The 137,589-nt window shown below is 46.3% G+C and overlaps 6 protein-coding genes and 1 long non-coding RNA gene across 13 annotated transcripts; 6 read left to right on the top strand and 1 right to left on the bottom strand.

The window, feature by feature from the left end:
• Nucleotides 1-7,082: 7,082 nt before the first annotated feature.
• On the top strand, nucleotides 7,083-29,464 carry LOC308181426 (zinc finger CCCH domain-containing protein 11A-like). 3 transcript variants are annotated; one of them, XM_080564731.1, is made up of 6 exons: nucleotides 9,062-9,225; nucleotides 10,008-10,779; nucleotides 11,307-11,426; nucleotides 11,935-12,015; nucleotides 12,432-12,542; nucleotides 13,281-15,812. In XM_080564731.1, exons 2-6 carry the CDS (start codon nucleotides 10,692-10,694, stop codon nucleotides 13,358-13,360), a joined length of 480 nt encoding a protein of 159 aa, XP_080420857.1. In that variant the 5' UTR covers nucleotides 9,062-9,225; nucleotides 10,008-10,691; the 3' UTR covers nucleotides 13,361-15,812. The 3 variants fall into 3 exon arrangements, with proteins under 3 accessions (XP_080420856.1, XP_080420858.1, XP_080420857.1); XM_080564730.1 differs by having other exon boundaries at nucleotides 7,083-10,779; XM_080564732.1 differs by lacking the exon at nucleotides 13,281-15,812 and adding an exon at nucleotides 29,215-29,464 and having other exon boundaries at nucleotides 7,084-10,779.
• Nucleotides 29,465-30,271: 807 nt separating this feature from the next.
• On the top strand, nucleotides 30,272-54,725 carry LOC308181423 (zinc finger CCCH domain-containing protein 11A-like). Of its 3 annotated transcripts, XM_080564725.1 has the most exons (9): nucleotides 30,272-31,312; nucleotides 31,840-31,959; nucleotides 32,468-32,548; nucleotides 32,965-33,075; nucleotides 49,745-51,839; nucleotides 52,368-52,487; nucleotides 52,996-53,076; nucleotides 53,493-53,603; nucleotides 54,342-54,725. In XM_080564725.1, the coding sequence occupies exons 5-9, from the start codon at nucleotides 51,752-51,754 to the stop codon at nucleotides 54,419-54,421; spliced, it is 480 nt and encodes a 159-aa protein (XP_080420851.1). In that variant the 5' UTR covers nucleotides 30,272-31,312; nucleotides 31,840-31,959; nucleotides 32,468-32,548; nucleotides 32,965-33,075; nucleotides 49,745-51,751; the 3' UTR covers nucleotides 54,422-54,725. The 3 variants fall into 3 exon arrangements, 2 of the variants coding, with proteins under 2 accessions (XP_080420851.1, XP_080420852.1); XR_013941459.1 differs by lacking the exons at nucleotides 49,745-51,839; nucleotides 52,368-52,487; nucleotides 52,996-53,076; nucleotides 53,493-53,603; nucleotides 54,342-54,725 and adding exons at nucleotides 33,814-37,832; nucleotides 37,947-38,263; XM_080564726.1 differs by lacking the exons at nucleotides 49,745-51,839; nucleotides 52,368-52,487; nucleotides 52,996-53,076; nucleotides 53,493-53,603; nucleotides 54,342-54,725 and adding an exon at nucleotides 33,814-38,263.
• Nucleotides 54,726-72,248: 17,523 nt separating this feature from the next.
• On the top strand, nucleotides 72,249-91,342 carry LOC308181427 (zinc finger CCCH domain-containing protein 11A-like). Its single transcript, XM_080564733.1, has 5 exons — nucleotides 72,249-72,370; nucleotides 72,896-73,015; nucleotides 73,524-73,604; nucleotides 74,021-74,131; nucleotides 90,800-91,342. The coding sequence occupies exons 1-5, from the start codon at nucleotides 72,283-72,285 to the stop codon at nucleotides 90,826-90,828; spliced, it is 429 nt and encodes a 142-aa protein (XP_080420859.1). The 5' UTR covers nucleotides 72,249-72,282; the 3' UTR covers nucleotides 90,829-91,342.
• Nucleotides 91,343-92,784: 1,442 nt separating this feature from the next.
• On the top strand, nucleotides 92,785-111,598 carry LOC308181422 (zinc finger CCCH domain-containing protein 11A-like). Of its 2 annotated transcripts, none has more exons than XM_080564724.1 (5): nucleotides 92,785-92,896; nucleotides 93,421-93,540; nucleotides 94,049-94,129; nucleotides 94,546-94,656; nucleotides 111,326-111,598. In XM_080564724.1, exons 1-5 carry the CDS (start codon nucleotides 92,809-92,811, stop codon nucleotides 111,352-111,354), a joined length of 429 nt encoding a protein of 142 aa, XP_080420850.1. In that variant the 5' UTR covers nucleotides 92,785-92,808; the 3' UTR covers nucleotides 111,355-111,598. The 2 variants fall into 2 exon arrangements, with proteins under 2 accessions (XP_080420850.1, XP_080420849.1); XM_080564723.1 differs by lacking the exon at nucleotides 111,326-111,598 and adding an exon at nucleotides 95,395-95,778.
• Nucleotides 111,599-111,928: 330 nt separating this feature from the next.
• LOC308181428 lies at nucleotides 111,929-133,186 on the bottom strand. Its single transcript, XR_013941460.1, has 2 exons — nucleotides 133,054-133,186; nucleotides 111,929-113,812 (listed from the first exon to the last, which is right to left on the bottom strand). It is a non-coding gene; the product is annotated as an uncharacterized lncRNA (long non-coding RNA).
• On the top strand, nucleotides 113,300-134,245 carry LOC308181425 (zinc finger CCCH domain-containing protein 11A-like). 2 transcript variants are annotated; one of them, XM_080564729.1, is made up of 5 exons: nucleotides 113,300-113,421; nucleotides 113,948-114,067; nucleotides 114,576-114,656; nucleotides 115,073-115,183; nucleotides 131,856-134,245. In XM_080564729.1, exons 1-5 carry the CDS (start codon nucleotides 113,334-113,336, stop codon nucleotides 131,882-131,884), a joined length of 429 nt encoding a protein of 142 aa, XP_080420855.1. In that variant the 5' UTR covers nucleotides 113,300-113,333; the 3' UTR covers nucleotides 131,885-134,245. The 2 variants fall into 2 exon arrangements, with proteins under 2 accessions (XP_080420855.1, XP_080420854.1); XM_080564728.1 differs by lacking the exon at nucleotides 131,856-134,245 and adding an exon at nucleotides 115,922-116,899.
• Nucleotides 133,828-137,408, top strand: LOC308181424 (zinc finger CCCH domain-containing protein 11A-like). The gene is made up of 5 exons (XM_080564727.1): nucleotides 133,828-133,949; nucleotides 134,475-134,594; nucleotides 135,103-135,183; nucleotides 135,600-135,710; nucleotides 136,449-137,408. Exons 1-5 carry the CDS (start codon nucleotides 133,862-133,864, stop codon nucleotides 136,526-136,528), a joined length of 480 nt encoding a protein of 159 aa, XP_080420853.1. The 5' UTR covers nucleotides 133,828-133,861; the 3' UTR covers nucleotides 136,529-137,408.
• Nucleotides 137,409-137,589: the final 181 nt, after the last annotated feature.

The following is a 137,589-nucleotide window of genomic DNA, read 5'->3' as shown; positions in this document are numbered from 1 at the left end:
TTTGAGGCCTTGTCTTGAGGCCTTGTCCCGGGCCTGGAGCTCTTGTCCCCGTGCTGAGCCCTTCACGCAGTGTCCCAGAACCTCATCTTCCGCTACCTGCAGAGCGTGAGTAGCGCGGGGAGAGGACGGGGAGGGGATGGGGATGGGGATTTGGAGGGGGTGGGGGGAGCGGGGAGGGTCCGGGGATCTCCCTCGCTGAGTTTTCGGCTCCCACCCGTTGCTCGGGGCAGGTTTGTGGGGAATGGAGAGCTGTGCGGCGTGGTGGTGGGTACAAGGAGCTGCTGCGCAGCCCGGCGTTTCCCCCTCGTGTTAACGGGAGTGGGATCGTGCAGCCGGGCGTGCAGGAGTGTTCCCTTGTGACTGGAAACGTGTCCTTCAGCAAACGTGTAGTATTCACCCAGTCATATAAGACTCTAAAATGTCAGACTGTTAATTGAAACTGCCCCTGAGAGTTGCTCCTTGGAGTTTTTGGGAGCTCTAGCGGCTATGGTTAGCGGGTATTTCTGAACACACGAGAGAGAACAAAACTGCTCACGGTGTTTGTGTTCCAATTTACTCTCCTCCTTCGTTCTGCAGAGCTCGAGGATCCAGGTGTGGCTGAGCAAGTGAACGTGCGGATAGAAGGCTGCATCATCGTGAGTGTCAGCACGACCCCACGTTACATCGTTAGTTTGTTTTCCCTCATTCACAATCCTATTTTTTCTTGTCAAGAAAAACTAGCCCAAGGGAAAAAAGAAATCGTGCTTCTCTAACAATTAGTCTTCGTTGTCCAGCCTGGGTCAGCACAGCTGACGATGGTTCGTGTTGTTGCTGAACTAATTGCCACTGTTGCCGATTTCTAGGGCTTTGACGAGTACGTGAATTTGGCGCTGGACGACGCAGAGGAGATTCACTCCAAGGCAAAATCAAGGAAACAGCTGGGTGTGTCGTGTGTCTGTGCAACCCGAGTGACGCGCGGTCTGAAACCTGCCCGGGTGAGCCTTCTAGGTAGCAGCACTGAGACGTACCAACCGTGTGACGAGCCTTGCTGTTGAAGTTCAGTGAGCAATTCCTGGCTACATCTCTGTCCCTGATGATTTTTGAGCTGCTGATTTTGCTGGATGAAGGAGAATCTGTCCCTGCCTGAGACCAGTTCTGGTCTTTGAAACGTGTAATACCAGGCGGCCTGCACTCTGCATGATGGGCAAAACCCTGCTCAACCACACAAAACACTTTCTGAAAACACGAGATTATTCTCAGGTTCTGGGCTCTCTCTAATCCCCTCTTTCCCTTCTCTTTGCTGCAGGCTGGATCGTGTTAAAAGGGGACAACATCACTCTTCTACAGAGCGTTTCTAAGTAGAATTTGCCATCCTTAGAACAAAGGTGGCTGCCGTGCTGCGGAGTGACTGAGTGCCAGGGGAACGCGGCCCACTGGTAGATAGGAAGTTATTTGTAACTGGGGTTGCATGCTGAGGTCAAAAGTCTTTCCTTTGTGGGAGCGAGTTGTTTGTAGCTTGAAACAATACGTGATGTATTTCACAAATAGCCATTTTTCACATTAACTGTAAATGTAAACCACAAATCTGCCTGTTTTCAGTCTCTTCCTTCTGTGAATGGAGAAGGAGGAGAAATATAGAAGCGTGGGCTTTTCCTTTTGCTGTGGATCTGATAAGTTTCGATAACGCTATGTGCTTTCTTGACCATTACATCTGCGTTATGTGGCCAGGGTGGACTCGTTCAGGGCACGGAAGCCCCACACAGTCCTTGAGCTAGCAGGGTGCTAAGGAGGGTGTTGGAGATTTTGCATACAATTGCAGCCCTTTGTTGCTGCAGTGACAGGTTCCTCAGATTCTTTCTAAACAGGGTTTAGCTTGTTGAGAATCTTTTTGGGAGTGTTTATTGTGGATCAGTCAGTAAAAGTATCTTAGTGGGCCCGTGAGGGATTTGGGGCTGTGGTGCAGTAACCCAGTGTTTACAAGTGTTACTGCTATGCATGCTTGTCCAATAACGTCTCCAGATCAGAGAGTGAGAGCGGGCAACTGGTTTGGATTAAATCTGTCACTTCTTGCTGCTTTGGACAGAGCCTGTAGGTTAAACCCTTGTGCTGTTCAATAAGCTGGGGTATCAGATGTGTCGGTTGGGTTTTTATCATTTGATTTATTTTTTTTATCCGTTTGGAGATCTGTCTTTTCTATTTAAGTTTCCCCAAGAGAGCTGAGTTGCTTGATGCATCGACCAAAGAGAAGTTCCCCGGCTGACTTGGGACAGCCAGTCCCCTCGTTTTTCTGATCACAAAAAAAAAAAAAAAAAAAAGAAAAAGAAAAAAATCGAAGAAGAAAAATTTTGACTGTAACTGTAACTCAGAAACTAAGATTACCTAAATGGAGAGAAATGAATTTTGATGCACAGGCTGTGCTAGAAATCTGTTAATCAGCATTCAGTTTTTCAAAACTTCAATTTGTGTATCATCATCATGAAAATTAATAAATTCAAGGTGGGAGATCCTTTCCTGAAAGGGAAGGACAGAAATACGAGTCTTGCTGTGGGGCCTACCCAGCGCAGTTCTGCCATTCCGAGAAGTAATACGTCAGGAGTGTCACAGCAGACGTTCCCAGGAAGAAACCTTTGAGGGGCAGCGTGACACACTTGATTGGCTAAAGCAGCTTCAGCTGGACAGCCTGCTGCCGGGATGGGTAATTCTAAGTTGTGTTCAAGTTGCTGAGTTCCTTTCAGCATGTAGTAAAGATGTAACGTGCCGATGTCGTTTGGGAACAGGAGGCATTACGTGTCACCAGCAGTGGGCACGTAGGGAACAAAACAGTATCTTACGAGGTCCTCCACATCTGCCTTTCATTTTGTCCTTGGTTTGCCAGCTGGAGCTTTCAGGAGGTGAGGAAGGAGGCTGTCCCAGTGAATAGTTCAGGTGTTGCAGGGTATTTGTGATGCAGTGCTTGTAAAATTTACCTGCCCGCATCTCCTGTTACAGGCAGCCCCCCGTGGGCCCTGTGAGATGGGGAGCTGCTGCCCGGGGTTAGGCCCAAGGTGCCCTGTCAGGCCCAGGGCCGCCCTTCCCCTTCCCCTCGCCCTGCCCTTCCCTCCCGCTCCTCAGCCCTTGCTCAGGCCTTTTGGGCCGTCTGGCCGTCCGTCTGTCCATCCATCCGGCCGTCTGGCCGTCCATCTGGCCCTGTGTCCCTCCATCCCACCGCCCTGCCCCGTCCCTGCCGTCTCCCTAGGGAAGCAAAGAGTCCCTGGGCTGCCTTCAGGGGGGAGGTTCTGCTCAGGAAATTAAAGCTTCCCCCTTAACGGGCGCCTTGCGAGTTATTTTGAGTTCCAACCTTCTGCCTTCCTTTCGTAGCAGTGCCTCTGAGGGGTGCGCTGTAAGGTAGCCGTCATCTGGCGCGCTGCTCCTGCGTTTCCCAAAGGAACTGCCTTCGGGATCTGACTAACTCTGGATGCACGCGGTTGTCACCTTAATTTCTCCGTTAGTTTGCTGAAAACAACCCGCTTGGGTGACCTTTGTGTTTGTTTCTTCAAACTTGGATCGAGGAGGTCTCTGTTTCCTTATGTTGATGTTCACGACGAAAGTGCAGAAGGGATGCTTACTGTTGCCCGGGTCAGTCCTGTTGCCAGGATGGGAATGTTTAGCCTACCGGCCCTCTGGTGCTGTTAGGCTGCACTCGGAGTGTGAGCTCTGGGCCTTATTTGGAAAAGACTGCGTTATTTGAGTGTACAAACCCGAGATATTCTGCGGATAGGTGATTCTCAAACCACGTCAGAACCACCGCTGTGACGTGTGCTGGAGTCGGACGCGCGTTTGACTGATCAGGCGGAGCAGGTGAATTGAATTTGTTGCTGGATGGCGAGGTGTTCTGGGGGAAGAGCTAGTCTAAGGAAAACTTCCTCTTACTGCCCCTTCCCATCTCAAATGGCCACTGCCTGGGGAAATTGCTTCTTTATGACATTAACTACAACGTTACAGTGAGGATGAGGAATCATCATTACTCCCATAGTTATTTGCTGCCAGGCCGCAGCGTTGATTTCAGAGATTTAAAAAAAAAAACAACAGGAAAAAGAAAGGAAGTATGTATTCTTTCACATACTCTCTTTTCCCTGAGAGTAAATGTTGTAGCTTCAGCAGTACCCTTCCTCTGGAAACGATTCCCAGTGCCTGCTCAGACACTGGGGAGTAAAATGACAGAACAATGGAGGAGAGCCACCCGATATAAAGAAAGGAAAAAAGGGGTTATGGATGAAGGGAAAGCAACTACATAAAAAATTGGTGCTATCTAAAAATTGGTTAACGGTTTGGGACCTGCAGGTGCTGCCTACACGTGCGTGTGTTGCAGTCGTGCCTGTTGCCACTGCGCAAAATGGAGAGAGCTTCTTTGTCGAATGCAGCATGTTAAAGAATGCGCCATTGCCTGGAAGAAATGCACGGCCTTCCCTCGTGTGGGACTTCTTCCCCATTGATCTGTGGTTTACCTGAAGGTTTACCATAACCTACATAAGTTTCAAAAGCAAGCAAGCAACCAACCAAAAAACAACACCAACATTAAAGAGTGGCAAGGCAGATGCTCATCTGGGGACTCTGACTCATCGGTGACATCACCAAGCAAAGCATTGTGAGCGCTTCGGGTCGGGGCTGCTGTGGCGAGCCTCGCAGCCGGGAGGGAGAGCGGGTACGGTTCGCCTCTGGCGGGTCTGTGTCAGCCCTCTGCCCTGGTGGCTTCGTTAGCAGTGAGAGTTTGACTGCTGTGTTCCCAGCTTTCGCTTCTGCACCGACCGTGTGGCAGAGCCCGCAAGCTGCTTCCTCAGCTGGAAGAGGAAGAGGAGTGACCTCAACTGTGCCGAGGTAAAGCAGAACCGTTGAAAAGATTTGTCAAAGATGCGGCTGGTACCAGCGCAGCCGCTGCAGCTGCAGCAGGTCCTGGAGCATTGGAGAAGATAGAGAGGGGTTTCTTCGTGAAAAGAATGCTGTGAAAGTGTTTTCACGCCAGAAATTAGGAGAAGCGCCTCTGTTGTTTGGATATCCTCTATTGACCTGGCACACGGGCATTACAGCATACCTGGCACACTCTTTGTATTGTTTGTAAAAGAAAAAAAAAAAAAAAAGTGTTTTAGGGCAGGCCAAAAACCTGCCTTGGCACTTCCACATCGCAGCAGTGCTTGCAGGCCGTGCATCCTGGATGCCAGGCAAGGATCTAAATCCGATGGTGCTGTTGGTAACGTGAAGTTCAGGAAGCACTTCTGGGTTTTTCTGCTCTTCCATGTGAATTTTTGCCCTGTGAAGGTGGTGTACTGAGCTCTTTTCTTACCAACAAATAGGTTTAAAAGCAGTTACAGCAAGGATGAGCTGTGTTAGCAGGAGGCTCTTCTGTGCTTTGACCATGGGAAGATGAATGGTTTACCTATGCACCGTTAAATATAATTTGACACCTAGCACACAACACTTGCAGCCTGTGGGGTGCTTTAACAAGCAGGTAAATCAGCGGAGACTGTTTTGCAGCAAGGCTGATGCTGGGTGATTAAAAAGCAGGGTCACAACAAGGAGAAAAAAAAAAAAAAAAAGCTTTGGAGATCTTTTTTAAAATGAGACTGCTTTTTATGGCATTTAGGGCTGTGAGGTATCCTTGGTTTTTGCTTTCTTCCCATTCCTTAGACCAGATCCATTCATATCCTGAACAGCGTTCTGGGTCTGTTCAGGAAAATGGAAGGCAACAAGCAAAATGATGAGCTCCTTGGGCATTCAAAAGAGCTCAGTCTGGGAAAGATTTCAAGTCCAGCTTCCATGCTAAGGAGCACCAGTAATTTTTAGAAGTAGATGCAGAGGAATCTGCATGGCACTAAGTGTGTTTCTGAAGGTGCTAAAGGTCAGAAGTGACGATTCCTCTCAATACTAAAGAAGAGAAGGAAACCTTGCACTTAACTACTGTTTTTATTCCCTTTGTCAAGCAGTCAAAACCAACAACTAATACGGGAACCCAACTTTTCCCCTCTTTACTTTAGATTTGGGAAAATTCCCTGCCAAAATAATACTTCCTGGAAAATTCACTAGTGTTTGTGTGAGTAAAAGGTTCCAACCTTTTATTATTAATTTGTAAGAACTATTTCATCCGCTTTTGTCCAGAAGAGTCAGAAATAATTTGCACAGAAATGTGCAGCATTTTAATGAAAGGCTTCAGAATCACTCTAATTTGAACTTTATCTGGTCTGGTTGCAGGTTTTATGACATTTAGTGTCTTAAAAAAAAATCAAAATATCTGACTTCACATCAGAAAAAAAAAAACCTGCTTGTGGCTAAATAAAATCTGTTGCAGCTCTGGTCATTGAAAAATCATTGGCTGTTAAATTGGACCTAAGTCATCTTTTCTAACCTTTCATGATCTTGCAGCAATGGATGATGATGGATATATGGATTAGGGAACAGCACGTGATGGCAAACCTGTGGTATTTGCTACAGCGCAGAAAGAAAACAAATTGCTTCCAAAAAATCAAACTAATTCAAAATTCTTGGTATCATGCAGCCATGCCACTGGCAAAGTGAGCATTGCCCTGCCTCTCAAAGCTTGCTGTATCCTTGATCTGCTGTCTTCCTGCTGTTAATTGATTGCAACTCTACGTGTCTGATCAGGGCTACGAGTTGTTCTCGATATGGATACCATACGACATATACTGTGCACGCTTGTGTGTATAGATATGTTTATCCTGTATGCATGTACATATTTGATCTGGATAGGCTGGAGCGATGGGCTGAGGTCAACTGTATGAAGATCAACAAGGCCAAGTGCCGGGTCCTGCACCTGGGGCGCAACAACCCCAAGCAGAGCTACAGGCTGGGAGATGAGTGGCTGGAAAGCTGCCTGGCCGAGAAGGACCTGGGAGTGTTGGTTGACAGTCGGCTGAATATGAGCCAGCAGTGTGCCCAGGTGGCCAAGAAGGCCAACAGCATCCTGGCCTGTATAAGAAGCAGTGTGGCCAGCAGGTCTAGGGAAGTGATTGTCCCCCTGTACTCGGCTCTGGTGAGGCCGCACCTTGAGTACTGTGTTCAGTTTTGGGCCCCTCGCTACAGGAAGGACATGGACGTGCTCGAGCGAGTCCAGAGAAGGGCGACCAAGCTGGTGAGGGGTCTGGAGAACAAGTCTTACGAGGAGCGGCTGAGGGAGCTGGGCTTGTTCAGCCTGGAGAAGAGGAGGCTCAGGGGCGACCTTATCGCTCTCTACAGTTACCTTAAAGGAGGCTGTAAAGAGGTGGGGGTTGGTCTGTTCTCCTACGTGCCTGGTGACAGGACGAGGGGGAATGGGCGAAAGTTGCGACAGGGGAGTTTTAGGTTGGATGTTAGGAAGTACTTCTTTACCGAAAGGGTTATTAAGCATTGGAACGGGCTGCCCAGGGAGGTGGTGGAGTCACCATCCCTGGAGGTCTTTAAAAGACGTTTAGATGTAGAGCTTAGCGATATGGTTTAGTGGAGTACTTAGTGTTAGGTCGGAGGTTGGACTCGATGATCTTGAGGTCTCTTCCAACCTAGAAATCCGTGATACTGTGTGATACATATGTATGCATATTTGTGTGCTGGCCCCCAGATCACTCATGGTATAAAGCATTGGCCTCGAAGGCATACTCATCAAAATATTTGGTAGATCCTCCATTTTTTTCTAGTTCCCTCAAAATGAGAGAGTTTTTACGCGCTCTCTGTGTCAAAAAGGCAAAACTTCTGATTTCCACTGTCGCTCTCGCTAACTTTCTATCACTCACTCCTCGTGTGTGTGTCTAAACACATATGTGTGTATGCGTATGCACATTTGTGTATTTCTGTGCACTGGTGTGTTTTTTGCTGTACAGGTAATAAAGACGGGGAAAGGTTTTAGTGTTTTCTTAATAGGTGAAGAAATCTTGAAGACCAGAGATTGGAACATACTGAATTTTGAATTAAAAAAAAAAAAAAAAAAGTCAAATTTTCTGGCTGTGGAAGATGGAGCCTCATTTTTGCAGCCACTTTGAATCACGAGTTCATCTCTAAATGCACTGGGTTTTTTTGTTTTTGTTTTGTTTTGTGGTGTTTTTTTTTTTGGTTTTTATTTTTTGAAGAGCTAACTAACCCTGGCTGTCTCCAGTCTGAGAGAGTGTTCAGATGGACTTGCTTCCTCCATTAGTTATAAGCTGTTTAAAAGCACATCCTATGTTTGAATTGTGGATGAGAGGCTCCCTTGGCAAAGTGAGGAGGCAAATTCTTCCTACCCCTTTATCATTAATTCACGGATTCAGTGTTGGTTCGGCCTCCAGGAGAAGTTAACTGGAAGTCTTTGAAGATCGATAACTTTGCTGAGGTTGTCCAGGTAGGTGAACTCGAAGACCCACAGTGACTGGAACGTGCTATTTAATGCGTCATACTGCGTTCTGTAGAAGTTACTCGTAGCCATAGTTGATCATTGCCTTGCATGTATGATCAGGTGGTTTTTGAAGAAGTGACTCCCTTTTCAGGCTTCCGGATGTGCTCCAAGGCATATTATTGAGGACGTGGAAGAGAACACTTGCTGACAAAGCTCCTGGCAGCTTTACAGAACTTTAGTTTAATATTGTGTTAGTTCCCGTAACAGCTGATTTCAAGGCATTGCTCTCCTCAAGAGACTAATTTGATGAACAGAAGAAAGCTGGAAAAATGCTTGTTACTCATTATTTTTCACTTGTTGGTACTTTGTTTAGGGTTACTTTTAAAAAGAAGATTTCACTGATCACAAGCCAGTGGAAGACTTTCAGCCCAAGCAAGGGTGAAGACAGCTCTCTCCAAGAGCAGAGGAAGTCCCTGTGGAGAGAACCCGAGCTTGTTATCAGAACTTGTCGGCATGTCTAAACAAGGAGACGATTGCTACTTCTATTTCTATTCTACCTGTACCAAGGTATGGCTGGGTTTCTTTTGCTTTGCTTTGCTTTGTTTTTTTGTTGTTGTTTTTTTTTTTTTTTCTTTTTTTTTTCAGGAAGGGGTAGAGTAGGAGGAGGAGGCACACTGGTCTTTGGTTAACGTGATAACCAGATAGATTCTGAATTCAACCGTAGCAACCTGAGGCAGTAGCATGGAGGTTTTTGAGGCTGTACTATATTTTCCTTGTTGGTTTCCTTTTGGTTACAGGGAGACAACTGTTCCTTCCGCCACTGTGAAGCTGCTCTGGGGAACGAGACAGTCTGCACGCTGTGGCAGGAGGGTCGTTGTTTCAGGAATGTCTGCCGATTCAGACACATGGAAATCGATGTGAGTGCCTAAAGATGTGTTCTCAAAATAAATCAACAAAAGCATTTTTCAGTGCTGTAGGTGTGCTGATTGTGCTTTTGCAGGACAGAGTCCTTTGCTTTGGAATTACACTGGTTTCTGTTAGCAGGGGAGGGGGTGGGAGGAAGGAGAGGGAAATAAAATCAATGCCTTAGGTATGTCTTAGCAAGATTTTCTTTTATTAGACGCCGACAGTATTTTCTCAACAGATGCAGAATAACCGCTAACTAGACTGCTAAAACCTGCTGGAGCAGGGGGGTAATAAACAGGCTGTACTAGCCTCCTGAGAGCAGGCTTGATAATGATCTATCAGGTCTCTTGTGTCCCGGAGTCCTTCAGATAATGCTGTTCTAGCTGCCTGGGCTAGGAAGCAGTGGGGAAAGTTAAAGGTGCAGAAGAACGAAGTCTCCGAGAAGTAGTTCTGGATAGAGTTAACGTAGGCAATTTAAGATGTTCTTTTTCCCTCTGAATAATCCTAGTATAATCCTGGGTGTATTAGTTTAACCCACCCTAAACTGATGTCTGAGAGTGCCTGTCTTCTCAAACTGAATGATGACAAGGCTAAACGTGCATAGTGGTTACAGCTTCTGCAAACTTTGTGAATATGCCCGGAAATACTATACTTCCGTGATAAACTGACCTTTGGAATGATGTTTCAGCACTGTATTGTGACAGCCCTATCGCTGTCGTGACCTGGAACTGTGCATCTCTTTGCAAACCTTAGGTGCATGTTATCACGAGCTTGTCTTTCTTTCTGTCTTCAGAAAAAGCGCGCTGAGATTCCCTGCTACTGGGAGAAGCAGCCAGTAGGCTGTCAGAAAGCCAACTGTGCTTTTCATCACGCAAAGGGACGTTACATCGATGGCGTCTTCTTACCACCAAGCAAGAGTGAGTTTAGGTCCTTTTTCTTTAAGTATTGAAGAATTAATTTTGCATATTACTTAGTGGGTGCCAATAGTGTAGGAGACATCAGGTAACCGTTCATTTGTGAGTGCAGGAAAAGGTCTGCAGTCCTAGGTGGTCAGCTAAACCGAGTGTACTGCTGCTGTACTGCTGGTATTTGTTTTCTGCTTTCATGCTCAGCTTCTCTCTGCTTTGTGTGATATTTGCCTTGCAGTTTGCTTTCTGTTGTTTCGTCTTCTGCTGGGTGGCAGGGAGATGTGTTGTTGTTTGAAGGCAAGTCATTGTTCACGGTGTAAACAGTGGCGGGATGGGCAAAAGGAGATGCTGCATTCATTGCCTGTGCAGGTTATCTGCCTTAGCTACCATCTTCGTGCATTGTGGTCAAAGTTTTAAACTGCCATATTACTGATGATCCTCCTCTTCCTCTAGCTACACTGCCAAGTCCGCCTGAGTCCGCGGACGATGATTTGAAAGTGGCTCAGATGTCACTGCAGCAAAACAAACTTTCTGTCCAGTCCAATCCCTCTCCATAGCTAAGGCGGGTGATGAAAGTGGAAAACTCGGAAAATGTCCCAAGCCCTACACACCCTCCAGTTGTAATCAATGCTGCAGATGATGATGAAGATGATGATGGTGAGCATGGTTTGGTTCCTGGAAGGAATTTGTGCTGTAAATGATTGTGTAAGTCTTTGGTTCTTGGAAGGAATTTGTGCTGTAAATGAATGTATAAATCACAGATGACCTGAGGTCTGACTAGCGATAGGGCAGGCAGTCCGCTCAGGTCACTGGTGGCTTTGTCTGGCAGTCAGTGGACAGAACCTGAAATGTTGGAGGAAAGCTTAGAACCACTCTTGGCTTTAGCTGGTCTGTTGTGTAAAGCTCTATGTGAAACTAGGAAGGAAATTCCTTTTTTTTTGTCTGAAGAGTAATATGTCGTGTAGTAGTTAAAGCTGCAGAGAGAATCTAGAGTCCTAGATGTTTTGTCCTAGGGTAGTCTACTTACGAGTTCATCAGGTCGGTGTAGCTGTATTAAAAAAAAAAAAAAAAAAAAAAAAAAACCAACTTTTTTATAGGAACCATGGACTGAAGTGTCATTGCATGAGCTACATAATCACGAACAATCTGGCCTATGCATAACTGAATAGATTTTTCCCCTTCAGACCAGCTTTCTGCGGAAGGAGAAGAAACTAAAACTCCCGTCCAGCAACCAGCTGAGGAAGGCCAAAATGGATTACGGATGATTTCCACTGGGAAAGCCAGTGCTACTACTGCTAAACAAGGTATTCCAGCACCTGTAGTAGGATAAATCGGCAGGAGAACTTGACAATTAACTCAAAAGCAATGTGGCGTAAAAACACAACAGAATGTAGGGGTGCTGAATGGACTCGGTTATTTCCATGATCTCATTTCTCCCTGATACCATCATGTGCCCATTGGGTCAGAAAGTTGAACTGCTTTTCTTTCCTTTTGGAGAACAAAACAGGGTCACAGCATGGAGTTTAAATGGCTGCACGTGCAGCCTGGCAACCACTGTTGAAAGCCATATCTAACGACAGAGGGATCTAATATCACGTAAATGGATTAAAATTAAAACTACAGTTTTTACCCTGAAGGGTGAAAGGAGGGTCAAAATGCCATTGATTCTATGGTTGTTTCACTTGTGAGGAGTGTTGACAGGCTTTATTCTAAATACTTCTGAAAGTTCCTGAGCACTAAGAAGCCTGAGGATCTGTGGTCCTCAGTGAGTGCCTCTAAGCCTTAGTCTCATTAACTGTTTTCTGTTTTCAGAGGACGGTCTGAATTTTGGAATAAAAACACTTGAAGAAATCAAATTGCAGAAAATGAAGGAAAAAACTAAGAGACACGGTGGTGAGTTAATATTCCCTGCTTCCTTACCCGGTTCACCTTCATCCTGTGTGATGATTTTTCTTTCAAAAAAAACCTCTTCCAGTAATACCGGGTAGCTGGCTATGCTTTGGTGAATCCAACTATTTTGCCAAAGAAGTGAAATTTGATTGGCTTCAGAATGGCAGGTGATGGTGGCTGGGAGCTGCTTGAGGGATAGACTTCCATGTTTAGCTGGGGGCATCGAGCAACCTGATTCTCAGCCAGCTGGTATTCTAGATGGGAATTCCAAGGGCAACCAGAGGCAAACTAGTCACCTCTCTTATTTGCATGCTCTGGTCACTGTATGTTTGACAGTAATGAATAATTAAAGTTTTTTGTTCTTCGTGATAGTTTTTTCTGTTTGGTAAACTTCCTTATGTTTTGCTTGCTCTGAGCAGAAGGTCCTTCAAGATCTTCTCTTCCTCCCGTCGATTCTATGATTTTTCCTGCTCCGGAAAAGGAAAATGTCCGGACAGTGGTGAGAACTGTGACACTGTCTACAGAGGAAGGTAATAATTCATGCTTTTGTTTTGATTTCATTACTCCTAAACTGGAAGGTTAAGCAAGAAGGAAGGCAATTCACCCCTGTTAGCCTCCTGGTGCTGCCGCCTTCTGTTCAAAACATGCTTTTATGCTGAAAGTCCCTGGTTGTACTGGAAAGCTTTGGTGCTCAGGTTAAGTGCAGTAGCAGGAGAAAGAAAAAAATGTGTCAGTATGCAAATAGGGGGATAACTGAAAAACAGGAGAGTAACGAGAAGAAAGAGCTCTAGAGGACAGTGCTATGTAAGAAGCAATTTCTGAAGCTTTAAAGAGGCTGACAGTGGCACGTGTGGACAGTAGTGCGATAGGAGTCTGTGTATAAATTATATTGTTTAGAGTTGTGCAAATTCCTTTGAAAGGGAAAGAAGTGAAGAAGTACTTCTACCCATAGACATTCACCTTAGAAAGGAATATTTCTCAGCATTTGTACCTAATAATATTCTGCTTGCTTATGCAGCTCTGTTCTGCACAAAGTATAGCTGTCAAGCAGACTCAGATTCATTCTCGACTACATTCAGCTGGAATTTGAGGCAAACACTGAGACTATGGATACTTTTTCTAAGTTAATTATAGTTGAAATATGAGTTTGTGTGGTTTAGCTGTCAAAACAGTGCCTTGCTGGGTTTTTTTTGGACATGGGCTAACAGTATACTATTTCTATTGGCTACTGGTTTCTATGAAATAGAAAAATTTTACTTTTGTTTTAGGGGAGGAACCTGTGGTTCGACTAGATCTTGCTGAGAAACAAGGAAAACGGAAAGCCTCCGTGGGTAAGAACTTTTTATGAGCTGTTATTTAGGTGCCGCCTTCTCTATATGACTGCATTGAAGAGTATTTTTGACGTATGAGAGGAAAATGCGTTGCAGTGGAGATCTGTGTTGACTGCAGAAATGGCAAAAAAACCATTTAGCAGCTGAAAGGCAATTTTATGAAAATATGCTTGAAAAATAGAAGCTTGTGGTTGACTGTTCTCAAATCTTCCTGCAAAGAAATGTTCTTAAAATATTCCTTGTTTTCTCTGTCTGAAGCTGATGTAAGCGCCCTTCCGGTGAAGCGCAGCCTTGCTGAAAGGCTGGGGAAGAAGGTGGAGGTTCCGGGAAATGCTGACAAAGCACCAAAGAGAGGTACAGCTACTAAACAGGCATCTGGATGTGATTCACGGGTTTTGTAGTTAGGCTTTCTGTTTGTCCTTTTCCTGCGATGTTTCTTTTTGCATGTTGGCTGAGGTCTTAATCACCGGGATTCAAAGTTACCTTTCCTGCCTTGTTTTTGAATGTGAACACAAAGTTGACGTTTATGCAGCCTCCCTAATTTGGTCTTTTTCTGTTTTGCAGTTCAAGTTCCCAAGTCTGTGAAGGAGAGGCTAGGATTACCTTCTCAACGGACTAGTACTGCGAAAGGTAACAACTGGCTATTAAATATACTTTCTCCTTCTTCCTTTCCGTGAACTTAGACCGTTTTCATACAGCCCTAAAAAGGAATTCAAATGAAAACAAAGAACTGATTCCTCTTGCTCGAGTGCTGAAGCTCTTCTGACAGCCACTATCAGAAATCTGGCTCTAGGTGTGTGTTTATTTTCCGCTTGTGCCTTGTCAAGGTTTTAAGCTGCTTCTGTGAACCATCATATACAATTAGAATAGAGCCACTGCCGGGAGCAGGAATTTGAAATGCAGTCTGAAAAAGTAATCAAGTAAACTAGCATTTCTGTGTAGCAACTCTCTCTGGATAGGGCTGGTCTTCAAAATACAACAAGTGGCTCAGAGGAGGAGGAGAATGTTAGGCTATTGTCCTAAGATGCGTTATTGGGAACGCTCAGGCTTAGTTTTCCTTAGTACTGTGACAAATTTTGGAGACTTAAACTATTGTTGGACTCTCTTTAAATGTTGGCGCTTCTCATTTCTTGATGATGACAGGGAAGGCTGCTAAGCCAAAGGGAGAGGTCCATGTGAAAACACTGGAGGAAATCCGTCGTGAGAGAGCTCTTCAGAGACGAGAATGTCAAGCCAAAGCCCAGGCTGAATGGCATGGTAAAACCAAAGATCCCAGCGCAGGGGCAAAAATTGAGGGTGAGCCCAAGAAGCAGAGCGTGCTCACTCTTTCCGGGCCCAGCAAAGTGCAGTCGAAGGAGCCGGCAGGTAAAGCCAAGCCAGAAGGAGAAGTGCGTGTTAAAACCCTGGAAGAAATAAAGCGCGAGAAAGCTCTGCGGATGCAGCAGAGTGGAGAAAATGTGCCAGCTCCCCCAGCACAACCTGGACCTGCCCCAGCCGGGCAGAAATCGTTATGGAACACAAAGCTATCAGGTAATAAGATGCTTTAATACCTGCCCCGGTGAGGTGCTTCCCATATTGAGCAAGTTCCGTTTGCTCAGGATCTGCTTTGCTTTTTCCTTCAATGCAGAGGATAAAAGAGTTTAAGGCTGCAAAGTTCAAAGGCAAAGAAGGGCCAGAACATGCAACCATGTCTGTTTTCGTTAATTACGTGATGGTATTCTGTATTTCCCACTAGAAAATTAACACATTGAGGGGCTTTTTAGTCTAATTTTGGTATTCTGTTTTTTTCTGCCATCTGTTTATGGTATGAAGTCCTCCCTGCGTTGAGTTCAAGTTCACCTTCCTCTTTGGCATGTGTTGCTTAACTTGACACGTGTATGTGTTTGTAAAGCATGCTTCAGCGTCTTAATGTGGGGGGCCAGTTTCTGTCAAAAATGACAGAGGATCAAAGGCCTCGTTGTTAAGATTATATCAACTTTGTAAAATGAGATTGTGTGAGGGAGATAAGGAGGGCTTAAAGGCTGCATGCACTGCACATTGTAGCCTTTCTCTCTGTCTCATGGGACACGAGGAAATAAACACACAAAGAAAACAAGTACCCAGCTTTCTTTCGTTTCTTCTCCTGCCAGCCAGATGTTAGGTCAGGAATGGGAGACTAGAATATGACTCTACAAATTTGGATTTTGTAGAACAACTTAATAGATTTTGTGGGACATCACTGCAGGGGAGAGGAAGCTGGTACAACAGTTGCATACACTCTCTTGTCTTACTATACCTGCTGCTTTTCCTTTCCTAGAGGGAGCAAGACTTTAAATACAAAAGCTGTCAACATTTGTGAATCTTACTAGACTTCATACAACGTCTTAGAGTATTGCTTGCACTTGGGATCGCTCTGTGTCTGAGTTTCCCTCGTCCTGGATTATGATTTACTGTAGCTATTCAGTTCCTTTGTTCCTTTGTATGGATTGTTGGTAGATGGAGTTTACTATGTGGAAGATATTGCTGAGAATCCAGGCAATGGCAGTGTAATTCTGCTGGCCAAATACAGTTAACTGTGTAGACGGGCCGTGGAAATGAGGAAGAGAACGTGGATTTTTCATGAGGCAGAGCAAGACTGTATCAGTTCTCTCTTCCTTTTACTCTAGCCAACTTTAACATGTTTGCGAAGCCTTGGGATGGGAAAGTCGCTTCCCCCAAGAAGAAGGCACTGAAACGTAAGGCACCTGGCAGTTTTCCCTCTGCTGTAGCAGCTGTGAAGCCACGGACTGCCTCTGACGCTGACACAATGGGACCTCCAGCCAAAAAAGCAGCTATGGTAAGGACAGGGGCTAATGCAGAAATGGATCCCTTGTAAAATTTACACCCTCCTCTAGGAGAAAAGATGGAAAACTCAAAAGTTCTACAGGCTTTCTGTTTCCTTTTAAATCCAGTAGCTGCCTACAGAATTCTTGTAGTACCCTTCCATATTTATTAGATTAATGGCACTATTTACTTAGTCCTCTGTGATTCTGTGATTTCTCTGGTGTGGAGGATTTTGTCCATTAATGCTGTGTTCTTAAAAGACACAAGATCATTAGTAACCTCCAAGTGAATATTAACTTTCTTCAGGAGCACCTTGGTTTTGTATTTTGGCTAAGGCTCCGCAATGCCAGAGGAGAAGCAGCATGGAGGAAAAAGCTAGTAAGGAATCTTTTACCCATGAGTCCTAAATGCTGTTTTGCTGCTTTCTAGGCTGTTCCAGCCACGCTGGAGCACGTCCCAGCCACCAGACTTGAAGAAAATCCCCAAAACAGGTGATGACCACAACTTGTTCTTTTTCTCAATCGGTGTATATCCCCAGTGAAACATAAGTTCTGTCACACGTGGGGAAAAAAGGAGGGTTCTGAGATAATTAAAGCCCAAATCCATCAGAGGAATAAGTCACGTGAAATGACTTTCTAGCAGCTAGCAGGAATGCTTAATTAGACTTACTTTCTTTAAATGCTGCAAGTCGGTACAGCTTTCCAGTGACTTCTTGCTCTGTCTGAATACCTAAATGAGGATGAGGTGAAGTTCTCCTACTTCCTCGTGAGGTGATAAATGATGAGTAGTGTCCTCTGCCTTTTGGTCCTCAAGAATGCCACCCGAACAAACATACAAGGTGACAAGAGTGCAGGGAGAGCAGAGGGAAGTGATGGCTGCAGATCAGCTTCCTGTAGTGGGGAGCAAACTCTGCTGAGTGTGCCGTGGGAAAAATGACTAACTTAGCAAACAGATATTTGCAGATGGAGACTTCTTAACATTTTTACAGGAAAATTAAGCAAGGTGGCAAAGTGCCTCTTGCTACAACAATTGAACCATCTTTGCTAGACTCCGGGTGCTCTGGCTTCACAGAGAAACCCCCAAACTGAAAAATGTACCTGCTAATATATTGGGCTCTAAATGTCGCCCTGGGTTAATTGAATAACAATCCCTGGGTAAGATTGAAGTGCAGGAGGGGTTGGCTACGGTTTTAAGAGCCGGTTTGCAGAAAAGGGATTTCCCGTTAAGAAATGGCATATACTGATTGTTCTCTTCCTTGCTCTGCCAAGACCTGAAGCACATCTTGGAAGCCAGGCAGAATCTGTGGAGCCAATGGAGTTCTCAAGCTCGACTTCAGCTTCTTCCCAGCTAGAAGAAGCAAGGACACGCCGGCTGAGTTCCACAGGCAACGCGCCCGTATCTGTAGACGAGGATTTAGAGACGCTACTTTGGGAACTCTCAGACGGCATACTGGAAGCCGAGCTCGACTTGGACCCAGGGAAGGATGAGGATGACCTCCTCCTTGAGCTTTCCAAGATGATTGATGATTGAACTGCATAGTCCTATGGTATATTAAAAAAAAAAAAAAAAACAAAAAAAAAACAACTCTTCTTCTTGTTGGATACCCCGAGGTGATCCTTTTTCTAACTGAGGCTTTGCAATGAGACTTAAAGCACAGTTGGAACTGGTAGAAATTGGCAGGGTCTGCACTCAGTTGTCCTAAGTTTCCCTGCTGGTCAGAGTTAAGGTCTTGTGCATGGTTCCGTAACTATAGGTGGCTACCTTTGATATCAAGAGGACAAAGCACTTGTTTCTTTTGGCACAGAAAGATGTCCATCGGCACGCTGTGGTGGCTGTGAATTGACGTAGTGATGGAGCGATGCTCTGAAGGCTTAAACGGAAAGCTTCTTCCTTCCGCCCCCCCTTGGCACAGCTCGATGTTGGGCACATTGTGAAGCCTGGGTGTTCTGATTTCTCGGACAGTTGATACCCAAATCCCGGAGTTACTATGTCAACTCTTGACTTTTATTTGTGTATGCCATTGTTTTGACTGTAATCTTTTCAGATGATGAAGCTGTAGGGGCGGGAGGGAGCAGAATAATTATTCTAGCGTTGTGGACCAAACATGCTGCCAGGAGTGGTGGTGGTGGGGTCAGCCCACCCGGCCTTACTTTCAATTATCAGGGATGATAAAATGGTGTGAAAAGCAGCAGCTCTGCGATACGGCTACGCTACCCCCACTCCCTTCTCTTGTGCTGTACCAAAGTTCCCCCAAGCTTTGGTTGGTGCTTTTTGCTGGTGACAGTAGGACTCCAGGGCGAGTAGTCGGGACTCTCCTGCAGTAACTGGGTCAATTAAGGGTTGGTTTAAGTGCCTCCTGGTTTTTAAAATTGCTCCCCTGAGCTGCTGGCTCTGCTGCCTGCTACAGCAAATGTTCGGGTGCCATCAGCGTCGCACTTGGGCGTGGGCACTGACTCTGCGGAGGAGAGCTGAGGCTCGGGTGTATTGTGTACCCTGCCGCCAGTGATCGTTTTCCCCTAGCAGATCTATTTTGAATTATTTCCCTAAATTTTAGAGGAACTTTAGGCTCTTTGTGCTATGATTTGTGAAGCTGTAGGGGCCCTCAGGCATTTGCTGCTGGCAGAGAAAAACCGCTTGTCGAATTTGTTGTAAATACTTTCTGTTTGGACAACAACGCCTGTGTGTGTGTGTGTGTGTGTGTGTGTGTGTGTACGTGCGTGCTTTGATGACCCCCTGCGACGCCCCAGCTCCGCGAGGGAAGCTTTGAAGCGGCTCTGGGAAAACCTCTGCGGAAGAAACTGCTGCTGGCGACTTGCGGAAAACGGACTCCACAATCAGTGAGATTGTAAAGTAGGTATGTTTATTCAGCGCTGGGCAGCACGGGAGGTCGTGGGCATGAAGATTGATGACTCTTCCTCGTCACCGCTAGTTGACCTCTTGTCTTTGCACAGACTCAGTTGCTCCTTGGCTCTTGTCCACCTGCAGGACCAGTTTCTCCCAGTTTCTTAAGATAGGCTCGCTCTCTTATTAGGAGACTGACCTTGGTAAGGGGCCCAAGGCTTCTTGCTTTAGTTAATTGGCACAATGCACCATAGTTAGCAAAGACGCTAAGTAGCATCCTAGTTTAATGCCGTCAGCGCTCTATCTCTACTTGATAAGATTCTCCTAACTCCCTCTCTCACTGGAGCCCACGCAGCCCTCCGTCCTGCCGAAGGACTTCACGGGGACTTCTGCCGGCTCCGGGTGCCCGCACACAGACAGAAATGGCTTTGAGAGAAAACAATCAGGAGGAGGAGAGCTCAGAGACTGCGGCCGGCTTCGGCCACCTTCCCCTCGCTTTCCCTCTCCGTGTTCAAACCGAGCACTGTTCTGCCGTCAACCTTCGCTGCCTCTGCCCGCGGCGCTGGGCTTTCGCGTGTGCCATTGCTCCTCTACATATTTTATCCTTCCTTTTGTAAGGAATGGTCCAGCAATTCGTGTCACTAAGGGATTTGAAGGGTTAACATCGAGGCCCGGGTCTAGGTGATAAGAGAACAAAGGGGTTTTTAGGGAAAAGTGCTGACTACTGCAGGGGATGTTGCTAGAGTTTCTGAAATCCGGCGCAGAGGCTCCCAAACGAGGAGGAAGGGGGAGCTGAAGGACAATTGAAGGACAAAAGCCTGGGAGGAAGACAACCAGCATTCAGCCCGAGCAAGCCCCGAGAGACCACCAGAGACTGATACGCAGGCGCCCCTGGGAGGGGTTTCGGATTCCGGAAACCAATTCTAATAACCCTGCCTCTTCTCGAAGTAGTAATGAATATGTATTAGCCTGGGAGCATCAAAACCAGCCGCCTTACGTAACAGGTGTGCGTCCTGGGGGAGCAGAGACTCCCGGCGCACCCAGCGCTGCTTGCTTGCCTCTATTCGTTTAATAAATTGTAAACTTTGATTGTAATCCTATTTGGATTTATAACAGCCATTTATAACACTTTTTATATTTGTATTTTATTTAAGGCTGTCTTGCCCCCCTCCCCCCCCCAGCCTCGCTGCTCACCAATAAAGCTGGCGCAGGGACTCCTGCCTGCGACCATAGAGACGCGGTCCTCCCGGCCTGCTAGAGCGGCCCCCCACGCTCCTCCAGCATCCCAGCGTCCCTTGTGCGCTCCCGCCCGGCCTCAGGGGCTTCCGGAGGCGGCCCAGCAGGGGTGGCGGGAGCAGCGAGGCGGCGGCAGCCATGGCGTACCGCGGGCAGGACCAGAAGGTGCAGACGGTGATGGTGCAGCCCATCGTAGCCTTCCTGCGGCCGGGGAGCGACGGGGGAGCGGGTGGGGGGCGGCCCGGGCCTCAGGGGTCTCGGCCCGGACCTTGAGGCCTTGTCCCGGGGCCCTGGGGCCTCGTTGCAGGGTTTGAGGCCTTGTCTTGAGGCCTTGTCCCGGGCCTGGAGCTCTTGTCCCCGTGCTGAGCCCTTCACGCAGTGCCCCAGAACCTCATCTTCCGCTACCTGCAGAGCGTGAGTAGCGCGGGGAGAGGACGGGGAGGGGATGGGGATGGGGATTTGGAGGGGGTGGGGGGAGCGGGGAGGGTCCGGGGATCTCCCTCGCTGAGTTTTCGGCTCCCACCCGTTGCTCGGGGCAGGTTTGTGGGGAATGGAGAGCTGTGCGGCGTGCTGGTGGGTACAAGGAGCTGCTGCGCAGCCCGGCGTTTCCCCCTCGTGTTAACGGGAGTGGGATCGTGCAGCCGGGCGTGCAGGAGTGTTCCCTTGTGACTGGAAACGTGTCCTTCAGCAAACGTGTAGTATTCACCCAGTCATATAAGACTCTAAAATGTCAGACTGTTAATTGAAACTGCCCCTGAGAGTTGCTCCTTGGAGTTTTTGGGAGCTCTAGCGGCTATGGTTAGCGGGTATTTCTGAACACACGAGAGAGAACAAAACTGCTCGCGGTGTTTGTGTTCCAATTTACTCTCCTCCTTCGTTCTGCAGAGCTCGAGGATCCAGGTGTGGCTGAGCAAGTGAACGTGCGGATAGAAGGCTGCATCATCGTGAGTGTCAGCACGACCCCACGTTACATCGTTAGTTTGTTTTCCCTCATTCACAATCCTATTTTTTCTTGTCAAGAAAAACTAGCCCAAGGGAAAAAAGAAATCGTGCTTCTCTAACAATTAGTCTTCGTTGTCCAGCCTGGGTCAGCACAGCTGACGATGGTTCGTGTTGTTGCTGAACTAATTGCCACTGTTGCCGATTTCTAGGGCTTTGACGAGTACGTGAATTTGGCGCTGGACGACGCAGAGGAGATTCACTCCAAGGCAAAATCAAGGAAACAGCTGGGTGTGTCGTGTGTCTGTGCAACCCGAGTGACGCGCGGTCTGAAACCTGCCCGGGTGAGCCTTCTAGGTAGCAGCACTGAGACGTACCAACCGTGTGACGAGCCTTGCTGTTGAAGTTCAGTGAGCAATTCCTGGCTACATCTCTGTCCCTGATGATTTTTGAGCTGCTGATTTTGCTGGATGAAGGAGAATCTGTCCCTGCCTGAGACCAGTTCTGGTCTTTGAAACGTGTAATACCAGGCGGCCTGCACTCTGCATGATGGGCAAAACCCTGCTCAACCACACAAAACACTTTCTGAAAACACGAGATTATTCTCAGGTTCTGGGCTCTCTCTAATCCCCTCTTTCCCTTCTCTTTGCTGCAGGCTGGATCGTGTTAAAAGGGGACAACATCACTCTTCTACAGAGCGTTTCTAAGTAGAATTTGCCATCCTTAGAACAAAGGTGGCTGCCGTGCTGCGGAGTGACTGAGTGCCAGGGGAACGCGGCCCACTGGTAGATAGGAAGTTATTTGTAACTGGGGTTGCATGCTGAGGTCAAAAGTCTTTCCTTTGTGGGAGCGAGTTGTTTGTAGCTTGAAACAATACGTGATGTATTTCACAAATAGCCATTTTTCACATTAACTGTAAATGTAAACCACAAATCTGCCTGTTTTCAGTCTCTTCCTTCTGTGAATGGAGAAGGAGGAGAAATATAGAAGCGTGGGCTTTTCCTTTTGCTGTGGATCTGATAAGTTTCGATAACGCTATGTGCTTTCTTGACCATTACATCTGCGTTATGTGGCCAGGGTGGACTCGTTCAGGGCACGGAAGCCCCACACAGTCCTTGAGCTAGCAGGGTGCTAAGGAGGGTGTTGGAGATTTTGCATACAATTGCAGCCCTTTGTTGCTGCAGTGACAGGTTCCTCAGATTCTTTCTAAACAGGGTTTAGCTTGTTGAGAATCTTTTTGGGAGTGTTTATTGTGGATCAGTCAGTAAAAGTATCTTAGTGGGCCCGTGAGGGATTTGGGGCTGTGGTGCAGTAACCCAGTGTTTACAAGTGTTACTGCTATGCATGCTTGTCCAATAACGTCTCCAGATCAGAGAGTGAGAGCGGGCAACTGGTTTGGATTAAATCTGTCACTTCTTGCTGCTTTGGACAGAGCCTGTAGGTTAAACCCTTGTGCTGTTCAATAAGCTGGGGTATCAGATGTGTCGGTTGGGTTTTTATCATTTGATTTATTTTTTTTATCCGTTTGGAGATCTGTCTTTTCTATTTAAGTTTCCCCAAGAGAGCTGAGTTGCTTGATGCATCGACCAAAGAGAAGTTCCCCGGCTGACTTGGGACAGCCAGTCCCCTCGTTTTTCTGATCACAAAAAAAAAAAAAAAAAAAAAAGAAAAAGAAAAAAATCGAAGAAGAAAAATTTTGACTGTAACTGTAACTCAGAAACTAAGATTACCTAAATGGAGAGAAATGAATTTTGATGCACAGGCTGTGCTAGAAATCTGTTAATCAGCATTCAGTTTTTCAAAACTTCAATTTGTGTATCATCATCATGAAAATTAATAAATTCAAGGTGGGAGATCCTTTCCTGAAAGGGAAGGACAGAAATACGAGTCTTGCTGTGGGGCCTACCCAGCGCAGTTCTGCCATTCCGAGAAGTAATACGTCAGGAGTGTCACAGCAGACGTTCCCAGGAAGAAACCTTTGAGGGGCAGCGTGACACACTTGATTGGCTAAAGCAGCTTCAGCTGGACAGCCTGCTGCCGGGATGGGTAATTCTAAGTTGTGTTCAAGTTGCTGAGTTCCTTTCAGCATGTAGTAAAGATGTAACGTGCCGATGTCGTTTGGGAACAGGAGGCATTACGTGTCACCAGCAGTGGGCACGTAGGGAACAAAACAGTATCTTACGAGGTCCTCCACATCTGCCTTTCATTTTGTCCTTGGTTTGCCAGCTGGAGCTTTCAGGAGGTGAGGAAGGAGGCTGTCCCAGTGAATAGTTCAGGTGTTGCAGGGTATTTGTGATGCAGTGCTTGTAAAATTTACCTGCCCGCATCTCCTGTTACAGGCAGCCCCCCGTGGGCCCTGTGAGATGGGGAGCTGCTGCCCGGGGTTAGGCCCAAGGTGCCCTGTCAGGCCCAGGGCCGCCCTTCCCCTTCCCCTCGCCCTGCCCTTCCCTCCCGCTCCTCAGCCCTTGCTCAGGCCTTTTGGGCCGTCTGGCCGTCCGTCTGTCCATCCATCCGGCCGTCTGGCCGTCCATCTGGCCCTGTGTCCCTCCATCCCACCGCCCTGCCCCGTCCCTGCCGTCTCCCTAGGGAAGCAAAGAGTCCCTGGGCTGCCTTCAGGGGGGAGGTTCTGCTCAGGAAATTAAAGCTTCCCCCTTAACGGGCGCCTTGCGAGTTATTTTGAGTTCCAACCTTCTGCCTTCCTTTCGTAGCAGTGCCTCTGAGGGGTGCGCTGTAAGGTAGCCGTCATCTGGCGCGCTGCTCCTGCGTTTCCCAAAGGAACTGCCTTCGGGATCTGACTAACTCTGGATGCACGCGGTTGTCACCTTAATTTCTCCGTTAGTTTGCTGAAAACAACCCGCTTGGGTGACCTTTGTGTTTGTTTCTTCAAACTTGGATCGAGGAGGTCTCTGTTTCCTTATGTTGATGTTCACGACGAAAGTGCAGAAGGGATGCTTACTGTTGCCCGGGTCAGTCCTGTTGCCAGGATGGGAATGTTTAGCCTACCGGCCCTCTGGTGCTGTTAGGCTGCACTCGGAGTGTGAGCTCTGGGCCTTATTTGGAAAAGACTGCGTTATTTGAGTGTACAAACCCGAGATATTCTGCGGATAGGTGATTCTCAAACCACGTCAGAACCACCGCTGTGACGTGTGCTGGAGTCGGACGCGCGTTTGACTGATCAGGCGGAGCAGGTGAATTGAATTTGTTGCTGGATGGCGAGGTGTTCTGGGGGAAGAGCTAGTCTAAGGAAAACTTCCTCTTACTGCCCCTTCCCATCTCAAATGGCCACTGCCTGGGGAAATTGCTTCTTTATGACATTAACTACAACGTTACAGTGAGGATGAGGAATCATCATTACTCCCATAGTTATTTGCTGCCAGGCCGCAGCGTTGATTTCAGAGATTTAAAAAAAAAAACAACAGGAAAAAGAAAGGAAGTATGTATTCTTTCACATACTCTCTTTTCCCTGAGAGTAAATGTTGTAGCTTCAGCAGTACCCTTCCTCTGGAAACGATTCCCAGTGCCTGCTCAGACACTGGGGAGTAAAATGACAGAACAATGGAGGAGAGCCACCCGATATAAAGAAAGGAAAAAAGGGGTTATGGATGAAGGGAAAGCAACTACATAAAAAATTGGTGCTATCTAAAAATTGGTTAACGGTTTGGGACCTGCAGGTGCTGCCTACACGTGCGTGTGTTGCAGTCGTGCCTGTTGCCACTGCGCAAAATGGAGAGAGCTTCTTTGTCGAATGCAGCATGTTAAAGAATGCGCCATTGCCTGGAAGAAATGCACGGCCTTCCCTCGTGTGGGACTTCTTCCCCATTGATCTGTGGTTTACCTGAAGGTTTACCATAACCTACATAAGTTTCAAAAGCAAGCAAGCAACCAACCAAAAAACAACACCAACATTAAAGAGTGGCAAGGCAGATGCTCATCTGGGGACTCTGACTCATCGGTGACATCACCAAGCAAAGCATTGTGAGCGCTTCGGGTCGGGGCTGCTGTGGCGAGCCTCGCAGCCGGGAGGGAGAGCGGGTACGGTTCGCCTCTGGCGGGTCTGTGTCAGCCCTCTGCCCTGGTGGCTTCGTTAGCAGTGAGAGTTTGACTGCTGTGTTCCCAGCTTTCGCTTCTGCACCGACCGTGTGGCAGAGCCCGCAAGCTGCTTCCTCAGCTGGAAGAGGAAGAGGAGTGACCTCAACTGTGCCGAGGTAAAGCAGAACCGTTGAAAAGATTTGTCAAAGATGCGGCTGGTACCAGCGCAGCCGCTGCAGCTGCAGCAGGTCCTGGAGCATTGGAGAAGATAGAGAGGGGTTTCTTCGTGAAAAGAATGCTGTGAAAGTGTTTTCACGCCAGAAATTAGGAGAAGCGCCTCTGTTGTTTGGATATCCTCTATTGACCTGGCACACGGGCATTACAGCATACCTGGCACACTCTTTGTATTGTTTGTAAAAGAAAAAAAAAAAAAAAAGTGTTTTAGGGCAGGCCAAAAACCTGCCTTGGCACTTCCACATCGCAGCAGTGCTTGCAGGCCGTGCATCCTGGATGCCAGGCAAGGATCTAAATCCGATGGTGCTGTTGGTAACGTGAAGTTCAGGAAGCACTTCTGGGTTTTTCTGCTCTTCCATGTGAATTTTTGCCCTGTGAAGGTGGTGTACTGAGCTCTTTTCTTACCAACAAATAGGTTTAAAAGCAGTTACAGCAAGGATGAGCTGTGTTAGCAGGAGGCTCTTCTGTGCTTTGACCATGGGAAGATGAATGGTTTACCTATGCACCGTTAAATATAATTTGACACCTAGCACACAACACTTGCAGCCTGTGGGGTGCTTTAACAAGCAGGTAAATCAGCGGAGACTGTTTTGCAGCAAGGCTGATGCTGGGTGATTAAAAAGCAGGGTCACAACAAGGAGAAAAAAAAAAAAAAAAAGCTTTGGAGATCTTTTTTAAAATGAGACTGCTTTTTATGGCATTTAGGGCTGTGAGGTATCCTTGGTTTTTGCTTTCTTCCCATTCCTTAGACCAGATCCATTCATATCCTGAACAGCGTTCTGGGTCTGTTCAGGAAAATGGAAGGCAACAAGCAAAATGATGAGCTCCTTGGGCATTCAAAAGAGCTCAGTCTGGGAAAGATTTCAAGTCCAGCTTCCATGCTAAGGAGCACCAGTAATTTTTAGAAGTAGATGCAGAGGAATCTGCATGGCACTAAGTGTGTTTCTGAAGGTGCTAAAGGTCAGAAGTGACGATTCCTCTCAATACTAAAGAAGAGAAGGAAACCTTGCACTTAACTACTGTTTTTATTCCCTTTGTCAAGCAGTCAAAACCAACAACTAATACGGGAACCCAACTTTTCCCCTCTTTACTTTAGATTTGGGAAAATTCCCTGCCAAAATAATACTTCCTGGAAAATTCACTAGTGTTTGTGTGAGTAAAAGGTTCCAACCTTTTATTATTAATTTGTAAGAACTATTTCATCCGCTTTTGTCCAGAAGAGTCAGAAATAATTTGCACAGAAATGTGCAGCATTTTAATGAAAGGCTTCAGAATCACTCTAATTTGAACTTTATCTGGTCTGGTTGCAGGTTTTATGACATTTAGTGTCTTAAAAAAAAATCAAAATATCTGACTTCACATCAGAAAAAAAAAAACCTGCTTGTGGCTAAATAAAATCTGTTGCAGCTCTGGTCATTGAAAAATCATTGGCTGTTAAATTGGACCTAAGTCATCTTTTCTAACCTTTCATGATCTTGCAGCAATGGATGATGATGGATATATGGATTAGGGAACAGCACGTGATGGCAAACCTGTGGTATTTGCTACAGCGCAGAAAGAAAACAAATTGCTTCCAAAAAATCAAACTAATTCAAAATTCTTGGTATCATGCAGCCATGCCACTGGCAAAGTGAGCATTGCCCTGCCTCTCAAAGCTTGCTGTATCCTTGATCTGCTGTCTTCCTGCTGTTAATTGATTGCAACTCTACGTGTCTGATCAGGGCTACGAGTTGTTCTCGATATGGATACCATACGACATATACTGTGCACGCTTGTGTGTATAGATATGTTTATCCTGTATGCATGTACATATTTGATCTGGATAGGCTGGAGCGATGGGCTGAGGTCAACTGTATGAAGATCAACAAGGCCAAGTGCCGGGTCCTGCACCTGGGGCGCAACAACCCCAAGCAGAGCTACAGGCTGGGAGATGAGTGGCTGGAAAGCTGCCTGGCCGAGAAGGACCTGGGAGTGTTGGTTGACAGTCGGCTGAATATGAGCCAGCAGTGTGCCCAGGTGGCCAAGAAGGCCAACAGCATCCTGGCCTGTATAAGAAGCAGTGTGGCCAGCAGGTCTAGGGAAGTGATTGTCCCCCTGTACTCGGCTCTGGTGAGGCCGCACCTTGAGTACTGTGTTCAGTTTTGGGCCCCTCGCTACAGGAAGGACATGGACGTGCTCGAGCGAGTCCAGAGAAGGGCGACCAAGCTGGTGAGGGGTCTGGAGAACAAGTCTTACGAGGAGCGGCTGAGGGAGCTGGGCTTGTTCAGCCTGGAGAAGAGGAGGCTCAGGGGCGACCTTATCGCTCTCTACAGTTACCTTAAAGGAGGCTGTAAAGAGGTGGGGGTTGGTCTGTTCTCCTACGTGCCTGGTGACAGGACGAGGGGGAATGGGCGAAAGTTGCGACAGGGGAGTTTTAGGTTGGATGTTAGGAAGTACTTCTTTACCGAAAGGGTTATTAAGCATTGGAACGGGCTGCCCAGGGAGGTGGTGGAGTCACCATCCCTGGAGGTCTTTAAAAGACGTTTAGATGTAGAGCTTAGCGATATGGTTTAGTGGAGTACTTAGTGTTAGGTCGGAGGTTGGACTCGATGATCTTGAGGTCTCTTCCAACCTAGAAATCCGTGATACTGTGTGATACATATGTATGCATATTTGTGTGCTGGCCCCCAGATCACTCATGGTATAAAGCATTGGCCTCGAAGGCATACTCATCAAAATATTTGGTAGATCCTCCATTTTTTTCTAGTTCCCTCAAAATGAGAGAGTTTTTACGCGCTCTCTGTGTCAAAAAGGCAAAACTTCTGATTTCCACTGTCGCTCTCGCTAACTTTCTATCACTCACTCCTCGTGTGTGTGTCTAAACACATATGTGTGTATGCGTATGCACATTTGTGTATTTCTGTGCACTGGTGTGTTTTTTGCTGTACAGGTAATAAAGACGGGGAAAGGTTTTAGTGTTTTCTTAATAGGTGAAGAAATCTTGAAGACCAGAGATTGGAACATACTGAATTTTGAATTAAAAAAAAAAAAAAAAAAGTCAAATTTTCTGGCTGTGGAAGATGGAGCCTCATTTTTGCAGCCACTTTGAATCACGAGTTCATCTCTAAATGCACTGGGTTTTTTTGGTTTTGTTTTGTTTTGTGGTGTTTTTTTTTTTGGTTTTTATTTTTTGAAGAGCTAACTAACCCTGGCTGTCTCCAGTCTGAGAGAGTGTTCAGATGGACTTGCTTCCTCCATTAGTTATAAGCTGTTTAAAAGCACATCCTATGTTTGAATTGTGGATGAGAGGCTCCCTTGGCAAAGTGAGGAGGCAAATTCTTCCTACCCCTTTATCATTAATTCACGGATTCAGTGTTGGTTCGGCCTCCAGGAGAAGTTAACTGGAAGTCTTTGAAGATCGATAACTTTGCTGAGGTTGTCCAGGTAGGTGAACTCGAAGACCCACAGTGACTGGAACGTGCTATTTAATGCGTCATACTGCGTTCTGTAGAAGTTACTCGTAGCCATAGTTGATCATTGCCTTGCATGTATGATCAGGTGGTTTTTGAAGAAGTGACTCCCTTTTCAGGCTTCCGGATGTGCTCCAAGGCATATTATTGAGGACGTGGAAGAGAACACTTGCTGACAAAGCTCCTGGCAGCTTTACAGAACTTTAGTTTAATATTGTGTTAGTTCCCGTAACAGCTGATTTCAAGGCATTGCTCTCCTCAAGAGACTAATTTGATGAACAGAAGAAAGCTGGAAAAATGCTTGTTACTCATTATTTTTCACTTGTTGGTACTTTGTTTAGGGTTACTTTTAAAAAGAAGATTTCACTGATCACAAGCCAGTGGAAGACTTTCAGCCCAAGCAAGGGTGAAGACAGCTCTCTCCAAGAGCAGAGGAAGTCCCTGTGGAGAGAACCCGAGCTTGTTATCAGAACTTGTCGGCATGTCTAAACAAGGAGACGATTGCTACTTCTATTTCTATTCTACCTGTACCAAGGTATGGCTGGGTTTCTTTTGCTTTGCTTTGCTTTGTTTTTTTGTTGTTGTTTTTTTTTTTTTTTCTTTTTTTTTTCAGGAAGGGGTAGAGTAGGAGGAGGAGGCACACTGGTCTTTGGTTAACGTGATAACCAGATAGATTCTGAATTCAACCGTAGCAACCTGAGGCAGTAGCATGGAGGTTTTTGAGGCTGTACTATATTTTCCTTGTTGGTTTCCTTTTGGTTACAGGGAGACAACTGTTCCTTCCGCCACTGTGAAGCTGCTCTGGGGAACGAGACAGTCTGCACGCTGTGGCAGGAGGGTCGTTGTTTCAGGAATGTCTGCCGATTCAGACACATGGAAATCGATGTGAGTGCCTAAAGATGTGTTCTCAAAATAAATCAACAAAAGCATTTTTCAGTGCTGTAGGTGTGCTGATTGTGCTTTTGCAGGACAGAGTCCTTTGCTTTGGAATTACACTGGTTTCTGTTAGCAGGGGAGGGGGTGGGAGGAAGGAGAGGGAAATAAAATCAATGCCTTAGGTATGTCTTAGCAAGATTTTCTTTTATTAGACGCCGACAGTATTTTCTCAACAGATGCAGAATAACCGCTAACTAGACTGCTAAAACCTGCTGGAGCAGGGGGGTAATAAACAGGCTGTACTAGCCTCCTGAGAGCAGGCTTGATAATGATCTATCAGGTCTCTTGTGTCCCGGAGTCCTTCAGATAATGCTGTTCTAGCTGCCTGGGCTAGGAAGCAGTGGGGAAAGTTAAAGGTGCAGAAGAACGAAGTCTCCGAGAAGTAGTTCTGGATAGAGTTAACGTAGGCAATTTAAGATGTTCTTTTTCCCTCTGAATAATCCTAGTATAGTCCTGGGTGTATTAGTTTAACCCACCCTAAACTGATGTCTGAGAGTGCCTGTCTTCTCAAACTGAATGATGACAAGGCTAAACGTGCATAGTGGTTACAGCTTCTGCAAACTTTGTGAATATGCCCGGAAATACTATACTTCCGTGATAAACTGACCTTTGGAATGATGTTTCAGCACTGTATTGTGACAGCCCTATCGCTGTCGTGACCTGGAACTGTGCATCTCTTTGCAAACCTTAGGTGCATGTTATCACGAGCTTGTCTTTCTTTCTGTCTTCAGAAAAAGCGCGCTGAGATTCCCTGCTACTGGGAGAAGCAGCCAGTAGGCTGTCAGAAAGCCAACTGTGCTTTTCATCACGCAAAGGGACGTTACATCGATGGCGTCTTCTTACCACCAAGCAAGAGTGAGTTTAGGTCCTTTTTCTTTAAGTATTGAAGAATTAATTTTGCATATTACTTAGTGGGTGCCAATAGTGTAGGAGACATCAGGTAACCGTTCATTTGTGAGTGCAGGAAAAGGTCTGCAGTCCTAGGTGGTCAGCTAAACCGAGTGTACTGCTGCTGTACTGCTGGTATTTGTTTTCTGCTTTCATGCTCAGCTTCTCTCTGCTTTGTGTGATATTTGCCTTGCAGTTTGCTTTCTGTTGTTTCGTCTTCTGCTGGGTGGCAGGGAGATGTGTTGTTGTTTGAAGGCAAGTCATTGTTCACGGTGTAAACAGTGGCGGGATGGGCAAAAGGAGATGCTGCATTCATTGCCTGTGCAGGTTATCTGCCTTAGCTACCATCTTCGTGCATTGTGGTCAAAGTTTTAAACTGCCATATTACTGATGATCCTCCTCTTCCTCTAGCTACACTGCCAAGTCCGCCTGAGTCCGCGGACGATGATTTGAAAGTGGCTCAGATGTCACTGCAGCAAAACAAACTTTCTGTCCAGTCCAATCCCTCTCCATAGCTAAGGCGGGTGATGAAAGTGGAAAACTCGGAAAATGTCCCAAGCCCTACACACCCTCCAGTTGTAATCAATGCTGCAGATGATGATGAAGATGATGATGGTGAGCATGGTTTGGTTCCTGGAAGGAATTTGTGCTGTAAATGATTGTGTAAGTCTTTGGTTCTTGGAAGGAATTTGTGCTGTAAATGAATGTATAAATCACAGATGACCTGAGGTCTGACTAGCGATAGGGCAGGCAGTCCGCTCAGGTCACTGGTGGCTTTGTCTGGCAGTCAGTGGACAGAACCTGAAATGTTGGAGGAAAGCTTAGAACCACTCTTGGCTTTAGCTGGTCTGTTGTGTAAAGCTCTATGTGAAACTAGGAAGGAAATTCCTTTTTTTTTGTCTGAAGAGTAATATGTCGTGTAGTAGTTAAAGCTGCAGAGAGAATCTAGAGTCCTAGATGTTTTGTCCTAGGGTAGTCTACTTACGAGTTCATCAGGTCGGTGTAGCTGTATTAAAAAAAAAAAAAAAAAAAAAAAAAAACCAACTTTTTTATAGGAACCATGGACTGAAGTGTCATTGCATGAGCTACATAATCACGAACAATCTGGCCTATGCATAACTGAATAGATTTTTCCCCTTCAGACCAGCTTTCTGCGGAAGGAGAAGAAACTAAAACTCCCGTCCAGCAACCAGCTGAGGAAGGCCAAAATGGATTACGGATGATTTCCACTCGGAAAGCCAGTGCTACTACTGCTAAACAAGGTATTCCAGCACCTGTAGTAGGATAAATCGGCAGGAGAACTTGACAATTAACTCAAAAGCAATGTGGCGTAAAAACACAACAGAATGTAGGGGTGCTGAATGGACTCGGTTATTTCCATGATCTCATTTCTCCCTGATACCATCATGTGCCCATTGGGTCAGAAAGTTGAACTGCTTTTCTTTCCTTTTGGAGAACAAAACAGGGTCACAGCATGGAGTTTAAATGGCTGCACGTGCAGCCTGGCAACCACTGTTGAAAGCCATATCTAACGACAGAGGGATCTAATATCACGTAAATGGATTAAAATTAAAACTACAGTTTTTACCCTGAAGGGTGAAAGGAGGGGCAAAATGCCATTGATTCTATGGTTGTTTCACTTGTGAGGAGTGTTGACAGGCTTTATTCTAAATACTTCTGAAAGTTCCTGAGCACTAAGAAGCCTGAGGATCTGTGGTCCTCAGTGAGTGCCTCTAAGCCTTAGTCTCATTAACTGTTTTCTGTTTTCAGAGGACGGTCTGAATTTTGGAATAAAAACACTTGAAGAAATCAAATTGCAGAAAATGAAGGAAAAAACTAAGAGACACGGTGGTGAGTTAATATTCCCTGCTTCCTTGCCCGGTTCACCTTCATCCTGTGTGATGATTTTTCTTTCAAAAAAAACCTCTTCCAGTAATACCGGGTAGCTGGCTATGCTTTGGTGAATCCAACTATTTTGCCAAAGAAGTGAAATTTGATTGGCTTCAGAATGGCAGGTGATGGTGGCTGGGAGCTGCTTGAGGGATAGACTTCCATGTTTAGCTGGGGGCATCGAGCAACCTGATTCTCAGCCAGCTGGTATTCTAGATGGGAATTCCAAGGGCAACCAGAGGCAAACTAGTCACCTCTCTTATTTGCATGCTCTGGTCACTGTATGTTTGACAGTAATGAATAATTAAAGTTTTTTGTTCTTCGTGATAGTTTTTTCTGTTTGGTAAACTTCCTTATGTTTTGCTTGCTCTGAGCAGAAGGTCCTTCAAGATCTTCTCTTCCTCCCGTCGATTCTATGATTTTTCCTGCTCCGGAAAAGGAAAATGTCCGGACAGTGGTGAGAACTGTGACACTGTCTACAGAGGAAGGTAATAATTCATGCTTTTGTTTTGATTTCATTACTCCTAAACTGGAAGGTTAAGCAAGAAGGAAGGCAATTCACCCCTGTTAGCCTCCTGGTGCTGCCGCCTTCTGTTCAAAACATGCTTTTATGCTGAAAGTCCCTGGTTGTACTGGAAAGCTTTGGTGCTCAGGTTAAGTGCAGTAGCAGGAGAAAGAAAAAAATGTGTCAGTATGCAAATAGGGGGATAACTGAAAAACAGGAGAGTAACGAGAAGAAAGAGCTCTAGAGGACAGTGCTATGTAAGAAGCAATTTCTGAAGCTTTAAAGAGGCTGACAGTGGCACGTGTGGACAGTAGTGCGATAGGAGTCTGTGTATAAATTATATTGTTTAGAGTTGTGCAAATTCCTTTGAAAGGGAAAGAAGTGAAGAAGTACTTCTACCCATAGACATTCACCTTAGAAAGGAATATTTCTCAGCATTTGTACCTAATAATATTCTGCTTGCTTATGCAGCTCTGTTCTGCACAAAGTATAGCTGTCAAGCAGACTCAGATTCATTCTCGACTACATTCAGCTGGAATTTGAGGCAAACACTGAGACTATGGATACTTTTTCTAAGTTAATTATAGTTGAAATATGAGTTTGTGTGGTTTAGCTGTCAAAACAGTGCCTTGCTGGGTTTTTTTTGGACATGGGCTAACAGTATACTATTTCTATTGGCTACTGGTTTCTATGAAATAGAAAAATTTTACTTTTGTTTTAGGGGAGGAACCTGTGGTTCGACTAGATCTTGCTGAGAAACAAGGAAAACGGAAAGCCTCCGTGGGTAAGAACTTTTTATGAGCTGTTATTTAGGTGCCGCCTTCTCTATATGACTGCATTGAAGAGTATTTTTGACGTATGAGAGGAAAATGCGTTGCAGTGGAGATCTGTGTTGACTGCAGAAATGGCAAAAAAACCATTTAGCAGCTGAAAGGCAATTTTATGAAAATATGCTTGAAAAATAGAAGCTTGTGGTTGACTGTTCTCAAATCTTCCTGCAAAGAAATGTTCTTAAAATATTCCTTGTTTTCTCTGTCTGAAGCTGATGTAAGCGCCCTTCCGGTGAAGCGCAGCCTTGCTGAAAGGCTGGGGAAGAAGGTGGAGGTTCCGGGAAATGCTGACAAAGCACCAAAGAGAGGTACAGCTACTAAACAGGCATCTGGATGTGATTCACGGGTTTTGTAGTTAGGCTTTCTGTTTGTCCTTTTCCTGCGATGTTTCTTTTTGCATGTTGGCTGAGGTCTTAATCACCGGGATTCAAAGTTACCTTTCCTGCCTTGTTTTTGAATGTGAACACAAAGTTGACGTTTATGCAGCCTCCCTAATTTGGTCTTTTTCTGTTTTGCAGTTCAAGTTCCCAAGTCTGTGAAGGAGAGGCTAGGATTACCTTCTCAACGGACTAGTACTGCGAAAGGTAACAACTGGCTATTAAATATACTTTCTCCTTCTTCCTTTCCGTGAACTTAGACCGTTTTCATACAGCCCTAAAAAGGAATTCAAATGAAAACAAAGAACTGATTCCTCTTGCTCGAGTGCTGAAGCTCTTCTGACAGCCACTATCAGAAATCTGGCTCTAGGTGTGTGTTTATTTTCCGCTTGTGCCTTGTCAAGGTTTTAAGCTGCTTCTGTGAACCATCATATACAATTAGAATAGAGCCACTGCCGGGAGCAGGAATTTGAAATGCAGTCTGAAAAAGTAATCAAGTAAACTAGCATTTCTGTGTAGCAACTCTCTCTGGATAGGGCTGGTCTTCAAAATACAACAAGTGGCTCAGAGGAGGAGGAGAATGTTAGGCTATTGTCCTAAGATGCGTTATTGGGAACGCTCAGGCTTAGTTTTCCTTAGTACTGTGACAAATTTTGGAGACTTAAACTATTGTTGGACTCTCTTTAAATGTTGGCGCTTCTCATTTCTTGATGATGACAGGGAAGGCTGCTAAGCCAAAGGGAGAGGTCCATGTGAAAACACTGGAGGAAATCCGTCGTGAGAGAGCTCTTCAGAGACGAGAATGTCAAGCCAAAGCCCAGGCTGAATGGCATGGTAAAACCAAAGATCCCAGCGCAGGGGCAAAAATTGAGGGTGAGCCCAAGAAGCAGAGCGTGCTCACTCTTTCCGGGCCCAGCAAAGTGCAGTCGAAGGAGCCGGCAGGTAAAGCCAAGCCAGAAGGAGAAGTGCGTGTTAAAACCCTGGAAGAAATAAAGCGCGAGAAAGCTCTGCGGATGCAGCAGAGTGGAGGAAATGTGCCAGCTCCCCCAGCACAACCTGGACCTGCCCCAGCCGGGCAGAAATCGTTATGGAACACAAAGCTATCAGGTAATAAGATGCTTTAATACCTGCCCCGGTGAGGTGCTTCCCATATTGAGCAAGTTCCGTTTGCTCAGGATCTGCTTTGCTTTTTCCTTCAATGCAGAGGATAAAAGAGTTTAAGGCTGCAAAGTTCAAAGGCAAAGAAGGGCCAGAACATGCAACCATGTCTGTTTTCGTTAATTACGTGATGGTATTCTGTATTTCCCACTAGAAAATTAACACATTGAGGGGCTTTTTAGTCTAATTTTGGTATTCTGTTTTTTTCTGCCATCTGTTTATGGTATGAAGTCCTCCCTGCGTTGAGTTCAAGTTCACCTTCCTCTTTGGCATGTGTTGCTTAACTTGACACGTGTATGTGTTTGTAAAGCATGCTTCAGCGTCTTAATGTGGGGGGCCAGTTTCTGTCAAAAATGACAGAGGATCAAAGGCCTCGTTGTTAAGATTATATCAACTTTGTAAAATGAGATTGTGTGAGGGAGATAAGGAGGGCTTAAAGGCTGCATGCACTGCACATTGTAGCCTTTCTCTCTGTCTCATGGGACACGAGGAAATAAACACACAAAGAAAACAAGTACCCAGCTTTCTTTCGTTTCTTCTCCTGCCAGCCAGATGTTAGGTCAGGAATGGGAGACTAGAATATGACTCTACAAATTTGGATTTTGTAGAACAACTTAATAGATTTTGTGGGACATCACTGCAGGGGAGAGGAAGCTGGTACAACAGTTGCATACACTCTCTTGTCTTACTATACCTGCTGCTTTTCCTTTCCTAGAGGGAGCAAGACTTTAAATACAAAAGCTGTCAACATTTGTGAATCTTACTAGACTTCATACAACGTCTTAGAGTATTGCTTGCACTTGGGATCGCTCTGTGTCTGAGTTTCCCTCGTCCTGGATTATGATTTACTGTAGCTATTCAGTTCCTTTGTTCCTTTGTATGGATTGTTGGTAGACGGAGTTTACTATGTGGAAGATATTGCTGAGAATCCAGGCAATGGCAGTGTAATTCTGCTGGCCAAATACAGTTAACTGTGTAGACGGGCCGTGGAAATGAGGAAGAGAACGTGGATTTTTCATGAGGCAGAGCAAGACTGTATCAGTTCTCTCTTCCTTTTACTCTAGCCAACTTTAACATGTTTGCGAAGCCTTGGGATGGGAAAGTCGCTTCCCCCAAGAAGAAGGCACTGAAACGTAAGGCACCTGGCAGTTTTCCCTCTGCTGTAGCAGCTGTGAAGCCACGGACTGCCTCTGACGCTGACACAATGGGACCTCCAGCCAAAAAAGCAGCTATGGTAAGGACAGGGGCTAATGCAGAAATGGATCCCTTGTAAAATTTACACCCTCCTCTAGGAGAAAAGATGGAAAACTCAAAAGTTCTACAGGCTTTCTGTTTCCTTTTAAATCCAGTAGCTGCCTACAGAATTCTTGTAGTACCCTTCCATATTTATTAGATTAATGGCACTATTTACTTAGTCCTCTGTGATTCTGTGATTTCTCTGGTGTGGAGGATTTTGTCCATTAATGCTGTGTTCTTAAAAGACACAAGATCATTAGTAACCTCCAAGTGAATATTAACTTTCTTCAGGAGCACCTTGGTTTTGTATTTTGGCTAAGGCTCCGCAATGCCAGAGGAGAAGCAGCATGGAGGAAAAAGCTAGTAAGGAATCTTTTACCCATGAGTCCTAAATGCTGTTTTGCTGCTTTCTAGGCTGTTCCAGCCACGCTGGAGCACGTCCCAGCCACCAGACTTGAAGAAAATCCCCAAAACAGGTGATGACCACAACTTGTTCTTTTTCTCAATCGGTGTATATCCCCAGTGAAACATAAGTTCTGTCACACGTGGGGAAAAAAGGAGGGTTCTGAGATAATTAAAGCCCAAATCCATCAGAGGAATAAGTCACGTGAAATGACTTTCTAGCAGCTAGCAGGAATGCTTAATTAGACTTACTTTCTTTAAATGCTGCAAGTCGGTACAGCTTTCCAGTGACTTCTTGCTCTGTCTGAATACCTAAATGAGGATGAGGTGAAGTTCTCCTACTTCCTCGTGAGGTGATAAATGATGAGTAGTGTCCTCTGCCTTTTGGTCCTCAAGAATGCCACCCGAACAAACATACAAGGTGACAAGAGTGCAGGGAGAGCAGAGGGAAGTGATGGCTGCAGATCAGCTTCCTGTAGTGGGGAGCAAACTCTGCTGAGTGTGCCGTGGGAAAAATGACTAACTTAGCAAACAGATATTTGCAGATGGAGACTTCTTAACATTTTTACAGGAAAATTAAGCAAGGTGGCAAAGTGCCTCTTGCTACAACAATTGAACCATCTTTGCTAGACTCCGGGTGCTCTGGCTTCACAGAGAAACCCCCAAACTGAAAAATGTACCTGCTAATATATTGGGCTCTAAATGTCGCCCTGGGTTAATTGAATAACAATCCCTGGGTAAGATTGAAGTGCAGGAGGGGTTGGCTACGGTTTTAAGAGCCGGTTTGCAGAAAAGGGATTTCCCGTTAAGAAATGGCATATACTGATTGTTCTCTTCCTTGCTCTGCCAAGACCTGAAGCACATCTTGGAAGCCAGGCAGAATCTGTGGAGCCAATGGAGTTCTCAAGCTCGACTTCAGCTTCTTCCCAGCTAGAAGAAGCAAGGACACGCCGGCTGAGTTCCACAGGCAACGCGCCCGTATCTGTAGACGAGGATTTAGAGACGCTACTTTGGGAACTCTCAGACGGCATACTGGAAGCCGAGCTCGACTTGGACCCAGGGAAGGATGAGGATGACCTCCTCCTTGAGCTTTCCAAGATGATTGATGATTGAACTGCATAGTCCTATGGTATATTAAAAAAAAAAAAAAAAAACAAAAAAAAAACAACTCTTCTTCTTGTTGGATACCCCGAGGTGATCCTTTTTCTAACTGAGGCTTTGCAATGAGACTTAAAGCACAGTTGGAACTGGTAGAAATTGGCAGGATCTGCACTCAGTTGTCCTAAGTTTCCCTGCTGGTCAGAGTTAAGGTCTTGTGCATGGTTCCGTAACTATAGGTGGCTACCTTTGATATCAAGAGGACAAAGCACTTGTTTCTTTTGGCACAGAAAGATGTCCATCGGCACGCTGTGGTGGCTGTGAATTGACGTAGTGATGGAGCGATGCTCTGAAGGCTTAAACGGAAAGCTTCTTCCTTCCGCCCCCCCTTGGCACAGCTCGATGTTGGGCACATTGTGAAGCCTGGGTGTTCTGATTTCTCGGACAGTTGATACCCAAATCCCGGAGTTACTATGTCAACTCTTGACTTTTATTTGTGTATGCCATTGTTTTGACTGTAATCTTTTCAGATGATGAAGCTGTAGGGGCGGGAGGGAGCAGAATAATTATTCTAGCGTTGTGGACCAAACATGCTGCCAGGAGTGGTGGTGGTGGGGTCAGCCCACCCGGCCTTACTTTCAATTATCAGGGATGATAAAATGGTGTGAAAAGCAGCAGCTCTGCGATACGGCTACGCTACCCCCACTCCCTTCTCTTGTGCTGTACCAAAGTTCCCCCAAGCTTTGGTTGGTGCTTTTTGCTGGTGACAGTAGGACTCCAGGGCGAGTAGTCGGGACTCTCCTGCAGTAACTGGGTCAATTAAGGGTTGGTTTAAGTGCCTCCTGGTTTTTAAAATTGCTCCCCTGAGCTGCTGGCTCTGCTGCCTGCTACAGCAAATGTTCGGGTGCCATCAGCGTCGCACTTGGGCGTGGGCACTGACTCTGCGGAGGAGAGCTGAGGCTCGGGTGTATTGTGTACCCTGCCGCCAGTGATCGTTTTCCCCTAGCAGATCTATTTTGAATTATTTCCCTAAATTTTAGAGGAACTTTAGGCTCTTTGTGCTATGATTTGTGAAGCTGTAGGGGCCCTCAGGCATTTGCTGCTGGCAGAGAAAAACCGCTTGTCGAATTTGTTGTAAATACTTTCTGTTTGGACAACAACGCCTGTGTGTGTGTGTGTGTGTGTGTGTGTGTGTGTACGTGCGTGCTTTGATGACCCCCTGCGACGCCCCAGCTCCGCGAGGGAAGCTTTGAAGCGGCTCTGGGAAAACCTCTGCGGAAGAAACTGCTGCTGGCGACTTGCGGAAAACGGACTCCACAATCAGTGAGATTGTAAAGTAGGTATGTTTATTCAGCGCTGGGCAGCACGGGAGGTCGTGGGCATGAAGATTGATGACTCTTCCTCGTCACCGCTAGTTGACCTCTTGTCTTTGCACAGACTCAGTTGCTCCTTGGCTCTTGTCCACCTGCAGGACCAGTTTCTCCCAGTTTCTTAAGATAGGCTCGCTCTCTTATTAGGAGACTGACCTTGGTAAGGGGCCCAAGGCTTCTTGCTTTAGTTAATTGGCACAATGCACCATAGTTAGCAAAGACACTAAGTAGCATCCTAGTTTAATGCCGTCAGCGCTCTATCTCTACTTGATAAGATTCTCCTAACTCCCTCTCTCACTGGAGCCCACGCAGCCCTCCGTCCTGCCGAAGGACTTCACGGGGACTTCTGCCGGCTCCGGGTGCCCGCACACAGACAGAAATGTCTTTGAGAGAAAACAATCAGGAGGAGGAGAGCTCAGAGACTGCGGCCGGCTTCGGCCACCTTCCCCTCGCTTTCCCTCTCCGTGTTCAAACCGAGCACTGTTCTGCCGTCAACCTTCGCTGCCTCTGCCCGCGGCGCTGGGCTTTCGCGTGTGCCATTGCTCCTCTACATATTTTATCCTTCCTTTTGTAAGGAATGGTCCAGCAATTCGTGTCACTAAGGGATTTGAAGGGTTAACATCGAGGCCCGGGTCTAGGTGATAAGAGAACAAAGGGGTTTTTAGGGAAAAGTGCTGACTACTGCAGGGGATGTTGCTAGAGTTTCTGAAATCCGGCGCAGAGGCTCCCAAACGAGGAGGAAGGGGGAGATGAAGGACAATTGAAGGACAAAAGCCTGGGAGGAAGACAACCAGCATTCAGCCCGAGCAAGCCCCGAGAGACCACCAGAGACTGATACGCAGGCGCCCCTGGGAGGGGTTTCGGATTCCGGAAACCAATTCTAATAACCCTGCCTCTTCTCGAAGTAGTAATGAATATGTATTAGCCTGGGAGCATCAAAACCAGCCGCCTTACGTAACAGGTGTGCGTCCTGGGGGAGCAGAGACTCCCGGCGCACCCAGCGCTGCTTGCTTGCCTCTATTCGTTTAATAAATTGTAAACTTTGATTGTAATCCTATTTGGATTTATAACAGCCATTTATAACACTTTTTATATTTGTATTTTATTTAAGGCTGTCTTGCCCCCCTCCCCCCCCCAGCCTCGCTGCTCACCAATAAAGCTGGCGCAGGGACTCCTGCCTGCGACCATAGAGACGCGGTCCTCCCGGCCTGCTAGAGCGGCCCCCCACGCTCCTCCAGCATCCCAGCGTCCCTTGTGCGCTCCCGCCCGGCCTCAGGGGCTTCCGGAGGCGGCCCAGCAGGGGCGGCGGGAGCAGCGAGGCGGCGGCAGCCATGGCGTACCGCGGGCAGGACCAGAAGGTGCAGACGGTGATGGTGCAGCCCATCGTAGCCTTCCTGCGGCCGGGGAGCGACGGGGGAGCGGGTGGGGGGCGGCCCGGGCCTCAGGGGTCTCGGCCCGGACCTTGAGGCCTTGTCCCGGGGCCCTGGGGCCTCGTTGCAGGGTTTGAGGCCTTGTCTTGAGGCCTTGTCCCGGGCCTGGAGCTCTTGTCCCCGTGCTGAGCCCTTCACGCAGTGTCCCAGAACCTCATCTTCCGCTACCTGCAGAGCGTGAGTAGCGCGGGGAGAGGACGGGGAGGGGATGGGGATGGGGATTTGGAGGGGGTGGGGGGAGCGGGGAGGGTCCGGGGATCTCCCTCGCTGAGTTTTCGGCTCCCACCCGTTGCTCGGGGCAGGTTTGTGGGGAATGGAGAGCTGTGCGGCGTGCTGGTGGGTACAAGGAGCTGCTGCGCAGCCTGGCGTTTCCCCCTCGTGTTAACGGGAGTGGGATCGTGCAGCCGGGCGTGCAGGAGTGTTCCCTTGTGACTGGAAACGTGTCCTTCAGCAAACGTGTAGTATTCACCCAGTCATATAAGACTCTAAAATGTCAGACTGTTAATTGAAACTGCCCCTGAGAGTTGCTCCTTGGAGTTTTTGGGAGCTCTAGCGGCTATGGTTAGCGGGTATTTCTGAACACACGAGAGAGAACAAAACTGCTCGCGGTGTTTGTGTTCCAATTTACTCTCCTCCTTCGTTCTGCAGAGCTCGAGGATCCAGGTGTGGCTGAGCAAGTGAACGTGCGGATAGAAGGCTGCATCATCGTGAGTGTCAGCACGACCCCACGTTACATCGTTAGTTTGTTTTCCCTCATTCACAATCCTATTTTTTCTTGTCAAGAAAAACTAGCCCAAGGGAAAAAAGAAATCGTGCTTCTCTAACAATTAGTCTTCGTTGTCCAGCCTGGGTCAGCACAGCTGACGATGGTTCGTGTTGTTGCTGAACTAATTGCCACTGTTGCCGATTTCTAGGGCTTTGACGAGTACGTGAATTTGGCGCTGGACGACGCAGAGGAGATTCACTCCAAGGCAAAATCAAGGAAACAGCTGGGTGTGTCGTGTGTCTGTGCAACCCGAGTGACGCGCGGTCTGAAACCTGCCCGGGTGAGCCTTCTAGGTAGCAGCACTGAGACGTACCAACCGTGTGACGAGCCTTGCTGTTGAAGTTCAGTGAGCAATTCCTGGCTACATCTCTGTCCCTGATGATTTTTGAGCTGCTGATTTTGCTGGATGAAGGAGAATCTGTCCCTGCCTGAGACCAGTTCTGGTCTTTGAAACGTGTAATACCAGGCGGCCTGCACTCTGCATGATGGGCAAAACCCTGCTCAACCACACAAAACACTTTCTGAAAACACGAGATTATTCTCAGGTTCTGGGCTCTCTCTAATCCCCTCTTTCCCTTCTCTTTGCTGCAGGCTGGATCGTGTTAAAAGGGGACAACATCACTCTTCTACAGAGCGTTTCTAAGTAGAATTTGCCATCCTTAGAACAAAGGTGGCTGCCGTGCTGCGGAGTGACTGAGTGCCAGGGGAACGCGGCCCACTGGTAGATAGGAAGTTATTTGTAACTGGGGTTGCATGCTGAGGTCAAAAGTCTTTCCTTTGTGGGAGCGAGTTGTTTGTAGCTTGAAACAATACGTGATGTATTTCACAAATAGCCATTTTTCACATTAACTGTAAATGTAAACCACAAATCTGCCTGTTTTCAGTCTCTTCCTTCTGTGAATGGAGAAGGAGGAGAAATATAGAAGCGTGGGCTTTTCCTTTTGCTGTGGATCTGATAAGTTTCGATAACGCTATGTGCTTTCTTGACCATTACATCTGCGTTATGTGGCCAGGGTGGACTCGTTCAGGGCACGGAAGCCCCACACAGTCCTTGAGCTAGCAGGGTGCTAAGGAGGGTGTTGGAGATTTTGCATACAATTGCAGCCCTTTGTTGCTGCAGTGACAGGTTCCTCAGATTCTTTCTAAACAGGGTTTAGCTTGTTGAGAATCTTTTTGGGAGTGTTTATTGTGGATCAGTCAGTAAAAGTATCTTAGTGGGCCCGTGAGGGATTTGGGGCTGTGGTGCAGTAACCCAGTGTTTACAAGTGTTACTGCTATGCATGCTTGTCCAATAACGTCTCCAGATCAGAGAGTGAGAGCGGGCAACTGGTTTGGATTAAATCTGTCACTTCTTGCTGCTTTGGACAGAGCCTGTAGGTTAAACCCTTGTGCTGTTCAATAAGCTGGGGTATCAGATGTGTCGGTTGGGTTTTTATCATTTGATTTATTTTTTTTATCCGTTTGGAGATCTGTCTTTTCTATTTAAGTTTCCCCAAGAGAGCTGAGTTGCTTGATGCATCGACCAAAGAGAAGTTCCCCGGCTGACTTGGGACAGCCAGTCCCCTCGTTTTTCTGATCACAAAAAAAAAAAAAAAAAAAAGAAAAAGAAAAAAATCGAAGAAGAAAAATTTTGACTGTAACTGTAACTCAGAAACTAAGATTACCTAAATGGAGAGAAATGAATTTTGATGCACAGGCTGTGCTAGAAATCTGTTAATCAGCATTCAGTTTTTCAAAACTTCAATTTGTGTATCATCATCATGAAAATTAATAAATTCAAGGTGGGAGATCCTTTCCTGAAAGGGAAGGACAGAAATACGAGTCTTGCTGTGGGGCCTACCCAGCGCAGTTCTGCCATTCCGAGAAGTAATACGTCAGGAGTGTCACAGCAGACGTTCCCAGGAAGAAACCTTTGAGGGGCAGCGTGACACACTTGATTGGCTAAAGCAGCTTCAGCTGGACAGCCTGCTGCCGGGATGGGTAATTCTAAGTTGTGTTCAAGTTGCTGAGTTCCTTTCAGCATGTAGTAAAGATGTAATGTGCCGATGTCGTTTGGGAACAGGAGGCATTACGTGTCACCAGCAGTGGGCACGTAGGGAACAAAACAGTATCTTACGAGGTCCTCCACATCTGCCTTTCATTTTGTCCTTGGTTTGCCAGCTGGAGCTTTCAGGAGGTGAGGAAGGAGGCTGTCCCAGTGAATAGTTCAGGTGTTGCAGGGTATTTGTGATGCAGTGCTTGTAAAATTTACCTGCCCGCATCTCCTGTTACAGGCAGCCCCCCGTGGGCCCTGTGAGATGGGGAGCTGCTGCCCGGGGTTAGGCCCAAGGTGCCCTGTCAGGCCCAGGGCCGCCCTTCCCCTTCCCCTCGCCCTGCCCTTCCCTCCCGCTCCTCAGCCCTTGCTCAGGCCTTTTGGGCCGTCTGGCCGTCCGTCTGTCCATCCATCCGGCCGTCTGGCCGTCCATCTGGCCCTGTGTCCCTCCATCCCACCGCCCTGCCCCGTCCCTGCCGTCTCCCTAGGGAAGCAAAGAGTCCCTGGGCTGCCTTCAGGGGGGAGGTTCTGCTCAGGAAATTAAAGCTTCCCCCTTAACGAGCGCCTTGCGAGTTATTTTGAGTTCCAACCTTCTGCCTTCCTTTCGTAGCAGTGCCTCTGAGGGGTGCGCTGTAAGGTAGCCGTCATCTGGCGCGCTGCTCCTGCGTTTCCCAAAGGAACTGCCTTCGGGATCTGACTAACTCTGGATGCACGCGGTTGTCACCTTAATTTCTCCGTTAGTTTGCTGAAAACAACCCGCTTGGGTGACCTTTGTGTTTGTTTCTTCAAACTTGGATCGAGGAGGTCTCTGTTTCCTTATGTTGATGTTCACGACGAAAGTGCAGAAGGGATGCTTACTGTTGCCCGGGTCAGTCCTGTTGCCAGGATGGGAATGTTTAGCCTACCGGCCCTCTGGTGCTGTTAGGCTGCACTCGGAGTGTGAGCTCTGGGCCTTATTTGGAAAAGACTGCGTTATTTGAGTGTACAAACCCGAGATATTCTGCGGATAGGTGATTCTCAAACCACGTCAGAACCACCGCTGTGACGTGTGCTGGAGTCGGACGCGCGTTTGACTGATCAGGCGGAGCAGGTGAATTGAATTTGTTGCTGGATGGCGAGGTGTTCTGGGGGAAGAGCTAGTCTAAGGAAAACTTCCTCTTACTGCCCCTTCCCATCTCAAATGGCCACTGCCTGGGGAAATTGCTTCTTTATGACATTAACTACAACGTTACAGTGAGGATGAGGAATCATCATTACTCCCATAGTTATTTGCTGCCAGGCCGCAGCGTTGATTTCAGAGATTTAAAAAAAAAAACAACAGGAAAAAGAAAGGAAGTATGTATTCTTTCACATACTCTCTTTTCCCTGAGAGTAAATGTTGTAGCTTCAGCAGTACCCTTCCTCTGGAAACGATTCCCAGTGCCTGCTCAGACACTGGGGAGTAAAATGACAGAACAATGGAGGAGAGCCACCCGATATAAAGAAAGGAAAAAAGGGGTTATGGATGAAGGGAAAGCAACTACATAAAAAATTGGTGCTATCTAAAAATTGGTTAACGGTTTGGGACCTGCAGGTGCTGCCTACACGTGCGTGTGTTGCAGTCGTGCCTGTTGCCACTGCGCAAAATGGAGAGAGCTTCTTTGTCGAATGCAGCATGTTAAAGAATGCGCCATTGCCTGGAAGAAATGCACGGCCTTCCCTCGTGTGGGACTTCTTCCCCATTGATCTGTGGTTTACCTGAAGGTTTACCATAACCTACATAAGTTTCAAAAGCAAGCAAGCAACCAACCAAAAAACAACACCAACATTAAAGAGTGGCAAGGCAGATGCTCATCTGGGGACTCTGACTCATCGGTGACATCACCAAGCAAAGCATTGTGAGCGCTTCGGGTCGGGGCTGCTGTGGCGAGCCTCGCAGCCGGGAGGGAGAGCGGGTACGGTTCGCCTCTGGCGGGTCTGTGTCAGCCCTCTGCCCTGGTGGCTTCGTTAGCAGTGAGAGTTTGACTGCTGTGTTCCCAGCTTTCGCTTCTGCACCGACCGTGTGGCAGAGCCCGCAAGCTGCTTCCTCAGCTGGAAGAGGAAGAGGAGTGACCTCAACTGTGCCGAGGTAAAGCAGAACCGTTGAAAAGATTTGTCAAAGATGCGGCTGGTACCAGCGCAGCCGCTGCAGCTGCAGCAGGTCCTGGAGCATTGGAGAAGATAGAGAGGGGTTTCTTCGTGAAAAGAATGCTGTGAAAGTGTTTTCACGCCAGAAATTAGGAGAAGCGCCTCTGTTGTTTGGATATCCTCTATTGACCTGGCACACGGGCATTACAGCATACCTGGCACACTCTTTGTATTGTTTGTAAAAGAAAAAAAAAAAAAAGTGTTTTAGGGCAGGCCAAAAACCTGCCTTGGCACTTCCACATCGCAGCAGTGCTTGCAGGCCGTGCATCCTGGATGCCAGGCAAGGATCTAAATCCGATGGTGCTGTTGGTAACGTGAAGTTCAGGAAGCACTTCTGGGTTTTTCTGCTCTTCCATGTGAATTTTTGCCCTGTGAAGGTGGTGTACTGAGCTCTTTTCTTACCAACAAATAGGTTTAAAAGCAGTTACAGCAAGGATGAGCTGTGTTAGCAGGAGGCTCTTCTGTGCTTTGACCATGGGAAGATGAATGGTTTACCTATGCACCGTTAAATATAATTTGACACCTAGCACACAACACTTGCAGCCTGTGGGGTGCTTTAACAAGCAGGTAAATCAGCGGAGACTGTTTTGCAGCAAGGCTGATGCTGGGTGATTAAAAAGCAGGGTCACAACAAGGAGAAAAAAAAAAAAAAAAAGCTTTGGAGATCTTTTTTAAAATGAGACTGCTTTTTATGGCATTTAGGGCTGTGAGGTATCCTTGGTTTTTGCTTTCTTCCCATTCCTTAGACCAGATCCATTCATATCCTGAACAGCGTTCTGGGTCTGTTCAGGAAAATGGAAGGCAACAAGCAAAATGATGAGCTCCTTGGGCATTCAAAAGAGCTCAGTCTGGGAAAGATTTCAAGTCCAACTTCCATGCTAAGGAGCACCAGTAATTTTTAGAAGTAGATGCAGAGGAATCTGCATGGCACTAAGTGTGTTTCTGAAGGTGCTAAAGGTCAGAAGTGACGATTCCTCTCAATACTAAAGAAGAGAAGGAAACCTTGCACTTAACTACTGTTTTTATTCCCTTTGTCAAGCAGTCAAAACCAACAACTAATACGGGAACCCAACTTTTCCCCTCTTTACTTTAGATTTGGGAAAATTCCCTGCCAAAATAATACTTCCTGGAAAATTCACTAGTGTTTGTGTGAGTAAAAGGTTCCAACCTTTTATTATTAATTTGTAAGAACTATTTCATCCGCTTTTGTCCAGAAGAGTCAGAAATAATTTGCACAGAAATGTGCAGCATTTTAATGAAAGGCTTCAGAATCACTCTAATTTGAACTTTATCTGGTCTGGTTGCAGGTTTTATGACATTTAGTGTCTTAAAAAAAAAATCAAAATATCTGACTTCACATCAGAAAAAAAAAACCTGCTTGTGGCTAAATAAAATCTGTTGCAGCTCTGGTCATTGAAAAATCATTGGCTGTTAAATTGGACCTAAGTCATCTTTTCTAACCTTTCATGATCTTGCAGCAATGGATGATGATGGATATATGGATTAGGGAACAGCACGTGATGGCAAACCTGTGGTATTTGCTACAGCGCAGAAAGAAAACAAATTGCTTCCAAAAAATCAAACTAATTCAAAATTCTTGGTATCATGCAGCCATGCCACTGGCAAAGTGAGCATTGCCCTGCCTCTCAAAGCTTGCTGTATCCTTGATCTGCTGTCTTCCTGCTGTTAATTGATTGCAACTCTACGTGTCTGATCAGGGCTACGAGTTGTTCTCGATATGGATACCATACGACATATACTGTGCACGCTTGTGTGTATAGATATGTTTATCCTGTATGCATGTACATATTTGATCTGGATAGGCTGGAGCGATGGGCTGAGGTCAACTGTATGAAGATCAACAAGGCCAAGTGCCGGGTCCTGCACCTGGGGCGCAACAACCCCAAGCAGAGCTACAGGCTGGGAGATGAGTGGCTGGAAAGCTGCCTGGCCGAGAAGGACCTGGGAGTGTTGGTTGACAGTCGGCTGAATATGAGCCAGCAGTGTGCCCAGGTGGCCAAGAAGGCCAACAGCATCCTGGCCTGTATAAGAAGCAGTGTGGCCAGCAGGTCTAGGGAAGTGATTGTCCCCCTGTACTCGGCTCTGGTGAGGCCGCACCTTGAGTACTGTGTTCAGTTTTGGGCCCCTCGCTACAGGAAGGACATGGACGTGCTCGAGCGAGTCCAGAGAAGGGCGACCAAGCTGGTGAGGGGTCTGGAGAACAAGTCTTACGAGGAGCGGCTGAGGGAGCTGGGCTTGTTCAGCCTGGAGAAGAGGAGGCTCAGGGGCGACCTTATCGCTCTCTACAGTTACCTTAAAGGAGGCTGTAAAGAGGTGGGGGTTGGTCTGTTCTCCTACGTGCCTGGTGACAGGACGAGGGGGAATGGGCGAAAGTTGCGACAGGGGAGTTTTAGGTTGGATGTTAGGAAGTACTTCTTTACCGAAAGGGTTATTAAGCATTGGAACGGGCTGCCCAGGGAGGTGGTGGAGTCACCATCCCTGGAGGTCTTTAAAAGACGTTTAGATGTAGAGCTTAGCGATATGGTTTAGTGGAGTACTTAGTGTTAGGTCGGAGGTTGGACTCGATGATCTTGAGGTCTCTTCCAACCTAGAAATCCGTGATACTGTGTGATACATATGTATGCATATTTGTGTGCTGGCCCCCAGATCACTCATGGTATAAAGCATTGGCCTCGAAGGCATACTCATCAAAATATTTGGTAGATCCTCCATTTTTTTCTAGTTCCCTCAAAATGAGAGAGTTTTTACGCGCTCTCTGTGTCAAAAAGGCAAAACTTCTGATTTCCACTGTCGCTCTCGCTAACTTTCTATCACTCACTCCTCGTGTGTGTGTCTAAACACATATGTGTGTATGCGTATGCACATTTGTGTATTTCTGTGCACTGGTGTGTTTTTTGCTGTACAGGTAATAAAGACGGGGAAAGGTTTTAGTGTTTTCTTAATAGGTGAAGAAATCTTGAAGACCAGAGATTGGAACATACTGAATTTTGAATTAAAAAAAAAAAAAAAAAAGTCAAATTTTCTGGCTGTGGAAGATGGAGCCTCATTTTTGCAGCCACTTTGAATCACGAGTTCATCTCTAAATGCACTGGGTTTTTTTGGTTTTGTTTTGTTTTGTGGTGTTTTTTTTTTTGGTTTTTATTTTTTGAAGAGCTAACTAACCCTGGCTGTCTCCAGTCTGAGAGAGTGTTCAGATGGACTTGCTTCCTCCATTAGTTATAAGCTGTTTAAAAGCACATCCTATGTTTGAATTGTGGATGAGAGGCTCCCTTGGCAAAGTGAGGAGGCAAATTCTTCCTACCCCTTTATCATTAATTCACGGATTCAGTGTTGGTTCGGCCTCCAGGAGAAGTTAACTGGAAGTCTTTGAAGATCGATAACTTTGCTGAGGTTGTCCAGGTAGGTGAACTCGAAGACCCACAGTGACTGGAACGTGCTATTTAATGCGTCATACTGCGTTCTGTAGAAGTTACTCGTAGCCATAGTTGATCATTGCCTTGCATGTATGATCAGGTGGTTTTTGAAGAAGTGACTCCCTTTTCAGGCTTCCGGATGTGCTCCAAGGCATATTATTGAGGACGTGGAAGAGAACACTTGCTGACAAAGCTCCTGGCAGCTTTACAGAACTTTAGTTTAATATTGTGTTAGTTCCCGTAACAGCTGATTTCAAGGCATTGCTCTCCTCAAGAGACTAATTTGATGAACAGAAGAAAGCTGGAAAAATGCTTGTTACTCATTATTTTTCACTTGTTGGTACTTTGTTTAGGGTTACTTTTAAAAAGAAGATTTCACTGATCACAAGCCAGTGGAAGACTTTCAGCCCAAGCAAGGGTGAAGACAGCTCTCTCCAAGAGCAGAGGAAGTCCCTGTGGAGAGAACCCGAGCTTGTTATCAGAACTTGTCGGCATGTCTAAACAAGGAGACGATTGCTACTTCTATTTCTATTCTACCTGTACCAAGGTATGGCTGGGTTTCTTTTGCTTTGCTTTGCTTTGTTTTTTTGTTGTTGTTTTTTTTTTTTTTCTTTTTTTTCAGGAAGGGGTAGAGTAGGAGGAGGAGGCACACTGGTCTTTGGTTAACGTGATAACCAGATAGATTCTGAATTCAACCGTAGCAACCTGAGGCAGTAGCATGGACGTTTTTGAGGCTGTACTATATTTTCCTTGTTGGTTTCCTTTTGGTTACAGGGAGACAACTGTTCCTTCCGCCACTGTGAAGCTGCTCTGGGGAACGAGACAGTCTGCACGCTGTGGCAGGAGGGTCGTTGTTTCAGGAATGTCTGCCGATTCAGACACATGGAAATCGATGTGAGTGCCTAAAGATGTGTTCTCAAAATAAATCAACAAAAGCATTTTTCAGTGCTGTAGGTGTGCTGATTGTGCTTTTGCAGGACAGAGTCCTTTGCTTTGGAATTACACTGGTTTCTGTTAGCAGGGGAGGGGGTGGGAGGAAGGAGAGGGAAATAAAATCAATGCCTTAGGTATGTCTTAGCAAGATTTTCTTTTATTAGACGCCGACAGTATTTTCTCAACAGATGCAGAATAACCGCTAACTAGACTGCTAAAACCTGCTGGAGCAGGGGGGTAATAAACAGGCTGTACTAGCCTCCTGAGAGCAGGCTTGATAATGATCTATCAGGTCTCTTGTGTCCCGGAGTCCTTCAGATAATGCTGTTCTAGCTGCCTGGGCTAGGAAGCAGTGGGGAAAGTTAAAGGTGCAGAAGAACGAAGTCTCCGAGAAGTAGTTCTGGATAGAGTTAACGTAGGCAATTTAAGATGTTCTTTTTCCCTCTGAATAATCCTAGTATAATCCTGGGTGTATTAGTTTAACCCACCCTAAACTGATGTCTGAGAGTGCCTGTCTTCTCAAACTGAATGATGACAAGGCTAAACGTGCATAGTGGTTACAGCTTCTGCAAACTTTGTGAATATGCCCGGAAATACTATACTTCCGTGATAAACTGACCTTTGGAATGATGTTTCAGCACTGTATTGTGACAGCCCTATCGCTGTCGTGACCTGGAACTGTGCATCTCTTTGCAAACCTTAGGTGCATGTTATCACGAGCTTGTCTTTCTTTCTGTCTTCAGAAAAAGCGCGCTGAGATTCCCTGCTACTGGGAGAAGCAGCCAGTAGGCTGTCAGAAAGCCAACTGTGCTTTTCATCACGCAAAGGGACGTTACATCGATGGCGTCTTCTTACCACCAAGCAAGAGTGAGTTTAGGTCCTTTTTCTTTAAGTATTGAAGAATTAATTTTGCATATTACTTAGTGGGTGCCAATAGTGTAGGAGACATCAGGTAACCGTTCATTTGTGAGTGCAGGAAAAGGTCTGCAGTCCTAGGTGGTCAGCTAAACCGAGTGTACTGCTGCTGTACTGCTGGTATTTGTTTTCTGCTTTCATGCTCAGCTTCTCTCTGCTTTGTGTGATATTTGCCTTGCAGTTTGCTTTCTGTTGTTTCGTCTTCTGCTGGGTGGCAGGGAGATGTGTTGTTGTTTGAAGGCAAGTCATTGTTCACGGTGTAAACAGTGGCGGGATGGGCAAAAGGAGATGCTGCATTCATTGCCTGTGCAGGTTATCTGCCTTAGCTACCATCTTCGTGCATTGTGGTCAAAGTTTTAAACTGCCATATTACTGATGATCCTCCTCTTCCTCTAGCTACACTGCCAAGTCCGCCTGAGTCCGCGGACGATGATTTGAAAGTGGCTCAGATGTCACTGCAGCAAAACAAACTTTCTGTCCAGTCCAATCCCTCTCCATAGCTAAGGCGGGTGATGAAAGTGGAAAACTCGGAAAATGTCCCAAGCCCTACACACCCTCCAGTTGTAATCAATGCTGCAGATGATGATGAAGATGATGATGGTGAGCATGGTTTGGTTCCTGGAAGGAATTTGTGCTGTAAATGATTGTGTAAGTCTTTGGTTCTTGGAAGGAATTTGTGCTGTAAATGAATGTATAAATCACAGATGACCTGAGGTCTGACTAGCGATAGGGCAGGCAGTCCGCTCAGGTCACTGGTGGCTTTGTCTGGCAGTCAGTGGACAGAACCTGAAATGTTGGAGGAAAGCTTAGAACCACTCTTGGCTTTAGCTGGTCTGTTGTGTAAAGCTCTATGTGAAACTAGGAAGGAAATTCCTTTTTTTTTGTCTGAAGAGTAATATGTCGTGTAGTAGTTAAAGCTGCAGAGAGAATCTAGAGTCCTAGATGTTTTGTCCTATGGTAGTCTACTTACGAGTTCATCAGGTCAGTGTAGCTGTATTAAAAAAAAAAAAAAAAAACAAAAAAAACCCAACTTTTTTATAGGAACCATGGACTGAAGTGTCATTGCATGAGCTACATAATCACGAACAATCTGGCCTATGCATAACTGAATAGATTTTTCCCCTTCAGACCAGCTTTCTGCGGAAGGAGAAGAAACTAAAACTCCCGTCCAGCAACCAGCTGAGGAAGGCCAAAATGGATTACGGATGATTTCCACTCGGAAAGCCAGTGCTACTACTGCTAAACAAGGTATTCCAGCACCTGTAGTAGGATAAATCAGCAGGATAACTTGACAATTAACTCAAAAGCAATGTGGCGTAAAAACACAACAGAATGTAGGGGTGCTGAATGGACTCGGTTATTTCCATGATCTCATTTCTCCCTGATACCATCATGTGCCCATTGGGTCAGAAAGTTGAACTGCTTTTCTTTCCTTTTGGAGAACAAAACAGGGTCACAGCATGGAGTTTAAATGGCTGCACGTGCAGCCTGGCAACCACTGTTGAAAGCCATATCTAACGATAGAGGGATCTAATATCACGTAAATGGATTAAAATTAAAACTACAGTTTTTACCCTGAAGGGTGAAAGGAGGGGCAAAATGCCATTGATTCTATGGTTGTTTCACTTGTGAGGAGTGTTGACAGGCTTTATTCTAAATACTTCTGAAAGTTCCTGAGCACTAAGAAGCCTGAGGATCTGTGGTCCTCAGTGAGTGCCTCTAAGCCTTAGTCTCATTAACTGTTTTCTGTTTTCAGAGGACGGTCTGAATTTTGGAATAAAAACACTTGAAGAAATCAAATTGCAGAAAATGAAGGAAAAAACTAAGAGACACGGTGGTGAGTTAATATTCCCTGCTTCCTTACCCGGTTCACCTTCATCCTGTGTGATGATTTTTCTTTCAAAAAAAACCTCTTCCAGTAATACCGGGTAGCTGGCTATGCTTTGGTGAATCCAACTATTTTGCCAAAGAAGTGAAATTTGATTGGCTTCAGAATGGCAGGTGATGGTGGCTGGGAGCTGCTTGAGGGATAGACTTCCATGTTTAGCTGGGGGCATCGAGCAACCTGATTCTCAGCCAGCTGGTATTCTAGATGGGAATTCCAAGGGCAACCAGAGGCAAACTAGTCACCTCTCTTATTTGCATGCTCTGGTCACTGTATGTTTGACAGTAATGAATAATTAAAGTTTTTTGTTCTTCGTGATAGTTTTTTCTGTTTGGTAAACTTCCTTATGTTTTGCTTGCTCTGAGCAGAAGGTCCTTCAAGATCTTCTCTTCCTCCCGTCGATTCTATGATTTTTCCTGCTCCGGAAAAGGAAAATGTCCGGACAGTGGTGAGAACTGTGACACTGTCTACAGAGGAAGGTAATAATTCATGCTTTTGTTTTGATTTCATTACTCCTAAACTGGAAGGTTAAGCAAGAAGGAAGGCAATTCACCCCTGTTAGCCTCCTGGTGCTGCCGCCTTCTGTTCAAAACATGCTTTTATGCTGAAAGTCCCTGGTTGTACTGGAAAGCTTTGGTGCTCAGGTTAAGTGCAGTAGCAGGAGAAAGAAAAAAATGTGTCAGTATGCAAATAGGGGGATAACTGAAAAACAGGAGAGTAACGAGAAGAAAGAGCTCTAGAGGACAGTGCTATGTAAGAAGCAATTTCTGAAGCTTTAAAGAGGCTGACAGTGGCACGTGTGGACAGTAGTGCGATAGGAGTCTGTGTATAAATTATATTGTTTAGAGTTGTGCAAATTCCTTTGAAAGGGAAAGAAGTGAAGAAGTACTTCTACCCATAGACATTCACCTTAGAAAGGAATATTTCTCAGCATTTGTACCTAATAATATTCTGCTTGCTTATGCAGCTCTGTTCTGCACAAAGTATAGCTGTCAAGCAGACTCAGATTCATTCTCGACTACATTCAGCTGGAATTTGAGGCAAACACTGAGACTATGGATACTTTTTCTAAGTTAATTATAGTTGAAATATGAGTTTGTGTGGTTTAGCTGTCAAAACAGTGCCTTGCTGGGTTTTTTTTGGACATGGGCTAACAGTATACTATTTCTATTGGCTACTGGTTTCTATGAAATAGAAAAATTTTACTTTTGTTTTAGGGGAGGAACCTGTGGTTCGACTAGATCTTGCTGAGAAACAAGGAAAACGGAAAGCCTCCGTGGGTAAGAACTTTTTATGAGCTGTTATTTAGGTGCCGCCTTCTCTATATGACTGCATTGAAGAGTATTTTTGACGTATGAGAGGAAAATGCGTTGCAGTGGAGATCTGTGTTGACTGCAGAAATGGCAAAAAAACCATTTAGCAGCTGAAAGGCAATTTTATGAAAATATGCTTGAAAAATAGAAGCTTGTGGTTGACTGTTCTCAAATCTTCCTGCAAAGAAATGTTCTTAAAATATTCCTTGTTTTCTCTGTCTGAAGCTGATGTAAGCGCCCTTCCGGTGAAGCGCAGCCTTGCTGAAAGGCTGGGGAAGAAGGTGGAGGTCCCGGGAAATGCTGACAAAGCACCAAAGAGAGGTACAGCTACTAAACAGGCATCTGGATGTGATTCACGGGTTTTGTAGTTAGGCTTTCTGTTTGTCCTTTTCCTGCGATGTTTCTTTTTGCATGTTGGCTGAGGTCTTAATCACCGGGATTCAAAGTTACCTTTCCTGCCTTGTTTTTGAATGTGAACACAAAGTTGACGTTTATGCAGCCTCCCTAATTTGGTCTTTTTCTGTTTTGCAGTTCAAGTTCCCAAGTCTGTGAAGGAGAGGCTAGGATTACCTTCTCAACGGACTAGTACTGCGAAAGGTAACAACTGGCTATTAAATATACTTTCTCCTTCTTCCTTTCCGTGAACTTAGACCGTTTTCATACAGCCCTAAAAAGGAATTCAAATGAAAACAAAGAACTGATTCCTCTTGCTCGAGTGCTGAAGCTCTTCTGACAGCCACTATCAGAAATCTGGCTCTAGGTGTGTGTTTATTTTCTGCTTGTGCCTTGTCAAGGTTTTAAGCTGCTTCTGTGAACCATCATATACAATTAGAATAGAGCCACTGCCGGGAGCAGGAATTTGAAATGCAGTCTGAAAAAGTAATCAAGTAAACTAGCATTTCTGTGTAGCAACTCTCTCTGGATAGGGCCGGTCTTCAAAATACAACAAGTGGCTCAGAGGAGGAGGAGAATGTTAGGCTATTGTCCTAAGATGCGTTATTGGGAACGCTCAGGCTTAGTTTTCCTTAGTACTGTGACAAATTTTGGAGACTTAAACTATTGTTGGACTCTCTTTAAATGTTGGCGCTTCTCATTTCTTGATGATGACAGGGAAGGCTGCTAAGCCAAAGGGAGAGGTCCATGTGAAAACACTGGAGGAAATCCGTCGTGAGAGAGCTCTTCAGAGACGAGAATGTCAAGCCAAAGCCCAGGCTGAATGGCATGGTAAAACCAAAGATCCCAGCGCAGGGGCAAAAATTGAGGGTGAGCCCAAGAAGCAGAGCGTGCTCACTCTTTCCGGGCCCAGCAAAGTGCAGTCGAAGGAGCCGGCAGGTAAAGCCAAGCCAGAAGGAGAAGTGCGTGTTAAAACCCTGGAAGAAATAAAGCGCGAGAAAGCTCTGCGGATGCAGCAGAGTGGAGAAAATGTGCCAGCTCCCCCAGCACAACCTGGACCTGCCCCAGCCGGGCAGAAATCGTTATGGAACACAAAGCTATCAGGTAATAAGATGCTTTAATACCTGCCCCGGTGAGGTGCTTCCCATATTGAGCAAGTTCCGTTTGCTCAGGATCTGCTTTGCTTTTTCCTTCAATGCAGAGGATAAAAGAGTTTAAGGCTGCAAAGTTCAAAGGCAAAGAAGGGCCAGAACATGCAACCATGTCTGTTTTCGTTAATTACGTGATGGTATTCTGTATTTCCCACTAGAAAATTAACACATTGAGGGGCTTTTTAGTCTAATTTTGGTATTCTGTTTTTTTCTGCCATCTGTTTATGGTATGAAGTCCTCCCTGCGTTGAGTTCAAGTTCACCTTCCTCTTTGGCATGTGTTGCTTAACTTGACACGTGTATGTGTTTGTAAAGCATGCTTCAGCGTCTTAATGTGGGGGGCCAGTTTCTGTCAAAAATGACAGAGGATCAAAGGCCTCGTTGTTAAGATTATATCAACTTTGTAAAATGAGATTGTGTGAGGGAGATAAGGAGGGCTTAAAGGCTGCATGCACTGCACATTGTAGCCTTTCTCTCTGTCTCATGGGACACGAGGAAATAAACACACAAAGAAAACAAGTACCCAGCTTTCTTTCGTTTCTTCTCCTGCCAGCCAGATGTTAGGTCAGGAATGGGAGACTAGAATATGACTCTACAAATTTGGATTTTGTAGAACAACTTAATAGATTTTGTGGGACATCACTGCAGGGGAGAGGAAGCTGGTACAACAGTTGCATACACTCTCTTGTCTTACTATACCTGCTGCTTTTCCTTTCCTAGAGGGAGCAAGACTTTAAATACAAAAGCTGTCAACATTTGTGAATCTTACTAGACTTCATACAACGTCTTAGAGTATTGCTTGCACTTGGGATCGCTCTGTGTCTGAGTTTCCCTCGTCCTGGATTATGATTTACTGTAGCTATTCAGTTCCTTTGTTCCTTTGTATGGATTGTTGGTAGACGGAGTTTACTATGTGGAAGATATTGCTGAGAATCCAGGCAATGGCAGTGTAATTCTGCTGGCCAAATACAGTTAACTGTGTAGACGGGCCGTGGAAATGAGGAAGAGAATGTGGATTTTTCATGAGGCAGAGCAAGACTGTATCAGTTCTCTCTTCCTTTTACTCTAGCCAACTTTAACATGTTTGCGAAGCCTTGGGATGGGAAAGTCGCTTCCCCCAAGAAGAAGGCACTGAAACGTAAGGCACCTGGCAGTTTTCCCTCTGCTGTAGCAGCTGTGAAGCCACGGACTGCCTCTGACGCTGACACAGTGGGACCTCCAGCCAAAAAAGCAGCTATGGTAAGGACAGGGGCTAATGCAGAAATGGATCCCTTGTAAAATTTACACCCTCCTCTAGGAGAAAAGATGGAAAACTCAAAAGTTCTACAGGCTTTCTGTTTCCTTTTAAATCCAGTAGCTGCCTACAGAGTTCTTGTAGTACCCTTCCATATTTATTAGATTAATGGCACTATTTACTTAGTCCTCTGTGATTCTGTGATTTCTCTGGTGTGGAGGATTTTGTCCATTAATGCTGTGTTCTTAAAAGACACAAGATCATTAGTAACCTCCAAGTGAATATTAACTTTCTTCAGGAGCACCTTGGTTTTGTATTTTGGCTAAGGCTCCGCAATGCCAGAGGAGAAGCAGCATGGAGGAAAAAGCTAGTAAGGAATCTTTTACCCATGAGTCCTAAATGCTGTTTTGCTGCTTTCTAGGCTGTTCCAGCCACGCTGGAGCACGTCCCAGCCACCAGACTTGAAGAAAATCCCCAAAACAGGTGATGACCACAACTTGTTCTTTTTCTCAATCGGTGTATATCCCCAGTGAAACATAAGTTCTGTCACACGTGGGGAAAAAAGGAGGGTTCTGAGATAATTAAAGCCCAAATCCATCAGAGGAATAAGTCACGTGAAATGACTTTCTAGCAGCTAGCAGGAATGCTTAATTAGACTTACTTTCTTTAAATGCTGCAAGTCGGTACAGCTTTCCAGTGACTTCTTGCTCTGTCTGAATACCTAAATGAGGATGAGGTGAAGTTCTCCTACTTCCTCGTGAGGTGATAAATGATGAGTAGTGTCCTCTGCCTTTTGGTCCTCAAGAATGCCACCCGAACAAACATACAAGGTGACAAGAGTGCAGGGAGAGCAGAGGGAAGTGATGGCTGCAGATCAGCTTCCTGTAGTGGGGAGCAAACTCTGCTGAGTGTGCCGTGGGAAAAATGACTAACTTAGCAAACAGATATTTGCAGATGGAGACTTCTTAACATTTTTACAGGAAAATTAAGCAAGGTGGCAAAGTGCCTCTTGCTACAACAATTGAACCATCTTTGCTAGACTCCAGGTGCTCTGGCTTCACAGAGAAACCCCCAAACTGAAAAATGTACCTGCTAATATATTGGGCTCTAAATGTCGCCCTGGGTTAATTGAATAACAATCCCTGGGTAAGATTGAAGTGCAGGAGGGGTTGGCTACGGTTTTAAGAGCCGGTTTGCAGAAAAGGGATTTCCCGTTAAGAAATGGCATATACTGATTGTTCTCTTCCTTGCTCTGCCAAGACCTGAAGCACATCTTGGAAGCCAGGCAGAATCTGTGGAGCCAATGGAGTTCTCAAGCTCGACTTCAGCTTCTTCCCAGCTAGAAGAAGCAAGGACACGCCGGCTGAGTTCCACAGGCAACGCGCCCGTATCTGTAGACGAGGATTTAGAGACGCTACTTTGGGAACTCTCAGACGGCATACTGGAAGCCGAGCTCGACTTGGACCCAGGGAAGGATGAGGATGACCTCCTCCTTGAGCTTTCCAAGATGATTGATGATTGAACTGCATAGTCCTATGGTATATTAAAAAAAAAAAAAAAAAAAACAAAAAAAAAACAACTCTTCTTCTTGTTGGATACCCCGAGGTGATCCTTTTTCTAACTGAGGCTTTGCAATGAGACTTAAAGCACAGTTGGAACTGGTAGAAATTGGCAGGATCTGCACTCAGTTGTCCTAAGTTTCCCTGCTGGTCAGAGTTAAGGTCTTGTGCATGGTTCCGTAACTATAGGTGGCTACCTTTGATATCAAGAGGACAAAGCACTTGTTTCTTTTGGCACAGAAAGATGTCCATCGGCACGCTGTGGTGGCTGTGAATTGACGTAGTGATGGAGCGATGCTCTGAAGGCTTAAACGGAAAGCTTCTTCCTTCCGCCCCCCCTTGGCACAGCTCGATGTTGGGCACATTGTGAAGCCTGGGTGTTCTGATTTCTCGGACAGTTGATACCCAAATCCCGGAGTTACTATGTCAACTCTTGACTTTTATTTGTGTATGCCATTGTTTTGACTGTAATCTTTTCAGATGATGAAGCTGTAGGGGCGGGAGGGAGCAGAATAATTATTCTAGCGTTGTGGACCAAACATGCTGCCAGGAGTGGTGGTGGTGGGGTCAGCCCACCCGGCCTTACTTTCAATTATCAGGGATGATAAAATGGTGTGAAAAGCAGCAGCTCTGCGATACGGCTACGCTACCCCCACTCCCTTCTCTTGTGCTGTACCAAATTTCCCCCAAGCTTTGGTTGGTGCTTTTTGCTGGTGACAGTAGGACTCCAGGGCGAGTAGTCGGGACTCTCCTGCAGTAACTGGGTCAATTAAGGGTTGGTTTAAGTGCCTCCTGGTTTTTAAAATTGCTCCCCTGAGCTGCTGGCTCTGCTGCCTGCTACAGCAAATGTTCGGGTGCCATCAGCGTCGCACTTGGGCGTGGGCACTGACTCTGCGGAGGAGAGCTGAGGCTCGCGTGTATTGTGTACCCTGCCGCCAGTGATCGTTTTCCCCTAGCAGATCTATTTTGAATTATTTCCCTAAATTTTAGAGGAACTTTAGGCTCTTTGTGCTATGATTTGTGAAGCTGTAGGGGCCCTCAGGCATTTGCTGCTGGCAGAGAAAAACCGCTTGTCGAATTTGTTGTAAATACTTTCTGTTTGGACAACAACGCCTGTGTGTGTGTGTGTGTGTGTGTGTGTGTGTATGTGCGTGCTTTGATGACCCCCTGCGACGCCCCAGCTCCGCGAGGGAAGCTTTGAAGCGGCTCTGGGAAAACCTCTGCGGAAGAAACTGCTGCTGGCGACTTGCGGAAAACGGACTCCACAATCAGTGAGATTGTAAAGTAGGTATGTTTATTCAGCGCTGGGCAGCACGGGAGGTCGTGGGCATGAAGATTGATGACTCTTCCTCGTCACCGCTAGTTGACCTCTTGTCTTTGCACAGACTCAGTTGCTCCTTGGCTCTTGTCCACCTGCAGGACCAGTTTCTCCCAGTTTCTTAAGATAGGCTCGCTCTCTTATTAGGAGACTGACCTTGGTAAGGGGCCCAAGGCTTCTTGCTTTAGTTAATTGGCACAATGCACCATAGTTAGCAAAGACACTAAGTAGCATCCTAGTTTAATGCCGTCAGCGCTCTATCTCTACTTGATAAGATTCTCCTAACTCCCTCTCTCACTGGAGCCCACGCAGCCCTCCGTCCTGCCGAAGGACTTCACGGGGACTTCTGCCGGCTCCGGGTGCCCGCACACAGACAGAAATGTCTTTGAGAGAAAACAATCAGGAGGAGGAGAGCTCAGAGACTGCGGCCGGCTTCGGCCACCTTCCCCTCGCTTTCCCTCTCCGTGTTCAAACCGAGCACTGTTCTGCCGTCAACCTTCGCTGCCTCTGCCCGCGGCGCTGGGCTTTCGCGTGTGCCATTGCTCCTCTACATATTTTATCCTTCCTTTTGTAAGGAATGGTCCAGCAATTCGTGTCACTAAGGGATTTGAAGGGTTAACATCGAGGCCCGGGTCTAGGTGATAAGAGAACAAAGGGGTTTTTAGGGAAAAGTGCTGACTACTGCAGGGGATGTTGCTAGAGTTTCTGAAATCCGGCGCAGAGGCTCCCAAACGAGGAGGAAGGGGGGGATGAAGGACAATTGAAGGACAAAAGCCTGGGAGGAAGACAACCAGCATTCAGCCCGAGCAAGCCCCGAGAGACCACCAGAGACTGATACGCAGGCGCCCCTGGGAGGGGTTTCGGATTCCGGAAACCAATTCTAATAACCCTGCCTCTTCTCGAAGTAGTAATGAATATGTATTAGCCTGGGAGCATCAAAACCAGCCGCCTTACGTAACAGGTGTGCGTCCTGGGGGAGCAGAGACTCCCGGCGCACCCAGCGCTGCTTGCTTGCCTCTATTCGTTTAATAAATTGTAAACTTTGATTGTAATCCTATTTGGATTTATAACAGCCATTTATAACACTTTTTATATTTGTATTTTATTTAAGGCTGTCTTGCCCCCCTCCCCCCCCCAGCCTCGCTGCTCACCAATAAAGCTGGCGCAGGGACTCCTGCCTGCGACCATAGAGACGCGGTCCTCCCGGCCTGCTAGAGCGGCCCCCCACGCTCCTCCAGCATCCCAGCGTCCCTTGTGCGCTCCCGCCCGGCCTCAGGGGCTTCCGGAGGCGGCCCAGCAGGGGCGGCGGGAGCAGCGAGGCGGCGGCAGCCATGGCGTACCGCGGGCAGGACCAGAAGGTGCAGACGGTGATGGTGCAGCCCATCGTAGCCTTCCTGCGGCCGGGGAGCGACGGGGGAGCGGGTGGGGGGCGGCCCGGGCCTCAGGGGTCTCGGCCCGGACCTTGAGGCCTTGTCCCGGGGCCCTGGGGCCTCGTTGCAGGGTTTGAGGCCTTGTCTTGAGGCCTTGTCCCGGGCCTGGAGCTCTTGTCCCCGTGCTGAGCCCTTCACGCAGTGCCCCAGAACCTCATCTTCCGCTACCTGCAGAGCGTGAGTAGCGCGGGGAGAGGACGGGGAGGGGATGGGGATGGGGATTTGGAGGGGGTGGGGGGAGCGGGGAGGGTCCGGGGATCTCCCTCGCTGAGTTTTCGGCTCCCACCCGTTGCTCGGGGCAGGTTTGTGGGGAATGGAGAGCTGTGCGGCGTGCTGGTGGGTACAAGGAGCTGCTGCGCAGCCCGGCGTTTCCCCCTCGTGTTAACGGGAGTGGGATCGTGCAGCCGGGCGTGCAGGAGTGTTCCCTTGTGACTGGAAACGTGTCCTTCAGCAAACGTGTAGTATTCACCCAGTCATATAAGACTCTAAAATGTCAGACTGTTAATTGAAACTGCCCCTGAGAGTTGCTCCTTGGAGTTTTTGGGAGCTCTAGCGGCTATGGTTAGCGGGTATTTCTGAACACACGAGAGAGAACAAAACTGCTCGCGGTGTTTGTGTTCCAATTTACTCTCCTCCTTCGTTCTGCAGAGCTCGAGGATCCAGGTGTGGCTGAGCAAGTGAACGTGCGGATAGAAGGCTGCATCATCGTGAGTGTCAGCACGACCCCACGTTACATCGTTAGTTTGTTTTCCCTCATTCACAATCCTATTTTTTCTTGTCAAGAAAAACTAGCCCAAGGGAAAAAAGAAATCGTGCTTCTCTAACAATTAGTCTTCGTTGTCCAGCCTGGGTCAGCACAGCTGACGATGGTTCGTGTTGTTGCTGAACTAATTGCCACTGTTGCCGATTTCTAGGGCTTTGACGAGTACGTGAATTTGGCGCTGGACGACGCAGAGGAGATTCACTCCAAGGCAAAATCAAGGAAACAGCTGGGTGTGTCGTGTGTCTGTGCAACCCGAGTGACGCGCGGTCTGAAACCTGCCCGGGTGAGCCTTCTAGGTAGCAGCACTGAGACGTACCAACCGTGTGACGAGCCTTGCTGTTGAAGTTCAGTGAGCAATTCCTGGCTACATCTCTGTCCCTGATGATTTTTGAGCTGCTGATTTTGCTGGATGAAGGAGAATCTGTCCCTGCCTGAGACCAGTTCTGGTCTTTGAAACGTGTAATACCAGGCGGCCTGCACTCTGCATGATGGGCAAAACCCTGCTCAACCACACAAAACACTTTCTGAAAACACGAGATTATTCTCAGGTTCTGGGCTCTCTCTAATCCCCTCTTTCCCTTCTCTTTGCTGCAGGCTGGATCGTGTTAAAAGGGGACAACATCACTCTTCTACAGAGCGTTTCTAAGTAGAATTTGCCATCCTTAGAACAAAGGTGGCTGCCGTGCTGCGGAGTGACTGAGTGCCAGGGGAACGCGGCCCACTGGTAGATAGGAAGTTATTTGTAACTGGGGTTGCATGCTGAGGTCAAAAGTCTTTCCTTTGTGGGAGCGAGTTGTTTGTAGCTTGAAACAATACGTGATGTATTTCACAAATAGCCATTTTTCACATTAACTGTAAATGTAAACCACAAATCTGCCTGTTTTCAGTCTCTTCCTTCTGTGAATGGAGAAGGAGGAGAAATATAGAAGCGTGGGCTTTTCCTTTTGCTGTGGATCTGATAAGTTTCGATAACGCTATGTGCTTTCTTGACCATTACATCTGCGTTATGTGGCCAGGGTGGACTCGTTCAGGGCACGGAAGCCCCACACAGTCCTTGAGCTAGCAGGGTGCTAAGGAGGGTGTTGGAGATTTTGCATACAATTGCAGCCCTTTGTTGCTGCAGTGACAGGTTCCTCAGATTCTTTCTAAACAGGGTTTAGCTTGTTGAGAATCTTTTTGGGAGTGTTTATTGTGGATCAGTCAGTAAAAGTATCTTAGTGGGCCCGTGAGGGATTTGGGGCTGTGGTGCAGTAACCCAGTGTTTACAAGTGTTACTGCTATGCATGCTTGTCCAATAACGTCTCCAGATCAGAGAGTGAGAGCGGGCAACTGGTTTGGATTAAATCTGTCACTTCTTGCTGCTTTGGACAGAGCCTGTAGATTAAACCCTTGTGCTGTTCAATAAGCTGGGGTATCAGATGTGTCGGTTGGGTTTTTATCATTTGATTTATTTTTTTTATCCGTTTGGAGATCTGTCTTTTCTATTTAAGTTTCCCCAAGAGAGCTGAGTTGCTTGATGCATCGACCAAAGAGAAGTTCCCCGGCTGACTTGGGACAGCCAGTCCCCTCGTTTTTCTGATCACAAAAAAAAAAAAAAAAAAAAAGAAAAAGAAAAAAATCGAAGAAGAAAAATTTTGACTGTAACTGTAACTCAGAAACTAAGATTACCTAAATGGAGAGAAATGAATTTTGATGCACAGGCTGTGCTAGAAATCTGTTAATCAGCATTCAGTTTTTCAAAACTTCAATTTGTGTATCATCATCATGAAAATTAATAAATTCAAGGTGGGAGATCCTTTCCTGAAAGGGAAGGACAGAAATACGAGTCTTGCTGTGGGGCCTACCCAGCGCAGTTCTGCCATTCCGAGAAGTAATACGTCAGGAGTGTCACAGCAGACGTTCCCAGGAAGAAACCTTTGAGGGGCAGCGTGACACACTTGATTGGCTAAAGCAGCTTCAGCTGGACAGCCTGCTGCCGGGATGGGTAATTCTAAGTTGTGTTCAAGTTGCTGAGTTCCTTTCAGCATGTAGTAAAGATGTAACGTGCCGATGTCGTTTGGGAACAGGAGGCATTACGTGTCACCAGCAGTGGGCACGTAGGGAACAAAACAGTATCTTACGAGGTCCTCCACATCTGCCTTTCATTTTGTCCTTGGTTTGCCAGCTGGAGCTTTCAGGAGGTGAGGAAGGAGGCTGTCCCAGTGAATAGTTCAGGTGTTGCAGGGTATTTGTGATGCAGTGCTTGTAAAATTTACCTGCCCGCATCTCCTGTTACAGGCAGCCCCCCGTGGGCCCTGTGAGATGGGGAGCTGCTGCCCGGGGTTAGGCCCAAGGTGCCCTGTCAGGCCCAGGGCCGCCCTTCCCCTTCCCCTCGCCCTGCCCTTCCCTCCCGCTCCTCAGCCCTTGCTCAGGCCTTTTGGGCCGTCTGGCCGTCCGTCTGTCCATCCATCCGGCCGTCTGGCCGTCCATCTGGCCCTGTGTCCCTCCATCCCACCGCCCTGCCCCGTCCCTGCCGTCTCCCTAGGGAAGCAAAGAGTCCCTGGGCTGCCTTCAGGGGGGAGGTTCTGCTCAGGAAATTAAAGCTTCCCCCTTAACGGGCGCCTTGCGAGTTATTTTGAGTTCCAACCTTCTGCCTTCCTTTCGTAGCAGTGCCTCTGAGGGGTGCGCTGTAAGGTAGCCGTCATCTGGCGCGCTGCTCCTGCGTTTCCCAAAGGAACTGCCTTCGGGATCTGACTAACTCTGGATGCACGCGGTTGTCACCTTAATTTCTCCGTTAGTTTGCTGAAAACAACCCGCTTGGGTGACCTTTGTGTTTGTTTCTTCAAACTTGGATCGAGGAGGTCTCTGTTTCCTTATGTTGATGTTCACGACGAAAGTGCAGAAGGGATGCTTACTGTTGCCCGGGTCAGTCCTGTTGCCAGGATGGGAATGTTTAGCCTACCGGCCCTCTGGTGCTGTTAGGCTGCACTCGGAGTGTGAGCTCTGGGCCTTATTTGGAAAAGACTGCGTTATTTGAGTGTACAAACCCGAGATATTCTGCGGATAGGTGATTCTCAAACCACGTCAGAACCACCGCTGTGATGTGTGCTGGAGTCGGACGCGCGTTTGACTGATCAGGCGGAGCAGGTGAATTGAATTTGTTGCTGGATGGCGAGGTGTTCTGGGGGAAGAGCTAGTCTAAGGAAAACTTCCTCTTACTGCCCCTTCCCATCTCAAATGGCCACTGCCTGGGGAAATTGCTTCTTCATGACATTAACTACAACGTTACAGTGAGGATGAGGAATCATCATTACTCCCATAGTTATTTGCTGCCAGGCCGCAGCGTTGATTTCAGAGATTTAAAAAAAAAAACAACAGGAAAAAGAAAGGAAGTATGTATTCTTTCACATACTCTCTTTTCCCTGAGAGTAAATGTTGTAGCTTCAGCAGTACCCTTCCTCTGGAAACGATTCCCAGTGCCTGCTCAGACACTGGGGAGTAAAATGACAGAACAATGGAGGAGAGCCACCCGATATAAAGAAAGGAAAAAAGGGGTTATGGATGAAGGGAAAGCAACTACATAAAAAATTGGTGCTATCTAAAAATTGGTTAACGGTTTGGGACCTGCAGGTGCTGCCTACACGTGCGTGTGTTGCAGTCGTGCCTGTTGCCACTGCGCAAAATGGAGAGAGCTTCTTTGTCGAATGCAGCATGTTAAAGAATGCGCCATTGCCTGGAAGAAATGCACGGCCTTCCCTCGTGTGGGACTTCTTCCCCATTGATCTGTGGTTTACCTGAAGGTTTACCATAACCTACATAAGTTTCAAAAGCAAGCAAGCAACCAACCAAAAAACAACACCAACATTAAAGAGTGGCAAGGCAGATGCTCATCTGGGGACTCTGACTCATCGGTGACATCACCAAGCAAAGCATTGTGAGCGCTTCGGGTCGGGGCTGCTGTGGCGAGCCTCGCAGCCGGGAGGGAGAGCGGGTACGGTTCGCCTCTGGCGGGTCTGTGTCAGCCCTCTGCCCTGGTGGCTTCGTTAGCAGTGAGAGTTTGACTGCTGTGTTCCCAGCTTTCGCTTCTGCACCGACCGTGTGGCAGAGCCCGCAAGCTGCTTCCTCAGCTGGAAGAGGAAGAGGAGTGACCTCAACTGTGCCGAGGTAAAGCAGAACCGTTGAAAAGATTTGTCAAAGATGCGGCTGGTACCAGCGCAGCCGCTGCAGCTGCAGCAGGTCCTGGAGCATTGGAGAAGATAGAGAGGGGTTTCTTCGTGAAAAGAATGCTGTGAAAGTGTTTTCACGCCAGAAATTAGGAGAAGCGCCTCTGTTGTTTGGATATCCTCTATTGACCTGGCACACGGGCATTACAGCATACCTGGCACACTCTTTGTATTGTTTGTAAAAGAAAAAAAAAAAAAAGTGTTTTAGGGCAGGCCAAAAACCTGCCTTGGCACTTCCACATCGCAGCAGTGCTTGCAGGCCGTGCATCCTGGATGCCAGGCAAGGATCTAAATCCGATGGTGCTGTTGGTAACGTGAAGTTCAGGAAGCACTTCTGGGTTTTTCTGCTCTTCCATGTGAATTTTTGCCCTGTGAAGGTGGTGTACTGAGCTCTTTTCTTACCAACAAATAGGTTTAAAAGCAGTTACAGCAAGGATGAGCTGTGTTAGCAGGAGGCTCTTCTGTGCTTTGACCATGGGAAGATGAATGGTTTACCTATGCACCGTTAAATATAATTTGACACCTAGCACACAACACTTGCAGCCTGTGGGGTGCTTTAACAAGCAGGTAAATCAGCGGAGACTGTTTTGCAGCAAGGCTGATGCTGGGTGATTAAAAAGCAGGGTCACAACAAGGAGAAAAAAAAAAAAAAAAAGCTTTGGAGATCTTTTTTAAAATGAGACTGCTTTTTATGGCATTTAGGGCTGTGAGGTATCCTTGGTTTTTGCTTTCTTCCCATTCCTTAGACCAGATCCATTCATATCCTGAACAGCGTTCTGGGTCTGTTCAGGAAAATGGAAGGCAACAAGCAAAATGATGAGCTCCTTGGGCATTCAAAAGAGCTCAGTCTGGGAAAGATTTCAAGTCCAACTTCCATGCTAAGGAGCACCAGTAATTTTTAGAAGTAGATGCAGAGGAATCTGCATGGCACTAAGTGTGTTTCTGAAGGTGCTAAAGGTCAGAAGTGACGATTCCTCTCAATACTAAAGAAGAGAAGGAAACCTTGCACTTAACTACTGTTTTTATTCCCTTTGTCAAGCAGTCAAAACCAACAACTAATACGGGAACCCAACTTTTCCCCTCTTTACTTTAGATTTGGGAAAATTCCCTGCCAAAATAATACTTCCTGGAAAATTCACTAGTGTTTGTGTGAGTAAAAGGTTCCAACCTTTTATTATTAATTTGTAAGAACTATTTCATCCGCTTTTGTCCAGAAGAGTCAGAAATAATTTGCACAGAAATGTGCAGCATTTTAATGAAAGGCTTCAGAATCACTCTAATTTGAACTTTATCTGGTCTGGTTGCAGGTTTTATGACATTTAGTGTCTTAAAAAAAAAATCAAAATATCTGACTTCACATCAGAAAAAAAAAACCTGCTTGTGGCTAAATAAAATCTGTTGCAGCTCTGGTCATTGAAAAATCATTGGCTGTTAAATTGGACCTAAGTCATCTTTTCTAACCTTTCATGATCTTGCAGCAATGGATGATGATGGATATATGGATTAGGGAACAGCACGTGATGGCAAACCTGTGGTATTTGCTACAGCGCAGAAAGAAAACAAATTGCTTCCAAAAAATCAAACTAATTCAAAATTCTTGGTATCATGCAGCCATGCCACTGGCAAAGTGAGCATTGCCCTGCCTCTCAAAGCTTGCTGTATCCTTGATCTGCTGTCTTCCTGCTGTTAATTGATTGCAACTCTACGTGTCTGATCAGGGCTACGAGTTGTTCTCGATATGGATACCATACGACATATACTGTGCACGCTTGTGTGTATAGATATGTTTATCCTGTATGCATGTACATATTTGATCTGGATAGGCTGGAGCGATGGGCTGAGGTCAACTGTATGAAGATCAACAAGGCCAAGTGCCGGGTCCTGCACCTGGGGCGCAACAACCCCAAGCAGAGCTACAGGCTGGGAGATGAGTGGCTGGAAAGCTGCCTGGCCGAGAAGGACCTGGGAGTGTTGGTTGACAGTCGGCTGAATATGAGCCAGCAGTGTGCCCAGGTGGCCAAGAAGGCCAACAGCATCCTGGCCTGTATAAGAAGCAGTGTGGCCAGCAGGTCTAGGGAAGTGATTGTCCCCCTGTACTCGGCTCTGGTGAGGCCGCACCTTGAGTACTGTGTTCAGTTTTGGGCCCCTCGCTACAGGAAGGACATGGACGTGCTCGAGCGAGTCCAGAGAAGGGCGACCAAGCTGGTGAGGGGTCTGGAGAACAAGTCTTACGAGGAGCGGCTGAGGGAGCTGGGCTTGTTCAGCCTGGAGAAGAGGAGGCTCAGGGGCGACCTTATCGCTCTCTACAGTTACCTTAAAGGAGGCTGTAAAGAGGTGGGGGTTGGTCTGTTCTCCTACGTGCCTGGTGACAGGACGAGGGGGAATGGGCGAAAGTTGCGACAGGGGAGTTTTAGGTTGGATGTTAGGAAGTACTTCTTTACCGAAAGGGTTATTAAGCATTGGAACGGGCTGCCCAGGGAGGTGGTGGAGTCACCATCCCTGGAGGTCTTTAAAAGACGTTTAGATGTAGAGCTTAGCGATATGGTTTAGTGGAGTACTTAGTGTTAGGTCGGAGGTTGGACTCGATGATCTTGAGGTCTCTTCCAACCTAGAAATCCGTGATACTGTGTGATACATATGTATGCATATTTGTGTGCTGGCCCCCAGATCACTCATGGTATAAAGCATTGGCCTCGAAGGCATACTCATCAAAATATTTGGTAGATCCTCCATTTTTTTCTAGTTCCCTCAAAATGAGAGAGTTTTTACGCGCTCTCTGTGTCAAAAAGGCAAAACTTCTGATTTCCACTGTCGCTCTCGCTAACTTTCTATCACTCACTCCTCGTGTGTGTGTCTAAACACATATGTGTGTATGCGTATGCACATTTGTGTATTTCTGTGCACTGGTGTGTTTTTTGCTGTACAGGTAATAAAGACGGGGAAAGGTTTTAGTGTTTTCTTAATAGGTGAAGAAATCTTGAAGACCAGAGATTGGAACATACTGAATTTTGAATTAAAAAAAAAAAAAAAAAAGTCAAATTTTCTGGCTGTGGAAGATGGAGCCTCATTTTTGCAGCCACTTTGAATCACGAGTTCATCTCTAAATGCACTGGGTTTTTTTGTTTTTGTTTTGTTTTGTGGTGTTTTTTTTTTTGGTTTTTATTTTTTGAAGAGCTAACTAACCCTGGCTGTCTCCAGTCTGAGAGAGTGTTCAGATGGACTTGCTTCCTCCATTAGTTATAAGCTGTTTAAAAGCACATCCTATGTTTGAATTGTGGATGAGAGGCTCCCTTGGCAAAGTGAGGAGGCAAATTCTTCCTACCCCTTTATCATTAATTCATGGATTCAGTGTTGGTTCGGCCTCCAGGAGAAGTTAACTGGAAGTCTTTGAAGATCGATAACTTTGCTGAGGTTGTCCAGGTAGGTGAACTCGAAGACCCACAGTGACTGGAACGTGCTATTTAATGCGTCATACTGCGTTCTGTAGAAGTTACTCGTAGCCATAGTTGATCATTGCCTTGCATGTATGATCAGGTGGTTTTTGAAGAAGTGACTCCCTTTTCAGGCTTCCGGATGTGCTCCAAGGCATATTATTGAGGACGTGGAAGAGAACACTTGCTGACAAAGCTCCTGGCAGCTTTACAGAACTTTAGTTTAATATTGTGTTAGTTCCCGTAACAGCTGATTTCAAGGCATTGCTCTCCTCAAGAGACTAATTTGATGAACAGAAGAAAGCTGGAAAAATGCTTGTTACTCATTATTTTTCACTTGTTGGTACTTTGTTTAGGGTTACTTTTAAAAAGAAGATTTCACTGATCACAAGCCAGTGGAAGACTTTCAGCCCAAGCAAGGGTGAAGACAGCTCTCTCCAAGAGCAGAGGAAGTCCCTGTGGAGAGAACCCGAGCTTGTTATCAGAACTTGTCGGCATGTCTAAACAAGGAGACGATTGCTACTTCTATTTCTATTCTACCTGTACCAAGGTATGGCTGGGTTTCTTTTGCTTTGCTTTGCTTTGTTTTTTTGTTGTTGTTTTTTTTTTTTTTTTCATTTTTTTCAGGAAGGGGTAGAGTAGGAGGAGGAGGCACACTGGTCTTTGGTTAACGTGATAACCAGATAGATTCTGAATTCAATCGTAGCAACCTGAGGCAGTAGCATGGAGGTTTTTGAGGCTGTACTATATTTTCCTTGTTGGTTTCCTTTTGGTTACAGGGAGACAACTGTTCCTTCCGCCACTGTGAAGCTGCTCTGGGGAACGAGACAGTCTGCACGCTGTGGCAGGAGGGTCGTTGTTTCAGGAATGTCTGCCGATTCAGACACATGGAAATCGATGTGAGTGCCTAAAGATGTGTTCTCAAAATAAATCAACAAAAGCATTTTTCAGTGCTGTAGGTGTGCTGATTGTGCTTTTGCAGGACAGAGTCCTTTGCTTTGGAATTACACTGGTTTCTGTTAGCAGGGGAGGGGGTGGGAGGAAGGAGAGGGAAATAAAATCAATGCCTTAGGTATGTCTTAGCAAGATTTTCTTTTATTAGACGCCGACAGTATTTTCTCAACAGATGCAGAATAACCGCTAACTAGACTGCTAAAAGCTGCTGGAGCAGGGGGGTAATAAACAGGCTGTACTAGCCTCCTGAGAGCAGGCTTGATAATGATCTATCAGGTCTCTTGTGTCCCGGAGTCCTTCAGATAATGCTGTTCTAGCTGCCTGGGCTAGGAAGCAGTGGGGAAAGTTAAAGGTGCAGAAGAACGAAGTCTCCGAGAAGTAGTTCTGGATAGAGTTAACGTAGGCAATTTAAGATGTTCTTTTTCCCTCTGAATAATCCTAGTATAATCCTGGGTGTATTAGTTTAACCCACCCTAAACTGATGTCTGAGAGTGCCTGTCTTCTCAAACTGAATGATGACAAGGCTAAACGTGCATAGTGGTTACAGCTTCTGCAAACTTTGTGAATATGCCCGGAAATACTATACTTCCGTGATAAACTGACCTTTGGAATGATGTTTCAGCACTGTATTGTGACAGCCCTATCGCTGTCGTGACCTGGAACTGTGTATCTCTTTGCAAACCTTAGGTGCATGTTATCACGAGCTTGTCTTTCTTTCTGTCTTCAGAAAAAGCGCGCTGAGATTCCCTGCTACTGGGAGAAGCAGCCAGTAGGCTGTCAGAAAGCCAACTGTGCTTTTCATCACGCAAAGGGACGTTACATCGATGGCGTCTTCTTACCACCAAGCAAGAGTGAGTTTAGGTCCTTTTTCTTTAAGTATTGAAGAATTAATTTTGCATATTACTTAGTGGGTGCCAATAGTGTAGGAGACATCAGGTAACCGTTCATTTGTGAGTGCAGGAAAAGGTCTGCAGTCCTAGGTGGTCAGCTAAACCGAGTGTACTGCTGCTGTACTGCTGGTATTTGTTTTCTGCTTTCATGCTCAGCTTCTCTCTGCTTTGTGTGATATTTGCCTTGCAGTTTGCTTTCTGTTGTTTCGTCTTCTGCTGGGTGGCAGGGAGATGTGTTGTTGTTTGAAGGCAAGTCATTGTTCACGGTGTAAACAGTGGCGGGATGGGCAAAAGGAGATGCTGCATTCATTGCCTGTGCAGGTTATCTGCCTTAGCTACCATCTTCGTGCATTGTGGTCAAAGTTTTAAACTGCCATATTACTGATGATCCTCCTCTTCCTCTAGCTACACTGCCAAGTCCGCCTGAGTCCGCGGACGATGATTTGAAAGTGGCTCAGATGTCACTGCAGCAAAACAAACTTTCTGTCCAGTCCAATCCCTCTCCATAGCTAAGGCGGGTGATGAAAGTGGAAAACTCGGAAAATGTCCCAAGCCCTACACACCCTCCAGTTGTAATCAATGCTGCAGATGATGATGAAGATGATGATGGTGAGCATGGTTTGGTTCCTGGAAGGAATTTGTGCTGTAAATGATTGTGTAAGTCTTTGGTTCTTGGAAGGAATTTGTGCTGTAAATGAATGTATAAATCACAGATGACCTGAGGTCTGACTAGCGATAGGGCAGGCAGTCCGCTCAGGTCACTGGTGGCTTTGTCTGGCAGTCAGTGGACAGAACCTGAAATGTTGGAGGAAAGCTTAGAACCACTCTTGGCTTTAGCTGGTCTGTTGTGTAAAGCTCTATGTGAAACTAGGAAGGAAATTCCTTTTTTTTTGTCTGAAGAGTAATATGTCGTGTAGTAGTTAAAGCTGCAGAGAGAATCTAGAGTCCTAGATGTTTTGTCCTAGGGTAGTCTACTTACGAGTTCATCAGGTCAGTGTAGCTGTATTAAAAAAAAAAAAAAAACAAAAAAAACCAACTTTTTTATAGGAACCATGGACTGAAGTGTCATTGCATGAGCTACATAATCACGAACAATCTGGCCTATGCATAACTGAATAGATTTTTCCCCTTCAGACCAGCTTTCTGCGGAAGGAGAAGAAACTAAAACTCCCGTCCAGCAACCAGCTGAGGAAGGCCAAAATGGATTACGGATGATTTCCACTCGGAAAGCCAGTGCTACTACTGCTAAACAAGGTATTCCAGCACCTGTAGTAGGATAAATCGGCAGGATAACTTGACAATTAACTCAAAAGCAATGTGGCGTAAAAACACAACAGAATGTAGGGGTGCTGAATGGACTCGGTTATTTCCATGATCTCATTTCTCCCTGATACCATCATGTGCCCATTGGGTCAGAAAGTTGAACTGCTTTTCTTTCCTTTTGGAGAACAAAACAGGGTCACAGCATGGAGTTTAAATGGCTGCACGTGCAGCCTGGCAACCACTGTTGAAAGCCATATCTAACGATAGAGGGATCTAATATCACGTAAATGGATTAAAATTAAAACTACAGTTTTTACCCTGAAGGGTGAAAGGAGGGGCAAAATGCCATTGATTCTATGGTTGTTTCACTTGTGAGGAGTGTTGACAGGCTTTATTCTAAATACTTCTGAAAGTTCCTGAGCACTAAGAAGCCTGAGGATCTGTGGTCCTCAGTGAGTGCCTCTAAGCCTTAGTCTCATTAACTGTTTTCTGTTTTCAGAGGACGGTCTGAATTTTGGAATAAAAACACTTGAAGAAATCAAATTGCAGAAAATGAAGGAAAAAACTAAGAGACACGGTGGTGAGTTAATATTCCCTGCTTCCTTACCCGGTTCACCTTCATCCTGTGTGATGATTTTTCTTTCAAAAAAAACCTCTTCCAGTAATACCGGGTAGCTGGCTATGCTTTGGTGAATCCAACTATTTTGCCAAAGAAGTGAAATTTGATTGGCTTCAGAATGGCAGGTGATGGTGGCTGGGAGCTGCTTGAGGGATAGACTTCCATGTTTAGCTGGGGGCATCGAGCAACCTGATTCTCAGCCAGCTGGTATTCTAGATGGGAATTCCAAGGGCAACCAGAGGCAAACTAGTCACCTCTCTTATTTGCATGCTCTGGTCACTGTATGTTTGACAGTAATGAATAATTAAAGTTTTTTGTTCTTCGTGATAGTTTTTTCTGTTTGGTAAACTTCCTTATGTTTTGCTTGCTCTGAGCAGAAGGTCCTTCAAGATCTTCTCTTCCTCCCGTCGATTCTATGATTTTTCCTGCTCCGGAAAAGGAAAATGTCCGGACAGTGGTGAGAACTGTGACACTGTCTACAGAGGAAGGTAATAATTCATGCTTTTGTTTTGGTTTCATTACTCCTAAACTGGAAGGTTAAGCAAGAAGGAAGGCAATTCACCCCTGTTAGCCTCCTGGTGCTGCCGCCTTCTGTTCAAAACATGCTTTTATGCTGAAAGTCCCTGGTTGTACTGGAAAGCTTTGGTGCTCAGGTTAAGTGCAGTAGCAGGAGAAAGAAAAAAATGTGTCAGTATGCAAATAGGGGGATAACTGAAAAACAGGAGAGTAACGAGAAGAAAGAGCTCTAGAGGACAGTGCTATGTAAGAAGCAATTTCTGAAGCTTTAAAGAGGCTGACAGTGGCACGTGTGGACAGTAGTGCGATAGGAGTCTGTGTATAAATTATATTGTTTAGAGTTGTGCAAATTCCTTTGAAAGGGAAAGAAGTGAAGAAGTACTTCTACCCATAGACATTCACCTTAGAAAGGAATATTTCTCAGCATTTGTACCTAATAATATTCTGCTTGCTTATGCAGCTCTGTTCTGCACAAAGTATAGCTGTCAAGCAGACTCAGATTCATTCTCGACTACATTCAGCTGGAATTTGAGGCAAACACTGAGACTATGGATACTTTTTCTAAGTTAATTATAGTTGAAATATGAGTTTGTGTGGTTTAGCTGTCAAAACAGTGCCTTGCTGGGTTTTTTTTGGACATGGGCTAACAGTATACAATTTCTATTGGCTACTGGTTTCTATGAAATAGAAAAATTTTACTTTTGTTTTAGGGGAGGAACCTGTGGTTCGACTAGATCTTGCTGAGAAACAAGGAAAACGGAAAGCCTCCGTGGGTAAGAACTTTTTATGAGCTGTTATTTAGGTGCCGCCTTCTCTATATGACTGCATTGAAGAGTATTTTTGACGTATGAGAGGAAAATGCGTTGCAGTGGAGATCTGTGTTGACTGCAGAAATGGCAAAAAAACCATTTAGCAGCTGAAAGGCAATTTTATGAAAATATGCTTGAAAAATAGAAGCTTGTGGTTGACTGTTCTCAAATCTTCCTGCAAAGAAATGTTCTTAAAATATTCCTTGTTTTCTCTGTCTGAAGCTGATGTAAGCGCCCTTCCGGTGAAGCGCAGCCTTGCTGAAAGGCTGGGGAAGAAGGTGGAGGTTCCGGGAAATGCTGACAAAGCACCAAAGAGAGGTACAGCTACTAAACAGGCATCTGGATGTGATTCACGGGTTTTGTAGTTAGGCTTTCTGTTTGTCCTTTTCCTGCGATGTTTCTTTTTGCATGTTGGCTGAGGTCTTAATCACCGGGATTCAAAGTTACCTTTCCTGCCTTGTTTTTGAATGTGAACACAAAGTTGACGTTTATGCAGCCTCCCTAATTTGGTCTTTTTCTGTTTTGCAGTTCAAGTTCCCAAGTCTGTGAAGGAGAGGCTAGGATTACCTTCTCAACGGACTAGTACTGCGAAAGGTAACAACTGGCTATTAAATATACTTTCTCCTTCTTCCTTTCCGTGAACTTAGACCGTTTTCATACAGCCCTAAAAAGGAATTCAAATGAAAACAAAGAACTGATTCCTCTTGCTCGAGTGCTGAAGCTCTTCTGACAGCCACTATCAGAAATCTGGCTCTAGGTGTGTGTTTATTTTCCGCTTGTGCCTTGTCAAGGTTTTAAGCTGCTTCTGTGAACCATCATATACAATTAGAATAGAGCCACTGCCGGGAGCAGGAATTTGAAATGCAGTCTGAAAAAGTAATCAAGTAAACTAGCATTTCTGTGTAGCAACTCTCTCTGGATAGGGCTGGTCTTCAAAATACAACAAGTGGCTCAGAGGAGGAGGAGAATGTTAGGCTATTGTCCTAAGATGCGTTATTGGGAACGCTCAGGCTTAGTTTTCCTTAGTACTGTGACAAATTTTGGAGACTTAAACTATTGTTGGACTCTCTTTAAATGTTGGCGCTTCTCATTTCTTGATGATGACAGGGAAGGCTGCTAAGCCAAAGGGAGAGGTCCATGTGAAAACACTGGAGGAAATCCGTCGTGAGAGAGCTCTTCAGAGACGAGAATGTCAAGCCAAAGCCCAGGCTGAATGGCATGGTAAAACCAAAGATCCCAGCGCAGGGGCAAAAATTGAGGGTGAGCCCAAGAAGCAGAGCGTGCTCACTCTTTCCGGGCCCAGCAAAGTGCAGTCAAAGGAGCCGGCAGGTAAAGCCAAGCCAGAAGGAGAAGTGCGTGTTAAAACCCTGGAAGAAATAAAGCGCGAGAAAGCTCTGCGGATGCAGCAGAGTGGAGAAAATGTGCCAGCTCCCCCAGCACAACCTGGACCTGCCCCAGCCGGGCAGAAATCGTTATGGAACACAAAGCTATCAGGTAATAAGATGCTTTAATACCTGCCCCGGTGAGGTGCTTCCCATATTGAGCAAGTTCCGTTTGCTCAGGATCTGCTTTGCTTTTTCCTTCAATGCAGAGGATAAAAGAGTTTAAGGCTGCAAAGTTCAAAGGCAAAGAAGGGCCAGAACATGCAACCATGTCTGTTTTCGTTAATTACGTGATGGTATTCTGTATTTCCCACTAGAAAATTAACACATTGAGGGGCTTTTTAGTCTAATTTTGGTATTCTGTTTTTTTCTGCCATCTGTTTATGGTATGAAGTCCTCCCTGCGTTGAGTTCAAGTTCACCTTCCTCTTTGGCATGTGTTGCTTAACTTGACACGTGTATGTGTTTGTAAAGCATGCTTCAGCGTCTTAATGTGGGGGGCCAGTTTCTGTCAAAAATGACAGAGGATCAAAGGCCTCGTTGTTAAGATTATATCAACTTTGTAAAATGAGATTGTGTGAGGGAGATAAGGAGGGCTTAAAGGCTGCATGCACTGCACATTGTAGCCTTTCTCTCTGTCTCATGGGACACGAGGAAATAAACACACAAAGAAAACAAGTACCCAGCTTTCTTTCGTTTCTTCTCCTGCCAGCCAGATGTTAGGTCAGGAATGGGAGACTAGAATATGACTCTACAAATTTGGATTTTGTAGAACAACTTAATAGATTTTGTGGGACATCACTGCAGGGGAGAGGAAGCTGGTACAACAGTTGCATACACTCTCTTGTCTTACTATACCTGCTGCTTTTCCTTTCCTAGAGGGAGCAAGACTTTAAATACAAAAGCTGTCAACATTTGTGAATCTTACTAGACTTCATACAACGTCTTAGAGTATTGCTTGCACTTGGGATCGCTCTGTGTCTGAGTTTCCCTCGTCCTGGATTATGATTTACTGTAGCTATTCAGTTCCTTTGTTCCTTTGTATGGATTGTTGGTAGACGGAGTTTACTATGTGGAAGATATTGCTGAGAATCCAGGCAATGGCAGTGTAATTCTGCTGGCCAAATACAGTTAACTGTGTAGACGGGCCGTGGAAATGAGGAAGAGAACGTGGATTTTTCATGAGGCAGAGCAAGACTGTATCAGTTCTCTCTTCCTTTTACTCTAGCCAACTTTAACATGTTTGCGAAGCCTTGGGATGGGAAAGTCGCTTCCCCCAAGAAGAAGGCACTGAAACGTAAGGCACCTGGCAGTTTTCCCTCTGCTGTAGCAGCTGTGAAGCCACGGACTGCCTCTGACGCTGACACAATGGGACCTCCAGCCAAAAAAGCAGCTATGGTAAGGACAGGGGCTAATGCAGAAATGGATCCCTTGTAAAATTTACACCCTCCTCTAGGAGAAAAGATGGAAAACTCAAAAGTTCTACAGGCTTTCTGTTTCCTTTTAAATCCAGTAGCTGCCTACAGAATTCTTGTAGTACCCTTCCATATTTATTAGATTAATGGCACTATTTACTTAGTCCTCTGTGATTCTGTGATTTCTCTGGTGTGGAGGATTTTGTCCATTAATGCTGTGTTCTTAAAAGACACAAGATCATTAGTAACCTCCAAGTGAATATTAACTTTCTTCAGGAGCACCTTGGTTTTGTATTTTGGCTAAGGCTCCGCAATGCCAGAGGAGAAGCAGCATGGAGGAAAAAGCTAGTAAGGAATCTTTTACCCATGAGTCCTAAATGCTGTTTTGCTGCTTTCTAGGCTGTTCCAGCCACGCTGGAGCACGTCCCAGCCACCAGACTTGAAGAAAATCCCCAAAACAGGTGATGACCACAACTTGTTCTTTTTCTCAATCGGTGTATATCCCCAGTGAAACATAAGTTCTGTCACACGTGGGGAAAAAAGGAGGGTTCTGAGATAATTAAAGCCCAAATCCATCAGAGGAATAAGTCACGTGAAATGACTTTCTAGCAGCTAGCAGGAATGCTTAATTAGACTTACTTTCTTTAAATGCTGCAAGTCGGTACAGCTTTCCAGTGACTTCTTGCTCTGTCTGAATACCTAAATGAGGATGAGGTGAAGTTCTCCTACTTCCTCGTGAGGTGATAAATGATGAGTAGTGTCCTCTGCCTTTTGGTCCTCAAGAATGCCACCCGAACAAACATACAAGGTGACAAGAGTGCAGGGAGAGCAGAGGGAAGTGATGGCTGCAGATCAGCTTCCTGTAGTGGGGAGCAAACTCTGCTGAGTGTGCCGTGGGAAAAATGACTAACTTAGCAAACAGATATTTGCAGATGGAGACTTCTTAACATTTTTACAGGAAAATTAAGCAAGGTGGCAAAGTGCCTCTTGCTACAACAATTGAACCATCTTTGCTAGACTCCAGGTGCTCTGGCTTCACAGAGAAACCCCCAAACTGAAAAATGTACCTGCTAATATATTGGGCTCTAAATGTCGCCCTGGGTTAATTGAATAACAATCCCTGGGTAAGATTGAAGTGCAGGAGGGGTTGGCTACGGTTTTAAGAGCCGGTTTGCAGAAAAGGGATTTCCCGTTAAGAAATGGCATATACTGATTGTTCTCTTCCTTGCTCTGCCAAGACCTGAAGCACATCTTGGAAGCCAGGCAGAATCTGTGGAGCCAATGGAGTTCTCAAGCTCGACTTCAGCTTCTTCCCAGCTAGAAGAAGCAAGGACACGCCGGCTGAGTTCCACAGGCAACGCGCCCGTATCTGTAGACGAGGATTTAGAGACGCTACTTTGGGAACTCTCAGACGGCATACTGGAAGCCGAGCTCGACTTGGACCCAGGGAAGGATGAGGATGACCTCCTCCTTGAGCTTTCCAAGATGATTGATGATTGAACTGCATAGTCCTATGGTATATTAAAAAAAAAAAAAAAAAACAAAAAAAAAACAACTCTTCTTCTTGTTGGATACCCCGAGGTGATCCTTTTTCTAACTGAGGCTTTGCAATGAGACTTAAAGCACAGTTGGAACTGGTAGAAATTGGCAGGATCTGCACTCAGTTGTCCTAAGTTTCCCTGCTGGTCAGAGTTAAGGTCTTGTGCATGGTTCCGTAACTATAGGTGGCTACCTTTGATATCAAGAGGACAAAGCACTTGTTTCTTTTGGCACAGAAAGATGTCCATCGGCACGCTGTGGTGGCTGTGAATTGACGTAGTGATGGAGCGATGCTCTGAAGGCTTAAACGGAAAGCTTCTTCCTTCCGCCCCCCCTTGGCACAGCTCGATGTTGGGCACATTGTGAAGCCTGGGTGTTCTGATTTCTCGGACAGTTGATACCCAAATCCCGGAGTTACTATGTCAACTCTTGACTTTTATTTGTGTATGCCATTGTTTTGACTGTAATCTTTTCAGATGATGAAGCTGTAGGGGCGGGAGGGAGCAGAATAATTATTCTAGCGTTGTGGACCAAACATGCTGCCAGGAGTGGTGGTGGTGGGGTCAGCCCACCCGGCCTTACTTTCAATTATCAGGGATGATAAAATGGTGTGAAAAGCAGCAGCTCTGCGATACGGCTACGCTACCCCCACTCCCTTCTCTTGTGCTGTACCAAAGTTCCCCCAAGCTTTGGTTGGTGCTTTTTGCTGGTGACAGTAGGACTCCAGGGCGAGTAGTCGGGACTCTCCTGCAGTAACTGGGTCAATTAAGGGTTGGTTTAAGTGCCTCCTGGTTTTTAAAATTGCTCCCCTGAGCTGCTGGCTCTGCTGCCTGCTACAGCAAATGTTCGGGTGCCATCAGCGTCGCACTTGGGCGTGGGCACTGACTCTGCGGAGGAGAGCTGAGGCTCGCGTGTATTGTGTACCCTGCCGCCAGTGATCGTTTTCCCCTAGCAGATCTATTTTGAATTATTTCCCTAAATTTTAGAGGAACTTTAGGCTCTTTGTGCTATGATTTGTGAAGCTGTAGGGGCCCTCAGGCATTTGCTGCTGGCAGAGAAAAACCGCTTGTCGAATTTGTTGTAAATACTTTCTGTTTGGACAACAACGCCTGTGTGTGTGTGTGTGTGTGTGTGTGTGTACGTGCGTGCTTTGATGACCCCCTGCGACGCCCCAGCTCCGCGAGGGAAGCTTTGAAGCGGCTCTGGGAAAACCTCTGCGGAAGAAACTGCTGCTGGCGACTTGCGGAAAACGGACTCCACAATCAGTGAGATTGTAAAGTAGGTATGTTTATTCAGCGCTGGGCAGCACGGGAGGTCGTGGGCATGAAGATTGATGACTCTTCCTCGTCACCGCTAGTTGACCTCTTGTCTTTGCACAGACTCAGTTGCTCCTTGGCTCTTGTCCACCTGCAGGACCAGTTTCTCCCAGTTTCTTAAGATAGGCTCGCTCTCTTATTAGGAGACTGACCTTGGTAAGGGGCCCAAGGCTTCTTGCTTTAGTTAATTGGCACAATGCACCATAGTTAGCAAAGACACTAAGTAGCATCCTAGTTTAATGCCGTCAGCGCTCTATCTCTACTTGATAAGATTCTCCTAACTCCCTCTCTCACTGGAGCCCACGCAGCCCTCCGTCCTGCCGAAGGACTTCACGGGGACTTCTGCCGGCTCCGGGTGCCCGCACACAGACAGAAATGTCTTTGAGAGAAAACAATCAGGAGGAGGAGAGCTCAGAGACTGCGGCCGGCTTCGGCCACCTTCCCCTCGCTTTCCCTCTCCGTGTTCAAACCGAGCACTGTTCTGCCGTCAACCTTCGCTGCCTCTGCCCGCGGCGCTGGGCTTTCGCGTGTGCCATTGCTCCTCTACATATTTTATCCTTCCTTTTGTAAGGAATGGTCCAGCAATTCGTGTCACTAAGGGATTTGAAGGGTTAACATCGAGGCCCGGGTCTAGGTGATAAGAGAACAAAGGGGTTTTTAGGGAAAAGTGCTGACTACTGCAGGGGATGTTGCTAGAGTTTCTGAAATCCGGCGCAGAGGCTCCCAAACGAGGAGGAAGGGGGGGATGAAGGACAATTGAAGGACAAAAGCCTGGGAGGAAGACAACCAGCATTCAGCCCGAGCAAGCCCCGAGAGACCACCAGAGACTGATACGCAGGCGCCCCTGGGAGGGGTTTCGGATTCCGGAAACCAATTCTAATAACCCTGCCTCTTCTCGAAGTAGTAATGAATATGTATTAGCCTGGGAGCATCAAAACCAGCCGCCTTACGTAACAGGTGTGCGTCCTGGGGGAGCAGAGACTCCCGGCGCACCCAGCGCTGCTTGCTTGCCTCTATTCGTTTAATAAATTGTAAACTTTGATTGTAATCCTATTTGGATTTATAACAGCCATTTATAACACTTTTTATATTTGTATTTTATTTAAGGCTGTCTTGCCCCCCTCCCCCCCCCAGCCTCGCTGCTCACCAATAAAGCTGGCGCAGGGACTCCTGCCTGCGACCATAGAGACGCGGTCCTCCCGGCCTGCTAGAGCGGCCCCCCACGCTCCTCCAGCATCCCAGCGTCCCTTGTGCGCTCCCGCCCGGCCTCAGGGGCTTCCGGAGGCGGCCCAGCAGGGGCGGCGGGAGCAGCGAGGCGGCGGCAGCCATGGCGTACCGCGGGCAGGACCAGAAGGTGCAGACGGTGATGGTGCAGCCCATCGTAGCCTTCCTGCGGCCGGGGAGCGACGGGGGAGCGGGTGGGGGGCGGCCCGGGCCTCAGGGGTCTCGGCCCGGACCTTGAGGCCTTGTCCCGGGGCCCTGGGGCCTCGTTGCAGGGTTTGAGGCCTTGTCTTGAGGCCTTGTCCCGGGCCTGGAGCTCTTGTCCCCGTGCTGAGCCCTTCACGCAGTGCCCCAGAACCTCATCTTCCGCTACCTGCAGAGCGTGAGTAGCGCGGGGAGAGGACGGGGAGGGGATGGGGATGGGGATTTGGAGGGGGTGGGGGGAGCGGGGAGGGTCCGGGGATCTCCCTCGCTGAGTTTTCGGCTCCCACCCGTTGCTCGGGGCAGGTTTGTGGGGAATGGAGAGCTGTGCGGCGTGCTGGTGGGTACAAGGAGCTGCTGCGCAGCCCGGCGTTTCCCCCTCGTGTTAACGGGAGTGGGATCGTGCAGCCGGGCGTGCAGGAGTGTTCCCTTGTGACTGGAAACGTGTCCTTCAGCAAACGTGTAGTATTCACCCAGTCATATAAGACTCTAAAATGTCAGACTGTTAATTGAAACTGCCCCTGAGAGTTGCTCCTTGGAGTTTTTGGGAGCTCTAGCGGCTATGGTTAGCGGGTATTTCTGAACACACGAGAGAGAACAAAACTGCTCGCGGTGTTTGTGTTCCAATTTACTCTCCTCCTTCGTTCTGCAGAGCTCGAGGATCCAGGTGTGGCTGAGCAAGTGAACGTGCGGATAGAAGGCTGCATCATCGTGAGTGTCAGCACGACCCCACGTTACATCGTTAGTTTGTTTTCCCTCATTCACAATCCTATTTTTTCTTGTCAAGAAAAACTAGCCCAAGGGAAAAAAGAAATCGTGCTTCTCTAACAATTAGTCTTCGATGTCCAGCCTGGGTCAGCACAGCTGACGATGGTTCGTGTTGTTGCTGAACTAATTGCCACTGTTGCCGATTTCTAGGGCTTTGACGAGTACGTGAATTTGGCGCTGGACGACGCAGAGGAGATTCACTCCAAGGCAAAATCAAGGAAACAGCTGGGTGTGTCGTGTGTCTGTGCAACCCGAGTGACGCGCGGTCTGAAACCTGCCCGGGTGAGCCTTCTAGGTAGCAGCACTGAGACGTACCAACCGTGTGACGAGCCTTGCTGTTGAAGTTCAGTGAGCAATTCCTGGCTACATCTCTGTCCCTGATGATTTTTGAGCTGCTGATTTTGCTGGATGAAGGAGAATCTGTCCCTGCCTGAGACCAGTTCTGGTCTTTGAAACGTGTAATACCAGGCGGCCTGCACTCTGCATGATGGGCAAAACCCTGCTCAACCACACAAAACACTTTCTGAAAACACGAGATTATTCTCAGGTTCTGGGCTCTCTCTAATCCCCTCTTTCCCTTCTCTTTGCTGCAGGCTGGATCGTGTTAAAAGGGGACAACATCACTCTTCTACAGAGCGTTTCTAAGTAGAATTTGCCATCCTTAGAACAAAGGTGGCTGCCGTGCTGCGGAGTGACTGAGTGCCAGGGGAACGCGGCCCACTGGTAGATAGGAAGTTATTTGTAACTGGGGTTGCATGCTGAGGTCAAAAGTCTTTCCTTTGTGGGAGCGAGTTGTTTGTAGCTTGAAACAATACGTGATGTATTTCACAAATAGCCATTTTTCACATTAACTGTAAATGTAAACCACAAATCTGCCTGTTTTCAGTCTCTTCCTTCTGTGAATGGAGAAGGAGGAGAAATATAGAAGCGTGGGCTTTTCCTTTTGCTGTGGATCTGATAAGTTTCGATAACGCTATGTGCTTTCTTGACCATTACATCTGCGTTATGTGGCCAGGGTGGACTCGTTCAGGGCACGGAAGCCCCACACAGTCCTTGAGCTAGCAGGGTGCTAAGGAGGGTGTTGGAGATTTTGCATACAATTGCAGCCCTTTGTTGCTGCAGTGACAGGTTCCTCAGATTCTTTCTAAACAGGGTTTAGCTTGTTGAGAATCTTTTTGGGAGTGTTTATTGTGGATCAGTCAGTAAAAGTATCTTAGTGGGCCCGTGAGGGATTTGGGGCTGTGGTGCAGTAACCCAGTGTTTACAAGTGTTACTGCTATGCATGCTTGTCCAATAACGTCTCCAGATCAGAGAGTGAGAGCGGGCAACTGGTTTGGATTAAATCTGTCACTTCTTGCTGCTTTGGACAGAGCCTGTAGATTAAACCCTTGTGCTGTTCAATAAGCTGGGGTATCAGATGTGTCGGTTGGGTTTTTATCATTTGATTTATTTTTTTTATCCGTTTGGAGATCTGTCTTTTCTATTTAAGTTTCCCCAAGAGAGCTGAGTTGCTTGATGCATCGACCAAAGAGAAGTTCCCCGGCTGACTTGGGACAGCCAGTCCCCTCGTTTTTCTGATCACAAAAAAAAAAAAAAAAAAAAAAAGAAAAAGAAAAAAATCGAAGAAGAAAAATTTTGACTGTAACTGTAACTCAGAAACTAAGATTACCTAAATGGAGAGAAATGAATTTTGATGCACAGGCTGTGCTAGAAATCTGTTAATCAGCATTCAGTTTTTCAAAACTTCAATTTGTGTATCATCATCATGAAAATTAATAAATTCAAGGTGGGAGATCCTTTCCTGAAAGGGAAGGACAGAAATACGAGTCTTGCTGTGGGGCCTACCCAGCGCAGTTCTGCCATTCCGAGAAGTAATACGTCAGGAGTGTCACAGCAGACGTTCCCAGGAAGAAACCTTTGAGGGGCAGCGTGACACACTTGATTGGCTAAAGCAGCTTCAGCTGGACAGCCTGCTGCCGGGATGGGTAATTCTAAGTTGTGTTCAAGTTGCTGAGTTCCTTTCAGCATGTAGTAAAGATGTAACGTGCCGATGTCGTTTGGGAACAGGAGGCATTACGTGTCACCAGCAGTGGGCACGTAGGGAACAAAACAGTATCTTACGAGGTCCTCCACATCTGCCTTTCATTTTGTCCTTGGTTTGCCAGCTGGAGCTTTCAGGAGGTGAGGAAGGAGGCTGTCCCAGTGAATAGTTCAGGTGTTGCAGGGTATTTGTGATGCAGTGCTTGTAAAATTTACCTGCCCGCATCTCCTGTTACAGGCAGCCCCCCGTGGGCCCTGTGAGATGGGGAGCTGCTGCCCGGGGTTAGGCCCAAGGTGCCCTGTCAGGCCCAGGGCCGCCCTTCCCCTTCCCCTCGCCCTGCCCTTCCCTCCCGCTCCTCAGCCCTTGCTCAGGCCTTTTGGGCCGTCTGGCCGTCCGTCTGTCCATCCATCCGGCCGTCTGGCCGTCCATCTGGCCCTGTGTCCCTCCATCCCACCGCCCTGCCCCGTCCCTGCCGTCTCCCTAGGGAAGCAAAGAGTCCCTGGGCTGCCTTCAGGGGGGAGGTTCTGCTCAGGAAATTAAAGCTTCCCCCTTAACGGGCGCCTTGCGAGTTATTTTGAGTTCCAACCTTCTGCCTTCCTTTCGTAGCAGTGCCTCTGAGGGGTGCGCTGTAAGGTAGCCGTCATCTGGCGCGCTGCTCCTGCGTTTCCCAAAGGAACTGCCTTCGGGATCTGACTAACTCTGGATGCACGCGGTTGTCACCTTAATTTCTCCGTTAGTTTGCTGAAAACAACCCGCTTGGGTGACCTTTGTGTTTGTTTCTTCAAACTTGGATCGAGGAGGTCTCTGTTTCCTTATGTTGATGTTCACGACGAAAGTGCAGAAGGGATGCTTACTGTTGCCCGGGTCAGTCCTGTTGCCAGGATGGGAATGTTTAGCCTACCGGCCCTCTGGTGCTGTTAGGCTGCACTCGGAGTGTGAGCTCTGGGCCTTATTTGGAAAAGACTGCGTTATTTGAGTGTACAAACCCGAGATATTCTGCGGATAGGTGATTCTCAAACCACGTCAGAACCACCGCTGTGACGTGTGCTGGAGTCGGACGCGCGTTTGACTGATCAGGCGGAGCAGGTGAATTGAATTTGTTGCTGGATGGCGAGGTGTTCTGGGGGAAGAGCTAGTCTAAGGAAAACTTCCTCTTACTGCCCCTTCCCATCTCAAATGGCCACTGTCTGGGGAAATTGCTTCTTTATGACATTAACTACAACGTTACAGTGAGGATGAGGAATCATCATTACTCCCATAGTTATTTGCTGCCAGGCCGCAGCGTTGATTTCAGAGATTTAAAAAAAAAAACAACAGGAAAAAGAAAGGAAGTATGTATTCTTTCACATACTCTCTTTTCCCTGAGAGTAAATGTTGTAGCTTCAGCAGTACCCTTCCTCTGGAAACGATTCCCAGTGCCTGCTCAGACACTGGGGAGTAAAATGACAGAACAATGGAGGAGAGCCACCCGATATAAAGAAAGGAAAAAAGGGGTTATGGATGAAGGGAAAGCAACTACATAAAAAATTGGTGCTATCTAAAAATTGGTTAACGGTTTGGGACCTGCAGGTGCTGCCTACACGTGCGTGTGTTGCAGTCGTGCCTGTTGCCACTGCGCAAAATGGAGAGAGCTTCTTTGTCGAATGCAGCATGTTAAAGAATGCGCCATTGCCTGGAAGAAATGCACGGCCTTCCCTCGTGTGGGACTTCTTCCCCATTGATCTGTGGTTTACCTGAAGGTTTACCATAACCTACATAAGTTTCAAAAGCAAGCAAGCAACCAACCAAAAAACAACACCAACATTAAAGAGTGGCAAGGCAGATGCTCATCTGGGGACTCTGACTCATCGGTGACATCACCAAGCAAAGCATTGTGAGCGCTTCGGGTCGGGGCTGCTGTGGCGAGCCTCGCAGCCGGGAGGGAGAGCGGGTACGGTTCGCCTCTGGCGGGTCTGTGTCAGCCCTCTGCCCTGGTGGCTTCGTTAGCAGTGAGAGTTTGACTGCTGTGTTCCCAGCTTTCGCTTCTGCACCGACCGTGTGGCAGAGCCCGCAAGCTGCTTCCTCAGCTGGAAGAGGAAGAGGAGTGACCTCAACTGTGCCGAGGTAAAGCAGAACCGTTGAAAAGATTTGTCAAAGATGCGGCTGGTACCAGCGCAGCCGCTGCAGCTGCAGCAGGTCCTGGAGCATTGGAGAAGATAGAGAGGGGTTTCTTCGTGAAAAGAATGCTGTGAAAGTGTTTTCACGCCAGAAATTAGGAGAAGCGCCTCTGTTGTTTGGATATCCTCTATTGACCTGGCACACGGGCATTACAGCATACCTGGCACACTCTTTGTATTGTTTGTAAAAGAAAAAAAAAAAAAAGTGTTTTAGGGCAGGCCAAAAACCTGCCTTGGCACTTCCACATCGCAGCAGTGCTTGCAGGCCGTGCATCCTGGATGCCAGGCAAGGATCTAAATCCGATGGTGCTGTTGGTAACGTGAAGTTCAGGAAGCACTTCTGGGTTTTTCTGCTCTTCCATGTGAATTTTTGCCCTGTGAAGGTGGTGTACTGAGCTCTTTTCTTACCAACAAATAGGTTTAAAAGCAGTTACAGCAAGGATGAGCTGTGTTAGCAGGAGGCTCTTCTGTGCTTTGACCATGGGAAGATGAATGGTTTACCTATGCACCGTTAAATATAATTTGACACCTAGCACACAACACTTGCAGCCTGTGGGGTGCTTTAACAAGCAGGTAAATCAGCGGAGACTGTTTTGCAGCAAGGCTGATGCTGGGTGATTAAAAAGCAGGGTCACAACAAGGAGAAAAAAAAAAAAAAAAAGCTTTGGAGATCTTTTTTAAAATGAGACTGCTTTTTATGGCATTTAGGGCTGTGAGGTATCCTTGGTTTTTGCTTTCTTCCCATTCCTTAGACCAGATCCATTCATATCCTGAACAGCGTTCTGGGTCTGTTCAGGAAAATGGAAGGCAACAAGCAAAATGATGAGCTCCTTGGGCATTCAAAAGAGCTCAGTCTGGGAAAGATTTCAAGTCCAACTTCCATGCTAAGGAGCACCAGTAATTTTTAGAAGTAGATGCAGAGGAATCTGCATGGCACTAAGTGTGTTTCTGAAGGTGCTAAAGGTCAGAAGTGACGATTCCTCTCAATACTAAAGAAGAGAAGGAAACCTTGCACTTAACTACTGTTTTTATTCCCTTTGTCAAGCAGTCAAAACCAACAACTAATACGGGAACCCAACTTTTCCCCTCTTTACTTTAGATTTGGGAAAATTCCCTGCCAAAATAATACTTCCTGGAAAATTCACTAGTGTTTGTGTGAGTAAAAGGTTCCAACCTTTTATTATTAATTTGTAAGAACTATTTCATCCGCTTTTGTCCAGAAGAGTCAGAAATAATTTGCACAGAAATGTGCAGCATTTTAATGAAAGGCTTCAGAATCACTCTAATTTGAACTTTATCTGGTCTGGTTGCAGGTTTTATGACATTTAGTGTCTTAAAAAAAAATCAAAATATCTGACTTCACATCAGAAAAAAAAAACCTGCTTGTGGCTAAATAAAATCTGTTGCAGCTCTGGTCATTGAAAAATCATTGGCTGTTAAATTGGACCTAAGTCATCTTTTCTAACCTTTCATGATCTTGCAGCAATGGATGATGATGGATATATGGATTAGGGAACAGCACGTGATGGCAAACCTGTGGTATTTGCTACAGCGCAGAAAGAAAACAAATTGCTTCCAAAAAATCAAACTAATTCAAAATTCTTGGTATCATGCAGCCATGCCACTGGCAAAGTGAGCATTGCCCTGCCTCTCAAAGCTTGCTGTATCCTTGATCTGCTGTCTTCCTGCTGTTAATTGATTGCAACTCTACGTGTCTGATCAGGGCTACGAGTTGTTCTCGATATGGATACCATACGACATATACTGTGCACGCTTGTGTGTATAGATATGTTTATCCTGTATGCATGTACATATTTGATCTGGATAGGCTGGAGCGATGGGCTGAGGTCAACTGTATGAAGATCAACAAGGCCAAGTGCCGGGTCCTGCACCTGGGGCGCAACAACCCCAAGCAGAGCTACAGGCTGGGAGATGAGTGGCTGGAAAGCTGCCTGGCCGAGAAGGACCTGGGAGTGTTGGTTGACAGTCGGCTGAATATGAGCCAGCAGTGTGCCCAGGTGGCCAAGAAGGCCAACAGCATCCTGGCCTGTATAAGAAGCAGTGTGGCCAGCAGGTCTAGGAAAGTGATTGTCCCCCTGTACTCGGCTCTGGTGAGGCCGCACCTTGAGTACTGTGTTCAGTTTTGGGCCCCTCGCTACAGGAAGGACATGGACGTGCTCGAGCGAGTCCAGAGAAGGGCGACCAAGCTGGTGAGGGGTCTGGAGAACAAGTCTTACGAGGAGCGGCTGAGGGAGCTGGGCTTGTTCAGCCTGGAGAAGAGGAGGCTCAGGGGCGACCTTATCGCTCTCTACAGTTACCTTAAAGGAGGCTGTAAAGAGGTGGGGGTTGGTCTGTTCTCCTACGTGCCTGGTGACAGGACGAGGGGGAATGGGCGAAAGTTGCGACAGGGGAGTTTTAGGTTGGATGTTAGGAAGTACTTCTTTACCGAAAGGGTTATTAAGCATTGGAACGGGCTGCCCAGGGAGGTGGTGGAGTCACCATCCCTGGAGGTCTTTAAAAGACGTTTAGATGTAGAGCTTAGCGATATGGTTTAGTGGAGTACTTAGTGTTAGGTCGGAGGTTGGACTCGATGATCTTGAGGTCTCTTCCAACCTAGAAATCCGTGATACTGTGTGATACATATGTATGCATATTTGTGTGCTGGCCCCCAGATCACTCATGGTATAAAGCATTGGCCTCGAAGGCATACTCATCAAAATATTTGGTAGATCCTCCATTTTTTTCTAGTTCCCTCAAAATGAGAGAGTTTTTACGCGCTCTCTGTGTCAAAAAGGCAAAACTTCTGATTTCCACTGTCGCTCTCGCTAACTTTCTATCACTCACTCCTCGTGTGTGTGTCTAAACACATATGTGTGTATGCGTATGCACATTTGTGTATTTCTGTGCACTGGTGTGTTTTTTGCTGTACAGGTAATAAAGACGGGGAAAGGTTTTAGTGTTTTCTTAATAGGTGAAGAAATCTTGAAGACCAGAGATTGGAACATACTGAATTTTGAATTAAAAAAAAAAAAAAAAAAGTCAAATTTTCTGGCTGTGGAAGATGGAGCCTCATTTTTGCAGCCACTTTGAATCACGAGTTCATCTCTAAATGCACTGGGTTTTTTTGTTTTTGTTTTGTTTTGTGGTGTTTTTTTTTTTTGGTTTTTATTTTTTGAAGAGCTAACTAACCCTGGCTGTCTCCAGTCTGAGAGAGTGTTCAGATGGACTTGCTTCCTCCATTAGTTATAAGCTGTTTAAAAGCACATCCTATGTTTGAATTGTGGATGAGAGGCTCCCTTGGCAAAGTGAGGAGGCAAATTCTTCCTACCCCTTTATCATTAATTCACGGATTCAGTGTTGGTTCGGCCTCCAGGAGAAGTTAACTGGAAGTCTTTGAAGATCGATAACTTTGCTGAGGTTGTCCAGGTAGGTGAACTCGAAGACCCACAGTGACTGGAACGTGCTATTTAATGCGTCATACTGCGTTCTGTAGAAGTTACTCGTAGCCATAGTTGATCATTGCCTTGCATGTATGATCAGGTGGTTTTTGAAGAAGTGACTCCCTTTTCAGGCTTCCGGATGTGCTCCAAGGCATATTATTGAGGACGTGGAAGAGAACACTTGCTGACAAAGCTCCTGGCAGCTTTACAGAACTTTAGTTTAATATTGTGTTAGTTCCCGTAACAGCTGATTTCAAGGCATTGCTCTCCTCAAGAGACTAATTTGATGAACAGAAGAAAGCTGGAAAAATGCTTGTTACTCATTATTTTTCACTTGTTGGTACTTTGTTTAGGGTTACTTTTAAAAAGAAGATTTCACTGATCACAAGCCAGTGGAAGACTTTCAGCCCAAGCAAGGGTGAAGACAGCTCTCTCCAAGAGCAGAGGAAGTCCCTGTGGAGAGAACCCGAGCTTGTTATCAGAACTTGTCGGCATGTCTAAACAAGGAGACGATTGCTACTTCTATTTCTATTCTACCTGTACCAAGGTATGGCTGGGTTTCTTTTGCTTTGCTTTGCTTTGTTTTTTTTTTTTTTTTTTTTTTTTTTTTTCTTTTTTTTTCAGGAAGGGGTAGAGTAGGAGGAGGAGGCACACTGGTCTTTGGTTAACGTGATAACCAGATAGATTCTGAATTCAATCGTAGCAACCTGAGGCAGTAGCATGGAGGTTTTTGAGGCTGTACTATATTTTCCTTGTTGGTTTCCTTTTGGTTACAGGGAGACAACTGTTCCTTCCGCCACTGTGAAGCTGCTCTGGGGAACGAGACAGTCTGCACGCTGTGGCAGGAGGGTCGTTGTTTCAGGAATGTCTGCCGATTCAGACACATGGAAATCGATGTGAGTGCCTAAAGATGTGTTCTCAAAATAAATCAACAAAAGCATTTTTCAGTGCTGTAGGTGTGCTGATTGTGCTTTTGCAGGACAGAGTCCTTTGCTTTGGAATTACACTGGTTTCTGTTAGCAGGGGAGGGGGTGGGAGGAAGGAGAGGGAAATAAAATCAATGCCTTAGGTATGTCTTAGCAAGATTTTCTTTTATTAGACGCCGACAGTATTTTCTCAACAGATGCAGAATAACCGCTAACTAGACTGCTAAAACCTGCTGGAGCAGGGGGGTAATAAACAGGCTGTACTAGCCTCCTGAGAGCAGGCTTGATAATGATCTATCAGGTCTCTTGTGTCCCGGAGTCCTTCAGATAATGCTGTTCTAGCTGCCTGGGCTAGGAAGCAGTGGGGAAAGTTAAAGGTGCAGAAGAACGAAGTCTCCGAGAAGTAGTTCTGGATAGAGTTAACGTAGGCAATTTAAGATGTTCTTTTTCCCTCTGAATAATCCTAGTATAATCCTGGGTGTATTAGTTTAACCCACCCTAAACTGATGTCTGAGAGTGCCTGTCTTCTCAAACTGAATGATGACAAGGCTAAACGTGCATAGTGGTTACAGCTTCTGCAAACTTTGTGAATATGCCCGGAAATACTATACTTCCGTGATAAACTGACCTTTGGAATGATGTTTCAGCACTGTATTGTGACAGCCCTATCGCTGTCGTGACCTGGAACTGTGCATCTCTTTGCAAACCTTAGGTGCATGTTATCACGAGCTTGTCTTTCTTTCTGTCTTCAGAAAAAGCGCGCTGAGATTCCCTGCTACTGGGAGAAGCAGCCAGTAGGCTGTCAGAAAGCCAACTGTGCTTTTCATCACGCAAAGGGACGTTACATCGATGGCGTCTTCTTACCACCAAGCAAGAGTGAGTTTAGGTCCTTTTTCTTTAAGTATTGAAGAATTAATTTTGCATATTACTTAGTGGGTGCCAATAGTGTAGGAGACATCAGGTAACCGTTCATTTGTGAGTGCAGGAAAAGGTCTGCAGTCCTAGGTGGTCAGCTAAACCGAGTGTACTGCTGCTGTACTGCTGGTATTTGTTTTCTGCTTTCATGCTCAGCTTCTCTCTGCTTTGTGTGATATTTGCCTTGCAGTTTGCTTTCTGTTGTTTCGTCTTCTGCTGGGTGGCAGGGAGATGTGTTGTTGTTTGAAGGCAAGTCATTGTTCACGGTGTAAACAGTGGCGGGATGGGCAAAAGGAGATGCTGCATTCATTGCCTGTGCAGGTTATCTGCCTTAGCTACCATCTTCGTGCATTGTGGTCAAAGTTTTAAACTGCCATATTACTGATGATCCTCCTCTTCCTCTAGCTACACTGCCAAGTCCGCCTGAGTCCGCGGACGATGATTTGAAAGTGGCTCAGATGTCACTGCAGCAAAACAAACTTTCTGTCCAGTCCAATCCCTCTCCATAGCTAAGGCGGGTGATGAAAGTGGAAAACTCAGAAAATGTCCCAAGCCCTACACACCCTCCAGTTGTAATCAATGCTGCAGATGATGATGAAGATGATGATGGTGAGCATGGTTTGGTTCCTGGAAGGAATTTGTGCTGTAAATGATTGTGTAAGTCTTTGGTTCTTGGAAGGAATTTGTGCTGTAAATGAATGTATAAATCACAGATGACCTGAGGTCTGACTAGCGATAGGGCAGGCAGTCCGCTCAGGTCACTGGTGGCTTTGTCTGGCAGTCAGTGGACAGAACCTGAAATGTTGGAGGAAAGCTTAGAACCACTCTTGGCTTTAGCTGGTCTGTTGTGTAAAGCTCTATGTGAAACTAGGAAGGAAATTCCTTTTTTTTTGTCTGAAGAGTAATATGTCGTGTAGTAGTTAAAGCTGCAGAGAGAATCTAGAGTCCTAGATGTTTTGTCCTAGGGTAGTCTACTTACGAGTTCATCAGGTCAGTGTAGCTGTATTAAAAAAAAAAAAAACAAAAAAAAACCAACTTTTTTATAGGAACCATGGACTGAAGTGTCATTGCATGAGCTACATAATCACGAACAATCTGGCCTATGCATAACTGAATAGATTTTTCCCCTTCAGACCAGCTTTCTGCGGAAGGAGAAGAAACTAAAACTCCCGTCCAGCAACCAGCTGAGGAAGGCCAAAATGGATTACGGATGATTTCCACTCGGAAAGCCAGTGCTACTACTGCTAAACAAGGTATTCCAGCACCTGTAGTAGGATAAATCGGCAGGATAACTTGACAATTAACTCAAAAGCAATGTGGCGTAAAAACACAACAGAATGTAGGGGTGCTGAATGGACTCGGTTATTTCCATGATCTCATTTCTCCCTGATACCATCATGTGCCCATTGGGTCAGAAAGTTGAACTGCTTTTCTTTCCTTTTGGAGAACAAAACAGGGTCACAGCATGGAGTTTAAATGGCTGCACGTGCAGCCTGGCAACCACTGTTGAAAGCCATATCTAACGATAGAGGGATCTAATATCACGTAAATGGATTAAAATTAAAACTACAGTTTTTACCCTGAAGGGTGAAAGGAGGGGCAAAATGCCATTGATTCTATGGTTGTTTCACTTGTGAGGAGTGTTGACAGGCTTTATTCTAAATACTTCTGAAAGTTCCTGAGCACTAAGAAGCCTGAGGATCTGTGGTCCTCAGTGAGTGCCTCTAAGCCTTAGTCTCATTAACTGTTTTCTGTTTTCAGAGGACGGTCTGAATTTTGGAATAAAAACACTTGAAGAAATCAAATTGCAGAAAATGAAGGAAAAAACTAAGAGACACGGTGGTGAGTTAATATTCCCTGCTTCCTTACCCGGTTCACCTTCATCCTGTGTGATGATTTTTCTTTCAAAAAAAACCTCTTCCAGTAATACCGGGTAGCTGGCTATGCTTTGGTGAATCCAACTATTTTGCCAAAGAAGTGAAATTTGATTGGCTTCAGAATGGCAGGTGATGGTGGCTGGGAGCTGCTTGAGGGATAGACTTCCATGTTTAGCTGGGGGCATCGAGCAACCTGATTCTCAGCCAGCTGGTATTCTAGATGGGAATTCCAAGGGCAACCAGAGGCAAACTAGTCACCTCTCTTATTTGCATGCTCTGGTCACTGTATGTTTGACAGTAATGAATAATTAAAGTTTTTTGTTCTTCGTGATAGTTTTTTCTGTTTGGTAAACTTCCTTATGTTTTGCTTGCTCTGAGCAGAAGGTCCTTCAAGATCTTCTCTTCCTCCCGTCGATTCTATGATTTTTCCTGCTCCGGAAAAGGAAAATGTCCGGACAGTGGTGAGAACTGTGACACTGTCTACAGAGGAAGGTAATAATTCATGCTTTTGTTTTGATTTCATTACTCCTAAACTGGAAGGTTAAGCAAGAAGGAAGGCAATTCACCCCTGTTAGCCTCCTGGTGCTGCCGCCTTCTGTTCAAAACATGCTTTTATGCTGAAAGTCCCTGGTTGTACTGGAAAGCTTTGGTGCTCAGGTTAAGTGCAGTAGCAGGAGAAAGAAAAAAATGTGTCAGTATGCAAATAGGGGGATAACTGAAAAACAGGAGAGTAACGAGAAGAAAGAGCTCTAGAGGACAGTGCTATGTAAGAAGCAATTTCTGAAGCTTTAAAGAGGCTGACAGTGGCACGTGTGGACAGTAGTGCGATAGGAGTCTGTGTATAAATTATATTGTTTAGAGTTGTGCAAATTCCTTTGAAAGGGAAAGAAGTGAAGAAGTACTTCTACCCATAGACATTCACCTTAGAAAGGAATATTTCTCAGCATTTGTACCTAATAATATTCTGCTTGCTTATGCAGCTCTGTTCTGCACAAAGTATAGCTGTCAAGCAGACTCAGATTCATTCTCGACTACATTCAGCTGGAATTTGAGGCAAACACTGAGACTATGGATACTTTTTCTAAGTTAATTATAGTTGAAATATGAGTTTGTGTGGTTTAGCTGTCAAAACAGTGCCTTGCTGGGTTTTTTTTGGACATGGGCTAACAGTATACTATTTCTATTGGCTACTGGTTTCTATGAAATAGAAAAATTTTACTTTTGTTTTAGGGGAGGAACCTGTGGTTCGACTAGATCTTGCTGAGAAACAAGGAAAACGGAAAGCCTCCGTGGGTAAGAACTTTTTATGAGCTGTTATTTAGGTGCCGCCTTCTCTATATGACTGCATTGAAGAGTATTTTTGACGTATGAGAGGAAAATGCGTTGCAGTGGAGATCTGTGTTGACTGCAGAAATGGCAAAAAAACCATTTAGCAGCTGAAAGGCAATTTTATGAAAATATGCTTGAAAAATAGAAGCTTGTGGTTGACTGTTCTCAAATCTTCCTGCAAAGAAATGTTCTTAAAATATTCCTTGTTTTCTCTGTCTGAAGCTGATGTAAGCGCCCTTCCGGTGAAGCGCAGCCTTGCTGAAAGGCTGGGGAAGAAGGTGGAGGTCCCGGGAAATGCTGACAAAGCACCAAAGAGAGGTACAGCTACTAAACAGGCATCTGGATGTGATTCACGGGTTTTGTAGTTAGGCTTTCTGTTTGTCCTTTTCCTGCGATGTTTCTTTTTGCATGTTGGCTGAGGTCTTAATCACCGGGATTCAAAGTTACCTTTCCTGCCTTGTTTTTGAATGTGAACACAAAGTTGACGTTTATGCAGCCTCCCTAATTTGGTCTTTTTCTGTTTTGCAGTTCAAGTTCCCAAGTCTGTGAAGGAGAGGCTAGGATTACCTTCTCAACGGACTAGTACTGCGAAAGGTAACAACTGGCTATTAAATATACTTTCTCCTTCTTCCTTTCCGTGAACTTAGACCGTTTTCATACAGCCCTAAAAAGGAATTCAAATGAAAACAAAGAACTGATTCCTCTTGCTCGAGTGCTGAAGCTCTTCTGACAGCCACTATCAGAAATCTGGCTCTAGGTGTGTGTTTATTTTCTGCTTGTGCCTTGTCAAGGTTTTAAGCTGCTTCTGTGAACCATCATATACAATTAGAATAGAGCCACTGCCGGGAGCAGGAATTTGAAATGCAGTCTGAAAAAGTAATCAAGTAAACTAGCATTTCTGTGTAGCAACTCTCTCTGGATAGGGCCGGTCTTCAAAATACAACAAGTGGCTCAGAGGAGGAGGAGAATGTTAGGCTATTGTCCTAAGATGCGTTATTGGGAACGCTCAGGCTTAGTTTTCCTTAGTACTGTGACAAATTTTGGAGACTTAAACTATTGTTGGACTCTCTTTAAATGTTGGCGCTTCTCATTTCTTGATGATGACAGGGAAGGCTGCTAAGCCAAAGGGAGAGGTCCATGTGAAAACACTGGAGGAAATCCGTCGTGAGAGAGCTCTTCAGAGACGAGAATGTCAAGCCAAAGCCCAGGCTGAATGGCATGGTAAAACCAAAGATCCCAGCGCAGGGGCAAAAATTGAGGGTGAGCCCAAGAAGCAGAGCGTGCTCACTCTTTCCGGGCCCAGCAAAGTGCAGTCGAAGGAGCCGGCAGGTAAAGCCAAGCCAGAAGGAGAAGTGCGTGTTAAAACCCTGGAAGAAATAAAGCGCGAGAAAGCTCTGCGGATGCAGCAGAGTGGAGAAAATGTGCCAGCTCCCCCAGCACAACCTGGACCTGCCCCAGCCGGGCAGAAATCGTTATGGAACACAAAGCTATCAGGTAATAAGATGCTTTAATACCTGCCCCGGTGAGGTGCTTCCCATATTGAGCAAGTTCCGTTTGCTCAGGATCTGCTTTGCTTTTTCCTTCAATGCAGAGGATAAAAGAGTTTAAGGCTGCAAAGTTCAAAGGCAAAGAAGGGCCAGAACATGCAACCATGTCTGTTTTCGTTAATTACGTGATGGTATTCTGTATTTCCCACTAGAAAATTAACACATTGAGGGGCTTTTTAGTCTAATTTTGGTATTCTGTTTTTTTCTGCCATCTGTTTATGGTATGAAGTCCTCCCTGCGTTGAGTTCAAGTTCACCTTCCTCTTTGGCATGTGTTGCTTAACTTGACACGTGTATGTGTTTGTAAAGCATGCTTCAGCGTCTTAATGTGGGGGGCCAGTTTCTGTCAAAAATGACAGAGGATCAAAGGCCTCGTTGTTAAGATTATATCAACTTTGTAAAATGAGATTGTGTGAGGGAGATAAGGAGGGCTTAAAGGCTGCATGCACTGCACATTGTAGCCTTTCTCTCTGTCTCATGGGACACGAGGAAATAAACACACAAAGAAAACAAGTACCCAGCTTTCTTTCGTTTCTTCTCCTGCCAGCCAGATGTTAGGTCAGGAATGGGAGACTAGAATATGACTCTACAAATTTGGATTTTGTAGAACAACTTAATAGATTTTGTGGGACATCACTGCAGGGGAGAGGAAGCTGGTACAACAGTTGCATACACTCTCTTGTCTTACTATACCTGCTGCTTTTCCTTTCCTAGAGGGAGCAAGACTTTAAATACAAAAGCTGTCAACATTTGTGAATCTTACTAGACTTCATACAACGTCTTAGAGTATTGCTTGCACTTGGGATCGCTCTGTGTCTGAGTTTCCCTCGTCCTGGATTATGATTTACTGTAGCTATTCAGTTCCTTTGTTCCTTTGTATGGATTGTTGGTAGACGGAGTTTACTATGTGGAAGATATTGCTGAGAATCCAGGCAATGGCAGTGTAATTCTGCTGGCCAAATACAGTTAACTGTGTAGACGGGCCGTGGAAATGAGGAAGAGAACGTGGATTTTTCATGAGGCAGAGCAAGACTGTATCAGTTCTCTCTTCCTTTTACTCTAGCCAACTTTAACATGTTTGCGAAGCCTTGGGATGGGAAAGTCGCTTCCCCCAAGAAGAAGGCACTGAAACGTAAGGCACCTGGCAGTTTTCCCTCTGCTGTAGCAGCTGTGAAGCCACGGACTGCCTCTGACGCTGACACAATGGGACCTCCAGCCAAAAAAGCAGCTATGGTAAGGACAGGGGCTAATGCAGAAATGGATCCCTTGTAAAATTTACACCCTCCTCTAGGAGAAAAGATGGAAAACTCAAAAGTTCTACAGGCTTTCTGTTTCCTTTTAAATCCAGTAGCTGCCTACAGAGTTCTTGTAGTACCCTTCCATATTTATTAGATTAATGGCACTATTTACTTAGTCCTCTGTGATTCTGTGATTTCTCTGGTGTGGAGGATTTTGTCCATTAATGCTGTGTTCTTAAAAGACACAAGATCATTAGTAACCTCCAAGTGAATATTAACTTTCTTCAGGAGCACCTTGGTTTTGTATTTTGGCTAAGGCTCCGCAATGCCAGAGGAGAAGCAGCATGGAGGAAAAAGCTAGTAAGGAATCTTTTACCCATGAGTCCTAAATGCTGTTTTGCTGCTTTCTAGGCTGTTCCAGCCACGCTGGAGCACGTCCCAGCCACCAGACTTGAAGAAAATCCCCAAAACAGGTGATGACCACAACTTGTTCTTTTTCTCAATCGGTGTATATCCCCAGTGAAACATAAGTTCTGTCACACGTGGGGAAAAAAGGAGGGTTCTGAGATAATTAAAGCCCAAATCCATCAGAGGAATAAGTCACGTGAAATGACTTTCTAGCAGCTAGCAGGAATGCTTAATTAGACTTACTTTCTTTAAATGCTGCAAGTCGGTACAGCTTTCCAGTGACTTCTTGCTCTGTCTGAATACCTAAATGAGGATGAGGTGAAGTTCTCCTACTTCCTCGTGAGGTGATAAATGATGAGTAGTGTCCTCTGCCTTTTGGTCCTCAAGAATGCCACCCGAACAAACATACAAGGTGACAAGAGTGCAGGGAGAGCAGAGGGAAGTGATGGCTGCAGATCAGCTTCCTGTAGTGGGGAGCAAACTCTGCTGAGTGTGCCGTGGGAAAAATGACTAACTTAGCAAACAGATATTTGCAGATGGAGACTTCTTAACATTTTTACAGGAAAATTAAGCAAGGTGGCAAAGTGCCTCTTGCTACAACAATTGAACCATCTTTGCTAGACTCCGGGTGCTCTGGCTTCACAGAGAAACCCCCAAACTGAAAAATGTACCTGCTAATATATTGGGCTCTAAATGTCGCCCTGGGTTAATTGAATAACAATCCCTGGGTAAGATTGAAGTGCAGGAGGGGTTGGCTACGGTTTTAAGAGCCGGTTTGCAGAAAAGGGATTTCCCGTTAAGAAATGGCATATACTGATTGTTCTCTTCCTTGCTCTGCCAAGACCTGAAGCACATCTTGGAAGCCAGGCAGAATCTGTGGAGCCAATGGAGTTCTCAAGCTCGACTTCAGCTTCTTCCCAGCTAGAAGAAGCAAGGACACGCCGGCTGAGTTCCACAGGCAACGCGCCCGTATCTGTAGACGAGGATTTAGAGACGCTACTTTGGGAACTCTCAGACGGCATACTGGAAGCCGAGCTCGACTTGGACCCAGGGAAGGATGAGGATGACCTCCTCCTTGAGCTTTCCAAGATGATTGATGATTGAACTGCATAGTCCTATGGTATATTAAAAAAAAAAAAAAAAAACAAAAAAAAACCAACTCTTCTTCTTGTTGGATACCCCGAGGTGATCCTTTTTCTAACTGAGGCTTTGCAATGAGACTTAAAGCACAGTTGGAACTGGTAGAAATTGGCAGGATCTGCACTCAGTTGTCCTAAGTTTCCCTGCTGGTCAGAGTTAAGGTCTTGTGCATGGTTCCGTAACTATAGGTGGCTACCTTTGATATCAAGAGGACAAAGCACTTGTTTCTTTTGGCACAGAAAGATGTCCATCGGCACGCTGTGGTGGCTGTGAATTGACGTAGTGATGGAGCGATGCTCTGAAGGCTTAAACGGAAAGCTTCTTCCTTCCGCCCCCCCTTGGCACAGCTCGATGTTGGGCACATTGTGAAGCCTGGGTGTTCTGATTTCTCGGACAGTTGATACCCAAATCCCGGAGTTACTATGTCAACTCTTGACTTTTATTTGTGTATGCCATTGTTTTGACTGTAATCTTTTCAGATGATGAAGCTGTAGGGGCGGGAGGGAGCAGAATAATTATTCTAGCGTTGTGGACCAAACATGCTGCCAGGAGTGGTGGTGGTGGGGTCAGCCCACCCGGCCTTACTTTCAATTATCAGGGATGATAAAATGGTGTGAAAAGCAGCAGCTCTGCGATACGGCTACGCTACCCCCACTCCCTTCTCTTGTGCTGTACCAAAGTTCCCCCAAGCTTTGGTTGGTGCTTTTTGCTGGTGACAGTAGGACTCCAGGGCGAGTAGTCGGGACTCTCCTGCAGTAACTGGGTCAATTAAGGGTTGGTTTAAGTGCCTCCTGGTTTTTAAAATTGCTCCCCTGAGCTGCTGGCTCTGCTGCCTGCTACAGCAAATGTTCGGGTGCCATCAGCGTCGCACTTGGGCGTGGGCACTGACTCTGCGGAGGAGAGCTGAGGCTCGGGTGTATTGTGTACCCTGCCGCCAGTGATCGTTTTCCCCTAGCAGATCTATTTTGAATTATTTCCCTAAATTTTAGAGGAACTTTAGGCTCTTTGTGCTATGATTTGTGAAGCTGTAGGGGCCCTCAGGCATTTGCTGCTGGCAGAGAAAAACCGCTTGTCGAATTTGTTGTAAATACTTTCTGTTTGGACAACAACGCCTGTGTGTGTGTGTGTGTGTGTGTGTGTGTGTACGTGCGTGCTTTGATGACCCCCTGCGACGCCCCAGCTCCGCGAGGGAAGCTTTGAAGCGGCTCTGGGAAAACCTCTGCGGAAGAAACTGCTGCTGGCGACTTGCGGAAAACGGACTCCACAATCAGTGAGATTGTAAAGTAGGTATGTTTATTCAGCGCTGGGCAGCACGGGAGGTCGTGGGCATGAAGATTGATGACTCTTCCTCGTCACCGCTAGTTGACCTCTTGTCTTTGCACAGACTCAGTTGCTCCTTGGCTCTTGTCCACCTGCAGGACCAGTTTCTCCCAGTTTCTTAAGATAGGCTCGCTCTCTTATTAGGAGACTGACCTTGGTAAGGGGCCCAAGGCTTCTTGCTTTAGTTAATTGGCACAATGCACCATAGTTAGCAAAGACACTAAGTAGCATCCTAGTTTAATGCCGTCAGCGCTCTATCTCTACTTGATAAGATTCTCCTAACTCCCTCTCTCACTGGAGCCCACGCAGCCCTCCGTCCTGCCGAAGGACTTCACGGGGACTTCTGCCGGCTCCGGGTGCCCGCACACAGACAGAAATGTCTTTGAGAGAAAACAATCAGGAGGAGGAGAGCTCAGAGACTGCGGCCGGCTTCGGCCACCTTCCCCTCGCTTTCCCTCTCCGTGTTCAAACCGAGCACTGTTCTGCCGTCAACCTTCGCTGCCTCTGCCCGCGGCGCTGGGCTTTCGCGTGTGCCATTGCTCCTCTACATATTTTATCCTTCCTTTTGTAAGGAATGGTCCAGCAATTCGTGTCACTAAGGGATTTGAAGGGTTAACATCGAGGCCCGGGTCTAGGTGATAAGAGAACAAAGGGGTTTTTAGGGAAAAGTGCTGACTACTGCAGGGGATGTTGCTAGAGTTTCTGAAATCCGGCGCAGAGGCTCCCAAACGAGGAGGAAGGGGGAGCTGAAGGACAATTGAAGGACAAAAGCCTGGGAGGAAGACAACCAGCATTCAGCCCGAGCAAGCCCCGAGAGACCACCAGAGACTGATACGCAGGCGCCCCTGGGAGGGGTTTCGGATTCCGGAAACCAATTCTAATAACCCTGCCTCTTCTCGAAGTAGTAATGAATATGTATTAGCCTGGGAGCATCAAAACCAGCCGCCTTACGTAACAGGTGTGCGTCCTGGGGGAGCAGAGACTCCCGGCGCACCCAGCGCTGCTTGCTTGCCTCTATTCGTTTAATAAATTGTAAACTTTGATTGTAATCCTATTTGGATTTATAACAGCCATTTATAACACTTTTTATATTTGTATTTTATTTAAGGCTGTCTTGCCCCCCTCCCCCCCCCAGCCTCGCTGCTCACCCATAAAGCTGGCGCAGGGACTCCTGCCTGCGACCATAGAGACGCGGTCCTCCCGGCCTGCTAGAGCGGCCCCCCCACGCTCCTCCAGCATCCCAGCGTCCCTTGTGCGCTCCCGCCCGGCCTCAGGGGCTTCCGGAGGCGGCCCAGCAGGGGCGGCGGGAGCAGCGAGGCGGCGGCAGCCATGGCGTACCGCGGGCAGGACCAGAAGGTGCAGACGGTGATGGTGCAGCCCATCGTAGCCTTCCTGCGGCCGGGGAGCGACGGGGGAGCGGGTGGGGGGCGGCCCGGGCCTCAGGGGTCTCGGCCCGGACCTTGAGGCCTTGTCCCGGGGCCCTGGGGCCTCGTTGCAGGGTTTGAGGCCTTGTCTTGAGGCCTTGTCCCGGGCCTGGAGCTCTTGTCCCCGTGCTGAGCCCTTCACGCAGTGCCCCAGAACCTCATCTTCCGCTACCTGCAGAGCGTGAGTAGCGCGGGGAGAGGACGGGGAGGGGATGGGGATGGGGATTTGGAGGGGGTGGGGGGAGCGGGGAGGGTCCGGGGATCTCCCTCGCTGAGTTTTCGGCTCCCACCCGTTGCTCGGGGCAGGTTTGTGGGGAATGGAGAGCTGTGCGGCGTGCTGGTGGGTACAAGGAGCTGCTGCGCAGCCCGGCGTTTCCCCCTCGTGTTAACGGGAGTGGGATCGTGCAGCCGGGCGTGCAGGAGTGTTCCCTTGTGACTGGAAACGTGTCCTTCAGCAAACGTGTAGTATTCACCCAGTCATATAAGACTCTAAAATGTCAGACTGTTAATTGAAACTGCCCCTGAGAGTTGCTCCTTGGAGTTTTTGGGAGCTCTAGCGGCTATGGTTAGCGGGTATTTCTGAACACACGAGAGAGAACAAAACTGCTCGCGGTGTTTGTGTTCCAATTTACTCTCCTCCTTCGTTCTGCAGAGCTCGAGGATCCAGGTGTGGCTGAGCAAGTGAACGTGCGGATAGAAGGCTGCATCATCGTGAGTGTCAGCACGACCCCACGTTACATCGTTAGTTTGTTTTCCCTCATTCACAATCCTATTTTTTCTTGTCAAGAAAAACTAGCCCAAGGGAAAAAAGAAATCGTGCTTCTCTAACAATTAGTCTTCGATGTCCAGCCTGGGTCAGCACAGCTGACGATGGTTCGTGTTGTTGCTGAACTAATTGCCACTGTTGCCGATTTCTAGGGCTTTGACGAGTACGTGAATTTGGCGCTGGATGACGCAGAGGAGATTCACTCCAAGGCAAAATCAAGGAAACAGCTGGGTGTGTCGTGTGTCTGTGCAACCCGAGTGACGCGCGGTCTGAAACCTGCCCGGGTGAGCCTTCTAGGTAGCAGCACTGAGACGTACCAACCGTGTGACGAGCCTTGCTGTTGAAGTTCAGTGAGCAATTCCTGGCTACATCTCTGTCCCTGATGATTTTTGAGCTGCTGATTTTGCTGGATGAAGGAGAATCTGTCCCTGCCTGAGACCAGTTCTGGTCTTTGAAACGTGTAAAACCAGGCGGCCTGCACTCTGCATGATGGGCAAAACCCTGCTCAACCACACAAAACACTTTCTGAAAACACGAGATTATTCTCAGGTTCTGGGCTCTCTCTAATCCCCTCTTTCCCTTCTCTTTGCTGCAGGCTGGATCGTGTTAAAAGGGGACAACATCACTCTTCTACAGAGCGTTTCTAAGTAGAATTTGCCATCCTTAGAACAAAGGTGGCTGCCGTGCTGCGGAGTGACTGAGTGCCAGGGGAACGCGGCCCACTGGTAGATAGGAAGTTATTTGTAACTGGGGTTGCATGCTGAGGTCAAAAGTCTTTCCTTTGTGGGAGCGAGTTGTTTGTAGCTTGAAACAATACGTGATGTATTTCACAAATAGCCATTTTTCACATTAACTGTAAATGTAAACCACAAATCTGCCTGTTTTCAGTCTCTTCCTTCTGTGAATGGAGAAGGAGGAGAAATATAGAAGCGTGGGCTTTTCCTTTTGCTGTGGATCTGATAAGTTTCGATAACGCTATGTGCTTTCTTGACCATTACATCTGCGTTATGTGGCCAGGGTGGACTCGTTCAGGGCACGGAAGCCCCACACAGTCCTTGAGCTAGCAGGGTGCTAAGGAGGGTGTTGGAGATTTTGCATACAATTGCAGCCCTTTGTTGCTGCAGTGACAGGTTCCTCAGATTCTTTCTAAACAGGGTTTAGCTTGTTGAGAATCTTTTTGGGAGTGTTTATTGTGGATCAGTCAGTAAAAGTATCTTAGTGGGCCCGTGAGGGATTTGGGGCTGTGGTGCAGTAACCCAGTGTTTACAAGTGTTACTGCTATGCATGCTTGTCCAATAACGTCTCCAGATCAGAGAGTGAGAGCGGGCAACTGGTTTGGATTAAATCTGTCACTTCTTGCTGCTTTGGACAGAGCCTGTAGATTAAACCCTTGTGCTGTTCAATAAGCTGGGGTATCAGATGTGTCGGTTGGGTTTTTATCATTTGATTTATTTTTTTTATCCGTTTGGAGATCTGTCTTTTCTATTTAAGTTTCCCCAAGAGAGCTGAGTTGCTCGATGCATCGACCAAAGAGAAGTTCCCCGGCTGACTTGGGACAGCCAGTCCCCTCGTTTTTCTGATCAAAAAAAAAAAAAAAAAAAAAAAGGAAAAGAAAAAAATCGAAGAAGAAAAATTTTGACTGTAACTGTAACTCAGAAACTAAGATTACCTAAATGGAGAGAAATGAATTTTGATGCACAGGCTGTGCTAGAAATCTGTTAATCAGCATTCAGTTTTTCAAAACTTCAATTTGTGTATCATCATCATGAAAATTAATAAATTCAAGGTGGGAGATCCTTTCCTGAAAGGGAAGGACAGAAATACGAGTCTTGCTGTGGGGCCTACCCAGCGCAGTTCTGCCATTCCGAGAAGTAATACGTCAGGAGTGTCACAGCAGACGTTCCCAGGAAGAAACCTTTGAGGGGCAGCGTGACACACTTGATTGGCTAAAGCAGCTTCAGCTGGACAGCCTGCTGCCGGGATGGGTAATTCTAAGTTGTGTTCAAGTTGCTGAGTTCCTTTCAGCATGTAGTAAAGATGTAACGTGCCGATGTCGTTTGGGAACAGGAGGCATTACGTGTCACCAGCAGTGGGCACGTAGGGAACAAAACAGTATCTTACGAGGTCCTCCACATCTGCCTTTCATTTTGTCCTTGGTTTGCCAGCTGGAGCTTTCAGGAGGTGAGGAAGGAGGCTGTCCCAGTGAATAGTTCAGGTGTTGCAGGGTATTTGTGATGCAGTGCTTGTAAAATTTACCTGCCCGCATCTCCTGTTACAGGCAGCCCCCCGTGGGCCCTGTGAGATGGGGAGCTGCTGCCCGGGGTTAGGCCCAAGGTGCCCTGTCAGGCCCAGGGCCGCCCTTCCCCTTCCCCTCGCCCTGCCCTTCCCTCCCGCTCCTCAGCCCTTGCTCAGGCCTTTTGGGCCGTCTGGCCGTCCGTCTGTCCATCCATCCGGCCGTCTGGCCGTCCATCTGGCCCTGTGTCCCTCCATCCCACCGCCCTGCCCCGTCCCTGCCGTCTCCCTAGGGAAGCAAAGAGTCCCTGGGCTGCCTTCAGGGGGGAGGTTCTGCTCAGGAAATTAAAGCTTCCCCCTTAACGGGCGCCTTGCGAGTTATTTTGAGTTCCAACCTTCTGCCTTCCTTTCGTAGCAGTGCCTCTGAGGGGTGCGCTGTAAGGTAGCCGTCATCTGGCGCGCTGCTCCTGCGTTTCCCAAAGGAACTGCCTTCGGGATCTGACTAACTCTGGATGCACGCGGTTGTCACCTTAATTTCTCCGTTAGTTTGCTGAAAACAACCCACTTGGGTGACCTTTGTGTTTGTTTCTTCAAACTTGGATCGAGGAGGTCTCTGTTTCCTTATGTTGATGTTCACGACGAAAGTGCAGAAGGGATGCTTACTGTTGCCCGGGTCAGTCCTGTTGCCAGGATGGGAATGTTTAGCCTACCGGCCCTCTGGTGCTGTTAGGCTGCACTCGGAGTGTGAGCTCTGGGCCTTATTTGGAAAAGACTGCGTTATTTGAGTGTACAAACCCGAGATATTCTGCGGATAGGTGATTCTCAAACCACGTCAGAACCACCGCTGTGACGTGTGCTGGAGTCGGACGCGCGTTTGACTGATCAGGCGGAGCAGGTGAATTGAATTTGTTGCTGGATGGCGAGGTGTTCTGGGGGAAGAGCTAGTCTAAGGAAAACTTCCTCTTACTGCCCCTTCCCATCTCAAATGGCCACTGTCTGGGGAAATTGCTTCTTTATGACATTAACTACAACGTTACAGTGAGGATGAGGAATCATCATTACTCCCATAGTTATTTGCTGCCAGGCCGCAGCGTTGATTTCAGAGATTTAAAAAAAAAAACAACAGGAAAAAGAAAGGAAGTATGTATTCTTTCACATACTCTCTTTTCCCTGAGAGTAAATGTTGTAGCTTCAGCAGTACCCTTCCTCTGGAAACGATTCCCAGTGCCTGCTCAGACACTGGGGAGTAAAATGACAGAACAATGGAGGAGAGCCACCCGATATAAAGAAAGGAAAAAAGGGGTTATGGATGAAGGGAAAGCAACTACATAAAAAATTGGTGCTATCTAAAAATTGGTTAACGGTTTGGGACCTGCAGGTGCTGCCTACACGTGCGTGTGTTGCAGTCGTGCCTGTTGCCACTGCGCAAAATGGAGAGAGCTTCTTTGTCGAATGCAGCATGTTAAAGAATGCGCCATTGCCTGGAAGAAATGCACGGCCTTCCCTCGTGTGGGACTTCTTCCCCATTGATCTGTGGTTTACCTGAAGGTTTACCATAACCTACATAAGTTTCAAAAGCAAGCAAGCAACCAACCAAAAAACAACACCAACATTAAAGAGTGGCAAGGCAGATGCTCATCTGGGGACTCTGACTCATCGGTGACATCACCAAGCAAAGCATTGTGAGCGCTTCGGGTCGGGGCTGCTGTGGCGAGCCTCGCAGCCGGGAGGGAGAGCGGGTACGGTTCGCCTCTGGCGGGTCTGTGTCAGCCCTCTGCCCTGGTGGCTTCGTTAGCAGTGAGAGTTTGACTGCTGTGTTCCCAGCTTTCGCTTCTGCACCGACCGTGTGGCAGAGCCCGCAAGCTGCTTCCTCAGCTGGAAGAGGAAGAGGAGTGACCTCAACTGTGCCGAGGTAAAGCAGAACCGTTGAAAAGATTTGTCAAAGATGCGGCTGGTACCAGCGCAGCCGCTGCAGCTGCAGCAGGTCCTGGAGCATTGGAGAAGATAGAGAGGGGTTTCTTCGTGAAAAGAATGCTGTGAAAGTGTTTTCACGCCAGAAATTAGGAGAAGCGCCTCTGTTGTTTGGATATCCTCTATTGACCTGGCACACGGGCATTACAGCATACCTGGCACACTCTTTGTATTGTTTGTAAAAGAAAAAAAAAAAAAAGTGTTTTAGGGCAGGCCAAAAACCTGCCTTGGCACTTCCACATCGCAGCAGTGCTTGCAGGCCGTGCATCCTGGATGCCAGGCAAGGATCTAAATCCGATGGTGCTGTTGGTAACGTGAAGTTCAGGAAGCACTTCTGGGTTTTTCTGCTCTTCCATGTGAATTTTTGCCCTGTGAAGGTGGTGTACTGAGCTCTTTTCTTACCAACAAATAGGTTTAAAAGCAGTTACAGCAAGGATGAGCTGTGTTAGCAGGAGGCTCTTCTGTGCTTTGACCATGGGAAGATGAATGGTTTACCTATGCACCGTTAAATATAATTTGACACCTAGCACACAACACTTGCAGCCTGTGGGGTGCTTTAACAAGCAGGTAAATCAGCGGAGACTGTTTTGCAGCAAGGCTGATGCTGGGTGATTAAAAAGCAGGGTCACAAGAAGGAGAAAAAAAAAAAAAAAAAGCTTTGGAGATCTTTTTTAAAATGAGACTGCTTTTTATGGCATTTAGGGCTGTGAGGTATCCTTGGTTTTTGCTTTCTTCCCATTCCTTAGACCAGATCCATTCATATCCTGAACAGCGTTCTGGGTCTGTTCAGGAAAATGGAAGGCAACAAGCAAAATGATGAGCTCCTTGGGCATTCAAAAGAGCTCAGTCTGGGAAAGATTTCAAGTCCAACTTCCATGCTAAGGAGCACCAGTAATTTTTAGAAGTAGATGCAGAGGAATCTGCATGGCACTAAGTGTGTTTCTGAAGGTGCTAAAGGTCAGAAGTGACGATTCCTCTCAATACTAAAGAAGAGAAGGAAACCTTGCACTTAACTACTGTTTTTATTCCCTTTGTCAAGCAGTCAAAACCAACAACTAATACGGGAACCCAACTTTTCCCCTCTTTACTTTAGATTTGGGAAAATTCCCTGCCAAAATAATACTTCCTGGAAAATTCACTAGTGTTTGTGTGAGTAAAAGGTTCCAACCTTTTATTATTAATTTGTAAGAACTATTTCATCCGCTTTTGTCCAGAAGAGTCAGAAATAATTTGCACAGAAATGTGCAGCATTTTAATGAAAGGCTTCAGAATCACTCTAATTTGAACTTTATCTGGTCTGGTTGCAGGTTTTATGACATTTAGTGTCTTAAAAAAAAATCAAAATATCTGACTTCACATCAGAAAAAAAAAACCTGCTTGTGGCTAAATAAAATCTGTTGCAGCTCTGGTCATTGAAAAATCATTGGCTGTTAAATTGGACCTAAGTCATCTTTTCTAACCTTTCATGATCTTGCAGCAATGGATGATGATGGATATATGGATTAGGGAACAGCACGTGATGGCAAACCTGTGGTATTTGCTACAGCGCAGAAAGAAAACAAATTGCTTCCAAAAAATCAAACTAATTCAAAATTCTTGGTATCATGCAGCCATGCCACTGGCAAAGTGAGCATTGCCCTGCCTCTCAAAGCTTGCTGTATCCTTGATCTGCTGTCTTCCTGCTGTTAATTGATTGCAACTCTACGTGTCTGATCAGGGCTACGAGTTGTTCTCGATATGGATACCATACGACATATACTGTGCACGCTTGTGTGTATAGATATGTTTATCCTGTATGCATGTACATATTTGATCTGGATAGGCTGGAGCGATGGGCTGAGGTCAACTGTATGAAGATCAACAAGGCCAAGTGCCGGGTCCTGCACCTGGGGCGCAACAACCCCAAGCAGAGCTACAGGCTGGGAGATGAGTGGCTGGAAAGCTGCCTGGCCGAGAAGGACCTGGGAGTGTTGGTTGACAGTCGGCTGAATATGAGCCAGCAGTGTGCCCAGGTGGCCAAGAAGGCCAACAGCATCCTGGCCTGTATAAGAAGCAGTGTGGCCAGCAGGTCTAGGGAAGTGATTGTCCCCCTGTACTCGGCTCTGGTGAGGCCGCACCTTGAGTACTGTGTTCAGTTTTGGGCCCCTCGCTACAGGAAGGACATGGACGTGCTCGAGCGAGTCCAGAGAAGGGCGACCAAGCTGGTGAGGGGTCTGGAGAACAAGTCTTACGAGGAGCGGCTGAGGGAGCTGGGCTTGTTCAGCCTGGAGAAGAGGAGGCTCAGGGGCGACCTTATCGCTCTCTACAGTTACCTTAAAGGAGGCTGTAAAGAGGTGGGGGTTGGTCTGTTCTCCTACGTGCCTGGTGACAGGACGAGGGGGAATGGGCGAAAGTTGCGACAGGGGAGTTTTAGGTTGGATGTTAGGAAGTACTTCTTTACCGAAAGGGTTATTAAGCATTGGAACGGGCTGCCCAGGGAGGTGGTGGAGTCACCATCCCTGGAGGTCTTTAAAAGACGTTTAGATGTAGAGCTTAGCGATATGGTTTAGTGGAGTACTTAGTGTTAGGTCGGAGGTTGGACTCGATGATCTTGAGGTCTCTTCCAACCTAGAAATCCGTGATACTGTGTGATACATATGTATGCATATTTGTGTGCTGGCCCCCAGATCACTCATGGTATAAAGCATTGGCCTCGAAGGCATACTCATCAAAATATTTGGTAGATCCTCCATTTTTTTCTAGTTCCCTCAAAATGAGAGAGTTTTTACGCGCTCTCTGTGTCAAAAAGGCAAAACTTCTGATTTCCACTGTCGCTCTCGCTAACTTTCTATCACTCACTCCTCGTGTGTGTGTCTAAACACATATGTGTGTATGCGTATGCACATTTGTGTATTTCTGTGCACTGGTGTGTTTTTTGCTGTACAGGTAATAAAGACGGGGAAAGGTTTTAGTGTTTTCTTAATAGGTGAAGAAATCTTGAAGACCAGAGATTGGAACATACTGAATTTTGAATTAAAAAAAAAAAAAAAAAAGTCAAATTTTCTGGCTGTGGAAGATGGAGCCTCATTTTTGCAGCCACTTTGAATCACGAGTTCATCTCTAAATGCACTGGGTTTTTTTGTTTTTGTTTTGTTTTGTGGTGTTTTTTTTTTTTGGTTTTTATTTTTTGAAGAGCTAACTAACCCTGGCTGTCTCCAGTCTGAGAGAGTGTTCAGATGGACTTGCTTCCTCCATTAGTTATAAGCTGTTTAAAAGCACATCCTATGTTTGAATTGTGGATGAGAGGCTCCCTTGGCAAAGTGAGGAGGCAAATTCTTCCTACCCCTTTATCATTAATTCACGGATTCAGTGTTGGTTCGGCCTCCAGGAGAAGTTAACTGGAAGTCTTTGAAGATCGATAACTTTGCTGAGGTTGTCCAGGTAGGTGAACTCGAAGACCCACAGTGACTGGAACGTGCTATTTAATGCGTCATACTGCGTTCTGTAGAAGTTACTCGTAGCCATAGTTGATCATTGCCTTGCATGTATGATCAGGTGGTTTTTGAAGAAGTGACTCCCTTTTCAGGCTTCCGGATGTGCTCCAAGGCATATTATTGAGGACGTGGAAGAGAACACTTGCTGACAAAGCTCCTGGCAGCTTTACAGAACTTTAGTTTAATATTGTGTTAGTTCCCGTAACAGCTGATTTCAAGGCATTGCTCTCCTCAAGAGACTAATTTGATGAACAGAAGAAAGCTGGAAAAATGCTTGTTACTCATTATTTTTCACTTGTTGGTACTTTGTTTAGGGTTACTTTTAAAAAGAAGATTTCACTGATCACAAGCCAGTGGAAGACTTTCAGCCCAAGCAAGGGTGAAGACAGCTCTCTCCAAGAGCAGAGGAAGTCCCTGTGGAGAGAACCCGAGCTTGTTATCAGAACTTGTCGGCATGTCTAAACAAGGAGACGATTGCTACTTCTATTTCTATTCTACCTGTACCAAGGTATGGCTGGGTTTCTTTTGCTTTGCTTTGCTTTGTTTTTTTGTTGTTTTTTTTTTTTTTTTTCTTTTTTTTTCAGGAAGGGGTAGAGTAGGAGGAGGAGGCACACTGGTCTTTGGTTAACGTGATAACCAGATAGATTCTGAATTCAATCGTAGCAACCTGAGGCAGTAGCATGGAGGTTTTTGAGGCTGTACTATATTTTCCTTGTTGGTTTCCTTTTGGTTACAGGGAGACAACTGTTCCTTCCGCCACTGTGAAGCTGCTCTGGGGAACGAGACAGTCTGCACGCTGTGGCAGGAGGGTCGTTGTTTCAGGAATGTCTGCCGATTCAGACACATGGAAATCGATGTGAGTGCCTAAAGATGTGTTCTCAAAATAAATCAACAAAAGCATTTTTCAGTGCTGTAGGTGTGCTGATTGTGCTTTTGCAGGACAGAGTCCTTTGCTTTGGAATTACACTGGTTTCTGTTAGCAGGGGAGGGGGTGGGAGGAAGGAGAGGGAAATAAAATCAATGCCTTAGGTATGTCTTAGCAAGATTTTCTTTTATTAGACGCCGACAGTATTTTCTCAACAGATGCAGAATAACCGCTAACTAGACTGCTAAAAGCTGCTGGAGCAGGGGGGTAATAAACAGGCTGTACTAGCCTCCTGAGAGCAGGCTTGATAATGATCTATCAGGTCTCTTGTGTCCCGGAGTCCTTCAGATAATGCTGTTCTAGCTGCCTGGGCTAGGAAGCAGTGGGGAAAGTTAAAGGTGCAGAAGAACGAAGTCTCCGAGAAGTAGTTCTGGATAGAGTTAACGTAGGCAATTTAAGATGTTCTTTTTCCCTCTGAATAATCCTAGTATAATCCTGGGTGTATTAGTTTAACCCACCCTAAACTGATGTCTGAGAGTGCCTGTCTTCTCAAACTGAATGATGACAAGGCTAAACGTGCATAGTGGTTACAGCTTCTGCAAACTTTGTGAATATGCCCGGAAATACTATACTTCCGTGATAAACTGACCTTTGGAATGATGTTTCAGCACTGTATTGTGACAGCCCTATCGCTGTCGTGACCTGGAACTGTGCATCTCTTTGCAAACCTTAGGTGCATGTTATCACGAGCTTGTCTTTCTTTCTGTCTTCAGAAAAAGCGCGCTGAGATTCCCTGCTACTGGGAGAAGCAGCCAGTAGGCTGTCAGAAAGCCAACTGTGCTTTTCATCACGCAAAGGGACGTTACATCGATGGCGTCTTCTTACCACCAAGCAAGAGTGAGTTTAGGTCCTTTTTCTTTAAGTATTGAAGAATTAATTTTGCATATTACTTAGTGGGTGCCAATAGTGTAGGAGACATCAGGTAACCGTTCATTTGTGAGTGCAGGAAAAGGTCTGCAGTCCTAGGTGGTCAGCTAAACCGAGTGTACTGCTGCTGTACTGCTGGTATTTGTTTTCTGCTTTCATGCTCAGCTTCTCTCTGCTTTGTGTGATATTTGCCTTGCAGTTTGCTTTCTGTTGTTTCGTCTTCTGCTGGGTGGCAGGGAGATGTGTTGTTGTTTGAAGGCAAGTCATTGTTCACGGTGTAAACAGTGGCGGGATGGGCAAAAGGAGATGCTGCATTCATTGCCTGTGCAGGTTATCTGCCTTAGCTACCATCTTCGTGCATTGTGGTCAAAGTTTTAAACTGCCATATTACTGATGATCCTCCTCTTCCTCTAGCTACACTGCCAAGTCCGCCTGAGTCCGCGGACGATGATTTGAAAGTGGCTCAGATGTCACTGCAGCAAAACAAACTTTCTGTCCAGTCCAATCCCTCTCCATAGCTAAGGCGGGTGATGAAAGTGGAAAACTCGGAAAATGTCCCAAGCCCTACACACCCTCCAGTTGTAATCAATGCTGCAGATGATGATGAAGATGATGATGGTGAGCATGGTTTGGTTCCTGGAAGGAATTTGTGCTGTAAATGATTGTGTAAGTCTTTGGTTCTTGGAAGGAATTTGTGCTGTAAATGAATGTATAAATCACAGATGACCTGAGGTCTGACTAGCGATAGGGCAGGCAGTCCGCTCAGGTCACTGGTGGCTTTGTCTGGCAGTCAGTGGACAGAACCTGAAATGTTGGAGGAAAGCTTAGAACCACTCTTGGCTTTAGCTGGTCTGTTGTGTAAAGCTCTATGTGAAACTAGGAAGGAAATTCCTTTTTTTTTGTCTGAAGAGTAATATGTCGTGTAGTAGTTAAAGCTGCAGAGAGAATCTAGAGTCCTAGATGTTTTGTCCTAGGGTAGTCTACTTACGAGTTCATCAGGTCAGTGTAGCTGTATTAAAAAAAAAAAAAAAACAAAAAAAACCCAACTTTTTTATAGGAACCATGGACTGAAGTGTCATTGCATGAGCTACATAATCACGAACAATCTGGCCTATGCATAACTGAATAGATTTTTCCCCTTCAGACCAGCTTTCTGCGGAAGGAGAAGAAACTAAAACTCCCGTCCAGCAACCAGCTGAGGAAGGCCAAAATGGATTACGGATGATTTCCACTCGGAAAGCCAGTGCTACTACTGCTAAACAAGGTATTCCAGCACCTGTAGTAGGATAAATCGGCAGGATAACTTGACAATTAACTCAAAAGCAATGTGGCGTAAAAACACAACAGAATGTAGGGGTGCTGAATGGACTCGGTTATTTCCATGATCTCATTTCTCCCTGATACCATCATGTGCCCATTGGGTCAGAAAGTTGAACTGCTTTTCTTTCCTTTTGGAGAACAAAACAGGGTCACAGCATGGAGTTTAAATGGCTGCACGTGCAGCCTGGCAACCACTGTTGAAAGCCATATCTAACGATAGAGGGATCTAATATCACGTAAATGGATTAAAATTAAAACTACAGTTTTTACCCTGAAGGGTGAAAGGAGGGGCAAAATGCCATTGATTCTATGGTTGTTTCACTTGTGAGGAGTGTTGACAGGCTTTATTCTAAATACTTCTGAAAGTTCCTGAGCACTAAGAAGCCTGAGGATCTGTGGTCCTCAGTGAGTGCCTCTAAGCCTTAGTCTCATTAACTGTTTTCTGTTTTCAGAGGACGGTCTGAATTTTGGAATAAAAACACTTGAAGAAATCAAATTGCAGAAAATGAAGGAAAAAACTAAGAGACACGGTGGTGAGTTAATATTCCCTGCTTCCTTACCCGGTTCACCTTCATCCTGTGTGATGATTTTTCTTTCAAAAAAAACCTCTTCCAGTAATACCGGGTAGCTGGCTATGCTTTGGTGAATCCAACTATTTTGCCAAAGAAGTGAAATTTGATTGGCTTCAGAATGGCAGGTGATGGTGGCTGGGAGCTGCTTGAGGGATAGACTTCCATGTTTAGCTGGGGGCATCGAGCAACCTGATTCTCAGCCAGCTGGTATTCTAGATGGGAATTCCAAGGGCAACCAGAGGCAAACTAGTCACCTCTCTTATTTGCATGCTCTGGTCACTGTATGTTTGACAGTAATGAATAATTAAAGTTTTTTGTTCTTCGTGATAGTTTTTTCTGTTTGGTAAACTTCCTTATGTTTTGCTTGCTCTGAGCAGAAGGTCCTTCAAGATCTTCTCTTCCTCCCGTCGATTCTATGATTTTTCCTGCTCCGGAAAAGGAAAATGTCCGGACAGTGGTGAGAACTGTGACACTGTCTACAGAGGAAGGTAATAATTCATGCTTTTGTTTTGATTTCATTACTCCTAAACTGGAAGGTTAAGCAAGAAGGAAGGCAATTCACCCCTGTTAGCCTCCTGGTGCTGCCGCCTTCTGTTCAAAACATGCTTTTATGCTGAAAGTCCCTGGTTGTACTGGAAAGCTTTGGTGCTCAGGTTAAGTGCAGTAGCAGGAGAAAGAAAAAAATGTGTCAGTATGCAAATAGGGGGATAACTGAAAAACAGGAGAGTAACGAGAAGAAAGAGCTCTAGAGGACAGTGCTATGTAAGAAGCAATTTCTGAAGCTTTAAAGAGGCTGACAGTGGCACGTGTGGACAGTAGTGCGATAGGAGTCTGTGTATAAATTATATTGTTTAGAGTTGTGCAAATTCCTTTGAAAGGGAAAGAAGTGAAGAAGTACTTCTACCCATAGACATTCACCTTAGAAAGGAATATTTCTCAGCATTTGTACCTAATAATATTCTGCTTGCTTATGCAGCTCTGTTCTGCACAAAGTATAGCTGTCAAGCAGACTCAGATTCATTCTCGACTACATTCAGCTGGAATTTGAGGCAAACACTGAGACTATGGATACTTTTTCTAAGTTAATTATAGTTGAAATATGAGTTTGTGTGGTTTAGCTGTCAAAACAGTGCCTTGCTGGGTTTTTTTTGGACATGGGCTAACAGTATACTATTTCTATTGGCTACTGGTTTCTATGAAATAGAAAAATTTTACTTTTGTTTTAGGGGAGGAACCTGTGGTTCGACTAGATCTTGCTGAGAAACAAGGAAAACGGAAAGCCTCCGTGGGTAAGAACTTTTTATGAGCTGTTATTTAGGTGCCGCCTTCTCTATATGACTGCATTGAAGAGTATTTTTGACGTATGAGAGGAAAATGCGTTGCAGTGGAGATCTGTGTTGACTGCAGAAATGGCAAAAAAACCATTTAGCAGCTGAAAGGCAATTTTATGAAAATATGCTTGAAAAATAGAAGCTTGTGGTTGACTGTTCTCAAATCTTCCTGCAAAGAAATGTTCTTAAAATATTCCTTGTTTTCTCTGTCTGAAGCTGATGTAAGCGCCCTTCCGGTGAAGCGCAGCCTTGCTGAAAGGCTGGGGAAGAAGGTGGAGGTTCCGGGAAATGCTGACAAAGCACCAAAGAGAGGTACAGCTACTAAACAGGCATCTGGATGTGATTCACGGGTTTTGTAGTTAGGCTTTCTGTTTGTCCTTTTCCTGCGATGTTTCTTTTTGCATGTTGGCTGAGGTCTTAATCACCGGGATTCAAAGTTACCTTTCCTGCCTTGTTTTTGAATGTGAACACAAAGTTGACGTTTATGCAGCCTCCCTAATTTGGTCTTTTTCTGTTTTGCAGTTCAAGTTCCCAAGTCTGTGAAGGAGAGGCTAGGATTACCTTCTCAACGGACTAGTACTGCGAAAGGTAACAACTGGCTATTAAATATACTTTCTCCTTCTTCCTTTCCGTGAACTTAGACCGTTTTCATACAGCCCTAAAAAGGAATTCAAATGAAAACAAAGAACTGATTCCTCTTGCTCGAGTGCTGAAGCTCTTCTGACAGCCACTATCAGAAATCTGGCTCTAGGTGTGTGTTTATTTTCCGCTTGTGCCTTGTCAAGGTTTTAAGCTGCTTCTGTGAACCATCATATACAATTAGAATAGAGCCACTGCCGGGAGCAGGAATTTGAAATGCAGTCTGAAAAAGTAATCAAGTAAACTAGCATTTCTGTGTAGCAACTCTCTCTGGATAGGGCCGGTCTTCAAAATACAACAAGTGGCTCAGAGGAGGAGGAGAATGTTAGGCTATTGTCCTAAGATGCGTTATTGGGAACGCTCAGGCTTAGTTTTCCTTAGTACTGTGACAAATTTTGGAGACTTAAACTATTGTTGGACTCTCTTTAAATGTTGGCGCTTCTCATTTCTTGATGATGACAGGGAAGGCTGCTAAGCCAAAGGGAGAGGTCCATGTGAAAACACTGGAGGAAATCCGTCGTGAGAGAGCTCTTCAGAGACGAGAATGTCAAGCCAAAGCCCAGGCTGAATGGCATGGTAAAACCAAAGATCCCAGCGCAGGGGCAAAAATTGAGGGTGAGCCCAAGAAGCAGAGCGTGCTCACTCTTTCCGGGCCCAGCAAAGTGCAGTCGAAGGAGCCGGCAGGTAAAGCCAAGCCAGAAGGAGAAGTGCGTGTTAAAACCCTGGAAGAAATAAAGCGCGAGAAAGCTCTGCGGATGCAGCAGAGTGGAGAAAATGTGCCAGCTCCCCCAGCACAACCTGGACCTGCCCCAGCCGGGCAGAAATCGTTATGGAACACAAAGCTATCAGGTAATAAGATGCTTTAATACCTGCCCCGGTGAGGTGCTTCCCATATTGAGCAAGTTCCGTTTGCTCAGGATCTGCTTTGCTTTTTCCTTCAATGCAGAGGATAAAAGAGTTTAAGGCTGCAAAGTTCAAAGGCAAAGAAGGGCCAGAACATGCAACCATGTCTGTTTTCGTTAATTACGTGATGGTATTCTGTATTTCCCACTAGAAAATTAACACATTGAGGGGCTTTTTAGTCTAATTTTGGTATTCTGTTTTTTTCTGCCATCTGTTTATGGTATGAAGTCCTCCCTGCGTTGAGTTCAAGTTCACCTTCCTCTTTGGCATGTGTTGCTTAACTTGACACGTGTATGTGTTTGTAAAGCATGCTTCAGCGTCTTAATGTGGGGGGCCAGTTTCTGTCAAAAATGACAGAGGATCAAAGGCCTCGTTGTTAAGATTATATCAACTTTGTAAAATGAGATTGTGTGAGGGAGATAAGGAGGGCTTAAAGGCTGCATGCACTGCACATTGTAGCCTTTCTCTCTGTCTCATGGGACACGAGGAAATAAACACACAAAGAAAACAAGTACCCAGCTTTCTTTCGTTTCTTCTCCTGCCAGCCAGATGTTAGGTCAGGAATGGGAGACTAGAATATGACTCTACAAATTTGGATTTTGTAGAACAACTTAATAGATTTTGTGGGACATCACTGCAGGGGAGAGGAAGCTGGTACAACAGTTGCATACACTCTCTTGTCTTACTATACCTGCTGCTTTTCCTTTCCTAGAGGGAGCAAGACTTTAAATACAAAAGCTGTCAACATTTGTGAATCTTACTAGACTTCATACAACGTCTTAGAGTATTGCTTGCACTTGGGATCGCTCTGTGTCTGAGTTTCCCTCGTCCTGGATTATGATTTACTGTAGCTATTCAGTTCCTTTGTTCCTTTGTATGGATTGTTGGTAGACGGAGTTTACTATGTGGAAGATATTGCTGAGAATCCAGGCAATGGCAGTGTAATTCTGCTGGCCAAATACAGTTAACTGTGTAGACGGGCCGTGGAAATGAGGAAGAGAACGTGGATTTTTCATGAGGCAGAGCAAGACTGTATCAGTTCTCTCTTCCTTTTACTCTAGCCAACTTTAACATGTTTGCGAAGCCTTGGGATGGGAAAGTCGCTTCCCCCAAGAAGAAGGCACTGAAACGTAAGGCACCTGGCAGTTTTCCCTCTGCTGTAGCAGCTGTGAAGCCACGGACTGCCTCTGACGCTGACACAATGGGACCTCCAGCCAAAAAAGCAGCTATGGTAAGGACAGGGGCTAATGCAGAAATGGATCCCTTGTAAAATTTACACCCTCCTCTAGGAGAAAAGATGGAAAACTCAAAAGTTCTACAGGCTTTCTGTTTCCTTTTAAATCCAGTAGCTGCCTACAGAATTCTTGTAGTACCCTTCCATATTTATTAGATTAATGGCACTATTTACTTAGTCCTCTGTGATTCTGTGATTTCTCTGGTGTGGAGGATTTTGTCCATTAATGCTGTGTTCTTAAAAGACACAAGATCATTAGTAACCTCCAAGTGAATATTAACTTTCTTCAGGAGCACCTTGGTTTTGTATTTTGGCTAAGGCTCCGCAATGCCAGAGGAGAAGCAGCATGGAGGAAAAAGCTAGTAAGGAATCTTTTACCCATGAGTCCTAAATGCTGTTTTGCTGCTTTCTAGGCTGTTCCAGCCACGCTGGAGCACGTCCCAGCCACCAGACTTGAAGAAAATCCCCAAAACAGGTGATGACCACAACTTGTTCTTTTTCTCAATCGGTGTATATCCCCAGTGAAACATAAGTTCTGTCACACGTGGGGAAAAAAGGAGGGTTCTGAGATAATTAAAGCCCAAATCCATCAGAGGAATAAGTCACGTGAAATGACTTTCTAGCAGCTAGCAGGAATGCTTAATTAGACTTACTTTCTTTAAATGCTGCAAGTCGGTACAGCTTTCCAGTGACTTCTTGCTCTGTCTGAATACCTAAATGAGGATGAGGTGAAGTTCTCCTACTTCCTCGTGAGGTGATAAATGATGAGTAGTGTCCTCTGCCTTTTGGTCCTCAAGAATGCCACCCGAACAAACATACAAGGTGACAAGAGTGCAGGGAGAGCAGAGGGAAGTGATGGCTGCAGATCAGCTTCCTGTAGTGGGGAGCAAACTCTGCTGAGTGTGCCGTGGGAAAAATGACTAACTTAGCAAACAGATATTTGCAGATGGAGACTTCTTAACATTTTTACAGGAAAATTAAGCAAGGTGGCAAAGTGCCTCTTGCTACAACAATTGAACCATCTTTGCTAGACTCCAGGTGCTCTGGCTTCACAGAGAAACCCCCAAACTGAAAAATGTACCTGCTAATATATTGGGCTCTAAATGTCGCCCTGGGTTAATTGAATAACAATCCCTGGGTAAGATTGAAGTGCAGGAGGGGTTGGCTACGGTTTTAAGAGCCGGTTTGCAGAAAAGGGATTTCCCGTTAAGAAATGGCATATACTGATTGTTCTCTTCCTTGCTCTGCCAAGACCTGAAGCACATCTTGGAAGCCAGGCAGAATCTGTGGAGCCAATGGAGTTCTCAAGCTCGACTTCAGCTTCTTCCCAGCTAGAAGAAGCAAGGACACGCCGGCTGAGTTCCACAGGCAACGCGCCCGTATCTGTAGACGAGGATTTAGAGACGCTACTTTGGGAACTCTCAGACGGCATACTGGAAGCCGAGCTCGACTTGGACCCAGGGAAGGATGAGGATGACCTCCTCCTTGAGCTTTCCAAGATGATTGATGATTGAACTGCATAGTCCTATGGTATATTAAAAAAAAAAAAAAAAACAAAAAAAAACCAACTCTTCTTCTTGTTGGATACCCCGAGGTGATCCTTTTTCTAACTGAGGCTTTGCAATGAGACTTAAAGCACAGTTGGAACTGGTAGAAATTGGCAGGATCTGCACTCAGTTGTCCTAAGTTTCCCTGCTGGTCAGAGTTAAGGTCTTGTGCATGGTTCCGTAACTATAGGTGGCTACCTTTGATATCAAGAGGACAAAGCACTTGTTTCTTTTGGCACAGAAAGATGTCCATCGGCACGCTGTGGTGGCTGTGAATTGACGTAGTGATGGAGCGATGCTCTGAAGGCTTAAACGGAAAGCTTCTTCCTTCCGCCCCCCCTTGGCACAGCTCGATGTTGGGCACATTGTGAAGCCTGGGTGTTCTGATTTCTCGGACAGTTGATACCCAAATCCCGGAGTTACTATGTCAACTCTTGACTTTTATTTGTGTATGCCATTGTTTTGACTGTAATCTTTTCAGATGATGAAGCTGTAGGGGCGGGAGGGAGCAGAATAATTATTCTAGCGTTGTGGACCAAACATGCTGCCAGGAGTGGTGGTGGTGGGGTCAGCCCACCCGGCCTTACTTTCAATTATCAGGGATGATAAAATGGTGTGAAAAGCAGCAGCTCTGCGATACGGCTACGCTACCCCCACTCCCTTCTCTTGTGCTGTACCAAAGTTCCCCCAAGCTTTGGTTGGTGCTTTTTGCTGGTGACAGTAGGACTCCAGGGCGAGTAGTCGGGACTCTCCTGCAGTAACTGGGTCAATTAAGGGTTGGTTTAAGTGCCTCCTGGTTTTTAAAATTGCTCCCCTGAGCTGCTGGCTCTGCTGCCTGCTACAGCAAATGTTCGGGTGCCATCAGCGTCGCACTTGGGCGTGGGCACTGACTCTGCGGAGGAGAGCTGAGGCTCGGGTGTATTGTGTACCCTGCCGCCAGTGATCGTTTTCCCCTAGCAGATCTATTTTGAATTATTTCCCTAAATTTTAGAGGAACTTTAGGCTCTTTGTGCTATGATTTGTGAAGCTGTAGGGGCCCTCAGGCATTTGCTGCTGGCAGAGAAAAACCGCTTGTCGAATTTGTTGTAAATACTTTCTGTTTGGACAACAACGCCTGTGTGTGTGTGTGTGTGTGTGTGTGTGTGTACGTGCGTGCTTTGACGACCCCCTGCGACGCCCCAGCTCCGCGAGGGAAGCTTTGAAGCGGCTCTGGGAAAACCTCTGCGGAAGAAACCGCTGCTGGCGACTTGCGGAAAACGGACTCCACAATCAGTGAGATTGTAAAGTAGGTATGTTTATTCAGCGCTGGGCAGCACGGGAGGTCGTGGGCATGAAGATTGATGACTCTTCCTCGTCACCGCTAGTTGACCTCTTGTCTTTGCACAGACTCAGTTGCTCCTTGGCTCTTGTCCACCTGCAGGACCAGTTTCTCCCAGTTTCTTAAGATAGGCTCGCTCTCTTATTAGGAGACTGACCTTGGTAAGGGGCCCAAGGCTTCTTGCTTTAGTTAATTGGCACAATGCACCATAGTTAGCAAAGACACTAAGTAGCATCCTAGTTTAATGCCGTCAGCGCTCTATCTCTACTTGATAAGATTCTCCTAACTCCCTCTCTCACTGGAGCCTACGCAGCCCTCCGTCCTGCCGAAGGACTTCACGGGGACTTCTGCCGGCTCCGGGTGCCCGCACACAGACAGAAATGTCTTTGAGAGAAAACAATCAGGAGGAGGAGAGCTCAGAGACTGCGGCCGGCTTCGGCCACCTTCCCCTCGCTTTCCCTCTCCGTGTTCAAACCGAGCACTGTTCTGCCGTCAACCTTCGCTGCCTCTGCCCGCGGCGCTGGGCTTTCGCGTGTGCCATTGCTCCTCTACATATTTTATCCTTCCTTTTGTAAGGAATGGTCCAGCAATTCGTGTCACTAAGGGATTTGAAGGGTTAACATCGAGGCCCGGGTCTAGGTGATAAGAGAACAAAGGGGTTTTTAGGGAAAAGTGCTGACTACTGCAGGGGATGTTGCTAGAGTTTCTGAAATCCGGCGCAGAGGCTCCCAAACGAGGAGGAAGGGGGAGATGAAGGACAATTGAAGGACAAAAGCCTGGGAGGAAGACAACCAGCATTCAGCCCGAGCAAGCCCCGAGAGACCACCAGAGACTGATACGCAGGCGCCCCTGGGAGGGGTTTCGGATTCCGGAAACCAATTCTAATAACCCTGCCTCTTCTCGAAGTAGTAATGAATATGTATTAGCCTGGGAGCATCAAAACCAGCCGCCTTACGTAACAGGTGTGCGTCCTGGGGGAGCAGAGACTCCCGGCGCACCCAGCGCTGCTTGCTTGCCTCTATTCGTTTAATAAATTGTAAACTTTGATTGTAATCCTATTTGGATTTATAACAGCCATTTATAACACTTTTTATATTTGTATTTTATTTAAGGCTGTCTTGCCCCCCTCCCCCCCCCAGCCTCGCTGCTCACCCATAAAGCTGGCGCAGGGACTCCTGCCTGCGACCATAGAGACGCGGTCCTCCCGGCCTGCTAGAGCGGCCCCCCCACGCTCCTCCAGCATCCCAGCGTCCCTTGTGCGCTCCCGCCCGGCCTCAGGGGCTTCCGGAGGCGGCCCAGCAGGGGCGGCGGGAGCAGCGAGGCGGCGGCAGCCATGGCGTACCGCGGGCAGGACCAGAAGGTGCAGACGGTGATGGTGCAGCCCATCGTAGCCTTCCTGCGGCCGGGGAGCGACGGGGGAGCGGGTGGGGGGCGGCCCGGGCCTCAGGGGTCTCGGCCCGGACCTTGAGGCCTTGTCCCGGGGCCCTGGGGCCTCGTTGCAGGGTTTGAGGCCTTGTCTTGAGGCCTTGTCCCGGGCCTGGAGCTCTTGTCCCCGTGCTGAGCCCTTCACGCAGTGCCCCAGAACCTCATCTTCCGCTACCTGCAGAGCGTGAGTAGCGCGGGGAGAGGACGGGGAGGGGATGGGGATGGGGATTTGGAGGGGGTGGGGGGAGCGGGGAGGGTCCGGGGATCTCCCTCGCTGAGTTTTCGGCTCCCACCCGTTGCTCGGGGCAGGTTTGTGGGGAATGGAGAGCTGTGCGGCGTGCTGGTGGGTACAAGGAGCTGCTGCGCAGCCCGGCGTTTCCCCCTCGTGTTAACGGGAGTGGGATCGTGCAGCCGGGCGTGCAGGAGTGTTCCCTTGTGACTGGAAACGTGTCCTTCAGCAAACGTGTAGTATTCACCCAGTCATATAAGACTCTAAAATGTCAGACTGTTAATTGAAACTGCCCCTGAGAGTTGCTCCTTGGAGTTTTTGGGAGCTCTAGCGGCTATGGTTAGCGGGTATTTCTGAACACACGAGAGAGAACAAAACTGCTCGCGGTGTTTGTGTTCCAATTTACTCTCCTCCTTCGTTCTGCAGAGCTCGAGGATCCAGGTGTGGCTGAGCAAGTGAACGTGCGGATAGAAGGCTGCATCATCGTGAGTGTCAGCACGACCCCACGTTACATCGTTAGTTTGTTTTCCCTCATTCACAATCCTATTTTTTCTTGTCAAGAAAAACTAGCCCAAGGGAAAAAAGAAATCGTGCTTCTCTAACAATTAGTCTTCGTTGTCCAGCCTGGGTCAGCACAGCTGACGATGGTTCGTGTTGTTGCTGAACTAATTGCCACTGTTGCCGATTTCTAGGGCTTTGACGAGTACGTGAATTTGGCGCTGGATGACGCAGAGGAGATTCACTCCAAGGCAAAATCAAGGAAACAGCTGGGTGTGTCGTGTGTCTGTGCAACCCGAGTGACGCGCGGTCTGAAACCTGCCCGGGTGAGCCTTCTAGGTAGCAGCACTGAGACGTACCAACCGTGTGACGAGCCTTGCTGTTGAAGTTCAGTGAGCAATTCCTGGCTACATCTCTGTCCCTGATGATTTTTGAGCTGCTGATTTTGCTGGATGAAGGAGAATCTGTCCCTGCCTGAGACCAGTTCTGGTCTTTGAAACGTGTAATACCAGGCGGCCTGCACTCTGCATGATGGGCAAAACCCTGCTCAACCACACAAAACACTTTCTGAAAACACGAGATTATTCTCAGGTTCTGGGCTCTCTCTAATCCCCTCTTTCCCTTCTCTTTGCTGCAGGCTGGATCGTGTTAAAAGGGGACAACATCACTCTTCTACAGAGCGTTTCTAAGTAGAATTTGCCATCCTTAGAACAAAGGTGGCTGCCGTGCTGCGGAGTGACTGAGTGCCAGGGGAACGCGGCCCACTGGTAGATAGGAAGTTATTTGTAACTGGGGTTGCATGCTGAGGTCAAAAGTCTTTCCTTTGTGGGAGCGAGTTGTTTGTAGCTTGAAACAATACGTGATGTATTTCACAAATAGCCATTTTTCACATTAACTGTAAATGTAAACCACAAATCTGCCTGTTTTCAGTCTCTTCCTTCTGTGAATGGAGAAGGAGGAGAAATATAGAAGCGTGGGCTTTTCCTTTTGCTGTGGATCTGATAAGTTTCGATAACGCTATGTGCTTTCTTGACCATTACATCTGCGTTATGTGGCCAGGGTGGACTCGTTCAGGGCACGGAAGCCCCACACAGTCCTTGAGCTAGCAGGGTGCTAAGGAGGGTGTTGGAGATTTTGCATACAATTGCAGCCCTTTGTTGCTGCAGTGACAGGTTCCTCAGATTCTTTCTAAACAGGGTTTAGCTTGTTGAGAATCTTTTTGGGAGTGTTTATTGTGGATCAGTCAGTAAAAGTATCTTAGTGGGCCCGTGAGGGATTTGGGGCTGTGGTGCAGTAACCCAGTGTTTACAAGTGTTACTGCTATGCATGCTTGTCCAATAACGTCTCCAGATCAGAGAGTGAGAGCGGGCAACTGGTTTGGATTAAATCTGTCACTTCTTGCTGCTTTGGACAGAGCCTGTAGATTAAACCCTTGTGCTGTTCAATAAGCTGGGGTATCAGATGTGTCGGTTGGGTTTTTATCATTTGATTTATTTTTTTTATCCGTTTGGAGATCTGTCTTTTCTATTTAAGTTTCCCCAAGAGAGCTGAGTTGCTTGATGCATCGACCAAAGAGAAGTTCCCCGGCTGACTTGGGACAGCCAGTCCCCTCGTTTTTCTGATCACAAAAAAAAAAAAAAAAAAAAAAAAGAAAAAGAAAAAAATCGAAGAAGAAAAATTTTGACTGTAACTGTAACTCAGAAACTAAGATTACCTAAATGGAGAGAAATGAATTTTGATGCACAGGCTGTGCTAGAAATCTGTTAATCAGCATTCAGTTTTTCAAAACTTCAATTTGTGTATCATCATCATGAAAATTAATAAATTCAAGGTGGGAGATCCTTTCCTGAAAGGGAAGGACAGAAATACGAGTCTTGCTGTGGGGCCTACCCAGCGCAGTTCTGCCATTCCGAGAAGTAATACGTCAGGAGTGTCACAGCAGACGTTCCCAGGAAGAAACCTTTGAGGGGCAGCGTGACACACTTGATTGGCTAAAGCAGCTTCAGCTGGACAGCCTGCTGCCGGGATGGGTAATTCTAAGTTGTGTTCAAGTTGCTGAGTTCCTTTCAGCATGTAGTAAAGATGTAACGTGCCGATGTCGTTTGGGAACAGGAGGCATTACGTGTCACCAGCAGTGGGCACGTAGGGAACAAAACAGTATCTTACGAGGTCCTCCACATCTGCCTTTCATTTTGTCCTTGGTTTGCCAGCTGGAGCTTTCAGGAGGTGAGGAAGGAGGCTGTCCCAGTGAATAGTTCAGGTGTTGCAGGGTATTTGTGATGCAGTGCTTGTAAAATTTACCTGCCCGCATCTCCTGTTACAGGCAGCCCCCCGTGGGCCCTGTGAGATGGGGAGCTGCTGCCCGGGGTTAGGCCCAAGGTGCCCTGTCAGGCCCAGGGCCGCCCTTCCCCTTCCCCTCGCCCTGCCCTTCCCTCCCGCTCCTCAGCCCTTGCTCAGGCCTTTTGGGCCGTCTGGCCGTCCGTCTGTCCATCCATCCGGCCGTCTGGCCGTCCATCTGGCCCTGTGTCCCTCCATCCCACCGCCCTGCCCCGTCCCTGCCGTCTCCCTAGGGAAGCAAAGAGTCCCTGGGCTGCCTTCAGGGGGGAGGTTCTGCTCAGGAAATTAAAGCTTCCCCCTTAACGGGCGCCTTGCGAGTTATTTTGAGTTCCAACCTTCTGCCTTCCTTTCGTAGCAGTGCCTCTGAGGGGTGCGCTGTAAGGTAGCCGTCATCTGGCGCGCTGCTCCTGCGTTTCCCAAAGGAACTGCCTTCGGGATCTGACTAACTCTGGATGCACGCGGTTGTCACCTTAATTTCTCCGTTAGTTTGCTGAAAACAACCCGCTTGGGTGACCTTTGTGTTTGTTTCTTCAAACTTGGATCGAGGAGGTCTCTGTTTCCTTATGTTGATGTTCACGACGAAAGTGCAGAAGGGATGCTTACTGTTGCCCGGGTCAGTCCTGTTGCCAGGATGGGAATGTTTAGCCTACCGGCCCTCTGGTGCTGTTAGGCTGCACTCGGAGTGTGAGCTCTGGGCCTTATTTGGAAAAGACTGCGTTATTTGAGTGTACAAACCCGAGATATTCTGCGGATAGGTGATTCTCAAACCACGTCAGAACCACCGCTGTGACGTGTGCTGGAGTCGGACGCGCGTTTGACTGATCAGGCGGAGCAGGTGAATTGAATTTGTTGCTGGATGGCGAGGTGTTCTGGGGGAAGAGCTAGTCTAAGGAAAACTTCCTCTTACTGCCCCTTCCCATCTCAAATGGCCACTGCCTGGGGAAATTGCTTCTTTATGACATTAACTACAACGTTACAGTGAGGATGAGGAATCATCATTACTCCCATAGTTATTTGCTGCCAGGCCGCAGCGTTGATTTCAGAGATTTAAAAAAAAAAACAACAGGAAAAAGAAAGGAAGTATGTATTCTTTCACATACTCTCTTTTCCCTGAGAGTAAATGTTGTAGCTTCAGCAGTACCCTTCCTCTGGAAACGATTCCCAGTGCCTGCTCAGACACTGGGGAGTAAAATGACAGAACAATGGAGGAGAGCCACCCGATATAAAGAAAGGAAAAAAGGGGTTATGGATGAAGGGAAAGCAACTACATAAAAAATTGGTGCTATCTAAAAATTGGTTAACGGTTTGGGACCTGCAGGTGCTGCCTACACGTGCGTGTGTTGCAGTCGTGCCTGTTGCCACTGCGCAAAATGGAGAGAGCTTCTTTGTCGAATGCAGCATGTTAAAGAATGCGCCATTGCCTGGAAGAAATGCACGGCCTTCCCTCGTGTGGGACTTCTTCCCCATTGATCTGTGGTTTACCTGAAGGTTTACCATAACCTACATAAGTTTCAAAAGCAAGCAAGCAACCAACCAAAAAACAACACCAACATTAAAGAGTGGCAAGGCAGATGCTCATCTGGGGACTCTGACTCATCGGTGACATCACCAAGCAAAGCATTGTGAGCGCTTCGGGTCGGGGCTGCTGTGGCGAGCCTCGCAGCCGGGAGGGAGAGCGGGTACGGTTCGCCTCTGGCGGGTCTGTGTCAGCCCTCTGCCCTGGTGGCTTCGTTAGCAGTGAGAGTTTGACTGCTGTGTTCCCAGCTTTCGCTTCTGCACCGACCGTGTGGCAGAGCCCGCAAGCTGCTTCCTCAGCTGGAAGAGGAAGAGGAGTGACCTCAACTGTGCCGAGGTAAAGCAGAACCGTTGAAAAGATTTGTCAAAGATGCGGCTGGTACCAGCGCAGCCGCTGCAGCTGCAGCAGGTCCTGGAGCATTGGAGAAGATAGAGAGGGGTTTCTTCGTGAAAAGAATGCTGTGAAAGTGTTTTCACGCCAGAAATTAGGAGAAGCGCCTCTGTTGTTTGGATATCCTCTATTGACCTGGCACACGGGCATTACAGCATACCTGGCACACTCTTTGTATTGTTTGTAAAAGAAAAAAAAAAAAAAGTGTTTTAGGGCAGGCCAAAAACCTGCCTTGGCACTTCCACATCGCAGCAGTGCTTGCAGGCCGTGCATCCTGGATGCCAGGCAAGGATCTAAATCCGATGGTGCTGTTGGTAACGTGAAGTTCAGGAAGCACTTCTGGGTTTTTCTGCTCTTCCATGTGAATTTTTGCCCTGTGAAGGTGGTGTACTGAGCTCTTTTCTTACCAACAAATAGGTTTAAAAGCAGTTACAGCAAGGATGAGCTGTGTTAGCAGGAGGCTCTTCTGTGCTTTGACCATGGGAAGATGAATGGTTTACCTATGCACCGTTAAATATAATTTGACACCTAGCACACAACACTTGCAGCCTGTGGGGTGCTTTAACAAGCAGGTAAATCAGCGGAGACTGTTTTGCAGCAAGGCTGATGCTGGGTGATTAAAAAAGCAGGGTCACAACAAGGAGAAAAAAAAAAAAAAAAAGCTTTAGAGATCTTTTTTAAAATGAGACTGCTTTTTATGGCATTTAGGGCTGTGAGGTATCCTTGGTTTTTGCTTTCTTCCCATTCCTTAGACCAGATCCATTCATATCCTGAACAGCGTTCTGGGTCTGTTCAGGAAAATGGAAGGCAACAAGCAAAATGATGAGCTCCTTGGGCATTCAAAAGAGCTCAGTCTGGGAAAGATTTCAAGTCCAACTTCCATGCTAAGGAGCACCAGTAATTTTTAGAAGTAGATGCAGAGGAATCTGCATGGCACTAAGTGTGTTTCTGAAGGTGCTAAAGGTCAGAAGTGACGATTCCTCTCAATACTAAAGAAGAGAAGGAAACCTTGCACTTAACTACTGTTTTTATTCCCTTTGTCAAGCAGTCAAAACCAACAACTAATACGGGAACCCAACTTTTTCCCTCTTTACTTTAGATTTGGGAAAATTCCCTGCCAAAATAATACTTCCTGGAAAATTCACTAGTGTTTGTGTGAGTAAAAGGTTCCAACCTTTTATTATTAATTTGTAAGAACTATTTCATCCGCTTTTGTCCAGAAGAGTCAGAAATAATTTGCACAGAAATGTGCAGCATTTTAATGAAAGGCTTCAGAATCACTCTAATTTGAACTTTATCTGGTCTGGTTGCAGGTTTTATGACATTTAGTGTCTTAAAAAAAAATCAAAATATCTGACTTCACATCAGAAAAAAAAAACCTGCTTGTGGCTAAATAAAATCTGTTGCAGCTCTGGTCATTGAAAAATCATTGGCTGTTAAATTGGACCTAAGTCATCTTTTCTAACCTTTCATGATCTTGCAGCAATGGATGATGATGGATATATGGATTAGGGAACAGCACGTGATGGCAAACCTGTGGTATTTGCTACAGCGCAGAAAGAAAACAAATTGCTTCCAAAAAATCAAACTAATTCAAAATTCTTGGTATCATGCAGCCATGCCACTGGCAAAGTGAGCATTGCCCTGCCTCTCAAAGCTTGCTGTATCCTTGATCTGCTGTCTTCCTGCTGTTAATTGATTGCAACTCTACGTGTCTGATCAGGGCTACGAGTTGTTCTCGATATGGATACCATACGACATATACTGTGCACGCTTGTGTGTATAGATATGTTTATCCTGTATGCATGTACATATTTGATCTGGATAGGCTGGAGCGATGGGCTGAGGTCAACTGTATGAAGATCAACAAGGCCAAGTGCCGGGTCCTGCACCTGGGGCGCAACAACCCCAAGCAGAGCTACAGGCTGGGAGATGAGTGGCTGGAAAGCTGCCTGGCCGAGAAGGACCTGGGAGTGTTGGTTGACAGTCGGCTGAATATGAGCCAGCAGTGTGCCCAGGTGGCCAAGAAGGCCAACAGCATCCTGGCCTGTATAAGAAGCAGTGTGGCCAGCAGGTCTAGGGAAGTGATTGTCCCCCTGTACTCGGCTCTGGTGAGGCCGCACCTTGAGTACTGTGTTCAGTTTTGGGCCCCTCGCTACAGGAAGGACATGGACGTGCTCGAGCGAGTCCAGAGAAGGGCGACCAAGCTGGTGAGGGGTCTGGAGAACAAGTCTTACGAGGAGCGGCTGAGGGAGCTGGGCTTGTTCAGCCTGGAGAAGAGGAGGCTCAGGGGCGACCTTATCGCTCTCTACAGTTACCTTAAAGGAGGCTGTAAAGAGGTGGGGGTTGGTCTGTTCTCCTACGTGCCTGGTGACAGGACGAGGGGGAATGGGCGAAAGTTGCGACAGGGGAGTTTTAGGTTGGATGTTAGGAAGTACTTCTTTACCGAAAGGGTTATTAAGCATTGGAACGGGCTGCCCAGGGAGGTGGTGGAGTCACCATCCCTGGAGGTCTTTAAAAGACGTTTAGATGTAGAGCTTAGCGATATGGTTTAGTGGAGTACTTAGTGTTAGGTCGGAGGTTGGACTCGATGATCTTGAGGTCTCTTCCAACCTAGAAATCCGTGATACTGTGTGATACATATGTATGCATATTTGTGTGCTGGCCCCCAGATCACTCATGGTATAAAGCATTGGCCTCGAAGGCATACTCATCAAAATATTTGGTAGATCCTCCATTTTTTTCTAGTTCCCTCAAAATGAGAGAGTTTTTACGCGCTCTCTGTGTCAAAAAGGCAAAACTTCTGATTTCCACTGTCGCTCTCGCTAACTTTCTATCACTCACTCCTCGTGTGTGTGTCTAAACACATATGTGTGTATGCATATGCACATTTGTGTATTTCTGTGCACTGGTGTGTTTTTTGCTGTACAGGTAATAAAGACGGGGAAAGGTTTTAGTGTTTTCTTAATAGGTGAAGAAATCTTGAAGACCAGAGATTGGAACATACTGAATTTTGAATTAAAAAAAAAAAAAAAAAAGTCAAATTTTCTGGCTGTGGAAGATGGAGCCTCATTTTTGCAGCCACTTTGAATCACGAGTTCATCTCTAAATGCACTGGGTTTTTTTGTTTTTGTTTTGTTTTGTGGTGTTTTTTTTTTTTGGTTTTTATTTTTTGAAGAGCTAACTAACCCTGGCTGTCTCCAGTCTGAGAGAGTGTTCAGATGGACTTGCTTCCTCCATTAGTTATAAGCTGTTTAAAAGCACATCCTATGTTTGAATTGTGGATGAGAGGCTCCCTTGGCAAAGTGAGGAGGCAAATTCTTCCTACCCCTTTATCATTAATTCACGGATTCAGTGTTGGTTCGGCCTCCAGGAGAAGTTAACTGGAAGTCTTTGAAGATCGATAACTTTGCTGAGGTTGTCCAGGTAGGTGAACTCGAAGACCCACAGTGACTGGAACGTGCTATTTAATGCGTCATACTGCGTTCTGTAGAAGTTACTCGTAGCCATAGTTGATCATTGCCTTGCATGTATGATCAGGTGGTTTTTGAAGAAGTGACTCCCTTTTCAGGCTTCCGGATGTGCTCCAAGGCATATTATTGAGGACGTGGAAGAGAACACTTGCTGACAAAGCTCCTGGCAGCTTTACAGAACTTTAGTTTAATATTGTGTTAGTTCCCGTAACAGCTGATTTCAAGGCATTGCTCTCCTCAAGAGACTAATTTGATGAACAGAAGAAAGCTGGAAAAATGCTTGTTACTCATTATTTTTCACTTGTTGGTACTTTGTTTAGGGTTACTTTTAAAAAGAAGATTTCACTGATCACAAGCCAGTGGAAGACTTTCAGCCCAAGCAAGGGTGAAGACAGCTCTCTCCAAGAGCAGAGGAAGTCCCTGTGGAGAGAACCCGAGCTTGTTATCAGAACTTGTCGGCATGTCTAAACAAGGAGACGATTGCTACTTCTATTTCTATTCTACCTGTACCAAGGTATGGCTGGGTTTCTTTTGCTTTGCTTTGCTTTGTTTTTTTGTTGTTTTTTTTTTTTTTTCTTTTTTTTTCAGGAAGGGGTAGAGTAGGAGGAGGAGGCACACTGGTCTTTGGTTAACGTGATAACCAGATAGATTCTGAATTCAATCGTAGCAACCTGAGGCAGTAGCATGGACGTTTTTGAGGCTGTACTATATTTTCCTTGTTGGTTTCCTTTTGGTTACAGGGAGACAACTGTTCCTTCCGCCACTGTGAAGCTGCTCTGGGGAACGAGACAGTCTGCACGCTGTGGCAGGAGGGTCGTTGTTTCAGGAATGTCTGCCGATTCAGACACATGGAAATCGATGTGAGTGCCTAAAGATGTGTTCTCAAAATAAATCAACAAAAGCATTTTTCAGTGCTGTAGGTGTGCTGATTGTGCTTTTGCAGGACAGAGTCCTTTGCTTTGGAATTACACTGGTTTCTGTTAGCAGGGGAGGGGGTGGGAGGAAGGAGAGGGAAATAAAATCAATGCCTTAGGTATGTCTTAGCAAGATTTTCTTTTATTAGACGCCGACAGTATTTTCTCAACAGATGCAGAATAACCGCTAACTAGACTGCTAAAACCTGCTGGAGCAGGGGGGTAATAAACAGGCTGTACTAGCCTCCTGAGAGCAGGCTTGATAATGATCTATCAGGTCTCTTGTGTCCCGGAGTCCTTCAGATAATGCTGTTCTAGCTGCCTGGGCTAGGAAGCAGTGGGGAAAGTTAAAGGTGCAGAAGAACGATGTCTCCGAGAAGTAGTTCTGGATAGAGTTAACGTAGGCAATTTAAGATGTTCTTTTTCCCTCTGAATAATCCTAGTATAATCCTGGGTGTATTAGTTTAACCCACCCTAAACTGATGTCTGAGAGTGCCTGTCTTCTCAAACTGAATGATGACAAGGCTAAACGTGCATAGTGGTTACAGCTTCTGCAAACTTTGTGAATATGCCCGGAAATACTATACTTCCGTGATAAACTGACCTTTGGAATGATGTTTCAGCACTGTATTGTGACAGCCCTATCGCTGTCGTGACCTGGAACTGTGCATCTCTTTGCAAACCTTAGGTGCATGTTATCACGAGCTTGTCTTTCTTTCTGTCTTCAGAAAAAGCGCGCTGAGATTCCCTGCTACTGGGAGAAGCAGCCAGTAGGCTGTCAGAAAGCCAACTGTGCTTTTCATCACGCAAAGGGACGTTACATCGATGGCGTCTTCTTACCACCAAGCAAGAGTGAGTTTAGGTCCTTTTTCTTTAAGTATTGAAGAATTAATTTTGCATATTACTTAGTGGGTGCCAATAGTGTAGGAGACATCAGGTAACCGTTCATTTGTGAGTGCAGGAAAAGGTCTGCAGTCCTAGGTGGTCAGCTAAACCGAGTGTACTGCTGCTGTACTGCTGGTATTTGTTTTCTGCTTTCATGCTCAGCTTCTCTCTGCTTTGTGTGATATTTGCCTTGCAGTTTGCTTTCTGTTGTTTCGTCTTCTGCTGGGTGGCAGGGAGATGTGTTGTTGTTTGAAGGCAAGTCATTGTTCACGGTGTAAACAGTGGCGGGATGGGCAAAAGGAGATGCTGCATTCATTGCCTGTGCAGGTTATCTGCCTTAGCTACCATCTTCGTGCATTGTGGTCAAAGTTTTAAACTGCCATATTACTGATGATCCTCCTCTTCCTCTAGCTACACTGCCAAGTCCGCCTGAGTCCGCGGACGATGATTTGAAAGTGGCTCAGATGTCACTGCAGCAAAACAAACTTTCTGTCCAGTCCAATCCCTCTCCATAGCTAAGGCGGGTGATGAAAGTGGAAAACTCGGAAAATGTCCCAAGCCCTACACACCCTCCAGTTGTAATCAATGCTGCAGATGATGATGAAGATGATGATGGTGAGCATGGTTTGGTTCCTGGAAGGAATTTGTGCTGTAAATGATTGTGTAAGTCTTTGGTTCTTGGAAGGAATTTGTGCTGTAAATGAATGTATAAATCACAGATGACCTGAGGTCTGACTAGCGATAGGGCAGGCAGTCCGCTCAGGTCACTGGTGGCTTTGTCTGGCAGTCAGTGGACAGAACCTGAAATGTTGGAGGAAAGCTTAGAACCACTCTTGGCTTTAGCTGGTCTGTTGTGTAAAGCTCTATGTGAAACTAGGAAGGAAATTCCTTTTTTTTTGTCTGAAGAGTAATATGTCGTGTAGTAGTTAAAGCTGCAGAGAGAATCTAGAGTCCTAGATGTTTTGTCCTAGGGTAGTCTACTTACGAGTTCATCAGGTCAGTGTAGCTGTATTAAAAAAAAAAAAAAACAAAAAAAAAACAACTTTTTTATAGGAACCATGGACTGAAGTGTCATTGCATGAGCTACATAATCACGAACAATCTGGCCTATGCATAACTGAATAGATTTTTCCCCTTCAGACCAGCTTTCTGCGGAAGGAGAAGAAACTAAAACTCCCGTCCAGCAACCAGCTGAGGAAGGCCAAAATGGATTACGGATGATTTCCACTCGGAAAGCCAGTGCTACTACTGCTAAACAAGGTATTCCAGCACCTGTAGTAGGATAAATCGGCAGGATAACTTGACAATTAACTCAAAAGCAATGTGGCGTAAAAACACAACAGAATGTAGGGGTGCTGAATGGACTCGGTTATTTCCATGATCTCATTTCTCCCTGATACCATCATGTGCCCATTGGGTCAGAAAGTTGAACTGCTTTTCTTTCCTTTTGGAGAACAAAACAGGGTCACAGCATGGAGTTTAAATGGCTGCACGTGCAGCCTGGCAACCACTGTTGAAAGCCATATCTAACGATAGAGGGATCTAATATCACGTAAATGGATTAAAATTAAAACTACAGTTTTTACCCTGAAGGGTGAAAGGAGGGGCAAAATGCCATTGATTCTATGGTTGTTTCACTTGTGAGGAGTGTTGACAGGCTTTATTCTAAATACTTCTGAAAGTTCCTGAGCACTAAGAAGCCTGAGGATCTGTGGTCCTCAGTGAGTGCCTCTAAGCCTTAGTCTCATTAACTGTTTTCTGTTTTCAGAGGACGGTCTGAATTTTGGAATAAAAACACTTGAAGAAATCAAATTGCAGAAAATGAAGGAAAAAACTAAGAGACACGGTGGTGAGTTAATATTCCCTGCTTCCTTACCCGGTTCACCTTCATCCTGTGTGATGATTTTTCTTTCAAAAAAAACCTCTTCCAGTAATACCGGGTAGCTGGCTATGCTTTGGTGAATCCAACTATTTTGCCAAAGAAGTGAAATTTGATTGGCTTCAGAATGGCAGGTGATGGTGGCTGGGAGCTGCTTGAGGGATAGACTTCCATGTTTAGCTGGGGGCATCGAGCAACCTGATTCTCAGCCAGCTGGTATTCTAGATGGGAATTCCAAGGGCAACCAGAGGCAAACTAGTCACCTCTCTTATTTGCATGCTCTGGTCACTGTATGTTTGACAGTAATGAATAATTAAAGTTTTTTGTTCTTCGTGATAGTTTTTTCTGTTTGGTAAACTTCCTTATGTTTTGCTTGCTCTGAGCAGAAGGTCCTTCAAGATCTTCTCTTCCTCCCGTCGATTCTATGATTTTTCCTGCTCCGGAAAAGGAAAATGTCCGGACAGTGGTGAGAACTGTGACACTGTCTACAGAGGAAGGTAATAATTCATGCTTTTGTTTTGATTTCATTACTCCTAAACTGGAAGGTTAAGCAAGAAGGAAGGCAATTCACCCCTGTTAGCCTCCTGGTGCTGCCGCCTTCTGTTCAAAACATGCTTTTATGCTGAAAGTCCCTGGTTGTACTGGAAAGCTTTGGTGCTCAGGTTAAGTGCAGTAGCAGGAGAAAGAAAAAAATGTGTCAGTATGCAAATAGGGGGATAACTGAAAAACAGGAGAGTAACGAGAAGAAAGAGCTCTAGAGGACAGTGCTATGTAAGAAGCAATTTCTGAAGCTTTAAAGAGGCTGACAGTGGCACGTGTGGACAGTAGTGCGATAGGAGTCTGTGTATAAATTATATTGTTTAGAGTTGTGCAAATTCCTTTGAAAGGGAAAGAAGTGAAGAAGTACTTCTACTCATAGACATTCACCTTAGAAAGGAATATTTCTCAGCATTTGTACCTAATAATATTCTGCTTGCTTATGCAGCTCTGTTCTGCACAAAGTATAGCTGTCAAGCAGACTCAGATTCATTCTCGACTACATTCAGCTGGAATTTGAGGCAAACACTGAGACTATGGATACTTTTTCTAAGTTAATTATAGTTGAAATATGAGTTTGTGTGGTTTAGCTGTCAAAACAGTACCTTGCTGGTTTTTTTTTGGACATGGGCTAACAGTATACTATTTCTATTGGCTACTGGTTTCTATGAAATAGAAAAATTTTACTTTTGTTTTAGGGGAGGAACCTGTGGTTCGACTAGATCTTGCTGAGAAACAAGGAAAACGGAAAGCCTCCGTGGGTAAGAACTTTTTATGAGCTGTTATTTAGGTGCCGCCTTCTCTATATGACTGCATTGAAGAGTATTTTTGACGTATGAGAGGAAAATGCATTGCAGTGGAGATCTGTGTTGACTGCAGAAATGGCAAAAAAACCATTTAGCAGCTGAAAGGCAATTTTATGAAAATATGCTTGAAAAATAGAAGCTTGTGGTTGACTGTTCTCAAATCTTCCTGCAAAGAAATGTTCTTAAAATATTCCTTGTTTTCTCTGTCTGAAGCTGATGTAAGCGCCCTTCCGGTGAAGCGCAGCCTTGCTGAAAGGCTGGGGAAGAAGGTGGAGGTTCCGGGAAATGCTGACAAAGCACCAAAGAGAGGTACAGCTACTAAACAGGCATCTGGATGTGATTCACGGGTTTTGTAGTTAGGCTTTCTGTTTGTCCTTTTCCTGCGATGTTTCTTTTTGCATGTTGGCTGAGGTCTTAATCACCGGGATTCAAAGTTACCTTTCCTGCCTTGTTTTTGAATGTGAACACAAAGTTGACGTTTATGCAGCCTCCCTAATTTGGTCTTTTTCTGTTTTGCAGTTCAAGTTCCCAAGTCTGTGAAGGAGAGGCTAGGATTACCTTCTCAACGGACTAGTACTGCGAAAGGTAACAACTGGCTATTAAATATACTTTCTCCTTCTTCCTTTCCGTGAACTTAGACCGTTTTCATACAGCCCTAAAAAGGAATTCAAATGAAAACAAAGAACTGATTCCTCTTGCTCGAGTGCTGAAGCTCTTCTGACAGCCACTATCAGAAATCTGGCTCTAGGTGTGTGTTTATTTTCCGCTTGTGCCTTGTCAAGGTTTTAAGCTGCTTCTGTGAACCATCATATACAATTAGAATAGAGCCACTGCCGGGAGCAGGAATTTGAAATGCAGTCTGGAAAAGTAATCAAGTAAACTAGCATTTCTGTGTAGCAACTCTCTCTGGATAGGGCTGGTCTTCAAAATACAACAAGTGGCTCAGAGGAGGAGGAGAATGTTAGGCTATTGTCCTAAGATGCGTTATTGGGAACACTCAGGCTTAGTTTTCCTTAGTACTGTGACAAATTTT

Source organism: Anser brachyrhynchus (genome assembly GCF_964034855.1).
Source record: "Anser brachyrhynchus genome assembly, chromosome: 22".
In the NCBI taxonomy this organism is placed as follows: Eukaryota; Metazoa; Chordata; class Aves; order Anseriformes; family Anatidae; genus Anser; species Anser brachyrhynchus.
Note: the sequence above shows the minus strand (reverse complement) of the source record. Positions and strands in the feature narration are given on the sequence as shown.

What these genes read in the sequence shown, in the direction of transcription:
- LOC308181426 (XM_080564730.1), top strand. Translation starts at nt 10,692, where the DNA reads ATGAAAGTGGAAAACTCGGAAAATGTCCCAAGCCCTACACACCCTCCA. An exon ending in TGATGATGAAGATGATGATG is followed by an intron (nt 10,780 to 11,306) that starts GTGAGCATGGTT and finishes TTTCCCCTTCAG; the next exon opens with ACCAGCTTTCTGCGGAAGGA. An exon ending in AAAAACTAAGAGACACGGTG is followed by an intron (nt 12,016 to 12,431) that starts GTGAGTTAATAT and finishes TGCTCTGAGCAG; the next exon opens with AAGGTCCTTCAAGATCTTCT.
- LOC308181423 (XM_080564725.1), top strand. Translation starts at nt 51,752, where the DNA reads ATGAAAGTGGAAAACTCGGAAAATGTCCCAAGCCCTACACACCCTCCA. An exon ending in TGCTACTACTGCTAAACAAG is followed by an intron (nt 52,488 to 52,995) that starts GTATTCCAGCAC and finishes TTCTGTTTTCAG; the next exon opens with AGGACGGTCTGAATTTTGGA. An exon ending in AAAAACTAAGAGACACGGTG is followed by an intron (nt 53,077 to 53,492) that starts GTGAGTTAATAT and finishes TGCTCTGAGCAG; the next exon opens with AAGGTCCTTCAAGATCTTCT.
- LOC308181427 (XM_080564733.1), top strand. Translation starts at nt 72,283, where the DNA reads ATGAAAGTGGAAAACTCGGAAAATGTCCCAAGCCCTACACACCCTCCA. An exon ending in TGATGATGAAGATGATGATG is followed by an intron (nt 72,371 to 72,895) that starts GTGAGCATGGTT and finishes TTTCCCCTTCAG; the next exon opens with ACCAGCTTTCTGCGGAAGGA. An exon ending in TGCTACTACTGCTAAACAAG is followed by an intron (nt 73,016 to 73,523) that starts GTATTCCAGCAC and finishes TTCTGTTTTCAG; the next exon opens with AGGACGGTCTGAATTTTGGA.
- LOC308181422 (XM_080564723.1), top strand. Translation starts at nt 92,809, where the DNA reads ATGAAAGTGGAAAACTCAGAAAATGTCCCAAGCCCTACACACCCTCCA. An exon ending in TGCTACTACTGCTAAACAAG is followed by an intron (nt 93,541 to 94,048) that starts GTATTCCAGCAC and finishes TTCTGTTTTCAG; the next exon opens with AGGACGGTCTGAATTTTGGA. An exon ending in AAAAACTAAGAGACACGGTG is followed by an intron (nt 94,130 to 94,545) that starts GTGAGTTAATAT and finishes TGCTCTGAGCAG; the next exon opens with AAGGTCCTTCAAGATCTTCT.
- LOC308181425 (XM_080564728.1), top strand. Translation starts at nt 113,334, where the DNA reads ATGAAAGTGGAAAACTCGGAAAATGTCCCAAGCCCTACACACCCTCCA. An exon ending in TGATGATGAAGATGATGATG is followed by an intron (nt 113,422 to 113,947) that starts GTGAGCATGGTT and finishes TTTCCCCTTCAG; the next exon opens with ACCAGCTTTCTGCGGAAGGA. An exon ending in GACACTGTCTACAGAGGAAG is followed by an intron (nt 115,184 to 115,921) that starts GTAATAATTCAT and finishes CTTTTGTTTTAG; the next exon opens with GGGAGGAACCTGTGGTTCGA.
- LOC308181424 (XM_080564727.1), top strand. Translation starts at nt 133,862, where the DNA reads ATGAAAGTGGAAAACTCGGAAAATGTCCCAAGCCCTACACACCCTCCA. An exon ending in TGATGATGAAGATGATGATG is followed by an intron (nt 133,950 to 134,474) that starts GTGAGCATGGTT and finishes TTTCCCCTTCAG; the next exon opens with ACCAGCTTTCTGCGGAAGGA. An exon ending in TGCTACTACTGCTAAACAAG is followed by an intron (nt 134,595 to 135,102) that starts GTATTCCAGCAC and finishes TTCTGTTTTCAG; the next exon opens with AGGACGGTCTGAATTTTGGA.